This window comes from Vipera ursinii (genome assembly GCF_947247035.1).
Source record: "Vipera ursinii genome assembly, chromosome: 5".
Taxonomy (NCBI): Eukaryota; Metazoa; Chordata; class Lepidosauria; order Squamata; family Viperidae; genus Vipera; species Vipera ursinii.
Window position 1 is genome coordinate 96,996,886 of NC_139518.1, and position 144,179 is coordinate 97,141,064.

The 144,179-nt window shown below is 42.6% G+C and overlaps 3 protein-coding genes and 1 long non-coding RNA gene across 10 annotated transcripts; all 4 read right to left on the minus strand.

Annotated features, from left to right (window-relative positions):
* Positions 1–20,690: 20,690 nt before the first annotated feature.
* On the minus strand, positions 20,691–84,837 carry TSPAN14 (tetraspanin 14). 3 transcript variants are annotated; one of them, XM_083364266.1, is made up of 9 exons: positions 84,587–84,837; positions 52,356–52,453; positions 36,780–36,830; positions 33,298–33,444; positions 31,089–31,259; positions 26,925–27,050; positions 25,586–25,630; positions 22,405–22,524; positions 20,691–21,574 (listed from the first exon to the last, which is right to left on the minus strand). In XM_083364266.1, exons 2-9 carry the CDS (start codon positions 52,434–52,436, stop codon positions 21,497–21,499), a joined length of 819 nt encoding a protein of 272 aa, XP_083220392.1. In that variant the 5' UTR covers positions 52,437–52,453; positions 84,587–84,837; the 3' UTR covers positions 20,691–21,496. The 3 variants fall into 3 exon arrangements, with proteins under 3 accessions (XP_083220392.1, XP_083220393.1, XP_083220394.1); XM_083364267.1 differs by lacking the exon at positions 84,587–84,837 and adding an exon at positions 69,458–69,496; XM_083364268.1 differs by lacking the exons at positions 52,356–52,453; positions 84,587–84,837 and adding an exon at positions 37,734–37,781.
* On the minus strand, positions 27,065–31,072 carry LOC310641319. The gene is made up of 3 exons (XR_014492709.1): positions 28,364–31,072; positions 27,685–28,207; positions 27,065–27,630 (listed from the first exon to the last, which is right to left on the minus strand). It is a non-coding gene; the product is annotated as an uncharacterized lncRNA (long non-coding RNA).
* A 10,782-nt stretch (positions 84,838–95,619) lies between the features above and the next one.
* PRXL2A (peroxiredoxin like 2A) lies at positions 95,620–125,437 on the minus strand. 4 transcript variants are annotated; one of them, XM_083364272.1, is made up of 6 exons: positions 125,243–125,437; positions 110,765–110,935; positions 107,713–107,807; positions 99,269–99,409; positions 97,372–97,536; positions 95,620–96,242 (listed from the first exon to the last, which is right to left on the minus strand). In XM_083364272.1, exons 1-6 carry the CDS (start codon positions 125,271–125,273, stop codon positions 96,132–96,134), a joined length of 714 nt encoding a protein of 237 aa, XP_083220398.1. In that variant the 5' UTR covers positions 125,274–125,437; the 3' UTR covers positions 95,620–96,131. The 4 variants fall into 4 exon arrangements, with proteins under 4 accessions (XP_083220398.1, XP_083220400.1, XP_083220401.1 ...); XM_083364274.1 differs by lacking the exon at positions 125,243–125,437 and adding an exon at positions 124,449–124,720 and having other exon boundaries at positions 95,622–96,242; XM_083364275.1 differs by lacking the exon at positions 125,243–125,437 and adding an exon at positions 115,301–115,319 and having other exon boundaries at positions 95,622–96,242.
* A 3,720-nt stretch (positions 125,438–129,157) lies between these two features.
* EXOSC3 (exosome component 3) lies at positions 129,158–135,577 on the minus strand. 2 transcript variants are annotated; one of them, XM_083365064.1, is made up of 4 exons: positions 134,786–135,577; positions 133,643–133,792; positions 131,966–132,117; positions 129,158–129,368 (listed from the first exon to the last, which is right to left on the minus strand). In XM_083365064.1, exons 1-4 carry the CDS (start codon positions 135,077–135,079, stop codon positions 129,167–129,169), a joined length of 798 nt encoding a protein of 265 aa, XP_083221190.1. In that variant the 5' UTR covers positions 135,080–135,577; the 3' UTR covers positions 129,158–129,166. The 2 variants fall into 2 exon arrangements, with proteins under 2 accessions (XP_083221190.1, XP_083221191.1); XM_083365065.1 differs by lacking the exon at positions 129,158–129,368 and adding an exon at positions 129,447–130,189.
* Between the last annotated feature and the right edge of the window lie 8,602 nt (positions 135,578–144,179).

Sequence of the window (144,179 nt, forward strand, 5' to 3'; positions counted from 1 at the left end):
ACAACAACAACATAGATGATATAGAGAGATAGAGAGATAGAGATGGAGATGGAGATGGAGATGGAGATGGAGATGGAGATGGAGATGGAGATGGAGATGGAGATGGAGATAGAGGGGGGGAGCTGAAGAAGCTTCTTGGATGAAAAGCGAAATATTGTCAAAGAAAAACAAGGAAGTCCAGTTGCCTCGTGAAAAAGCACCTTTGGGATAACTATGACCTGGATGACTGAGAATCTCCAAAGACGTTCCATTGCTTACTTGTTCTCACTGTCAGGAAGTTTCTCTTTCATTCTAGGTTATCTCAAAGCACCTTTGGAATAAGCAATGGATTGACTTGCCATCAGAAGTTGTGGATTGGTCAAGAAGAGCTTGGGCAGCCATTGTCCAGACTGGTATAAAGTCTCCTGCTTGACCGGGGGAAGGGGGGTTGGACTAGAAGACCTCCAAGGTCCCTTCCAGCTCTGCTATTCTGTGTTCCGCATTCAAAGGACAAGATACCCATCTACTGCCACCTAATGGTCATCCAGGTTTTCGTAGGACTTAGTTCACACATCTCCAGGAGACCCATACTTGGACAACACAGTCCTTTCTGATAGTTCAAATAATTATATTCTCCCGACTGTTTGGAATTGTTAACATTGTTCTAACGTAGCTATCTATCTCTTTGTAGAAGGGAATCAGCGCTCAGTTCCAACTAAGGGTGGCTTCAGGGACGTAGGGAAAGCATAAAAGATAAATATGATTCAACATAATAACATTAATTGACACATCACAACAGAGTCAACACAGCAGAAAAGATGAGGAACGGCAATAATTTTGAATGTACCAAAACAACTAATTTCGTCACTCGGGAATTGTAAAGTGACAATACATCCCAAAATCTGTCAGCATACTTTTATGGCTAAACCTATTATTACACCAGCCTCTTACTCAGCCAGAGACCGTTAATGCAAAATAAAATTACACAGTGCCTTTCAGATTTTTGATGGCAAATACTAAGAATGAGCTTGATAAATTCCGGAATCGCATCCAACAAAGTCCTAAACAGCTTACTACAATGAAGATGTGACTTCCATCCGAGCCTATTTATTTTCCTCCTGCCCCGTGGTTACCTTTTGTACGGCTTAGCCTGAAACAAGGGGTCACACCTGATGTTTTGCGTGGCTCCGTCTTTGTCAGAAATTATGTCATGAAGCAGGAAAGAGAAACACGCAATCGAGGCCTGATGGCACGAGTGCATTTCATTAGATGAATGAATGAACTTTTACTGTCAAAGTACAACCATGTCTACATTGAGATTGGCTGAGCCTCCCTTCGTGCCCCCACCCCCAACTCACAGTGACAACAAACCCTCCATCTTATTACACCATGTGGGCTAATTGCACAACACACCGGCCTCGCAAGTCAATTATGCATAAAGTTTATAAACTTATATCCCGTTCAAAAGCCAAACAGCCCATGGATAAAAGCTGTTTTTCAGCCTGTTGGTACGGCTGGCTATACTCCTATATCTCCTACCTGACGGTAGGAGAGTAAAGTGATACCGTCCAGGGTGTGAGTCATCCCTGAGGATTGTCCTCACTCTTCCAAGGCAACGAGCCCTGGCGATGTCATCCAGTGGTGTCAGGGGACAGCCCACAATGTCTTGTGCTCACCACCCTCTGTAATACTTTGCTATCCACGGCTGTCAGACCAGCATACCAAACCACAATACAGTACAAGAGGACGCTCTCTATAGTAGACCAGTAAAAGAGGGTCATTAGCCGTTGTTCTACCCTGTTCTTCTGCAAGACCCTGAGAAAGTAAAGTCTCTGTTGGGCCTTTCTGGCCACCTGGGTTGTGTTAACTTTCCAGGTCAGATCATCGCAGAGGTAGACTCCCAGAAATTTAAAGGAGGAAACTCTCTCCACACAGTCCTCCCCGATGTAAAGTGAGGCAGGTTCCTCCTTTTTTCTACCGGAAGCCTAGCACCATCTCCCAACATCAGAGTGGGAGGCAATACTGGACATTCAGTTACCAGTCTTAATTAGCGATCAGGCAATTATTGCGAGGTGAGGTTTGGCCTTAGTTAAGTTGTCCTGTGGTTGAGAAGAGATGTTGTAAAAGCAAGGAAAGGGATTTCCCTTCTAAAGCAAACAGAAGTTGATGTTGATTATGACATCAACATCACATTTGAGAGTGCAGAGAAGAGCACCAAAAATGATCAGGGGACTGGAGGCTGAAACACATAAGGAACAGTTGCTGGAATTGGGGATGTCTAGTTTAATGAAGGATGAGGGGGGACAGGATAGCAGTCTTCCAATATCTCAGGGTCTGCCACAAAGAAGAGGGAGTCAGGCCATTCTCCAAAGGGCCCGAATGCAGGACAAGAAGCAATGGATGGAAACTAAGCAAGGAGAGAAGCAACCTGGAACTAAGGAGAAACTTCCTGACAGTCAGAACAATTAACCAGTGGAACCACCTGCCTCCAGAAGCTGTGGGTGCTCCAACACTGGACGTTTTTAAGAAGAGGCTGGACAGCCATTTGTCTGAAATGGTGTAGGGTTTCCTGCCTGAGCAGGGGGTTGGACTAGATGACCTCCAAGGTCCCTTCAAACTTTCCTATTATGCTTATGATTATGATTATGAGTCATTTTGATGTGCTGGTGAAGAACCTGCACTGGAACCTGGGACATGAAGCCAGCTGGGTTATTTTGAGCCAGTCATCTTTTTTTCATCCCTAGAAGCAAGGGAATGGCAAAGACTTGTCCAGGCAGTGACCAGTATTGACTCAAAGACACATACACACATGGACAAACAGAGTCATGTGAAATCCCATAGATAGAGCTGTTCTAGCAATGGGTAACTTGTAAATTTTAGATGGCCCCAGAAATGTCCTATAACAGGATAGCAGACTTGCAAGAGACCTTGGAGATGTAGTCCAACCCTCTGTTCAAGCTGGAGACCCTAGGCCAGGGGTAGGCAACCTTGGCTCTTTTATGACTCGTAGACTTCAACTCCCAGAATTCCTGAGCCAGCATGGCTCAGCTTGGAAACCTCTCCCTTTCCCCTCAGCATGGCTGCCTCAGGAATTCTGGGAGTTGAAGTCCACCAGTCATAAAGCGGCCTAGGCCTAGGCCAGGGGTAGGCAACCTTGGCTCTTTTATGACTCGTGGACTTCAACTCCCGGAATTCCTGAGCCAGCATGGCTCAGCATGGAAACCTCTCCCTTTCCCCTCAGCATGGCTGGCTCAGGAATTCTGGGAGTTGAAGTCCACAAGTCATAAAAGAGCCAAGGTTACCTACCCCTGGCCTAGGCCACTTTATGACTCGTGGACTTCAACTCCCAGAATTCCTGAGCCAGCCATGCTGAGGGGAAAGGGAGAGGTTTCCAAGCTGAGCCACGCTGGCTCAGGAATTCTGGGAGTTGAAGTCCACCAGTCATAAAAGAGCCAAGGTTACCTACCCCTGGCCTAGGCCACTTTATGACTCGTGGACTTCAACTCCCAGAATTCCTGAGCCAGCCATGCTGAGGGGAAAGGGAGAGGTTTCCAAGCTGAGCCACGCTGGCTCAGGAATTCTGGGAGTTGAAGTCCACCAGTCATAAAAGAGCCGAGGTTGCCTACCCCTGCCACAGGCCATGCTGGCTTAGGAATTCTGGGAGTTGAAGTTCACAACTGGTCCTAGCCTGAAGCAGCTGCAGCTCGCATCGCTCTCTCTCTGTCTCCTCCAATGACCCAGCTGAGGTTGCTCCATCAGGCTAGCTCTCTCCGAGGCCCGATCCTGGCCAATGTTCAGCTCCACGTTTTTCTCTCCCAACTCAAACTCACCCTCCTCCTAGTAGAGAAGGCCTCTGACACTTTGATTTGGGCTTTTTTTTGTTGTCCAAGGCTTCTAAAGATACGAATGTTGTCGAGAACTTCATAAAATGGGTAAGATCAACATACATTTTACGGGAAACACAAATCGTTGTTAATGGAGACCTAACATTCCTGCTTCATTTCATTTTCTCTTGTATTGCGCATCGTCTTGTATTGACCGTTTCCACACATCTACAATGAAGATGTTTTTAGATAGGATAACCACAGCAAAATTATTGTATGCAGACAGATAGATCTGCATTATCCACAATGGAGGAATGGCTGGTGAAGGTGATAGAACTCGCTGAGATCTGAGCTATGAATTCAATCCGTAACTCGGTTCTGCAAGATCTCTGCATCCAAGGGACAGTTCTGAGTTCTGGCGAAGGGAATTGCTGGGGAATACTAATAAACTCACTAAACCACAGTTACGTGCATGTGTGAGTGAGCGGGCCAGCAAGCAACTTTTATTTAAATGACAACAACCCGAACGATGCTATTTAACTTAAAAGCAAGAAAAAGACCTCGATTCTCCATTCTCTGGTGCCTTTCCGGTAGACCGAATTCAGAAGCTTCCCACGTTAATTGATGTCTCTTGAATTTACCTTGTGAGCCAATATTAACCTTAATTAACTCTACACAGCGCAGTCCTGCATCTTCCGGCAAGTCCTGCCTAAATTAACCGATGGCATTATCTGGTGTAAATTCATTACTGGGCCTATCGTGGGAGCGTTGCTCGTCTGCAGAATTTTTGAAAAGCACATTCCTGTTTTATTTATAGGAATTTGAACCCTTGACGTTAACAGGTATTTGGGGGGTTTTTTTAGTGACCCCCCCACTTTAAGGAATTGCTGCTTACTAAAATCATGTCTCGCTTCTGTGTGTTTCTGCAAGAGAGCTGTTCAAAAAAGGCATGGCAACAAGAGATCTATGAACAAACGTAGCTATACATTTCATAAGTGCATCAGTAAAGCTAATTTTGATTCCCCTTAAGCCTTCCAAACAGTGGCTACCAGCATACGCTCATTTATGTCATTTGTTCTGAATGACACCGTGCAGGAGCGGTCAGATATAATTGTCACACATCAAATGCACCCTTTGTCTTGAGAGACTACATTTTTAACAGAAAGAGTTCTGCATTTTGTCAGAAGCCCCAAAGGGCTGGTTTAGATACATGCCCATTTAAGACTTGATGAACGCTAAATATAGGGATTTACATGCACAAATCAGTACTTAAACACTCTGGTGGATATGTATAATGTTTCTCATCGCGATCTTGTTTTGTGTTTCTTGACAGAAACCATCAGAATACAGACATTATTTTTTTCATGTTCTTTTCTCTGTTAAAATATTTATGTTTAGGGTTCAATGAAGACCAAGTTTACGGCTTTTGCTTGATTTTATTTACAAAATTATATATTAAATTGTAGACAGCCTCTCTTCCAGAAGATCAAAGTGGTGTGCGTAACGCGTCTTACACTGCATCTTAAAAACCACAAGAGACATGGTGGCACCGTGGTTAGAACTGAAAAATTTCAGGCTGACTCTGCTGACTGCCGGGAGTTCAATCCCGAACCAGCTCAAAGTTGACTCAGCCAAAAAATTACTGTCGTAAGTGCAAGGACTGCTTTTAAATTTATTTTGCAGCACTGTGATAACTTTAAGTGTTTGCTAAGCAGGACACTCATTAAGCAAGGACCACTGTGCACACGTGGGAAAACATGGGAGATCATGGCTACTGGAGACCTTTAAAAAAACTTTACCAGCCGTAGCCATATTTTTGTGTACCTGTGTGTACTGGGAAGCAAGAGACAGTTTGTCACAAAGGTGCTTTTGCAAAAGGCAACTGGACTGTTTTTTTTTTCCTTGAGGAAGAAGAGAGGGTGGGGAAGAGAGAGAAAGAGAGGGAGAGGGAGATGATAGATAAGAGACAGATAGACAGACAGACAGACAGACAGACAGACAGACAGACAGACAGACAAATAGACAGATAGACAGATAGACAGATAGACAGATAGACAGACAGACAGACAGACAGACAGACAGACAGACAGACAGACAGATAGATAGATAGACAGACAGATGATGAAAGGATGGATGGATGGATGGATGGATGGATGGATAGATAGATAGATGATGGATGGATAAATAGATAGATAAATGGATGGATGGATAGATAGACAGACAGACAGACAGACAGACAGACAGACAGATAGATAGATAGATAGATAGATACAGTAGATATAGTAGATAATTATATATAGAGAGATGGATGGATGGATGGATGGATGGATGGATGGATGGATGGATGGATAGATAGATGATGGATGGATAGATAAATAGATAGATAAATGGATGGATAGATAGATAGATAGATAGATAGATAGATAGACAGACAGACAGACAGACAGACGGATAGACAGACAGACAGACAGACAGACAGACAGACAGACAGACAGACAGACAGACAGACAGATAGATAGATAGATAGATAGATAGATAGATAGATAGATACAGTAGATATAGTAGATAAATATATATAGAGAGATGGATGGATGGATGGATGGATGGATGGATGGATGGATGGATGGATGGATGGAGACAGATAGATGAGAGAGGGTGGGAGGGAGAGAGAGGAAGAGAATAGAGAATGGCTTTATATTTTGCATGCAGTACTGAAATTTAGAAGAAAATGATTTTAGGATCGATCATTTTCAACTGAAGTTTGCCTGAGCCTTGGACAAAGAAACACAAATTGGGCAAAACTGACTCTCCCCCGCAACAGTGGAGGGGCTGCAGGAGGAGAGACACAGAGCGCCTTTCACGTGGGTCCATTTATCAGCTGCCAAGAAAGTCCCAACACCATCATTAACGAGCACTGTCCTTTGGGTTGCCCTTGTTCTGTGGATTTTAAAGCTGATCTGTCCTTCTCATTGTTCTATAAACAAAAACTTGTGAGTGCCGTTCGAGAGGCCCAAGCATGAAACACCTGATTTCTATAGCAATCAGCAAGTAGGTCATTCTGCAGAATGAAGCACTGATTGCCTTGGCAATAACCTCTGTAGTCCATTTAAGTGCTGAAGCTGTCCGTGAAGTGGACAATGAACAAAAGAGGGGCCACTAATTCATCACCTAAAGCCTTTCTAGGTAATGATGAGAATAGAATAGAATAGAATAGAATAGAATAGAGTAGAGTAGAGTAGAGTAGAGTAGAGTAGAGTAGAGTAGAGTAGAGTAGAGTAGAGTAGAGTAGAGTATTGTAGGATAGGGTAGGGTAGGGTAGAGTAGAGTAGCGTAGCGTAGAGTAGGGTAAGGTAGAATAGAATAGAATAGAATAGAATAGAATAGAATAGAATAGAATAGAATAGAATAGAATAGAATAGAATAGAATAGAATAGAATAGAATAGAATAGAATAGAATACCATACCATACCATACCATACCATACCATACCATACCATACCATACCATACCATACCATACCATTTGGGACAAATGGTTGTCCAATCTCTTCTTGAAAACTTCCAGTGTCAGAGCATTCACAACTTCTGGAGAAAAATTGTTCCACTGGTTAATTGTTCTATCTGTCAGGAAGTTTCTCCTTAGTTCTAGGTTGCTTCTCTCCTTGACTAGTTTCCATCTGTTGCTTCTTGTCCTGCCTTCAGGTGCTTTGGAGAATAGCTTGACTCCCTCTTCTTTGGGGCAACCCCTGAGATATTGGAAGATGGCTATCATGTCACCCCTCATCCTTCTCTTCATTAAACTAGACATACCCAATCCCAGCGACCGTTCTTTATGTGTTTTAGCCTCCAGTCCCCTGATCATCTTTGGAAGTACAAAGCAAGTTGAAAAAAGGTTGGTTACAGCAACTGTCTTCACATTACCCTATAAGGTGACCTCTAGCTTGCACATTTTATCACCTTTCTAGCTATCAAGGAGGCAGTTGAAGCCAGGCTGGTTCAGAACATACATAAACACCTTCAAGTAAAGGCACAATTCAGCAAGACTGCTACACAATCCCTTGAACTAAGTTAATTCCAATTCAATTGGTTAAACAAGTCAAAATTCATCCCTGATTTGAAAAACAAAGATTATTAGGAAATGTACATCAATAACAGAATAATGATGGGCATGTGAGATAACAAATATTTTCTCCCAGAGGTTCTGAAGACCTGCAAATTTTGGGAGAGTTGGAACAAACATAGTTTATAACCAGGCAGAAACATGCTTTAATCCATATTGTGTACTCATTTATGAAATTTTTGTCCTGTCTCAATCCAAGATGAAGTGTGACATAGCTCTTTTTTGTTCTATTTGTTTCCCAAGATGATGAGGACTTTGGCTGCCAGGATCTCCTAACCTTGCTGCTGTAACAAAAAGTTTATGCAAGCAATTGGAAATTCTTTTGCGTGATCACGGTTCAAAGAGTCCCAATAACGTCGTAGCTGCATTGGATACTTAGCTGAATGCTATGATGCATACAAAAGGCAACATGTCCCTGAAGTAAACAGTTTGCAGTCCAGCCATTCCCATAGCTAACAGGGGAAAAAATAATACAAGCAAATTGTTGTTGTTGTTGTTAGCTGCGAAGTCGTGTCTGACCCATCGCGACCCTATGGACAACATTCCTCCAGGCCTTCCTGTCCCCTACCATCTTCTGGAGTCCATTTAAGCTCACGCCTACTGCTTCAGTGACTCCATCCAGCCACCTCATACTCTGTCGTCCCCTTCTTCTTCTCTTGCCCTCAATCTTTCCCAGCATTAGGCTCTTCTCCAGTGAGTCCTTCCTTCTCATTTGGTGGCCAAAGTATTTGAGTTTTAGCTTCAGGATCTGGCCTTCTAAAGAGCAGTCAGGATTGATCTCATCTAGGACTGACCGGTTTGATCGCCTTGCAGTCCGAGGGACTCGCAGGAGTCTTCTCCAGCACCATAGTTCAAAGGCCTCAATTCTTTGGCACTCAGCCTTTCTTATGGTCCACCTTTCACTGCCATACATTGCAACTGGGAAGACCATAGCCTTGACTATACGCGCTTTTGTTGACAGGGTGATGTCTCTGCTTTTTAGTGTGCTGTCTAGATTTGCCATGGCTTTCCTCCCCAGGAGCAAGCGTCTTTTAATTTCTTGGCTACAGTCCCCATCTGCAGTGATCTTGGAGCCCAGGAAAATAAAATCTGTAATACAAGCAAATAACTACTGGTTATTCTGTATTCTGAGTCAATTCTATTCTGGTCGCCATGATACAAAAAAAAATGTTGTGGCCCTCGAAAAAGTGCAGGGAAGAACAACAAAGTTAAGAGGAGATCTGGAGGCTAAACCATATGATGAACAATTGAGGGAACGAGGTATGTCTGGTTTAATGAAGAGAAGGAGTAGGGATGATATGAATCGTCCATATTTGAGGGTCTACCACAGAGAAGAGAGAGTTGTTTTCCAAGGCACCGGAGGGCAGGACAAGATGCAAATGGGTAGAAGATCATTAGAGAGAGAAGCAACCTAGAACTAAGGAGAAATTTCCTGACAGGGAGAACAATTAATGAGTAGAATGACGTATCTCTGGAGGTTGTGAGTGTTCCATCACTAGTGGGTTTCAAGAAGAGACTGGACAGCCATTTGGCTGGTAAATTATAGGGTCTCCTACCATGGGCAGGGAATTGGACTAGAAGACCTCCAAGGTCCCTTTTAAGCCTTTTAGGTTCTATGTTCTATTCTACCTTCATTTTGACATTGTTTCTTCTGCAATTCAGTCAAAAGGGACTGGATAGTTTATTTATCTGTTTAGAGGGACTGGATAGTTTATTTATCTGTTTAGATTAGAATGACACTCCGAGTCTGTTCAAGGAGCAGAAGCTGGCACAGTGAGAACCCTCAGTTCCACTTTTCTCCACAGCAGATGCCATGTTATATTGGTTGGGTTCAAAGAACTCTCCCAGTGTGAGTTTCTCAGTGGTCAAATTACACGCTTAAATTCTGGACCAGATAAGAGGAGATTGGCCACCTCAAACTGGTAGATACTCAGGTGGATTATTCTTCTATTGGTCTACCAAGGGTCAGAGCTACTTGACTTTGTTTCTTCTCAGTTCTTCCAGAAAAGGTATCAGGCACACAATGCTTGGGTTGTTTCGACAAAAGCGTTCTTACTTCCGATGGCTTCTTCAATTGCCCATAAGCCATTTATGCCTTCTTGTTTCTTGGTTCTAAGAACTGGTCTAGTTCTAGAGATCAAAGCTTGTCCAAAAAACTGATGTTCTGTCTAAGCTGAGTGAGATAAGCAGGAGTAGTTTGGGGGTTTGTTTCCTGAAAACCCTAAGATGTTCTTGCTAGGTTGCCATTTCCGTTGCCACATTAGACTTCTGCTGAGATCTTGCACGGTGTTCCATCAGAAGGTAGAATTAAAAAGTCAGAAGGGACACAAATGGCCACTAATCTAATCTCCTGCTCAGTGTAGGAACTGTGATGCAAGTTGCAGCTTAAATATGACTGACAGATGGTGTCTTTTTGCTTTGGCTTCAATTTTTTTCCCCCAGAGGAACAGAGGCCACCACCGCTTCCCCGACCAGATGGTGTCAGAGTTGAATAACTTTTAGCGTTTGGAAGTTTGTCCCAAAGTTGGATGTTTCTTCTACTGTTCGACCAACTCTAGTTAAAGGAGTTACTCAAGACAGAAAATTCACATTAACGCTATTGCCCTGGGGCCTGCAACCTCATTTGTGTCTGGGTGTGTACCTGGAAAAATGCTAGGTGGGTTGATGGCACTAAATAGACAAAACTTCAGCCCTCTGCTCAAGTAGCTAATCCTATACCATTTCGGACAAACGGCTGTCCAGTCTCCTCTTAAAAACCTCCAGTGATGGAGCACCCACAACTTCTGGAGGCAGGTTGTTCCACTGGTTAATTGTTCTCACTGTTGGGAAATTTCTCCTCTCCCCTCATTCTCTGTGAATCTCTGCTAAAGGTTGGTGCTTTCTGGAAGCGGTCGATGGAAAGGATTTGGATATTCCAAATCTCCTTACATCTCTCCTACAATCTCCAGTGCAGCACTGCATTTGTTGGAAAACCCAGAACAGTCCAACTGGTTGTCTTATGTTCCTATTGCAACACTCTCTACATGGGGCTGCCCTTGAGGACCACTCGGAGGCTTCAGCTGGTGCAGAATGCGGCCGCGCGAGTTGTGATGGGGGTCTCCCGATACTCCCATGTAACACCTCTACTCCGTGAGCTGCATTGGCTCCCGGTTGCCCTCCGGGTGAGATTCAAGGTGCTGGTGATGACCTATAAAGCCCTACATGGCTTGGGTCCGGGATATCTGAGGGAACACCTGCTGCCGGCATCAAGCTCCCTTCGTCCAGTGCGCTCCCACAGGGAGGGTCTTCTCAGGGTGCCACCAGTAAGAGATTGCCGGCGGACGACACCCAGGGATAGGGCCTTCTCAGTGGGGGCGCCTGCCCTTTGGAACCAGCTGCCAGTGGAGCTGAGGACTGCCCCCGACCTCCGTTCATTCCGCCGGGGCCTGAAGACCTGGCTCTTCGAGCTCTCTGGCCCAGGCTGAGGATTAATCTTTTTAACTGGGGTTTTACTTATACAGGGATAAATTTAATTTTTTTTAAACTTGTTTTTAACTTTTGTATTTGGGTTTTTAATTACCCTGTAAACCGCCCTGAGTCCTTCGGGAAAGGGCGGTATATAAATGTAATAAAATAAAAAAATAAAATAAATAAATAAATAAATTTTCATAGTCTTTCTGAAGTGGCTGGATTTTTTTCCCCCCTCTTATAACTACAGTAGTGACCAAAATTGGGGAACCCTTTTGGGGAAAGTATGTTTTTGAGGTTTGATAACTAATAACACTTTTTTTTTTTTGGAGTAGTACCGTAAAATTATACATCAATGGAAAGATAATTTAATCAAGAATGTAATGCAACAAAGTTCGTTCAATTAACCGACTGTATTCTATGAAAAGTTATAGCCAAATAACCAGAAAAAAGCACAACTTGCTTAGGTTGATATCAGGTAGCTTTCCTTCATCCGACTGTAGCCAGTGAGCACAAGTGTTTAGAGAGCCAATTGGGCGTCCTCTTATTTTGGCAATGAGCCAATCAGATCACAGCAGGATCCAGTTATTGATGTCGTCTATTGAAGCTGAGAGGACATTTGTCAGGGTGTGATGTGATCGCTATCGAGTTGGTTGGGATTTTTTTTCGTGTTCTTTCATTTAGTGAGCTTCTAAAACGTAATGAAATTAAAGTCATGGTGCAAAGAGTTGATGGGTTGCCAAGAAAGCGATGTAAAATACTAAGTGAACAAGGCTACTACAGTTATAAAGAAATTAGAAGAAAAATCAAAGGTGGCGTTTCTATTGTACACTTTTCCCAAAAGGTTTCCACAATTTTGGCTGCTACTGTACTTCACGCAGATCTCCGTAAGGGACAGCAAGCAATGGCAAACCGACTCCTTAATGCTGCCAAGAAAACTGCATGGATGGGTGTCACCAGATTCCACCTGGGAAGGAGCAGTTTAGCTTGCAAAGCCCCAAGTTTGCATTTGTTTATTTAAGAATCCCTCCGATCCACGGCTGTTTTAATGGCACGGACCCTAGATGCATCATGTGGTGGACTGAATGTTCTCAGCCATGCATTTTGATGCCTGTGTCTTATACGAGATTTTATATAAATGTGTGTGTGCGTGTGTTGAGCACTGAATTGAAAAATTTAGTTTAAAAAATGTGCAAAGGTCATCCATTGAAGCTGATTGGTAGAGATTATGGAACAGATAAACAAGGCAGCATTTCTTTGCATAATGCATAAGAGAATTGGAGACCTCAAGATGTGGAGAAGGACTGATATGGAGTCCTTAAAGGTAAAGGTAAAGGTTCCCCCAACATGCGTGCTAGTCGTTTCCGACTCTAGGGGCCGGTGCTCATCTCCGTTTCAAAGCCGAAGAGCCAGTGCTTGTCCGAGGACGTCTCCATGGTCATGTGGCCGGCATGACTAGATGCCAAAGGCGCACGGAACGCTGTTACCTTCCCACCGTAGTGGTCCCTATTTTTCTACTTGCATTTTTATGTGCTTTCGAACTGCTAGGTTGGCAGAAGCTGGGACAAGTAACAGGCGCTCACTCTGCTATGCGGCCTCGGGATTCGACCCACTAAACTGCCGACTTTCTGATCGACAAGCTCAGCGTCCTAACCCACTGAGCCACCGCATCCCTATGGAGTCCTTAGTGCTGGCTAAACTTGAGTTGTTTTCCTATAGACATTTCCTTGCCTGGAGACATTTCATTTCCTCAACTGTTTTCCTGGAGACATTTCACTTCTTTACATCTTTAGTGCTAGGAAGGAGTGGGGTTTGCTATCTATTTATTTACAGTAGCTTCCCTGCCAACGTTGCTGGGGATATATGTCTATATGTGTATATAATAATAATAAACCTTTATTGTCAAAGTACAACATGCGTACATTGAGATTAACTGAGCCTCCCCCCGTGCTCTCTCCCCCCAACACACAGTGACAACAAACCCTCCATCCCACCACACTATGTGAACCAACTACACCACACACCGGCCTCCCAAGTCAATTCTGCATAAGTTCACAGAGATTATGTCCCATTTAAAAGCCTAACAGCCCACGGATAAAAGCTATTTTTCAGCCTGTTGGTACGGCTGGCTATATTCCTATATCTCCTACCCGATGGTAGGAGAGTAAAGAGATACCGTCCAGGGTGTGAGTCATCCCTGAGAATCTTCCTCACTCTTCCAAGGCAACGAGCCCTGGCGAGGTCATCCAGTGGTGTCAGGGGACAGCCCACAATGTCTTGTGCTGTGCTCACTACCCTCTGTAATACTTTCCTGTCCGCGGCTGTCAGACCAGCATACCAAACCACAATACCGTACGAGAGGACGCTCTCTATAGTAGACCGGTAAAAGAGGGTCATTAGCTGTTGTTCTACCCTGTTCTTCCGCAAGACCCTAAGAAAGTGAAGCCTCTGTTGGGCCTTTCTAGCCACCTGAGTTGTGTTAACTTTCCAGGTCAGATCTTCACAGAGGTAGACTCCCAGAAATTTAAAGGAGGAAACTCTCTGTACACAGTTCTCTCCGATGTGAAGTGGGGCAGGTTCCTCCTTTTTTCTCCGGAAGTCTAACACCATCTCTTTCATCTTGCCGATGTTTAGGTGCAAGTTGTTGTTACTACACCATATGGATAGTTTTTGTACCTCCGCCCTGTAAGCTGTCTCATCCCCACCTGTAATAAGACCCACCACAGTTGTATCATTATATATCATCATCATCATTCTAGCCATTGTCCATCCACTGCAGGATGAAGGCTTCTTCTGCATGTTTCCAACCATAGTTGCCGATGTCATTGCTCCATCTTGTTTTAGGTCTGTTTCATGGACGCTTTTGATCAAGCGGGATCCATTCCAGGACTGCCTTGGTCCATCTGCCCTCAGTTCTTCTTGCCATGTGACCAGCACGTTTCCATTTCCATTCTTTGACTCTCTTGATGATACCGTATACTTTCGTTTGATCTCTACTCCAAATTCAGGTCTTTCTATCTTGTCTTGTGATGCCGAGCACGTACCTTTCTGTGGCTCTTTGTGCCGATTGTAGCTTTTGTGTCACTTGTGAGGTTTAGTGTCCCATGTTTCACCAGTATATGTTAGAGCAGGTAGCACACACTGATCCAAAACTTTTCTCTTCGGGCACAGGGGCAAATTCTTCAAAATTACATTTAAGATTGCCGATTGCTTGCCGACAACATTTAACACGTCGTTCCAATTTCCTTTTTTGTATCACCTTCCATTGAGATCCGTTGGCCAAGGTGTATGTAGTGGCCTACCACATCTAGTTCTTTTCCAGATATACACACACACACACACACACTTACCAAAGAAAGAAAGAAATGTATATCTGGAGTACACACACACACACGTATATGTAAACATACACACACACACACCACACACACATTCATTTTAATGTGTTCCATTGTGCATGCAGAAAACCGACAATAAAGTTTATTTTCTATCATCTATCTGTTTTTCCCCTTGGTAGTTTCCTGATTAGGCTGTTGTTTACTGCTTGATTGTTTCTCTGATGTTAAATCCATCTAGCACTGAAGATGCTAGCAATGGCAGCATCCTACAAAAGACAAAAGATGATATACAAAACCTATGGGATATTTCAAGTTGGAACTATTTTGCTCCGAGTTCAGGGGGTTCACGTTTTCCATTTTGTGAACTACCCTAACGGGTGCCTTCTGTGACTATGCACCAGGCTTTCAAACTTGACTAATATCTATTATCAGCATGGTCAGGAAAGGAAGACAACAAAACAGCCAGAACAATAAAAGTGTGATGGATAGGTGGCACTTCTGGGAAATCAGGAATTTACTGCGTGCTTTAAATTTTACAATGCACCTTTTCCCGTCACTTATCAAAACCACAGGAAACGTCTTATCGTCTTTGAGGAACAGATAGAAAGATAGCCCAGAAAAAATGCACGCTCCTTGCTTTTGCTCAATATCCCTTCATTTTCCCCCAAGATGTCATTCTGGAAACCTTTCCTGGGGATTTCGTTTGAGATGCTTTCAGGCAAATGGAAGGAAAAATGAAGCCTCTAAGAGCAGAGGTCACCAACCTTTTCTATACCCCGTGCCCCTAGAACACTTCTGATACTTTCCCGCACCCCTGACAAAAGTTTGAAATAATGGCAATGAATTATGCATAGGGACTATAATTCACACCGCCTGGAATACTGTCTCGCACTCCCAGGTTAGGAACCCTTGCTCTGGAGGACGACCTCCTGTGCAGCTCTGGAGCTAATTGCTACACAGACAGGAATAATGTTGAATATTTCATCCACCAATGGATTTTCCAGCCAGTATCTTTAACCCTTATAAGCTTTGCTGCTGTCACTGCTGTTGTTTCTTTCCCACAAACTACAACTATCCTCTGGGTGAACAGTTATCATTTGCAAGTCTCTGGTTATTGTTTTGTCCAATTATTCTTACTACCAAGAGTTTGGTAAGAGTTGGTTGGCTGGTTGTCCCACCAACAGAAGTTGCAAGGGACCTCACAGGTCTTCTAGTCCAACCCACTGCAGGAGACCTTATACCAGTGGTGGCGAACCTATGGCACATGTGCCAGAGGTGGCACTCGGAGCCCTCTCTGTTGGCACGCACACCACCACCGCCGCCAGCAGCAGGTCCATCAGGCCACCGCCTGGAGCAAGAGACCTGCCCAGCTGTCAGAATCCATTTATATCCCATTCATAAAACTCTATTCTGTATGTGTTTAAAATCTTATCCCTCCCCCTGGATTCTGCCATTCTCCAAGGAGGAGAAGGGAGGATGTGTATTCAGCCTGCCGGGAGGCTGTCTTCAAAGACCAGGGGAAGAACCTTTCAACTGAGAACAACAAAGGAAGGGGAGGGGGAGAAGAGATCTGGTTTGTATCTCCAATTAGAATCTCTAAAGGAAGAGAGCAATTGTTGTGAAGACAGGAGAGTTCCCTCTTTCCCATGGAAGGATTTGATACCTGAATTTAAATTGATCCAGGACAAACCAGGTGGCTTGGAGGTAGGGGGATTCGACCCGGGAAGTCTTTAAAAAAGCACCAAACTGTAATGCAGTTCAGATCCTGTCTAGTATTCCCATTACCAATCATGTTTCAGTAAAAACTCCTTTTGGGCAATTTCTGTTTCAAGAGTTCGTTCTTTCCTGGGATGTGGATTGGGGTGGGTCCTGACACTGGCCTTGTATCTGCACCCCACGGCACGGCAGCAGCTGTTTTTGTGCCTTGCAGCATGGTGGCCCATTTTTGTGCCCCCGGGTTTTGCATGCAAAACGTGGCACTCAGAAGCGCCTCCCTGCCCCCCCCTGAGGGCACCACAATGCTGATGTGGCCCTGGCACTTTGCAATAAATAAGTGGGTTTTGGGTTGCGGTTTGGGCACTCGGTCTCTAAAAGGTTCGCCATCACTGCCTTATCCCATCCCAATCAAATGCTTGCCCAGTCTATTTTTGTCCAAGAGGCAAGCTGTTTCATCAATTAATTGTCCTCACTGCCATATTTCCAGGTTGTATCTCCCTCTGATGAGCTTCCCCACATTGTCTTCTTGATCTGCCCTCAGGTACTTTAGAGAATAAGTCTTCTCTGTGACAGCCCCTCAAGCATGAGAACACATATGTCATGTCCCCCTTGACCCTTCTCTTAGATAGGCTGTAGCCACCTCCTGTAACTCCCTCAACCATTCATCATATGATTTAGGTTCCACATCCTTTATCATCTTTGTAGAAGATCAAGGTGGTTCACACAGTTGAGTTGGAGGTTAGCAAGCCTGCATTTGAGACCCGAGTGCTGCTGTGGGTTGGTGTGAGCTCCTGTCCTTCACTAAAGCTCCTGCCAGGAACATAAAAAGATCTCCCCTGGGGCAACAGTGATGTCACTGGCTAATACTTTCAATCTGGAAGCACCTCGGTGAGTGCAACGGGATCAACTTGTTCCATCTCTGCACGCTTTCTAGGATCTCAGTATATATATATATATATATATATATATATATATATATATATATATATATATATATATATATATATATATATATATATATATGTATTCCTTCATTGTGGTGACAGTGACACATTAACTGGGTTTCTAACAGTACAGAAAGTAGAATAATAAGAGTTGGAAAGGGACCTTGGAGGTCTTCAAAATGAGAAGCCTTTCTCTTTTTTAATGTTTTGCAATGGATTATGGCAAATGGACATTTTCAGAAACTTGAGTTGACCGAAGAGTTATGTCATGGGGCCAATGGCTGAAGACCAATATGTAATCCTCGGCCTAATTGCCCCAGAAATGGAGATGCCCAGAACACGCTTGTGATTTCAGTACTGCAAGCTGTCGACACTCCTCATTCTGGTTTAAACCATTATCACTAACATTCACCATGAAATGATGGCTGTTCCAAATTCCCATCGTGAAACATTTTTCGCCAAGCCGCATGTCAGAAGCTGTGCTCTCTGGCCAGGGATATTCAGGAAACACAACTCAGAACTGTTTGTATCCAGTGAAAAACATCTGACACATTGCAGGAACAAGGTGTTTTTTTTCCCCTCACCGTGGCAACGTGTTTGCTTCATTAGTCCACAAAAATAGGGCTGTAAATTCCTGAAGGAGTGTGTGTTTTAAAACCAACTTTACACAGTGTTCCGAGCAGAGAAAAGATCTATTTTAGACAAGAGAATTGTATAAGCGGTGTAATTTTTATGGAGCCCCAAAGCTTTAAAAATATATAAAGGTAAAGGTAAAGGTGTGTGTGTGCTAGTCGTTTCCAACTCTAGGGGCTGGTGCTCATCTCCGTTTCAAAGCCGAAGAGCCAGCATTTGTCCGAGGGCGTCTCCGTGGTCATGTGGCTGGCATGACTAGATGCCAAAGGCGCACGGAACGCTGTTACCTTCCCACCGTAGTGGTCCCTATTTTTCTACTTGCATTTTTATGTGCTTTCGAACTGCTAAGTTGGCAGAAGCTGGGACAAGTAACAGGCGCTCATTCTGTTACACGACACTCGGGATTCGACCTGCCAAACTGTCGACCTTCTGATTGACAAGCTCAGCGTCCTAACCCACTGAGCCACCGCATCCCCTTTAAAAATATATAAAATTATACAAATTCAAGCTTCATACGGTGTCAGAGGAGATTATGAAAGTTGCGTTCATGAAAAACCGGTCATAATGAATAATTGTAAAACTCAAACCAAGTTAAGCACTTTGACACCCTACTGATTTTCAAAGGGTGCTGAAACATGTATTTTTAGTGGTGTCCCAAATACTCGACATGGAGATTTACACATAAATAGAACACAGAATAATAAGAGTTGGAAGGGACCTTGGAGTCTTCTAGTCCAATCCCCTGCTATCCTATACCATTTCAGATAAATGGCTGTCCACTCTCTTTTTGAAAGCCTTCAGTGATGGGACCACTCACAACTTCTGAAGGCAAGCCATTCCATTAGTTCATTGTTTTTACCGTTAGGAAATTTCTCTTAATTCTGTGTTGCTTCTCCCCTTGGTTAGTTTCCATCCATTGTTTCTTGTCTTGTCTCCAGGTGCTTTGGAAAATAGTTTGACCCCCTCCTCTTTGTAGGAGCCCTTCAAATATTGGAACACTGCTACCATGTCACCTCTAATGCTTCTTTTCTAGAAGACCAGACATACCCAATTCCTGCAACCGTTATTCATATGTTTTATCCTCCAGTCCCCTAATCATCTTTGTTGTTCTTCTCTGCACTCTTTACAGAGTGTCAACATCTTTTTTTATATTCTGGTGACTGAATGCATTATTCTCAGTGTGGTCTTACTAAGGCTTTGTAAAGCCTTAGAGATGATTTGATCACCAGATACTATTAAATAGCACCTGGCAGTCAAATCAAATTGGAAAGGCAGTGCAAATCGTTGAATCAAATGCCTCCAAATCAGGACCAGATCTAGATTTAAAAGACCACTCCTAATAAGAAATGTGACTCAGTTTTCTGAATGGGAAACCTGAACCAAACCGAAGATTTGAGTCCAATTGTAGCTGATCAAGCCTTAATGCTTAGACATATACAAAGTGCTTCATGTCCCTTGTAATTCTCTAAATACTCATATGGAAATAAGTCTGGTTAATAAGACTTTCTCCCAAGTAAGTGGGTATAGGATTATAAACTTCAGCTGAATGATGTACTGTAAAATTATTCTAATAATCCCTGAAATGCATTGGCTACATTGTCCCAAAGCTGCATTTTAGAGGAATTTAACTGAAATTACTGAAGAAATCTCTAAGGTGTGAAAGCTTTGGCCATCAATTCCCCTGAGAATCACAAATTAGTTGTCTGGGTTGGACCGGGGGGGGGGGGGGAGTGCATGTTCCACACTAGCACTCAACTGTATTTTTCACATTTTCAGGAAAAAACAAACTTTTGTCTGGTACCCGCCAGAGCATTTTCTTCCAACTTGGATCTGCCCTCCTGCAAGTCCTCAATTTTCTAGCCTACAGGCTTTGAACATGATTGGAAGATGCCCAGTTGTTGAGTTGCAAACCCCCCCCCCCCCCCACAGACACACACACCAACTTGGTAACCTTCTCCAAAGCTCTTGGAAATGCTAGATCAGTAAGACCTGAAGGACCGCAGAATCGGAACCCCTGTTTAAGTTACAACAGACTGGGTGGGATGACCCTCAGCTTCCATACCTGAAGGCCTTCCAGTTTTTACGGGCAGTTCAGCTTTCAGAGCAGCAGTCAATATGAGATGAAACAAGCCAACGAAGGCATCGTTCGTGGCCTCTGTGTTCCAAGTTCCAAAGGCTTGTTGTAGACCTCTTTCAGGTTGAGCTAATGTCCAATAAGTCTAAATACTTCAATTATCCCTGTTTTGTTCTCTTCTTTTGAATGGGTCTTCTCAGTGCATTTGAATGTTTAAATGCATCCCATTCTTCCTTGACATTTAGGAAAACTAAAGGTTATTTTGAATGGAGGGGGAGGGATGTGATTAACGGCTTCCTGCAATGTCAGCTATGCTGTAGGACAGGGGTCTTCAAACTCGGCCCTTTTATGACTCATGGACTTCAATTCCCAGAATTCCTCAGCCAGCGTGCCTGGCTGAGGAATTCTGGGAGTTGAAGTCCATGAGTCATAAAAGGGCCGAGTTTGAAGACCTCTGCTGTAGGACAACACATTCCCTTGTCCAAACCCCCATAAATAACAAGACCAATATTGCAAAAAGCCTAAAATGTAGAAACGACATCAGAATACAGCCTCGAGACCGGTGAATGAAAAGAATAGCATATGTTTGTCTTTTGTTTTGTTTTTTATATATATATATACTGTATATATATATAAATCCACTTAGGTAAAGATTTTCAATCTGACGAGAGTCCTTTTGAAGCAAAGCCTGTGTCCTCTCCAGATCTCGTAGCTTCTCAAATGGATTCATTGGATCTGCCCCGCCCCGCCCCCCAAGAGGAGAACCGTCATCTTCTCTACACAGGAGGTCCAACCAAAGGATTGAGTCAGAGCAGGAATCCTTCATCCCGCCCAGCCATACAACTCTGCAAACATGGCTTCCATGTAAAAAAATAAAAAAAATAAAAAATAAACCTCACGAACAACATACTTCAATTTGTCAACATGCACAACATTCCCTGAACAGGTTTTTCAGGATCAACATCGTCTCGCAGGCCTTCCCAGCGCTCCACCCTTAAGATATAATTATTTGGCCTTGTGGGACTTTTTTCCCCACCCCCCACCCTCCGCAGGCACTGATCGACATTTGGAATGTAACATTCTAACTTCAAAACATTGTAAAGAAAAAGGAAATCAGAAAATAAAGGCAGTGGTCCTGATAGGGACGCCACTGACAGGAAGTTGGTGTCGCATGCCCTGGTCTTCATCCATCAGCACGCAGAAGGCTGGAGGTGAGAATGTATCTCCTTCGAGCAAAACCATGTTGAAAAACGATTCGCAAAACTTAAAGAGCAGGAGGCCATCGGGTGTTTTGACCAAAGACATATAGCGGCTTTACGTTCTAGATGTGTTCAAGGCTTTCTAAGCCTCAGAGATCCCTTTCCTTTCCCTTTACAATCAAGGTGCAAAGAATGAAGATCGATTAGTCTTCCCGGCTAGTTTTTATCTTGGGAAATAAAAGCCAGACTTCACTGCATCAATATCAGAAATCAGCATCTTAGCCAGGTAAATCCCAAAAATCTAATGAAAAATGGGGGGGGGAGAGGGAGAGAAAGAGAAAGAGAGAGTAATCCAATTTAGAATAGGTAACTGTTTTTACAGATTTCCCCAAATAACAACAGAAACCAATATTATCTCGTTGGCTCTTTCATGTTCACAAAGGCACAAATGACCAGGCTAAAATTATCTTACTTTGGAGACATATAGGCCTACTTCTCTGGAGAAGACTCTGATGCTTGCTGGGAGGAGGAGGAGGAGGAGGAGGAGGAGGAGGAGGAGGAGGAGGAGGAGGAGAAGAAGAAGAAGAAGAAGAAGAAGAAGAAGAAGAAGAAGAAGAAGAAGAAGAAGAAGAAGAAGAAGAAGAAGAAGAAGAAGAAGAAGAAGAAGAAGAAGAAGAAGTAGTTGGAAGGGACCTTGGAGGTCATCTAGTCCAACTATCCTATCCTATCCTATCCTATCCTATCCTATCCTATCCTATCCTATCCTATCCTATCCTATCCTATCCTATCCTATATTCTATTCTATTCTATTCTATTCTATTCTATTCTATTCTGTTCTGTTCTGTTCTGTTCTGTTCTGTTCTGTTCTGTTCTGTTCTGTTCTGCTCTGCTCTGCTCTGCTCTATTCCATTTTCTACTCCATTCCATTTTATACTCAAAATCATGTTAGAAAATCTCCCCCCCCCAGCTCCCACAAAGCCCATTTGGCCTACAAAAACAGGACAGGTTGTGAAGTTTTTAGCTCAAACTCGTTTGAAATGAAGTGTTTTGCAGATGAGGGGAACGAGGGTTAACCACCCTCAGCAAGTTGGGGAATGCACACGTGTAAACATGTAGTCTGCAGCCACTCACCTGCAGTAACGAAATCGCAACGAAGACACCTGCAACGATGTAAATATTTCTGGGCAGCCAGGCTTCCAAGGCAGCGATGCAGCCCTTCGTGAAGATTCGTTCCTCCCAATTCGACAGAGACTGGAAGACGAAAGGGAGATGGTGAGAGGGAGGACCCAAAGGAAGATTAGCACTTGGATGGAGACCCACAGCAAATTCCAGAACAAGAGAACTCTTCATTTATTTATTTAGATTTTTTTTGGTTGGGTTGGTTGGTAGGTTAGTTGATTTGTTTGGCTGGTTGGTAGGTTAGTTGGTTGGTAGGTTAGGGTTGGTTGGTAGTTGGTTGGTTAGTTGGTAGGTTGGTTTGGCTGGCTGGTTGGTTGGTTTGGCTTAGTTGGTTGCTTACTTGGTAGGTTGGTAGGTAGGTACGTTGGTTGGTTGGTTGGAAGGATGGACGGATGGATGGATGGTAGGTTGGCTGGTGGAAAAATCCCCTAAGACAATGGCAAACCATTTCAAGATGTTGCCAAATATACAGGTAGTCCTTGACTTATGATGACAATTGTGACTAGAATTTTCAATGTTAAGCAAGGCAATTGTTAAGTGAGACGCACCAGATGTTACATCCCTTTTTGCCATGGTTGTTCAGCAAGTCACTGCAGTTAAGTGAAAAGTGACTTTATTAAGTTATTAAGTGCCGTAAGAATGGCTGATGGTCCGATTCCGAAAGATCTCCTGTATGGAGAACTAGTGCAGGGAAAGCACCCCAGAGGGAGACCAGAGTTGCAATATAAGGATATAAGGGATCTAAAGGCCTTGGGAATGGACATTAACAGCTGGGAAAACTTGACCTCTGATCGCTCAGCTTGGAGACTAAAGACACAGCATGGCCTTCTCCAACTGGAAGAGACACTTGTGGGGCAGGCTGAGGCAAAGAGGCAGTCCCAGAACCAGCAAAATCTGGGGGCTGGACAGGGGACAGATTGTATCTGCCTTCAGTGTGGAAGGGATCGCCACTCTGGAATTGGCCTTTTTAGCCACACCAGATGCTGCTTTAGGACCTCTTTCCAGAGCACGATACCATAGTCTCTCTCGACTGAAGGATGCCAATGATGTCTGTGAATGATGATGAAGCGAATCTGCCTTTCGCCATTCATTCACTGTGCTTGTCAGAAGCCTGGTGGGAAGGTCGCGCAGGGCCATCGCCTGACCCTGGGACCCCACAACCGTCATGTATACATGCCAGTCGCCATCGCCTGAATTTCGATCATGTGAGCCTAAGAATGCTGTAATGGTTACTGCTAAGCTTGTAAGCCGCCCTGAGTCTTCGGAGAAGGGCGGGATATAAATGTAATAAAAATAAATAAATAAATAAATAAATAAATAAATAAATGCGAGGACCGATCGTAAGTCCCCTTTTTCACTGCCGTCGTAAATTCAAACGATTGCTAAATGAATGGTTGTAAGTTGAGACTTAGTGTACTCCCTGGGATGTGAAGCAACCCACCGTTGAGGTAGGATTCCATATTTTTTTCAGTAAAGGCTCAAAGAAACGATCTACTTTGCTTACTAAAATGCTTACATTTTAGTAATTTTCCTAGAAAAAGCTAAATTCAGCAGAATAAACCCCATATTCGGGGCCTGTTGCTCAGCTAATGTCATCAACGCGATGGATATGTGTTACTCAGCAAAATTTCTCCAAACTGCTACCAACAATTTATCAAGACAGCCAGAAATGAACTGAATTGAACTGAGCTGATAAGAATTCCATGCAGGTATTTCTTTTGGGGAACGCTGGAGGGCGTGTCTTTCTTCCACCAACATTGAACTCTAAAACTTCCTCCTTCCGTTATGTATTCAAGATGGACAGTGATTAATATTTATATGTTACTTATAGGGTGTAGAGCTCTATATTTTTTTATTTTTTTATTTATTTTAATTCCATTTATATCCCACCCATTTATATCCCACTCAGGGCGGCTTAAAAGCTTAGCAGTAGCCTTCATTCTATGTATATGCCTGCTTATTAGGGCTTTCACACACACCCCAAGCGGCATTATTACAAAGTCAGCTTAATTGCCCCCAACAATCTGGGTCCTCATTTGACCTACCTCGGAAGGATGGAAGGCTGAGTCAACCTTGAGCCTGGTGGGACTCGAACCTGCACTAATTGCAGGCAGCTGGTGTTACTTAGGGAGGCATTAGCCCACTGCTCCACCAAGGCTCTATATGTATGTCGTATATAGTATGGTTTAAGTGTGTGTTATGTATCCGGCAGAATCCGAACAGCAGGCAGAAAGCCAGTGGTCACCAGACAGAAAGCAAGGCTGAGAAAATCTGAGTTTTGGTGTGGGATTGAACTAGGCTCCATGCCGGCTTACTGTGATAAATAAAGAGGACCCTTCCCATCCACCTACATGAATTATTTCAAGGAGAAGACAAAAAAACATATTGTGCTATTTCACAAAATTAAAACGCTGGAGGATCTGAAAGCCAGCTTGATCCTTAGGAGGGCATCCAAAGCTCTAAACAAAAGTGGTAATTTGCCCCAGTTCTGATAGTCACAAGGCCCAAGGAACCAGTTTGTTAAAACACGACAGGTTTCTGATGCTGCTTCACTTCACCGGTTGTACAAATAGACCGCACACTACACAAGCATGGATGGAAGAAGTCTTCTGTGCTTTAAGTCTGTGCTGAACCCAAATGACTGAAAGATCTACCCATTCGCCAAGCTGCTGGTGACTTGGGAAAGGCTATAGAAATAGAACTAGAAATATGAAATCAACTCCTTTCCTACATGGGAATAACATGTTTCATCAGCTAATCATCATCTTCTTCTTCTTCTTCTTCTTCTTCTTCTTCTTCTTCTTCTTCTTCTTCTTCTTCTTCTTCTTCTTCTTCTTCTTCTTCTTCTCCTTCTCCTTCTTCTCCTTCTCCTTCTTCTTCTTTTTCTTTTTCTTTTTCTTCTTCTTCTTCTTCTTCTTCTTCTTCTTCTTCTTCTTCTTCTTCTTCTTCTTCTTCTTCTTCTTCTTCTTCTTCTTCTTCTTCTTCTTCTTCTTCTTCTCCTTCTCCTTCTCCTCCTCCTCCTCCTCTTCTTTCTTCTTTCTTCCCCCCCACCCAAGTGCCCCTATCTTCCACAGAATGCCAGGTGGTAAAAGGATATGAGAAGTGAGGAAACGGAGAATTAGGAAATACTCACCATATTTCTGACGTCGTAGCCACACTGGGTATTCACCACATTTTGCTGAAGAGAGAGAAGAAAAGGACTTGACATAACTTTTTACAACACTTTCGAGGAGAGATTTATTTTGCCTTCCCACCAAGGATTCTCAATGACACTGTTTTTGCTCCAATTTTTCAACATAGCAATAATAGCGATAGCACTTAAACTTATATACCCCTTCACAGTGCTTTATTGCCCTCTCTAAGCGAGGGTCAGCCTATTGCCCCCAAGAAACTGGGTCCTCATTTTACTGACCTCGGAAGAATGGAAGGCTGAGTCAGCCTTGAGCCGATGAGAATCGAACTGCCGAACTGCAGGCAGCCAGCAGAAGCAGCCTGCAGTACTGCATTCTCACCACTGCACCACCATGGCTCAATTTTGTGATTATTGGATTAAAAAACAGGGAACAGACCAAAATTGTCCCACAATATTCCAGATCTGAAATAGACCTGAACATGGAGCTCTGTAAATCCTTCAGTGTTAATCTACACTGATTCTGTAAATGGATCAATCTGGTAAACAGATTAAGCGTCAAACAGACTTCTTTGGCATTGCACATGAGGGAACCTCTGCATCGGCCATTCATAGATTTTTGCATGGCTTTTGCACTCATCTATCTGCAAGTATTAATGTTCTGACTAGGGAGCACAGCAAAGCAGACAACAGGAAGTTGGATCGACCAATCAGCAAGCATGACGTGCACCTCTACACCGGGGGTCTGCAACCTTGACAACTTTAAGACTTATGGACTTCAGCTCCCCGAATTCCTCAGCCAGCTATGGTGGCTGAAGCATTCTGGGAGCTGAAGTCCACAAGCCTTAAAGTTGTCAAGGTTGGAGACCCCTGCTCTACACAATGCCCAGTTGGTCCTCAGGAGGTGTTTGCATTGACCCATCTGCGGCCATCTGCAAACTACGCTAACCCTTTTCAGCACGTATGTGTCAAGAGAAACAGGCAGTTGCAGGCAATTCTATAAATCAGCCTTGATGCATGTTGCATGATCGATTCTTATGCCAGAGACCAAAACTGAAATAGGCAAAGCAGCTCTGGAAAATGATAGAGTAGCATCAATTTGCTTTCAGTTGATTACCTTCTCATGCATTCAGTCTTTGATTAAAAAAAATACAGATAAAGAACAAATGAGAGAATGTATGATAAAGAGAGCTAAAACAAATTGGTTGCAGTTAGAGATGGGAAGGCCTGGGTGGGGGGAAAAACCTGCAAGAATTGGATAAAAAACAGGTCTTTTTTCTGTCCCCCCCCCTTAAACAGCTTATTTTTCTAGACTGGGACAAGAAGACAGCAAGTAGCTCACCGCAGGATCTTGGATACAACAGGAGAAGGGGACTCCGCATCTTTCCCGACTTTTGCTCACACTGCTACAGTTGAAGTAAATGTTGAGGTTCCAATCGTTTGGACTCTGAGCACCGCAACATTGGTTCTGCAGGAGAGAAAGCGAAAGAGGGAAAACGCATTTTGAGCATCCGATATGCGCAACAACCACCACTGAGAGAGGCCAGGAAGAAGCCAAGCGACATCAGACAGCTTTAAAATAGCGGTTAATTCCAGAGCAGAAGCCTAGATTAAAAACAATTAACACAGCATCATCCTAGGAAAAGTAATGAATCATAATAGAGCTTGGAGGGACCTTGGAGGTCTTCTAGTCCAGCCCCCTGCTCAAGAAGGAGACCCTGTCCCATTTCAGACAGGTGGCTGTCCACTTTCTTCTTAAAAACCTCCAGTGACAAAGCACCCACAACTTCGGAAGGCAACTTCTGTTCCACTGGTTGATTGTCCTCAATGTTAGGAAGTTTCTCCTTAATTCCAGGTTGCTTCTCTCCTTGATTAAAAATGGAAGTTTTTAAGAAGAGATTGGACAACCATTTGTCTGAAATGCTATAGGGTTTCTTGCCTGAGCAGGGGGTTGGACTAGCAGACCTCCAAAGTCCCTTCCAACTCTGCTATTCTATTCTATTCTATTCTATTCTATTCTATTCTATTCTATTCTATTCTATTCTATTCTATTCTATTCTATTCTATTCTGTAATTCTACTTCTGTTCTATTCTGTTCTCACATTCTAATTCTATTCTATTCTATTCTATTCTATTCTATTCTATTCTATTCTATTCTATTCTATTCCCATACTCTATTCTATTCTATTCTATTCTATTCTATTCTATTCTATTCTATTCTATTCTATTCTATTCTATTCTATTCTATTCTGTAATTCTACTTCTATTCTGTTCTGTTCTCACATTCTAATTCTATTCTATTCTATTCTATTCTATTCTATTCTATTCTATTCTATTCTATTCTATTCTATTCTATTCTATTCTATTCTGTAATTCTACTTCTATTCTATTCTGTAATTCTACTTCTATTCTGTTCTGTTCTCACATTCTAATTCTATTCTATTCTATTCTATTCTATTCTATTCTATTCTAATTCTATTCTATTCTATCTATTCTATTCTATTCTATCTATTCTATTCTATTCTGTAATTCTACTTCTATTCTGTAATTCTACTTCTATTCTGTTCTGTTCTCACATTCTAATTCTATTCTATTCTATTCTATTCTATTCTATTCTATTCTATTCTATTCTATTCTAATACTCTATTCTATTCTATTCTATTCTATTCTAATACTCTATTCTATTCTATTCTATTCTATTCTATTCTATTCTATTCCATTCTATTCTATTCTATTTCTATTCTATTCTGTAATTCTACTTCTATTCTGTTCTGTTCTCACATTCTAATTCTATTCTATTCTATTCTATTCTATTCTATTCTATTCTATTCTATTCTATTCTATTCTATTCCATTCTATTCTATTTCTATTCTATTCTGTAATTCTACTTCTATTCTGTTCTGTTCTCACATTCTAATTCTATTCTATTCTATTCTATTCTATTCTTTTTCTATTCTGTTCTGTTCTGTTCTGTTCTATTCTATTCTATTCTATTCTATTCTATTCTATTCTATTCTATTCTATTCTATTCTATTCTATTTTGCATTCTATTCTGTTCTTTTCTGTTCTATTCTATTCCCATATTCTGTTCTGTTCTGTTCCATTCCATTCCATTCCATTCCATTCCATTCCATTCCATTCCATTCCATTCTATTCTATTCTATTCTATTCTATTCTATTCTATTCTATTCTATTCTATTCTATTCTATTCTTTTTCTATTCTGTTCTGTTCTATTCTATTTTATTCTATTCTATTCTATTCTATTCTATTCTATTCTATTCTATTCTATTCTATTCTATTCTATTCTATTCTTGGTTTGTCTTGTCTTGTCTTTTGGTGCTTTAGAAAATAAGTTGTCCCCATCTTCTTTGTGGCAGCCTCTGGAATACCGTGATCTTGTCACCCGTAGTCCTTCTTTTCTCTAGACTGGCCATGCCCAAATCCTGCAAATGTCATTCATATATTTTGACCTTGAAGCCCTTAATCATTTTACTTGCTGTTTTTTGCACTTTTTTCCAAAGTCTCAACATCTTTTTTGTAATTTGACCAAAACTGGATGTGTCTTACTAGGTTTTTATAAAGCAATTCTAATACCTTGTGTGATCTTGATTCTATGCCTCTGTTTATACAGCCCAGGATTGTATTAGCTTTTTTGGCGGCGGCTGCACACGGCTGGCTTGTGTTTAAGTGATCGTCCACTAGGACTCCAAGGTCCCTCTCACAGTTACGATTTTGGAGCCAGGTCTTGCCTAATCTCTACTTGCACCATTGGTTTTGTTCCTGCCTAGGTGTAAAACCTTCCTTTTCTCCACTGTAAAAGACTTACAACCCGTTGCTTAGTGACTCTTTCAAGTTATGACCTGCCAGAAAAACAGGACTTAAGACATGAATCTAGATTCCAACAATCACCCCACCAGCATAATGACATGATCACACTTCAGATATAGCCCTATTTAGGGTCATTTGCAGTGTCTCCTGATCACATGACCCCATTTTAGAAGATTTTGTCTTCCTTCCAGTTTTCAGCAAATCTGCACTCTTGCAAACAATGGGTGGCCTTAATAACCACAGCGTTTGCTTCGCACCACTGCGTTTGCTTAATGACCACCACAAAGGTTGTAAAATCATGTGACCGACCTCTTTTATGACCGTCACAACTTGTAATGGGTAGTAGGCTCCATTATATTCATAGCTGAAGGATGATCTGTACCACCTTGTTACTATTCCCAGGAAAAATGTCACAGGTGGGACCGTGAAGATCAGGAGCTAAACTTAGCTTCCACGGACAAAAGTCTTTCAGAGCCCCCCCCCCAAAAAAAAATGGTTAAGAGAAGTAAAACGTGGCTATTTTAATCTTTTGTCATCTCACTGTCTCCTGACGAGTTGCTACGGTAAAACAGGAATCAGTCCTGGCAGAGATCTGAAGAGATAGCTTGCAAGGGCTTTGGAAATTATGCTGAAGGTCACATGAAATTAAACAAGAATCTCCAAGCTGCCCAGCACTGTGTTAGGAAGAAGAAAGAGATTTGGAAAGACAACCCAGCGGGATAAAAAAAAGCTTCCACAGATGTGCTTCCCCTTCTGTGGTCTTCTGTCATTTGCTAATGTCACCTCCCCTGCCGTTTCTCCTTGATCCAATGCTTCTTTCCTTCCTTCCTTAGAAATGAGGACTTTCTCCTAAGCAACATGGAGAAATCGACAGGAAAACAATTTGGAAACCTCATTTCTGCGTAGGGGGACAGCTGCACATGCCAAATATTGGACAGAAAAAGGAAGAAGGAATATTGAAATTGAATGAGTTGGCAGAAATTGCGAAATTAATTGCGTTGATTTGAGACAATGGTTTGGACAAGTTCAGAAGAGAAGGGAAGGTTTTTGTTGAAGCTTCTGGGAGTCAAATATAATAATGGGACTATTAACAGAGGACTTTGAAGTTTATTTTTAGGGGTAAAGAGTTACAGCTTTCTTACACTGAACAGATATTGGACTGAGTCTATGGACAGACAATAGATTTATATATTAGGGATATTTGTTAAGAGAAAGAGATGTAAAATAGTGATTTAGCAAGCGTAGGTGGAAAATGTACAACTATTTGTAGACCCCTAATGCAAGAGGGAGGGAGGGCAGACCTATTAGATTTCAGACACAGATATCAGCATTCAACCAGGGTGGAAGAGAAATGCTTACTGTTAATTTTATATTTGTAATATACACTTTTTTTTTCTTTTTAGTGACTTGTTTGTAATCATTTTTTTAATTTTGTATTTTTATCTTTGGGAAAAAGAGGAAGGAAGGAATGAAGGAAGGAAGGAAGGAAGGAAGGAAGGAAGGAAGGAAGGAAGGAAGGAAGAAAGAAAAAGAAAGAAAGAAAGAAAGAAAGAAAGAAAGAAAGAAAGAAAGAAAGAAAGAAAGAAAGAAAGAAAGAAAGACACCAGCATCCCTACTGGCTCCATCTTTTAAACCAAAATGTGATGCCGATTACCCAAGGTTAACCAAACAACTCACCAGTTTTTGCAATGAATCAATGATGTTTTGCAAGTCAATGTCATCTCTGTAGGCCTTAATGTTGTTTTTGAAGAAAGTCTCTATTCGGTCTTTCACCCAGTCCTGGAACAAGAACGCCAGCACAGCCAATGCCAACTCTAGAATGAAAATGATCACGATGGTCCCACAGAACTACAGCAAAGAGAGAAGGAAGGGAAAGAAGAGAAAGAGACAAGGCAATTTTAGGAAGGGGAAGAATGCTTCCATCCAAAACAGAAGAAAGCCAGTCGAGGGGTCCTTGGTGCTCTCTGAGCTTGGTTGCAGATGTTTCCTTACCCAAAGTAGGCAACATCATCGGTGCTACTCATCATCATGAACATCTTTGGGTCCTTGGTGCTCTCTGAGCTTGGTTGCAGATGTTTCCTTACCCAAAGTAGGCAACATCATCGGTGCTACTCATCATCATGAACATCTTTGGGTCCTTGGTGGCTGGTGCGCTGATGATGTTACCTAGTTTGGGTAACGAAATGTCTGCAAGAAAACAACCAAGCTCAGAGAGCACCAAGGACCCCACAGTCCTCCTCTTCCTCTGCAAACTTCATTCCCTTCTAGCACTGACGATGTTCCCAGTTTGGATCATGAAACGTCTGCAAGAAAAGAACCAAGCGCAGAGAGCAACAAGCGTCCTTCATGTCAACCCTGAGTTACAAATATTCTCCTTTATTGGCACCTCCTTCTTTTTGCTTTTCCTCAATTCCAAGCTTTTATTAGAAGCCAGCTAGTTTTCAACAGTGCTCCAGGAATCCAAGCTGATCTTTAGGAGATCATCAGCAATTTAATTGGAAGGTTATTTCACGGAATTGGCCAACTGCATACATAGATTTTTTTTTCCGCTCCAATCACACAAGGGTATAGATAATTCCCAACTGTGAGATACCTGGCTGTTCCCCATGATTATCTAAGAGAACTTTTGAGTTTGACTCCTGAGCCAAAGGTGCTTGTTCAGGAGGCAACTGGACTTTCTTGTTTTTCTTTGAAGACCTTTTGTTTCTCATCCTTTGGGACAGCCATGGACCTGGATGACCTAGAGTCCTAGACATTTGGCTCCTGATGTGATAGATGGAAAAGGTTCCCCTTTTTCAGACAAAAAAGTCTGAAAATCCTTGAAACAGGTCAAGACTTTTCCTGCAGAAAAGAGGTGTCAATTTTCACAAGGAAAATAAAAACTCACCATGCCCTCCCATTCTGTTACGTTAAATAGGTACAAGAATAATCTGATCCCCAGTAATGACTTGAAAGGGTTTTAAAAAGAGGTGCACTGTTAGACTTTCAATTGACAAATTGGCTTTTGAAAAAGCACCTTTGGGACTGGATGACTGAGAATCTCCCTAGACCAGGGGTAGGCAACCTTGGCTCTTTTTTGACTTGTGGACTTCATCTCCCAGAATTCCTGAGTCAGCATGGCTGGCTCAGGAATTCTGGGAGTTGAGGTCCACAAGTCATAAAAGAGCCAAGGTTGCCTACCCTTGCCCTAGACACTTGGCCGATGTTATTAGGAACATTCAGGGTCTCCAAAATATGAGGCAAAAACAGACCCTCATGCTCAGATTTGGTAGAAATCTTTCTCAGTCATATTGAATTCTAAAAATTTGTTTTTATGGTAAAGAATGTAGGTTGGAACTACTTTTTCAGGTAAGTATGTGAGTTCGTGCTCAGACTTTGGAACCTGGTTTGATTCTGTACTTTATTTTCTCCTAGGGAGCCAACCACAACAAAGTGCTAAATCTCTTTCCCAGGGTAACCGGTTTTAACCACACAGGAACAAATCTGCATCAAAGCAATGACGCCACCAGCAATCTAGTCACATACACTTCCTTATATACTTGATCACCTGCTTCTTTCCAGTTGCGTTGGGATTACAACCCCCAGTATTCCCAAAAGCATGACCAAAGGCCGAGTAGTCTGGACAATGCTTTGAGAAAGTTGTGTTCAGTGAAAGGCAATGAAAACCCGGATTTTTCTAAGGCATTGTTCAGAACTTTCCAGTGAAGTGACAGCTGTTCAGTAATGCAATTAGAACTGGGATGGAAAGAAATAGATGGCTACTAGATGGTAGGAAGGTATCTCCTCTTCATCATCTGATGGTGGTTTGGACTTTTGGATTGGATAGTCCAGTAATGTCAAAACGGTTCTGCCCACAGCACAAGGACACCAGAAACCAGCAACTTACAAATTTCAAAAGGCAAATATTTTCCCGCAAGGCTCCCACGCAGCCGGCAAAGCCCAGAACGAACATCACCCCTCCGACGAACAAGATAAGGAACACGGGATCAAAGCCATGCAAGCGCGTCATCTTTGATAGGTCAGACAGCACGCCCTGAAAGGGAACACAAATGAACAAGGATGAAGTCCCGCTGAACTTTCACGTGGGACCTACAACGCAGACATTCCCAACGACAATCCAAAGTGCTGCGAGCACGCCAGGGTTCCACAAAAGTACAGAAAAATGTTTATCCTTTGACCACCGGTGCAAAGCCCTATTTTCGGAGAGCCTCGCTTCATTTAATCTGTTTAAATAAATAAGCTATTCCTAAATCCCTGTCTGTATTGTACCTGGACAGAGAAAATAATCAATCTGAGGACTGAACTTTTCAGTTTAGGAATGCTAAAAGCTATTCCTAAACTCCCTGAACATTCTTTTAAGAATAGAGAAAATAAGTCAAACTGAAATACTAAACAACTACGTTAAGATATAAAGTTAACGTTCAAAGTCTCCGCATTAGCTAAGAATTACAAAACTCATGTCTGTCATTTGTCCCTCCAGATGACAAACCAGGTTTATCGCTGGCCAAGGATCCTCAGCAAGCCAGCCCGTCTTGAGAACGAGGAACTAACTATAAGAAGCCTCCACTAGATGGAACAAATGAGCTGAAGATGATCCGGGCGTGTTTTTATGGCTGTTTGGAGCGGTGTTTCTGCGGCAGTTTCCTGCTTCTGGGACAACAAAGCCAAAGCAGCAGTTCACTTGAGGGCTGTTTATTAACTAGCAATTATTAGCAAAGAAGCCATCAATTCTCTAGGGTTGCTTCTTGTTTTTAGACACCTGGGCATTCAGCGTAAAAGCAAATCATAAAACCCTCGGTTAGGATGAGCTGTTTTAAGTGCAGACTGCAGAAACAACAGCCAGAAAGAAAAGACGACGAAGAGGGCAGAATGGCGGAGGTGGCTGACTTGACTCCTTTGATCCGGGAGGGAACACAACTGCTTTTATAAAGGGCTGGAAACCCTTTATGGAGGTCTTTTTGTTGTTGTTGTGGTTGAAAACGGAGACAAATCCATTTCCGGATTTGCTGATTAATAAGGGGTTCAATATGAGGAGAAGGGAACCATGTTGTGTTATTTAGAAGTGGAGAAACAGTTTGCAACACTAGTTTGTGGAGAAATGTTTTTTTTTTTTGGGGGGGGGGGGGAAACTGCAGGAAAGAAGATGAGAAGTCACTTTTTTAAAAGTTTGTTTTCTTTCTCTTCATTTTCTATTATTTTCAACTCCTTCCTTCCTTCCCTCCCTCCCTTTCTTTCTCCTTCCCTTTCTCTCTCTCTCTCTCTCCCTTCCTCTCTCCCTCCCTTTCTCTCCTTCCCTTCCTTCCTCCCTCTCTCCCTCCCTCTCTTTCTTCCTTTCCTTTCCCTTCCCTTCTCTTCCCCTCCCTCCTTCCCTCCCTCCCTCCCTTCTTTCCCTTTTCTATATTGTTTCATGTTGATCTTTTAACCTTGTGTGTTTATGCATCTCTGTGTATTTGTGTATCTATATATGTGTGAGCGTGTGTGTATAAGAATAAGCTGTCTGAGCACAACATTCAGTGCAACAAGTACTTGGTGCGGTAAACCACCCTAGACAGACCAAGATAGACAATATATCTTTTTTTTTAATCCCATTTATATCCCGCCCTTCTCCGAAGACTCAGGGCGGCTTACAATCTAAGAAGCACAAATCAATGTGCTTAGCAATAGCCTTCATTCTATGTATATGCCTGCTTATTAGGGCTTTTGCCCCCCCCCCCAGCGGCATTATTACAAACTCAGCTTATTGCCCCCAACAATCTGGGTCCTCATTTTACCTACCTCGGAAGGATGGAAGGCTGAGTCAACCTTGAGCCTGGTGGGACTCGAACCTGCACTAATTGCAGGTAGCTGGTGTTACTTGAGGAGGCATTAGCCCACTGCTCCACCAAGGGAGCGTGAACACTCCCAATGAATGGAGACCACCACCTGAGAAGTTTTTGGTAACACCCAAGTGGACTCACCTTCTTCTGTGTGTGCTTTTAAGCGTTTGAAGACCATGATCATGTTCTTCCTTAAGTCTTCTAAAGACTAACTAAGCATTCCCAATTCTCATGTATCTTTAGAGAAGTTCGTTTCTGGTCCTCTGATCAAACTATACATTCCTTTGTCTCTGAACCTTCACTAATTCCATTTTCATATCTCAGAAAGCGTGACTAGATAACAGGTTGATCTATGTTGGCCTGTACGTCTTCCGAAGAACATTCAGAAATTATTTATCTGCTTACTAACAATGATGGAAGGGAAAGACACTAGAACTTGTCCCACAGGACCAGAGGCACTCTGCTTTGTAGGAAGGTTAGTCCTGAAGGACACACTCTTGGCAACTGGTTGTTGCAGTTTTGTTGTTGTTTGTTTAAATAACGGCACCACCTATACAAACTGGGGGGGGGAGTATTTAGCTAGCCAAAAAGGGAAATGGGAACAAATCACGAAGCGACAAGAGCATCTACAACTCCAGGACGCAAACTGTTCCATGGATTATGCTAGACTTTCATTGCCTCCTTGAGGAAGTGATTAAATTAATGGATCAGGGAAATGAGGTGAATATAGTTTCCTTGGAATTCAATAAAGTAATGGCTCTTTGGCGTTCCAGAGATGCTGAAATGCCTATTTTTCAAATAGCTGATTTTGAAAATATTTTTTTTTAAAAAAGCTATCTTTGCTGCCTACGAAGCACTTCAACCAAGGCACTTTAATTTGCTTTCTATTGGCCTCAAATCACCTCACGAGGGATATCCTTGGAGAATGCGCTGGTTTAAACAAAGGACACAAATTGGCCAGAAAAACATACTTCTGAGTTTAATGGGCAATGGAATGAGTAAGAAGTTGTATATTCAAAGAACGTGGGCCTGAAAACTTGAGCCTACTCCTGCTTACTCAGAGGCAAGCCTAGTCATGGTTTAATGAAAAATCCTCCTAGGAAAACATGAAGTTAAAATCCTTACAAATAGGTATTCCTGAACTTAGCAGGGCTTCATTTTGAGACATTTTTAGGATTAGACCAGGGATAGGCAACCTTGGCTCTTTTATGACTCATGGACTTCAACTCCCAGAATTCCTGAGCCAGCATGGCTCAGTTCGGAAACCTCTCCCTTTCCCCTCAGCACGGCTGGCTTAGGAATTCTGGGAGTTGAAGTCCATGAGTCATAAAAGAGCCAAGGTTGCCTACCCCTGGGTTAGACTAATCTCTGCATTCCTGAGTGAAGAACTGATTTCATATCCATGAATATAATCAGCATGGAGACCGACACATTTTGTCATGTATTCCTTTATTTATCAGTCTTTCTAATCGAGCTCTCTAACAGTAGACATGTCGTATTTCTGGGAAAGAGACTAGATTCTGTGATGTCTAAAAGATCTTATTTTGCTTACCTTTTCACTCCATGCCCAAAGTCCCGCTCCAAGAAATGCCACACCAGCTAACTAAGAAAAAGAAAAACACAGATATTATTTTGTGTATCCGATGTGCAACAGTCAAAACATGCATGTGTAAAAACTTCTCCGTGCGATTTCTCGTGTAAATGTTGTAAGTCTATGATGCATGTTGATGGGAGTGGGGTGGAAATAAGATGCCTTAGCAAATTTGCAGTATCGAGATCCACCACTGGACATGGAGTTATCTCATAAAGAGATAATACAATCATTGTATGCTGGATAACCTGGCTCAAACTTCTCAACAGTAGTAACAAATAAGCAATATCCATTCTGGGGGTTAGAAGGAAAAGGACGGAAATGAAACTCACCGCATTATAAAGATTGTACAAAGCTAGGATGTGGAATAATCTGGGCAACCAATCTCAGACTACTCAGCTGTATGAAAACGAGCAAGAGAAAGGAAGCAAGTAGCAGGGCTGTGTTACTATTATCCTTCTCCTCTTTCCTACAGTATTGCCCTCACCGATTAGTATCTTATGCTTTTATCGCTTTGTGGCTTGTATGTACACTGAGAGCTTAGGCACTGGAGACAAATTCCTTGTGTATTTGTGGGAAGTCAGGCCCGCCCTCGCCAGAGAAAAAAATATTAAAGAGGCAGAAAAGCATGCCCAGTTTTTCTTAACAGCCTCAAGACTCCCTCCCCCAAGCAGAAACCAGCTCTGTAGAAATGCAGATGTGATAATCCATTCAGGAAGGTTGGAAGCCTCCAGCTAGAAGTTTAGGAAGACAAAGACACCTAAAATCTATACACCCCACCCAAACTCTAAGACAGGACATAATAGGATTAACCCACAGATGCCAAAGGGGCACACTCAGACTCAGGTCAAAGTTCATGCCACAGGAACAACTCCAAACAAAAGGCTCCAGAGGGTATAAAAACCCACTCCGTACATGTGCTCTCTCTCTCTTTTCTTCCAGAGCCATCTTCCTGTCTGGCTCTCCTCTTCAATAAACTGCAACCTTCTTTCTAAACCAGTCACCATGTCGTTTATTCCCCGCTTGGACTGAACCAACAGTCCAATCACATTGGGCCAATGACGAATATTCTAATTCTAATTCTAGCCAAAGGAGTGAAGCTTGCTAATTGCAAATACGTGGTTAGGAAGGAAGGCAGGCAGGCCAGGTTTCCTGCGTGGAGTGGGAGTCAGGCAAGGAAATGGTGACATTAAAAAAAAAGAAAGAAACATCAGATTATCTAAAAAATGAAGACGAACGAGGACTCCATCTGGTCGTTGAAGGCACAGGAAGAGAGGGAAGTCTCGGGGAACGAGACAGTTCTGCTATTTTATTTTATTTTTTTAAACAAATGCCATTTTCACTTTCCAAAGACTAGGAAGACAGCTGAGCTAGCAAGTTAACGTGGCCTTCCTGGGCCCTCTTATCCGCTGCTGACTCCACAAGATTATTGGGAAAGAGACACTCTGCAAGTAAAGATATCAGTATGGGTTATCCAAGCCTACATCTGGTCAAGCTGCCTGCTATTTGCAGGCAGAAGATTTAATCTCCAGCCACAATTCTCTGGAGCTGTAAAGTGGGGGAAAAGATAAGACAGAAGCCCAGGGGGTGTGCAGAAACAATTGAAAGCATTCAGACACCGTCTCAACATTCCCAAAGTTTTCCGAGACCCAAACAACTCTTTCCACTTCAAAAAGAAATTATTCCTTGAGCAAAAAAAAAAAGAAAGAGTTTTCCAAGTTAAGAACCGTTTCTAGAAGGGTTGGGACACTTCATGCAAGATGAAGGAACTGATCCAAGCTCCAATATTACAAGGTCAAAATGGCGTGGCAATCCCAACATATAACTTGTTGTTGTTGTTGCTGTTGTTCTTTCTCCAGTAATCACTTTTTTTGGAAGGATGACGGAAGGTGGGGAGGGGACATATTAATTCGCAATGTGAAGAGAGAACTGTGAGTAGCTGATGGGAAAAGGGTGTGGACCAGTCAAAGAAGTAATCTAAATACAAAATAACAAAACAAAACATAAAAAGTAAATAAAATAATATATAAAATAAAATAAAATATAAAAAGTAAACAAAATGATATATAAAATAAAATAAAATGCATCCTTTGAATCCAAAATCTGTTTGCTGAGGAGTGTGTACAGTTGGATCATTCTACCTCACATCTTTCTTTTCTGTAGACGAGAATTTTCTTATCTATTCCCCTTATAAGAGAAATAAACACCAGTCTACAGAAGGAAAAGCAGCACAAAACAGCAAAGGGGGAGGAGAGAGAGAGAGAGAGGGAGAGAGGGAGGGAGGGAGGGAAAGGGAGAGGGAGAGAGGGAGGAAGGGAGGAGGAGGAGAAATACAGACAGATAATAAATAAATAGGTAGGTAGGTAGGTAAGTAGGTAGATAGACAGACAGACCTACTTTCAAATAGGACCGGGAACGCTAGTGTTAAAGCCAATTTCCCCCGCTAACCAGACTAAGCACCATTTCTGCTAATTCACTGTTGCACAAAGTCAGAGAGGAGAACAAAATTTTCACACAAATAAACACTGAGGGGTAATTTAAAAGAGAGAGGGGGGGATATTCAGAGTCAGAGCTAAGGTTATGTTGAATGCAGTTATTAAAACGATTATTGTGGCTACTCTGGAATCAAATACGATGGTCTAGATCAGGGGTAGGCAACCTCGGCTCTTTTATGACTCATGGACTTTAACTCCCAGAATTCCTGAGCCAGCATGGGGGAACAATGGCCCCTTCATGACTCATGGACTTCAACTCCCAGAATTCCTGGGCCAGCCTGGCTCAGCATGGAAACCTCTCCCTTTTCCCTCAGCATGGCTGGCTCAGGAATTCTGGGAGTTGAAGTCCATGAGTCATAAAAGAGCCGAGGTTGCTTACCCCTGGTCTAGATGAAGACCTTCATAAATTAAATGCCTTTTTAAATGTTCCTATTGTGTTTCTATGTAAGATAACAATGGATAGAAACTATTTATTTATTTATTTATTTTATTTTATTGGATTTATATACCGCCCTTTCCCGAAGGACTCAGGGCGGTTTACAGGGTACTTAAAACAGTGATACAAAAATTAAAAACAATTAAAAACAATAAAATTTAATCCCTGAGAATAAAACCCCAATTAAAACTAAAAACTCTCAGCCTGGACCGGGGAGCTCAAAGAGCCAGGTCTTCAGGTCCCGGCAGAATGACCGAAGGTCGGGGGTAGTCCTAAGTTCCACGGGCAGGTGGTTCCAGAGGGCAGGTGCACCCACAGAGAAGGCCCTCCCCCTGGGTGTTACCCACCGGCAATCTTTAACCGGCGGCACCCAACTAACCAAGGAGAGAAGCAACCTAGAACTAAGGAGAAACTTCCTGACTGTTAGAACAATTAACTTGCCTTCAGAAGTTGTGGGTGCTCCATCACTGGAGGCTTTCAGAAAGAGACTGTACAACCCTTTGTCTGAAGTGTTCTAGGGCCTCCCACTCAAGGATGGGGTTGGACTAGAAGACCTCCAAGGTCCCTTCCAACTCTTATTATTTTATGTTCTGGGTTCTATGTTCTAAAGCATGACAAAATGACCCTTAAAAGCCATTTTGCTGCTTGGCAAGATTTCTTACCTTCTATGCAGTTCCCAATTTTGAGCAAGCGTGTCTAGATAAGGAACTCATTTTTCTGTTAGCTCTGAAGAGTATCTTAGTTTATTTGACATGATCCAAACCATGTGTTTGAAGAACATCATTTCTACCTTGCTTAAGGGGGAATTAACTTCTTCTGTCAATCAACTCCTGTCGGGCAATTTATACAAAAGGCTTCAAAGGTTATTAAGGCTTCAAAACCGTCCAAGTTTCATATCCTGTATTTTCCACTTTTCTCCTGACAACTTGCAGATTTATCAAGATGTCATGAACGTGTGGAAGAGAGAGAGAAAAAAAATGGGATTCTAAATAGGTGTAGTTTCCAAACCAAATCTATTTGATTTGATACATAAACCAGCAGTGTGTAGCAGCAGCCCAAAAAGCCAATACAATCCTGGGTTGTATAAACAGAGACACAGAATCAAAATTGCATGAAGTATTGGTAAAGGTAAATGTTCCCCCGCATGTGCATGCTAGTCGTTTCCCACTCTAGGGGCCGGTGCTCATCTCCGTTTCAAAGCCGAAGAGCCAGCGCTTGTCCGAGGACGTCTCCATGGTCAAAGGCGCTGTTCCCTTCCCACCGTCATGGTCCCTATTTTCCTACTTGCATTTTTACTTGCTTTCGAACCGCTCTATAAATCCTTAGTAAGACCACACCTGGAATGCTGCAGCCAATTTTGGTCACCATATCACCAAAAAAACGTTGAGAGTTTGGAAAAAAAATCAGAGAAGATCAACTAAGATGATTAAAGGCCTGGAGACTAAAACATATGAAGAATGGCTGCGGGACTTGGCTAGTCTAGAGAAAAGAAGAAATAGGGGAGACGTGATAGCAGTATTACAGTATTTGAGGGGCTTCCACAAAGAAGAAGGGGTCCAATTATTCTCCAAAGCATTAGAAGTCAGGACAAGAAACAATGGTTGGAAACTGACCAAAGAGAGAAGCAACCTGGAATTAAGGAGAAACCTCCTGAAAGTGAGGACAATTAACCAGTGGAACAGAAGGTGCCTTTAGATGTTGTGGGTGCTCCATCACTGGAGGTTTTTAAGAAGAGAGTGGACAGCCACTTGTCTGAGATGGTATAGGTTCTCCTGCTTGAGCTGGGGGCTGGACTGAAAGACCACCAATGCCCCTTCCAGCTCTATTCTGATTCTCATTCTGATTTATTACCAAGAAATGTGACAGACAGGATACAATAAGTCTTGGCTCCTTTTTTAGTCTAATTATAGTCTCTCATCAGCTGAAAGGATTCTTCTCGAGATCCAAATGGCTGAGGACCAGAATCCATTTGATGTTTCTGCTTCAGCAAATGGACATTGCCGCTGTTTCTCCTGCTAACAGAGCACATGTACAATCTAGCTTGGTTTTGCTTTGCCTGCAAAGATACAACATCCCTCCTATTCCGTCTAGATGCACCTAGAATACCACATCCAGTTTTGGTCAACACACTTATTAAAAAGATGTTGAGGCTGTAGAAAGCGTGCAGAGAAGAGCAAAAAAAAATGATTAGAGGCCCAGAAGCTAAAATATATGAAGAATGGTTGCAAGAACTGGGTGTTGCTAATCTAGTGAAGAGGAGGAACAGGGGTGACATGATAGCAGTGTTCCAATATTTGAGGGGCTGTCACAGAGAGGAGGGGGGGTCAACCTATTCTCCAAAGCACCTGAAGGCCAGACAAGGAACAATGGATGGAAACTGATCAAGGAGAGATTCAACCTAGAAATAAGGAGAAATTTTCTGACAGTGAGAAAACTAACTGGTGGAACGACTTGCCTCCATCACTGGAGGCTCTTAAGAAGAGACTGGACAGCTTTTCCCAAAAATGGCATAAGGTCTCCTGCTTGAGTAGGGGGTTGGATAGAAGACCTCCAAGACCCCTTTCCAACTCTGCTATTCTGTATCTCTTTCTGAAGTCCATGAGATGCCTTCAGGAGGACCTTCCAGGTTATTGAACAGCTGAATCAAACCCACAGCCACTCATAGGTATGCCATTCGTATGTCAACATTGCTGCATGCCTCAGTCATTTTTTAAGTATAGCCATGTACGGACGTGGTGGCTCAGTGGGTTAGAACGCTGAGCTTGTCGATCAGAAGGTCAGCAGTTTGGCGGGTCGAATGCCAAGTGCTGCATAGCAGAGTGAGCGCCTGTTACTCGTCCCAGCTTCTGCCAACCTAGCAGTTCGAAAGCACGTAAAAATGCAAGTAGAAAAATAGGGACCGCTACGGTGGGAAGGTAACAGCGTTCCGTGCGCCTTTGGCGTCTAGTCATGCCGGCCACATGACCACGGAGACATCCTCGGACAAGCGCTGGCTCTTCGGCTTTGAAACGGAGATGAGCACTGGCCCCTAGAGTGGGGAACGACTAGCACGCATGTGCGGGGGAACCTTTACCTTTATGTGTTGAAAGGGTGGAGTAACCCTTCCCTCTGGAGCACCTGGTTTAGGAGTCTTTTTGATGTTTTGGTAAGGAACATGAAAATAATGAAGTTCTTCACTTTCACTGCAACTGATTGAGGCAAATCATGAGGAGGTTGGTTTGCAGAGATGTAAAAGCCAGGATGAGCTTTTTTTTTTTACTTAGGTATAATTCCAGGAAAATGTGATAAGCAAAGTGTACATTTAACATTTACGTGCATTAACAGCAGCGAGGATTGTATTTGTTCAGCACTGGGAAAAATGAGAGAACACCACTGGATGAAGCGACAATCCAGAAAATAGTGGACTGAGCTGAGACGGACAGAGTTGCATCGAGAATCAAAGGGAAAGAAGGCAGAGAATATTTTTCAAACATGGAACTTTATCAATGGCTGGAAAAAATGAGATAAAGAGTAAGAGCTTAACTTTTATTACTTAAAAAAAATTTAACCCAGACAACATGTTGTTCATTAAGCACTAATGAATTGTAATAACAGAAAATTAATAAAATACTTTTTTTTTAAAAAAAAGCCAACCATTGCAGCCCTACCTAGTTACGGAGGGAAAGAAAAACCTGCTTCTATCTCTCAGTGCGATAGATCTTAACATTTGATCAGATTTTGGGCTGATCTAGAGTGACAGCTACTTGTCCTCAAAAGTGTTTCTGATCACCTGCTTGTCTGATCATTCAAGTAGGAAAGAACATCCACGGATAGTACGAGGTTTGGTATCATCAATACTCCAATGATATCCAATACATCTGTCAACACTGCTAACATTGGATGTTCTTGCTTTGACAACATATGGAGATGCAGCCATTTTCCTTCTTATGTTTTACTCTTAGAGTTAGAGTCAGAATTAGATGATACTGGGGGGAGGAGGAGGAATGCGCATGGGAGTTTAGCTAGACATAACAATACTGGACCTAGTGTGAGAACCAAGGTTATTGAAATAAGAGATGATAAGAATTGGTGGATTGGAGAACTGGAGGGGAAAGCCTGCATTTCAAACTAATTGGGGAATGTGATTTATGACTTTTAATTAGAGGTGGGAATTGTGCTTTGATAGTATGTGCTCAGGGGAAGGGAATTCAGATTTTGGCTTTGCCTATGTACTTGCCGCTGCTACGTTACTCAAATAAAGATCCTTTAAGGTAAACAATGTCTCACAGTTCTTTTGAAGAGCATCATCTGTCGGAACCATGACAATATCTGTCAATCCAGACCAGCCAACGAGGCTGTCAAGATTCTGTCTCAAGTGTTTTGGAGGCTGTGAGGCCCTTAATCGTACCAAGGCTGAGTGGGTGTAAATATTACGGCATTCAGGATCTGGGAATATTCCATCTTTAATCTTGGATGGGGTTCCAGTTTCCCATTCAAGTTATATCAACTGGGTGGGTCTTCCTAGACTCGCAGCTCCTGACCAATGAGCAGATGGCATCTGTGGCCAAAAGTATCTTTGCAAAACTTTATTTGGTGCACCAGCAAAACAATTTCCTGGGTCAGGAGCCCATCGTTCAATCAGCCTTCCAAACTATTGCAATGCCCTCTACACTGGGATCCCCTTGAAGACCGCTCAGAAACTTGAGCTGGTTCAAAAGAATGCAACAGCAAACGCTCCAAAAAGCTATGAAGCAGTTTGAAGATGACTGCAATGTAGGCTGAAGATCCAAGCATAGGCGCGTAAATTTATCTTTTAGATTACAGAAGCTTGACGACAAGGAGCCAGTTCCAGCATTAAATCTTGAATCTATACTGAGATGTGCAGAGACAGTCTATTCCTTTGGATATCATTAATCAAGTTCCAAGCATGGGGATTGCAGGCAATGAACTTACTTAACTTAGATCAAGGCACTGGAAGGTATTTAGGCCAACAAAAGTCTAACCGTTAGTTTACTAAACTGGGACATTTTTTGATCATTCAGCAATTGTTCCCTGATAAAGCACAAACATCTGCCGCAACCATTGGTCACCCAATTTTTACATCAGAGGATGTACCTAAACCAAGGCTGAAAGATGCTTGTCAAAGCAGAGATCATTTTAAAATGAATTAGGCAGCTTCACTAGGAACCAACCTGGATTTTCTAACAGTGACAAAAGTTTTCACAGCTGCAGTGAAATGACATCCACATAACATTTATGTCAAAAAAAAAACAAAAAAAGATTTGTTGACATGCACTGCATTGCCCAGAAACCATTTCACCAAATACATCTCTCCTTTCCATGCCTCTCCTTTCTCTTATTCCCAGCATTAGGAAAGAGAAGAAGAGGATGGTCAACAGCAAGACGAATAGACTTGGTTACAGCAGCAATGAGTGCACCATTGGAAGACCTGAAAGGCCAAATTAGGAACAGATCGTCCTTGTCCAAACACCCAACACAACAAAGCTCCTTTGGGTTGAGTTTGACTTCTGGTGGACTCATAAACCCATCCATGCAGGATTTTTAGAACAATATGGAACAATACGTACACCAATGGCAGAGCTCCAAATATCAACTTGAGGGCCTATTATGCAAAGATCTAGCTTTCTTGAGAAGTCTATAGTACTGGGAAAGATGGAAGGAAAGAGAAGATGATGATAACCAACAGCAAGAGGGATGGACTCCATTACAGAAGTTGATAGCTGCACTTTTGGAAGACTTGAAGGACCAGGTCCAGAACAGATCATGAAGGAGAAGATCCACCTGTGTGATCACCAGGAATGATCTGACTTCATAGAGCAGACATGTCAAACACAAGGCCCAGGGGCCGGATCCGGCCCGCGAAGTGGTTTCATGTGGCCCGCAAAGCCATCCTGGAAAGAGTGAGGGAACGGCCCCCACTGCCTTGGCCCTGGCCCAGAGACCCTCCTTCTGCCAGAGACCCTCAGATCTGTCCCCCTCCTGCCCAGGCCCCCATAGGCACCCTTGATGCGAATGATGTAGAGCTGGCCACGCCCACCCAGTAGGCTATACGCACTCTAGCCACACCCACCCAGTAGGCCACACCCACCCAGGCCACACCCACCTGGCCCCTTGAGGGCAACCGCAATGCTGATGCGGCCCTCAGTGAAATTGAGTTTGACACCCCTGTCATAGAGCATAACCAACCAACCAACCAATCAATCAAGTTATGGTGTGCCACCAAGTCTCAATCAATTAGAGTGTTTATAAATATTGCACGCGAAAGAAACATTCCAATCCTTCAACAGCTGGGTATTTTATTATTCAATGACTTCCTCTTAGCTACCATGAGGGGCACCAAAAAAAGCTCTGCTTTTAACAGTTCCCTCTTCCTTATTCTTCACACACACAACTGTGACTTGTGCGACCTTCCTTCAGAAGCTGCGCCTCAGTGCTCTTGAGGACACAACAGAAGAGATTTCAATCCAGTCTGAAAACACCAGATCTAAAGTGTCTCTTATTGCACAGACAAAGATTAAACTGTCCGCCAGTCAAAGAACAAAGAACAATGCCAATAGAACTTTGAACTGTCTCTACGGAAATCAAGTAGCTATTCATACGGGCCAGACTGTTGCACTTGGGAGGCAGGAAATAACAGTAGATCTGCATGTTCATAGAAGTGGAAGCAAGCTGGAATGGCTCAAATGGGTGGATGAAGGGACAGGATCAGAACCCAATGGCTGCAACTTGTCCTTTCCAAGGACAAGGTCCACATTCAACTTGTCCTTTTATGTCCTCCATACAACACTTGTAGAGTATCAAGAGAACAAGATCCATCCTTCAATTGCTTCACGGCATGTGTGTGTGTGTGTGTGTGTGTGTGTGTGTGTGTGGTTTTAATAATATATTTTGGATACATTATGTGAGGATTCTAGCTCTCTGGGACAAGTCTCCAATGCTGAGAAAGATGAAAGTAAGGAAGAAAATCATGTGTAGGAGATGACGAGGCTGAGCCCGAGGGAGGGGTCAAATGCGTTATCAGTCTGGAATCTCTTTGTGTTCACAAGAGATCTAAGTCCAGCCCCACCTTGAATTCTGTTGACTCTTATCTACTACCTGTTTTTTTTGAGCATTAGGAAATCAGATTCTTGTAGAGAACTTTATTTAGTTAGTTAGTTAGTTAGCAATAAACCTACCTACGGTTTCATTTGAACTGCCTGGACTCCTGATTTCCTGTGCTTGACATGCTAACTATCAGGGTGGGAGCTACACAGATGTCAGGCAGAACCTCATTTCAGAAGGTAGAAGAACTAGACAGTTCAAAGGTTTATGACGTTGTTCACTGATTTGCAGAAAATGGAATGGAATGGAATGGAATGGAATGGAATGGAATGGAATGGAATGGAATAGAATAGAATAGAATAGAATAGAATAGAATAGAATAGAATAGAATAGAATAGAATAGAATAGAATAGAATAGAATAGAATAGAATAGAATAGAATAGAATAGAATAGAAGTTGGAAGGGACCTTGGAGGTCTTCTAGTCCAACCACCTGCTTAGGTAGGAAACCCTATACCATTTCAGACAAATGGTTGTCCAGTCTCTTCTTAAACGCTTCCAGTGTTGGAGCATTCACAACCTCTGGAGGCAAGTTGTTCCACTGATTAATTGTTCTCACTGTCAGGAGATTCCTCCTTAGTTCCAGCTTGCTTCTCTCCTGGATTAGATTCCATCCTTTGCTTCTTGTCCTGCCGTCAGGTGCTTTGGAGAATAGCTTGACTCCCTCTTCCTTGGGGCAACCCCTGAGATATTGGTACCCTGCTATCATGTCACTCCTCATCCTTCTCTTCATTAAACTAGACGTACTCAATTCCAGCAACCTTTCCTTATATGTTTTAGCCTCCAGTCCCCTGATCACCTTTGTTGCTCTTCTCTGGACTCTTTCTAAAGTCTCCACATCTACAGTTTAAGCTTTGTCTGAGCAATTGCTGTGGTGATAAATACCCTTTGGAAGACCTAAAGGAACAGATCAACGTTTTGGTTGTGATTGCTCAGAGTTGACACTGACTCGATGGCAATGGAACAATTCAACCAATCAATCCAATATTCCTCCCAGCTGTAAACCTGCCATCTCTGTTCTTAAGGGATCATAATTGAAAACTAATAAAGGCAATGGAGCATATATATTTTTTAGCAAACTATCCTTCACCAAGTATTGGAGGTTGCCTCCTCTGCTGGATTCCAGCTTCATGAGGACCGAGTGTCAGCCAACAAAACAAATCGGCAGAGTATTCCTTTTAAGAATGACAATTTCCTTAGTGAAAGTCAGGAAAGAAACCAGCTGAACTCTTAACCCTGACAGAGGAACATGATTTAGTGGGACACAAGAGTTCCTACCGTATGTACAATGCTTCAGATGTGGTTCCAAAAAATGCCTTTGGGGCAATGCAAGAGTTCAGAATTAACACCTGTCTGCAACTTTCCTAAACAGCTTTATCTTCTGTTAGAAAATGCATATTTCTCTTTGTCCTTGGCAGCCATTGTGTGATGATTAAAGGCCTGGAGACTAAAATATATCAAGAACAGTTGCAGGATTTGGGAATGGCCAGTCTAGAGAAAAGAAGGACCGGGGGGGGATGGGGGGGACGGGACATGATAGCAGTATTCCAGTATCTGAGGGGCTGCCATGAAGAAGAGGGAGTCAAATTATTCTCCAAAGCACCAGAAGGCAAGACAAGAAACGATGGATGGAAACTAATCAAGGAGAGAAGCAACCTGGAATTAAGGAGGAACTTCCTAACAGTGAGGACAATTAACCAGTGGAACGGCTTGCCACCAGAAGTTGTGGGTGCTTCATCACTGGAGGTTTTTAAGATGAGACTGGACAGCCACTTGTCTGAAATGATATAAGCTCTCCTGCTTGATCAGGGGACTGGACTAGAAGACCTCCAAGGTCCCTTCCAAGCTCTATTCTGATTCTGATCTTAAAAAAAGCTAAGGTCGCCCATTGTTAGCCAAGAAAGCTTGCCACAAAGCAAACACTAAGATTACCATAATGAAATCTGAGCTCCAGGACTGCATAAGTTTACTACCAGTGATATCAGATCTGGATTAGATCCGCAAAGTTCTTTCTAAGTGATGGCCATCTGGATGGCATGCCATATGGAAAGCTATGTCACCCAGTTTCCTACCCTCTCCTTCCTCCCACTTGACAATGGAAGTGTGGGCTCGGTAAACTGTTTTTAAGTCTATTTTGGGACACCCGCTAGGATTTGCGAATTTCCTGTCTCCGAATGAGGACCTTTCGCTGCTCATTTTCAACAATTACGCCACCGAAATTCGAGAGGCTTACAAAACCAAAAAGACATCCGTAGATCACAGGTTGCCCATTATTTTTAAAGAAACCACTCCCATTATGGAGGGGGGGGCTCCACTTAGGACCCACAATGGAAACACACACACACACCCCCGTTTACAAATTTAAAACAAGGCAGATGTTAAGCGAGCTTTGGCTCATTTTATGATCTTTTTGCCACAGTTGTTAAGTGAATCGCAGCCATTGCTAAGGGCATTGTGCGGTTGTTAAGCACATCCGGCTTCCAGCAGAGAGTTACACAATGTTGTTCACGCGATCCTGAGACAAAGCAACTGCCACAAATGCATGCCAGTTGCCCAATTTTGATCACGTGACCCTGGGGATGCTGGTGTGAAAACGATCACAAGTCCCTTTTTTCAATGCTGTTGTAACTAGCCACTAAAAAAAAAATGTGTGTAAGTCAAAAACTATCTGTATGCTTTTCCAGGGCTACTGACCTTAAGTTCACAGGTCTATTCTTGACAAAGTTGAACAATGGGCCCTATCCAAAAAAAAAAAAAGAATTTTAATGGGGAGAAAAGCAAAGTTTTGCATTTAGGCAGGAAAAGCCAAAGGCACAAGTACAGATTTGGTGAGACCTGGCTTAAAAATAGTAAGTGTGAGAGGGACCTTGGAGTCCCAGCGGACGATCACTTGACCATGAGCCAGCCGTGTGCAGCAGCAGCAGCAGCCAAAAGAGCTAATACAATCCTGGGTTGTGTAAACAAGAGGCCTAGAATCAAGATCACGCGAAGTATTAGTACCGCTCTACAAAACCCTAGTGAGGCCACACCTGGAATACTGCAGCCAATTATGGTCACCACATCACAAAAAAGATGTTGAGAGTTTGGAAAAAAATTCAGAGAAGAGCAACTAAGATGATCGAAGGCCTGGAGGCCAAAACATACGAAGAACGGCTGCAGGACTTGGGTTTGGCTAGTCTAAAGGAAAGAAGAAATAGGGGAGACATGATAGCAGTGTTCCAGTATTTGAGGGGTTGCAACAAAAAAGAGGGGGTCACGTTATTCACCAAAGCACCAGAGAGAAGGATGAGAAACAATGGTTGGAAACTGACCAAACAGAGAAGCAACCTGGAATTAAGGGGAAACTTCCTGACAGTGAGGACAATTAACCAGTGAAACAGCTTCCCTCCAGAAATTGTGGGTGCTCCATCACTGGAGGTTTGTAAGAAGAGACTGGACAGACACTTGTCTGAGATGGTATAGGTTCTCCTGCTTGAGCAGGGGGCTAGACTAGAAGACCTCCAAGGTCCCTTCCAGCTCTATTCAATTCTGTTCTGTTCATTCTATTCCATATTCTATTCCATATTCTACTCCATATTCTATTCCATACTCTATTCTATTCCTTAAAAAAATCTCTCTATTAATCATATTTATATATCCTGGCTAATACCCTGAATCAATGTAGAATGACAAGCCTTTTCTGTGTCTGCGGAATAATGAGGGTAATAATCATAATATGATTAATATGATTTCAGAACAACACTCTTGCAATTTCTGCTATTTATCATGGAACCATAGTAACACGGTTGGCCAACTTTAGATGATTTCAAAAAGAGCTAAGTGGAGTCAGCTCCACTTAGTTCCTGGAAATACCAGAGTTGTAAGCAAGACTGGATTTTTAAAATAAATAAATAAATAAATAAATAAATATCAAGCCTATGAATCACTTGGAGTGAACTTCAACTTTAAAAAGTTGTTAACGTTTAACAAGCAGCCGTAAGATTCAAATTCCTTCCTATAAAAACTGTTTGTGTGTGTGTGTGTGTTTGTGTGTGTGTGTCTGTGTGTTTTAAATGTTTGTTAAGCATTCAGAATACACTTGCTTAGTCCCAGACACGGGACAAATCTTATTTCCTGTTTCAGCCTAGCCCAAGGCCATCTACAGGCAGTAGCCACAGCAGTGGCAGCTCATATTTGTGTAATTTTTTAGACATCACCCTGTCAACAAAAGTGTGTATAGTCAAGGCGATGGTCTTCCCATTTGCAATGTATGGCAGTGAAAGCTGGACCATAAGAAAGGCTGAGCGCCAAAGAATTGAGGCCTTTGAACTATGATGCTGGAGAAGACTCCTGCGAGTCCCTTGGACTGCCAGGCGATCAAACCGGTCAGTCCTAGAGGAGATCAACCCTGACTGCTCTTTAGAAGGCCAGATCCTGAAGCTGAAACTCAAATATTTTGGCCACCTAATGAGAAGGAAGGACTCACTGGAGAAGAGCCCAATTCTGGGAAAGGTTGAGGGCAAGAGAAGAAGGGGACGACAGAGAATGAGGTGGCTGGATGGAGTCACTGAAGCAGTAGGCGTGAGCTTAAATGGACTCCAGAAGATGGTGGAGGACAGGAAGGCCTGGAGGAACGTTGTCCATAGGGTCGCGATGGGTCGGACACGACTTCGCAGCTAACAACAACAACAAACAAAGAATAAAGGTCGGTCTCCCTTTATTCTTTGTTAGCAAGCCAAACATACGTTGTAATGGTGAACATCTGAATAGGAGTTTCAGATTGTTGGATCTTGTCTGGTCCCAGAAGTAAAGAAGGATCAGAGCTGGTTCATACTTGGATGACATAGCACCCGAAAATCCCAAGACATAGAAGCAAGATTGAGAAGTCGAAAAACATCTGCCAAAAGGAAGTGTCGGTGGAGATCTTTCAATCATCCAGGTGCTGTTCAAAAAAAGGCAACTGGACTTTTGTTGTTGTTGGTGTTGTTGTTTCCCTTTTTGAAAACATTTCCCTTCTCACCCAAGAAGCTTCTTCAGTTTACAACCTCTTGTGGGTGATCTCCCAAGAAGGTAAGGTCAACCATGGCGGAGAAAATGAAATCTTCTTGAAACCATAAAGAGGCAGGCTTAGTTTAGCTGAGTCTTTACTTTCTCAGTAGACAAGGTGAATTTTCACCAGAGAGAGAGAGAGAGGAAGGGGAAGAGAGAGAGAGAGGGAGAAGGAGGGATAGAGAGAAGGAAGAAGGAGAGGAGGAGGAAGAGAGAGAGGGAGAGAGAAGGAGCAGGAGAGAGAGAAAGGGAGAGAGGGAGAGAGAAGGAAGAAGGAGGAGAGGAGAAGAGAGAGGGAGAGAGAGAAAATAAGGAGGAGAGGAGGAGAGAAAGGGAGAGAGGGAGAAGGAAGAAGGAACAAGAGTGGTGGAGAAGGAGGAGGAGGTAGCGAGAGAGAGAGAGACAGAGACAGACAGACAGACAGACAGACAGACAGACAGACAGACAGACAGACAAGACAGTCATACTTGGGACTTACCCAGAAGATGATGTTGTAGCTGAAGAGGAGATATTTAGACCAACAGCTGATTTCAGCAGAAGCATATCGATAGTAGTGCATCTTTTAGAGTGCAGCAACTGTGCAAAACCAGGAGGAGAGAATTGCTGGTTAGCAAGAGAGAAGTCACTGGATTCAGTTTATGCAGCTATCCAAATAAGAGCAGCACGGTGGCCTCCTGGTGAAGACGCTCACCTCCCACTCAGAGGGTTGAGAGTTCAATCCTAGGCAGCAACAGATATTTCTCTCCTAGCCTCAAGGGGGAAAAAATATATATCTGCTATGAACTCCACATAGGTATCAGGAAGGGAGGCCAGCCAGTAAATGCTCAGATACATAGTTGCCTTGACTTTACCCTAGATCAGGGGTCGGCAACCTGAAAAAGGAAAAGAGCCACTGGGAACCGGTTCCATCACACATAAAAAAAAGTGGGAGCCGCGTGCATGTGTCCATGCACGCGCATGCGCAAAATGTTTTGCGCATGCGCAAAACGGTTTTTTCTTGCGCATGCATGGACGTGCGCAGTTGCCATTTTTTTTATGTGTGATGGAACCGGTTCCCGGTTGCGCGACAGCCCGTCTGCAAAGCTGCCGCTTTCGGCAGCTTGCAAACGTGCCGCGGGAGCTTTCTCAAAGAGCGGCGTCGCTGCCCGTTCGTGCGGAGGTGCGCGTGCACCTCTCCAAAGGTTTGGGGAGGTGCGCGCGCACCTCCGCCCATTCAGAGGTGCGCGCGCACCTCTCCAAACGGGCGGTGCCACTCTCCATTTGGAGAGGTGTGCACGCACCACTGCCCGTTCGAAGAGGTGCGCGCGCACCGGGCGGCTGGGAGCCGCAGGAGACGGCTCAAAGAGCCGCATGCGGCTCCGGAGCTGAGGGTTGCCGACCCATGCCCTAGATTAAGGGATTACAGGGTCATAAAAGGGAGTTTTGTGTAGCTATCCCAAAAAGGTTCAGATTGCTATAATGTTGCCCCAAAGAAATCTTCAGAGCACTGCAGGCTTAAGCAAATTTCCAAGCGGCCCAATTTATATATTAACTTTGGATGGCGCACCAGAGACCAACCCAACATGGGATGGTGCCCATGTTCTTTGCCCTTGTTCTACTTTTTTTGGGGAGCCTATATCCTCCTTTTGGGAGCACTAACTGAAGACGTTAGAAAAAGAAAGAGAGAGAGAGAGAGAGAGAGAGAGAGAAAGAAAGGGAGGGAGGAAATGGAGAGGGAAGAAGGGAAGGAGGGAGGAAAGAAAGACAGATAGGAAGGAAGGAAGGAAGGAAGGAAGGAAGGAAGGAAGGAAGGAAGGAAGGAAGGAAGAAAGAAAGAAAGAAAGAAAGAAAGAAAGAAAGAAAGAAAGAAAGAAAGAAAGAGAGAGGGAGGGAGGAAATGGAGAGGGAGGAAGGGAAGGAGGGAGGGAGGGAGGAAAGAAAGACAGGAAGGAAGGAAGGAAGGAAGGAAGGAAGGAAGGAAGGAAGGAAGGAAGGAAGGAAAGAAAGAAAGAAAGAAAGAAAGAAAGAAAGAAAGAAAGGGAGGGAGGGAGGGAGGAAATGGAGAGGGAAGAAGGGAAGGAGGGAGGGAGGAAGGAAAGAAAGACAGGAAGGAAGGAAGGAAGGAAGGAAGGAAGGAAGGAAGGAAGGAAGGAAGGAAGGAAAGAAAGCTAAAGTAGTGGAACAGAAACCTAGAATTAAACACAACTTGGACCTCACCAGCTGATAAGCTCTTGCTTTATAATAACTGTAATTATTCACTACCATAACGGAACATTTATTGTGCAAAACTCAACGTCATGTTCTTTTTCATCTTTTGCCAAGATCGCAACATTCATTCCCTGCCCTAATGAAACAAAAAAAAATATTAGGAATATTTTTTTTTTTAGAATGAAAAATGACTTTGGTTAAGGGAACTAGGGATAAGAACATTTTTGCTCTTATCCAACCCAAGGTAACAAATACCAGCAAACAAAAATATCTGTAAGGTCAGAGTTAAGGCAACCTTTAACTGGGTTTCTCCCTCCAGAATGCAAGGAAACAAATGCTTTGGCCAACATTTCTGATAATTAAGAATTATGTGCAATATTATCAAACTACAGCTGTCAGCATTTTTTCCCCAACTTGCAATCACATCTGCCTTCCTTTTTCATGCCAAATTCCAGATGGAAAGGATAACACAGTTATCCTGTGTTGTTTTTTTTTCCCCCCAAAAAAATAATTACCGTACTACTAAAACTTTGATTCCGGTAATCTTTAAGGGGGCGTAACGCTGCACCATCGGTCAAAATATTTTGAACCCAGGGACTTACAGAATGGGTCCAAAATCCGGATGCATGGAATTAAAAATTTGGCAAATTCTGCCCAACGTTTTACAACAAACATTATCATATTTTGTGGAAGAATATACAAAATGTCCCAAAATGTATTCTGTGCTGATGTTTGACGGTACTGGGCAGTTCAACCTGGGTATTTTCAAGGTAGAAACATCTCTTGAATGTAGTCCAACTTTTTGAGGCAAGGCAGTACATTACCAGTTCTGTCATTGTTGGGAGCCTTGAGGAAACAGATAAGGAAATATCTCTGAAAGATTGACCCAAGAGGTGACTGGTTGTCTAGTAACGAACTAAAAAGGTAGCCAAGTTTAATGGATCACCTTGCAAAATTTTGCTAGCTTATCTCCCAGCGGCACACTTAGCTGTGGAAAGCTAACAAATAAACTGCCTGCCATACATACCCAATGGTTTCCAGGCATGGGTGAAAAGGGCAATAATTTTTATGACTTCCTCACTTTTAAGGTCACACCACATTTCCTGCCTTAGCTCTTGTGCATTTTTTTTTTAAAAATACATAAATTGGGATTTATCATGAGTCACACTGAGTGATGGTGTTATTAGGGAACACAAGAGTTAGTGTCAGGCGCCAGAAAACAGGAGCCAAAGTGGTTCAAACGGGCGCAGGTAAGGTTCTCTCCAAGAGTGGTCAGAGCAAATTGGCGGTAGATGAACATCGATGGAATTCAAGGTGGGCTGGACTTTGATCTCTTGTGAGTGTAAAGGGACTCAACACTAATGACACGCTTGGCCCCTCCTTCAGGCTCAGCCTGGTTAACTTCTACAGCAGTGGTTCCGAAACGTTTGGGCACCAGGGACCGGTTTTTCCGTGGACCGGAAGGGGCGTGGTTTCATTTGCTGCCTGCATCCCATGGATGGGGTTTCACTTGTTTGTACGGACCTGTTTCTGACAAGTGCCGGTCCACAGACTGGAGGTTGGGGACCCCTGTGCTACAGTCATCTGTTTAAAAAGATGTTGAGACTCTAGAAAGAGTGCAGAGAACAGCAAGAATGATGATCAGGGGACTAGAGGCTAAAACATATAAGGAACGGCTGCTGGAATTGATGATGTCTACTTTAATGAAAAGAAGGGCCAGGGATGATGTGATAGCAGTCTTCCAATATCTGAGGGGTTGCCACAAAGAAGAGGGGGAGTCAAGCTATTCTCCAAAGCACCTGAAGTCAGGCCAAGAAGCAACAGATGGAAACTAACCGAAGAGAGAAGCAACCTAGGAGAAATTTCCTGAACGTTAGAATGAATAATAATAATAATAATAATAATAATAATAATAATAATAATAATAATAATAATAATAATAATAATAATATAATATATATAAAGTTGGAAGGGACCTTGGAGGTCATCTAGTCCAACCCCCTGCTCAGGCAGGAAACCCTATACCATTTCAGACAAATGGCTGTCCAGTCTCTTCTTAAAATCCTCCAGTGATGGAGTACCCACAACTTCTGGAGGCAGGTTGTTCCACCGGTTAATTGTTCTAACTGTCAGGAAGCTTCTCCTTAGTTCTAGGTTGCTTCTCTCCTTGACTAGTTTCCATCCGTTGCTTCTTGTCCTGCTTTCAGGTGCTTTGGAGAATAGCTTGACTCCCTCTTCTTTGTGGTAGCCCCTGAGATGTTGGAAGACTGCTATCATGTCACCCCTCACCCTTCTCTTCATTAAACTACACATACCCAATTCCAGCAACCGTTCCCTATATGTTTTAGCCTCCATCCCCCTAATCATCTTTGTTGCTCTTCTCTGTACCCTTTCTAGAGTCTCGACATCTTTTTTACATCGTGGTGACCAAAACTGGATGCAGTATTAGTGGAACAACTTGCCACCAGAAGTTGTGGATGCTCCAACACTGGACGTTTTTAAGAAGAGATTGGACAACCATTTGTCTGAAATGGTATAGGGCACAGGTCGGCAACCCGCAGCTCTGGAGCCACATCCGGCTCTTTCAGCCTTCTCCTGCGGCTCCCAGTCCTCCTCCGCCATTTGCCAAGAGACAAAGAGAGACAGAGAGAGGCACTTGCGCTTCCCTTCTCTCTCTCTCTCTCTCTCTCTCTCTCTCTCTCTCTCTCTCTCTCTGTGTGTGTGTGTGTGTGTGTGGGTATAACTCATGCTCTTCTCCAAGAAGCTGACAGACTTATTGGGCCAGGGTCCTGCCTTTGCTGCAACTCCACAGGAAGCAGGAGAAAGCAGGGCAAGAGAGCCAGCCCAATGTATGTCAGCTTGTCCTAGAACAGCGAGAAGCCAGATTGCCAGGTGAGCAGAAGATCGGAGAGAGGGAGAGAGAGAGAGGGTGGGAAAGAAAGAGAGGGGGAGGGAGAGAGGGAGAGAACTCATGCACAGCAGCCTCTATTTTTTTTAAATTTAACTCTTCAATCAAGCTCCCCCCCCCCTTGCAGGAGGAGAAGGTACAAAGAGGGATTAGAAATGAGGCTAGTTAACTCACGGTCAGGTCTGAGCTCCCCTTCCTTAGAGCTGTCACTGCCACTGAGTAAACAGCTGACAGTTAGGTACCAAGAAAATGGCTGCCACAGCCAGGATTCCATTCAGTGGCAACAGATAACCAAGGAATGTAAACACACGGGATGTTTCTCTCAAAGGGCTATCTTTGATCAAGCTATAATTCAGCTGAGAATTTGTGAACTATTAGAAATCTTTTTTTAAAAATCTCACTCATGAGAAAGGACCTTCTAATTCTTTAGTTACACAGGTAAACATGCAAACCATTTGTTTAGTGAGTGTTCAAAGTTACAACGGTCCTGGAAAAAAGCAACTAGCGGCCCCTTTTTTCACATTTGCGACCGTTGCAGCATTGCCCGTAGTCACATGATCAAAATCCAGATGCTTGGCAATGGACTCTTATTTATGACGGTCGCAGCGTCCCCAGGTCATGTGATCAACTCTTGCAATCTTCAGTGGGGAAGCCAGAGTGACTTAACAACTGTGTTACTCACTGGAAATTTGGGGCTCAGCTGTGAGGGCTATGACTATGGGTTTCCTGCCCTTGTGACTCATGTGTAAATTATGTTTCCTTTCTTTTTCTCGGGCCTCATTTTAATTTATGGGACTCGGGTGTTAACCTCAACAGTAAACTATAAATCCTTGAAAAAGGTCACAGGATCCAGTCAGGAGAAGAGAGGGAAAGGATATATTCAGCAGGGTCTTCAAATTTGGCGACTTTAAGACTTGTGGATTTCAACTCCCAGCAAAGCTGGCTGAGGAATTCTGGGAGTTGAAGTCCACAAGTCTTAAAGTGGCCAAGTTTGAACACCCCTGATATGTAACATGTTGGAATCCCTTAGGACAGGGGTCCCCAACCTTTCGGGGTTGACAGACCGGTGGGAAAGGAAGGGGCAGGCACCTTTATGCGTGCATGCACACAGGCACAAGTGTGGCTGTGTGCGCATGCGTGGGAACAGGACCGCGAGCAAGTGCACTCCGCAAATGGGACTGCTAGTGCCGGCATGAGGCTCGCAGCTCGGCTTCTGTCAAATATAGTTTCCCAGTATTCAAGCACTACTGCAGGGGAAGATCTGCAGCAGTGCATTCAAATTAAAAGTTGCAAGAAAACAGGCACATTGCATTATCTCTAAGTTGAAGCCAATCTTTTTTTTTGTCTTTTTTATATAATTTTTGACCGGTGTCCCCTGCTCAGACTCAACATCCCTGAATGCCATGAGGCAATTTCACTGTGAGGTAATTTCACTGTAAGGTAATTTCACTGTTCATCAATAGGGAGATCTCATTCAGCATTAATTCCCACTGAGCTGAGACAATTTTAATATCCAATGAAGGTTGTAAAATGGGGCAAAAGTCACTTAATGTTTCACTTGGCAAGGTAAATTTTTGACTCAGCTGCGGCCTTGCATCGAGGACTACCCTTATATGTTTTGAATTGTGAATCGTTTGCTGAAATGGGCAGCTACAGAAATGAAATCCATCCATCCATCCAACAAACCAAGTGAGGCAAGTTTTCCCTAGGACCCCACCGATACAAATTCTCTTCCTGACTGCCACGGCGAACCAAATTAAGATAATTAAGTAGGTCAAAAAGAATTAGGTAAAGGTAAAGGTTCCCTCGCACATGCGTGCTAGTCGTTTCCGACTCTAGGGGCCAGTGCTCATCTCCGTTTCAAAGTCGAAGAGCCAGCACTTGTCCGAGGACGTCTCCGTGGTCATGTGGCCGGCATGACTAGACACCAAAGGCGCACGGAACGCTGTTACCTTCCCACCGGAGTGGTCCCTATTTTTCTACTTGCCTTTTTACGTGCTTTCGAACTGCTAGGTTGGCAGAAGCTGGGACGAGTAACAGGCGCTCACTCTGTTACGCGGCACTCGGGATTCGACCCACCAAACTGCCGACCTTCTGATCGACAAGCTTAAGCGTCTTAACCCACTGAGCCACCGCGTCCTTTCAAAAAGAATTAACTCCCACCAAAATAACTTAGGGAAAGATTTTCCAAAACCTAGCCAATGAAATGAAGCCACTCAACTGGGGTTGGAGATACAGATCATAAGAAACTGTAGTCCTTTTGCGAGGAGACAATGGGCTTTTGAACCTTTTGCAGCTGCACAACATCACTCAGTCCTTTCGGGCCCCAAGCTAAGGCTGAGGAAAGGAATGGCAAACCAGCCGAGTTCTCCCACTCAACTTCTGATAGCAAAAGAAGTGTGGACGTAAACATTTTCCTCCTTGATTTATAAAAGCCTAGACTTTCAAAACAGGAAAGAACCAAAGGGCTATTTTTGTGCACACGTCCTGACTCCCAAACTGCCAGAGGGGAAGGATTTTAAAATACACATCGTCCTTGACTTACGACCGCAATTTAACCAAAATTTTCTGTCGCTTAGGTGAGATGTTAGTTAAGTGGGTTTTGCCCCATTTCATGACCTTTTCTTGCCACGGCTGTTAAGTGAATCCTTGCAGTTATTAACAATGAATCTAGCTTCCCCATTGACTAAACAAACTGTTCTAAGTCCAGGACTAGCTGTATTACATTTCTAGTTCCACATAGTAAACTTACTTCGGAATTACAGCATTGCCCAGTATATATACATCTGATTAGTAGTAATTTACACTCATTGCCAAGATGTTTATGTACGATTGCAATATCACAGTGCAGGCTTTAATCAGCCATTAGAAATGTTGACGCGTTTTCACTTTGTGGTAATTTCAGTTGTTCTATATAAAAATAACTGAACAGGGGTAGGCAACCTCGGCTCTTTTATGACTCATGGACTTCAACTCCTAGAATTCCTCAGACAGCATGGCTCAGCTTGGAAACCTCTCCCTTTCCCTTCAGCAGGGCTGGATCAGGAATTCTGGGAGTTGAAGTCCACGAGTCATAAAGCGGCCTAGGCCTAGGCCAGGGGTAGGCAACCTTGGCTCTTTTATGACTTGTGGACTTCAACTCCCAGAATTCCTCAGACAGCATGGCTCAGCTTGGAAACCTCTCCCTTTCCCCTCAGCAGGGCTGGATCAGGAATTCTGGGAGTTGAAGTCCACGAGTCAAAAAAGAGCCAAGGATGCCTACCCCTGGTCTAGAATATATAAAAGTGAGTGCTAAATAGCGATCGAATACTGGGAAACTATATTTGATAGAAGGTCGCAAAAGGGGATCATGTGACTCCGGGACACTGCGACCATCATAAATATGAGTCAAGTTGCCAAGCGTCTGAATTTTCATCACACGGCCACGGAAATGCTACAACAGTTGTAAAAATGGTCGTAAGTCACTTTGTTTGGTGCCATTACCAGTCACTAAATATATGTTGTTAAGTTGAGGTGTCACAGTTCCGACAGATGAAACTCTTCAAAAGAACTTGGAGGCATTGTTTACCTTAAAGAATCTTTTATTCGAGAAACAAAGTATTGGTACTACATAGTTGAAACCAGAAACTAATTTCCCCTCCCCTGGATACATAGTAACAAAGTGCAATTCCCTCTTCCAATAAACAGTCATAAATGACATTCCCCAATTAGCTTGAAGCGCAGGCTTTCTCCCCAGCTCTCTAGCCCGCCAAAACACTATCAGATCTGGGCCCAATGTCCTTGGGTTCCCACGGCTGAGTTATGACTGTTATGGCTAGCAGGACTCTCATCCCTATTCCCCTTCCCAGAAGCAACTAACTCTAAAAGCAAAAGAGTAAAATGGCTGCATTTCCATCTGGTGTCAAAGCAAGAACACCCGACGTGAGCAGCGTTGACACAAGGACTATCTGTACTGCAAAGGGTTGCTGCATGAAATGAAACCCAACTGGCAACTTCCAGCCCTTGGAAAGTCAACATGCTCTCACAACGTGGCGGTATCACGCCAGCACTAAATCTTGTTTTCTTTCTTTCCTCTTAGAACGTTTGCGTCCTATGTATGTTTCCTGGCAATCACGCTCCTCTGAGCTCAGCAAAACTAATTTCGTTGTGAGTTGCACAATGACCATAAAAGATACTCTATTCTGTTCTAAAATTGTATCGCCTTGCACCCCATCTTCTCATCCCACCTTCTTCCTGTTTCCTTACCAACTGCCTAGATCTGCCTCCTGCATTCCCTTCGGTGGCTCTTTTAGGACCCAGACACGCTTTAGCGCGGAAGGATGAACTCTTTTGCAGATGAGGAAGGAAGCAACCCAGAAGACAAACAACATTGCACCTCACTGCTCAGTAACAAATGGAGTGAGCGACTTCCTCCGATTGAGAAGGGCAGGTGGGACAATGGAGCCATTCGCGATGTGTAAGGTGCCAAAGACAAGGCGTAGCAAAGTGCGTGGCTTTTTTTTTAAAAAAAAAAGAAGAAAAAAGGAATTGTTCGCGTTCCAAACCCATCTGCAATTTTGAACACTGAGTCCACGCTTTAAAGACTGTTCATTGTTAAAGCTAACGCAACTCTAGCTTGAGGAAGCAAAGACAGACTAGAGGCGAACATGACAGCAGTGTTCCAATATCTCAGGGGTTGCCACAAGGAAGAGGGAATCAAGCTATTCTCCAAAGCACCTGAAGGCAGGACAAGAAGCAACGGATGGAAATTTATCAAAGAGATTTACCAATCTAGAACTAAGGAAAATTTTCATCTTAGTTAGAACAATAAACCAGTGGAATGGCTTGTCTTCAGAGGTTATGGGTACTATATCCCTGGAGGCTTTTAAGAAGAGACTGGACAGCCATTTGTCTGAAATGGTATAGGGTCTCCCACTTTCTCCTTTGAGAATAAAAAACTAAATATGTGGTAGATTTTCAATGGAGAAAAACTGGCTACATTTCCAAATGACGTATGCACTTTTTTTTCGTATTTCACCGATTTAGAATACAAAGAGAGAGAGAGAAACACACAAACTCATCACTCTCTTTCTCCATGTGCATAATTGGCCGGCAATGTCTACAACAATAACATCTCTCCTACAACTGGACCCCCTTTAATTCCAATAGGACTAAACATTCTCCCAAAATTCACAGTTCCAGAAATGTTGAATATTCTAGCCCCAGCTTAGCCAATTGGGAACTGGGATATAAAATGAAAACAATTGGGCTTGCCACCTCCCAAATTTTGCACCAACCAATCTGGTGTAGGAGATAACCAGCCTAAGCCTGAGGTCAAGGGCGTCATTAGCTTGAAATCCCTTTGTGCTTACAAGAGATCTAAGTTCAGCCCTTCTTGAATTCTGTTTTTTTTTTCTCCGTAGTGGTTTGCTCTCCAAGCTTGTTTCAATATAGTTTCTGAATGTTTCATTACCAGACTAGGTAACATGAATAGAATAGAATAGAATAGAATAGAATAGAATAGAATAGAATAGAATAGAATAGAATAGAATAGAATAGAATAGAATAGAATAGAATAGAATATGGAATGAGAATAGAATATGGAATGAGAATAGAATAAATATTGGAGAACAGAACAGAACAGAATAGAATAGAATAGAATATGGAGTGGAATGGAATGGAATGGAATAGAATAGAATAGAATAGAATAGAATAGAATAGAATAGAATAGAATAGAATAGAATAGAATAGAATAGAATAGAATAGAATAGAATAGAATAGAATAGAATAGAATATGTGAATTAGAATAGAATAAATATTGGAGAACAGAACAGAACAGAATAGAATAGAATAAATATTGGAAAATAGAATAGAACAGAACAGAACAGAACAGAATAGAATAGAATAGAATAGAATAGAATAGAATAGAATAGAATAGAATAGAATAGAATAGAATAGAATAGAATAGAATAGAATAGAATATGTGAATTAGAATAGAATAAATATTGGAGAACAGAACAGAACAGAATAGAATAGAATAAATATTGGAAAATAGAATAGAACAGAACAGAACAGAACAGAATAGAATAGAATAGAATAGAATAGAATAGAATAGAATAGAATAGAATAGAATAGAATAGAATAGAATAGAATAGAATAGAATAGAATAGAATAACTTTATTGTCACTTTGAATGTACACTAATAGGCATACGTTAAAATGAAATTTCTTTGCATTCATCTCTCAAAAGGTCACCGCCTCCAATATACACTACATAAACACGACAAATATAAATAAATAAATACATACTTCTGCATATACCCACCTATGTTATATGACACAGAGAGACAACAGTCTAATTCGGGTTATGTATACATGTGCATGGCAAGAAAAACGAATCTTGAAAGTTTTCCAGACAGATGCCATAGGAAACAAAGTTATTACCAAATAATAAACAGCACCAGTTTGATGGGGAAGGAACAAAGATCCTTGGGCATGCCAACACCCATCACATAGGTGAATTTATTGAAGCCTGATATTCTACTAAAGGAGCATATTGATCTAGAGCCAGCATATGAATACCTAAGAAACCAGATCATTCGAAGTGCCAATCAACAAGAGAACCAATCAGCTGCTCAGAATTTAAATATAGCTCCAAACGAACAATCAATCGCGCGACCAACTGACCAACCCTGCCACACAAGACACTTATAAGCTAAGGAGAACAGGACAAGGACATCCTGATGATGTTGTTGCCTAGTCCGGTAACGAAACATTCAGAAACTAAATCGAAACAAGCTCGGAGAGCAAACCACTGCCAAAATCTAAAACCTAATCTACAAGTATTTCCTATTATTTTGGTTGATTCTTATCTACCACCAATTCGCCTCGACTGAGTAGTTCTGATTCTTGCCGTGAGCTAGCGTGGATTACACTTGCACTCATTTGAACAACAACCTGGGTTCCCGATTTCTTGCGCCCGACTACAACCCCACACCGTTCCGCTGATCGCATTGCCTCTTGTCTGATCAGCGAATTTCCTCTACTCCGCGAACTTCCTTTTTGCTTTCTTTGACCCGTCTGAAGCCATCCGCCGTCCTAAGCAAAACAGCTTAGGAGCTGCTGGGTTGTAGGAAGGAATCTCAGTGGCGTCCACTCACTGGTGTCACAGGGAGCAGAAGTCAATTCAGGGGGTGAATTGCAAGCTTAGGCCAACTTTCCTTCTACGTGGGGCACCGGGGGGCTGCATACGTGTTGTTGAAAGAAAAATCAGGGGCAGTTCCAAGCTGGGAATAAAATGGAGGCTGCTTTTGAAAGAGGTTTCTTGTTTATTGATGAGCAGAACCCAACAACAGCATGCGGTTCTGGGACAGCTGACCATAATGGGAGTTGGGAGTAGGTGGATCTTTATGGGGCTCTGAGACTTTGAAGTGGAAATGTTTCCAGGCTGTGCAAGGAGGTGGGCCTTTGTGCCGTTTGCTGGTCTGATGGTGATGCATTAATTAATTAATTTATTTATTTATTTTAATTCCATTTATATCCCGCCCTTCTCCGAAGACTCAGGGCGGCTTACAAGCTTAGCAGTAGCCTTCATTCTATGTATATGCCTGCTTATTAGGGCTTTCACCCCCCCCCAAGCGGCATTATTACAAAGTCAGCTTAATTGCCCCCAACAATCTGGGTCCTCATTTTACCTACCTCGGAAGGATGGAAGGCTGAGTCAACCTTGAGCCTGCTGGGATGTGAACCTGCACTAATTGCAGGCAGCTGGTGTTACTTAAGGAGGCATTAGCCCACTGCTCCACCAAGGCTCAATTAATCCTGTTATGTCCTAAAGGCCCTGTTCCGTCCTTAGAATTTGGGTGGGGGGAATGTAAATTCTTAATCCCATCAACTGTGGGGGCTGAAGGCATTTTGCTTTCGAATGGTGTGGCCCAGTCTTTTCTGAAAGGATTGCCAAATCTGCATTTCTGTCTCTGCCCAAGATTTTTCCCATTTCTCCTGGGGGGAAATACAATATTCTGCCTCTTTTTTTAATACTCCCCCCCCCAAAAAAATGGCCTTCTCTAGGAGGGTGGGTGGGTGCTGACTTTCTACAGTATCTTAGGAAACCCTCAAGGCGTGTAGGATCAGCTTCAATACAAGGCCAGCCAAGTTGCAACTTGCTCCTACTAGGAATACAGGAGTAACATATATTGGTGACCCAAGAAGGAAAGGCAGAAAAGAGCATGAAGGAGGAGAATACACACTCTTTTTTTCTTGCTTTCCTCCCATCTTTCTTGCAACCACTGCTGTTATTGCAACTACAGGCAGCTCAGCAGAAATCATAAAACAAGAGTTTGCAATTACTCTGCTTTGGCAACGCCATTAAACTCCTATTTTCTTCACCCAGGCAGTGAGGAGTTTTGCGGCTTGCAACCTACAATGTGGAGTTTGTTTGTTTCTTTGTTTTTTTAAAAAAATACCCCCCTTTTTCTATGCTGGAATTTGCTAAAGAAATGCGGGACATCATAAAATTAATTAGCAACGGCAGGAAAGAATGAAATACAGGGCAAAATGTAAGTCTGATTATTAATCAACTGTAAAATAAATGCAATTAGGAAGCCTCCCAAGTAATTATATATATGGCTGTGCCCATGCAGAGGGATTTGTCATACACAAGCAGTTCATCATTCTGAGCACTTTAGAGAAATGTGTAAAACTCAGTTGTGGTTCAAGCTATTGGCACGCAGGCCAACTAGAAACATTAAAAGTTGTGAATTTGCGCCTTTAAACCAAACTAAGGCTAGTTCATTAATTTCCCCTCTTAATAAATTATCCATTTCAGCTCTTTTGGGCAACCACTGTGCTTGCAGAATGTATAATTAATGGAGATATGTAAAGATGCAGTCACCCAACTTCTAGTCTCTTAGGGAAAATCTGCAGAGGTTCCTCATAATAACAAATTTCACCAGAATTGATCATTTGCTAAAATCGAGAATCTGAGATTCAACAACGTCCCGGGGATTCTGAAGAGCAAAGACATAACACATTTTAGGAGCCGCTACTATCAGCCCCAACCCAGCCTGTTATTCCTGTTTCCTTCCCTTTAAAAGAAAATATTTTGCAATGGAGCAGTTGAGCAAGGAAGACAGCTAAGGTCTGAAAAGTCAGATGTGCAATAATTGTGTCCAAAGATTCAGCTAAAGTCATTCTGCAAAGGTTGACAGAAAGAGAACCCTACTTTTTTTAAAAAAAAAAAGGTTTTAGAAGTATTGTTGTTTTTAAAAAAACAACTAAATGGTTACTCGCTGAGACACTATTCCCAGTTTAACTAAGAGGAATTCTCAGTGGGAAACATTTGGGACTGATCTTTAAAAAGGAAGTAAAGGAGGGAAATAAAAGATTCAGCTGGTCGTATCCATTTCTAGATTTAAAGAGATATTTTAAACAAGGTTGCCTGCACTGGAAGCGCTTTGGGACGTATAAAGCTGAAGATTTGCAGTTCTGCCTTTTCCCTTGCGTTCCTCCCAGGAGCAGAGCTACAATCAAGGGCTCTGAAAGAGCTAGGAGCAAAATAAAACCCATCTCTTTTAAGGACGTTCTGTTTCTCCCTTGGAGAAGAACATCTGGACACTTTCAAAACTGCAGCTCCCAAATCCAGATATAGTTCATAACACCGTGGACGCAGTCTACCCTCAAATTTCTGGGATGGCAAGGACCTCTCTGGAAAACCATTTCCAAAAATGGACAGTCCACTCCATTCCCCAAGGTTCTGGAAATACAGAACATTCCTATTTTCCACCTCTGCATTGCAAGCCCTACGTCTCTAAGTAAGAAAGCGGGACGCCTTTGGAGATTTAAAAAAAAGAGCCCTGTAAATATAAACAAGAGATTTGGGACCTTGAGTTCCTGCGTTGTTGTTGTTTTTTTTCACTTGCTCTAAGCCTTTTAGCAAATCAAGGTCAGCCTTGGGCAAGCTGGTATACCACCTGCATATTTTTCTAGACCATAATATGCATGGTTTCCGACCCGGCACAGCTTTTCACAATCAGTTGAAGCTGTCTAAGTTCTCAACTTGAGCAAAATCTTCACTAAGATGCTAAATGAAATGTTTACTGCAAGGTTCCTCAACCTTGGCCTACTTGAAGATGGGTGGACTTCAACTCCCAGAATTCCCCAGCCAGCCTGCTGGCTGGGGAATTCTGGGAGTTGAAGTCCACCCATCTTCAAGTTGGCCAAGGTTGAGAAACATTAGCCTATTCTGCGGAGATGCTCAATCATCACAGTGACGGTTACCCAAAGGCATTTGGCCAACTGGACATTCTTGGTGTGTTTTTTTTTCTCCTTGAAAACATTTCTTCTTGAACTGAGGAAGCTTCTTGGATGAGAAGCAAAATGTTTTTAAAGAAAGAAAAACTACAAGAAAGTCCAGTTGCCTTTTGGAAACGTTATCTTTGGGATGACGTTCTATCGGTTTAGGATGTTAGGAACGCAGACATGACCAAGATGCAAATGAGTGCTTTTTATACAGAAGGGCTGAACGATAACTTTCCTCTTCTCTGAGCTGTTGTTCTCCTTTTAAATGTTAGCTAGGCTGAGCCCGCTTTAAAAAAACACGCTGTGGTTTTGCATCTCCGCCACCTTAAAACCACAACGTCTTTTTCAGCCTCTAAGTAAAGGGCCCTCAATTAATTGCAACTCTCCCAGAGAATGACTTTGGGCAAGTTTAGCAGTATAAACCTTATCTCCAAATACCTCTTGCTATGGATTGGTATATTTTTAATAAATCCTTTCTCTGTTGTACAGGACCCACAATGTTTCCACGAAGCGGATGGAATCAGGATGATTATCTGGATGCTTTCTGACACGGAATTTACCAACGTTTGGAAGCACGCGGTTGTTAAGAATCTCTGGAGGTTGGAGTCACAAAACAATTCAGCTTTTGTGGACGCTATTCTTGTATTTCCTCACTGTCAAAAGTTTAATAGGTCTCATTTCCTCCACTTCCTCCTTAATAGAAACCCAAGAACACAGTTAACACATAAGATGAACATCCGGCTGCCTCCCCATTTTGTGCAACTACACCCCGCCCTCTTTGAAAGAACAGCGGAGGTGGCTAACACCTCTTTGGTTCAAAAAAAGAGAAGCTACAGTCCGTGCGCTACAAGGGGTTAACTGAGCAAAAGCAGACGGGTGGCTATTTTCTGAAGAGCACTAATCCATAGGTTGGGCCACCTCACATCAAAGAAAACTTTGCATGGATGTTGCCATGATAAATTATGAGCTGTTCCAAAGTCTCCACTGGTTTAGCCTCCCAAAGTAACTTAAAACATGTAAATTCATGCTGTCTACCAGAGGTTTTTTTGTTTGTTTCTGCTATTTTTTTTTTCAGGCTGAGATCTAATCCTGTGCTTCGAATGTCATGTCAAGAACTGCATATCAAAAAGTAATGAGCGAGGCAAACTGAACGTCTATATTGACATTTCACCGAAATTAAAGATAGCTGATGCTCAACTGTGCATTATTATTGAAAAGACCATGGCTTATAACAGCTAGGGGAGAAGTGGAAAGATATAAAGGTGTATAAGTAGCGCAGGTCTCTCTACCCAAGGTGTGGCAATCTTATCCACTAATCCAAGCAATGAATGAATTCCAGTAAGAGGAGTAAAGTATATTTTAATGAGATCATCATGACTTATTAGAAACTATGATCTCATTGAGATTTACTCTACTCCTCTTCCTGGAATCACAGCCATGTGCAAAGCCAGGCCTACATGCAATCCTTAGACTAGCTTAGTGTTGCAACTGTGTCTTGCATTGAGTACAAATACTGGCTAGCATTAGCACATTCACCAAAACCTGAAGTCTGCAAAGCCTCCTTCACTGTAATTATGACTTAACCGAATAACAGAATTGGAAGGGACATTGGAGGTCTCCTAGTCCAGGGGTAGGCAACCTCGGCTCTTTTATGACTCATGGACTTCAACTCCCAGAATTCCTGAGCCAGCCATGCTGGCTCAGGAATTCTGGGTGTAGAAGTCCATAAGTCATAAAAGAGCCGAGGTTGCCTACCCATGTCCTACTTCAACCTCCGCCACCTGTCCCCCCCCCCGGCCAAACATTCCATGTATTCTGTAACATTACAACTGGCATGTAACAAATATGCATGCCAGCAACCTGATTCATCTCATATAACATAGGACAACAGAGTTGGGAGGAACCTTGGAGGTCTTCTAGTCCAATATCCTTGCTCAAACAGGAGACCCTATACTAACGTTCTGGACAAACGGCTGTCCAATCTCTTCTTAAAAACCTCCAGTGATGGAGCATCCATAACTCCTGAAGACAAGCCAATCAATCAGAATAGAGCTGGAAGAGAACCTGGAGATCAGTCAATCAAAACAGAGCTGGAAGGGACCTTGGAGGTCCTCTAGTCCAACCCCCTGCTCAAGTAAGAGATCCTATCCTTTCAGACAAATGGCTGTCCAATCTCTACTTAACAACCTCCAGTGATGGAAAACCCACAACTTCTGGAGGCAACTTCTGTTCCACTGGTTAATTGTCCTCACTGTTGGGAAGTTTCTCCTTAATTCCAGGTTGCTTCTCTCCTTGATTTAGTTTTTCATCTGTTGTTCCATGTCCTGCCTTCAGGTGCTTCGAAGAATAGCTTGACTCCCTCTTCTTTGTGGCAACTTCTCTAGTCTTGGAAGATTGCTGTTGGGCCATCTCTAGCCCTTCTCTCGGTTAGACTAGATATATCCAGTTCTTGCCACCATTCATCTTACCTTTTAGCCTCCAGCCACCTAATCTTTTCTGTTGCTCTTCTCAAAAATACAAAATGCTTCACGAATCTGTGTCTTCTGTCAGTGCAGTTATAACTTTAAGCCATGGCGAACTCCACAAAAACATTCATCCCTCTCCTGAGCCATTCTTAAAAGAGTTTAGCAGGATTAGTCTTTTATTTTTTTTGAACGGAGCCTCCAAATTATAACCTTCCACCACGCATCCCAAAACACAGTTTGCAAGAGTCATATTTTTAGTACTGCCAGCAACAATGCTATGATTTGCTCGGTGTCTTTCACTCTGCACAAGTATTTGCAAAAGATACAAAAAGGCATTTGCAGGCAAAACACAAGACACAAAAGGGTTTTATGGACTGAAACGCAATGACAAAATGTGTCTGGTATCTCCCATTTGGTTTTTAATCTATAAGCTTGACAGAATAAAGCTATCCATAATCACAATTCAGATATACAGACTACAATTTAATTAAGGTACTCTAACGGCTATGAAGTTTGGAATAAAACCTGGTTAAAACTACTGCCTTGAGGGATTGTTTTAAGGGAAAATTAGGGTCAACTGAAGTTAATTAGGAATTGAGCATATCTAGTTTATTGAAAGGAAGAACTAGGGGTGACATGACAGCAGTGTTCCAAAATTTAAGGGGCTGCCACAAAGAGGGAGATCAATCTAGTCTCCAAAACGTCTGAAGGCAGTCCAAGCAATGGATGGAAACTAATCGAGGAGAGAAGCAACCTAGAACTAAGGAGAAATTTCCTAACAGTGGGAACAATTAATCAGTGGAACGTCTTGCCTCCAGAAGTTGTGGGTGCTCCAACACTGGAAGTTTTTTTAGCAAAAGACTGGATATTCCATTCGCCTGGAATGGTATAGAGTCTCCTGCTTGGATTAGAAGACAGAATAACAGAATAACAGATTTGGAAGGGGCCTTGGAGGCCTTCTAGTCCAACCCCCTCCAAGATCCTTCAAGATCCCTTCCAACTCTGTTATTCTGTTGATTATTATACCATGTTACCCCTGTTCAATGCTCACAAAATGTCATTGGAGGAAAAGTGAGGAATCAGGTCAAAAAATGAAGCCTACTTTGTGAAAGTTCCTGTCAAAACCCAATGTATGTACACAGATGGGTTCTTGCTGACTTTCCCCCTTGGTGCGTGGACTCTGAGAGAAATGAAAACGGGAGCAGATGAATGAAGAATCTCCAGGTCCAGTTCACCAATTGTGGTTGGTCAAAGCGTGCCAAAATGCTGCTCCCAGTTTGAGGAACTTGTCTTCAGACTACAGCTAGGCCACAAAGGATTTCCTTTGCCAAAAATACACACAGTGATATTGGGGGGCACTCTACCATCCAAAACACAGTTCTGCAGCTGCTAAGACACTGTCCGTATGAGAAAGCCAAACATTGTGAGGATCTGGCTGAGTGGGTTAGGACGCTGAGCTTGTCGATCAGAAAGTCGGCAGTTTGGCGGGTCGAATCCCGAGTGCCGCATAGCAGAGTGAGCGCCTGTTACTCGTCCCAGCTTCTGCCAACCTAGCAGTTCGAAAGCAGGTAAAAATGCAAGTAGAAAAATAGGGATCACTACGGTGGGAAGGTAACAGCATTCCGTGCGCCTTTGGCATCTAGTCATGCCGGCCACATGACCACGGAGACGTCCTCGGACAAGCACTGGCTCTTCGGCTTTGAAACGGAGATGAGCCCCTAGAGTTGGAAACCACTAGCACGCAACCTTTACCTTTTAAGGGACCTTGGAGGTATTAAAGTCCAACTTTAAAACTTCCGTGCGCCTTTGGCATCTAGTCATGCCGGCCACATGACCACAGAGACGTCTTCGGACAAGCGCTGGCTCTTTGGCTTTGAAATGGAGATGAGCACCGGCCCCTAGAGTCGTAAACGACTAGCACAAATGTGCGGGGGAACCTTTACCTTTACTTAGATCTTAATTCTGCCATAGTTCCAAAGGAAAAAAAAAGTTTGGCTGAGAGGAGATTTTAGATCCTTGTCGGCCAAAATCAAAAGGTCAAGACAAAGTGCCCTTTCAGAGGAAACTTGATTGCATAGACACATCCATGCAATTGTCCTGGTAGCACTGCGTAAATGCTGGGCCCACTGACTTCTTCTGGGATGTCTTCTTCTCATTCCAATCCAGCTTTTGGTCCTGGATTTTCCTGATATCCAACAATCCTTTTGGGGGGGGGCCTTGCTTTGTTTTTGGATTTCAGCCCAGTCAACTGAAATTCTCCCAGGGCTTGCCCTATCTGAGTGGCGAAGCTGCAAGGTAGGGCTGAATTAGAGATAAGGCTTCCCCACCCTTGTGCTGATTCATCTTCCTTCATCAACACAGCTGTTCTGGCACAAGATGTTGATGGAAGCTGGAGCCCAATACATTTGGAAACCAGCTCGCCATATACCTCTATGCCCGTGATGGCGAACCTATGGCACAGGTGCCACGGGTGGCACGCAGAGCCCTCTCTGTGGGCACGCGCGCTGTTGCCCCAGTCCTGAGCCTTCAGCTGGGTTTTATAAAACCTTTTCGCTTTAGGCCTCCACTGCCGTGTACCCCCCAAAAAAAGAAGGTTTCAATCAATCAATTTCAACTTCTCACAGGGAAAAAAAAGTTATCGCAAAGTTGGAATTGATTGAACTTTTTAGTCCCACCCAGTCTGCCGTTACCACCGCAGCCACACCCACCCAAAGGACCACACCTACCCGGCACCCGATGATACATAAGTGGGTTTTGGGCTGCAGTTTGGGCACTCGGTCTCTAAAAGGTTCGCCATCACTGCTCTATACTATAGGACAGGTTGGGAAAGACCCAATAGATCTCAAAGATGCCTTTTTTTTTCAAAAAGGCAACTGGAGTTTCTTGGGGGGGGTTTTACTGAAAACATTTCACTTCTCCTCTAAGAAGCTTCTTCGGTTCAAAACCAAAGAAGCTTCTTGGATGAGAAGCGAAACATTTTTTAGAGAATCAAACTAACAAAGTCCAGTTGCCTTTTGGGGAAAAAAAACCACCTTTGGGACAACCATGACCTGGAGGATTGAGAATCTCCACAGCCAAAGATCCTGTATAGATCATGCAAACAATGATGAGCACCTTGTAAAGCAGATGTCCATGGAGATTCTCCGTCCTCCAGGTCATGGTTGTCCCAAAGGCGCTTTTTCAGGAGGCAACGGGATTTTCTTGTCTGTCTTTGAAGACGTTTCGCTTCTCATCCAAGAAGCTTCTTCAGCTCTGACTGGATGGTGGGGAATGGAAGGATTTATATTGCTTTATAAAGGTCCAGCTGTCTAGAAGGAGTATAAATCCTTCCATTCCCCAGTCAGAGCTGAAGAAGCTTCTTGGACGAGAAGCGAAACGTCTTCAAAGAAACACAAGGAAGTTCAGTTGCCTCCTGAAAAAAGCACCTTTGGGACTTCTGAAGCAGAATTTCCTTCCATGATCTTTAGATCTACTGTAGATCTTTAGATCTACTGCATTGGGGACATATGGGAAGGCAGACAGGGTCAAATTTGAGGGATTCTCCTGTCCTTTTCATCTAGAGCAGGGGAGTCCAACCTTGGCATCTTTAAGACCTGCGGACTTCCACACGCTGGCTGGGGAACCCTGGGAGTCAACGTCCACAAATCGTAAAGTTACCAAGGTTGGACATCTGTGGTCTAAAGTATAGCCTATCACCAGTAGCCTGTTACTTTGGATTATTTTTAGGAAAGATTCCATTGAAACCCAACAAACAGGAGAGGAGAACAGGAAGGGACCTTGTAGATTTTCTAGTCCAGCCCTAGCAGGGGGACCTATACTCTTAGACAAGAATAGAATAGAATAGAATAGAATAGAATAGAATAGAATAGAATAGAATAGAATAGAATAGAATAGAATAGAATAGAATAGAATAGAAACAGGAATAGAATAGAAACAGGAATAGAATAGAATAGAATAGAATAGAATAGAATAGAATAGAATAGAATAGAATAGAATAGAATAGAATGGAATGGAATGGAATAGAATAGAATAGAATAGAATAGAATAGAATAGAATAGAATAGAATAGAATATGGGAAATAGAAATAGGAATAGGAATAGGAATAGGAATAGGAATAGGAATAGAAACAGGAATAGGAATAGGAATAGAAACAGGAATAGAATAGAATAGAATAGAATAGAATAGAATAGAATAGAATAGAATAGAATAGAATAGAATAGAATAGAATAGAATAGAATAGAATAGAATAGAATAGAATATGGGAAATAGGAATAGAAATAGGAATAGGAATAGGAATAGGAATAGAAACAGGAATAGGAATAGGAATAGGAATAGAAACAGGAATAGAATAGAATAGAATAGAATAGAATAGAATAGAATAGAATAGAATAGAATAGAATAGAATAGAATAGAATAGAATAGAATAGAATAGAATAGAATAGAATAGAATAGAATAGAATAGAATAGAATAGAATAGAATATGGGAAATAGAAATAGGAATAGGAATAGGAATAGGAATAGGAATAGGAATAGAAACAGGAATAGGAATAGGAATAGAAACAGGAATAGAATAGAATAGAATAGAATAGAATAGAATAGAATAGAATAGAATAGAATAGAATAGAATAGAATAGAATATGGGAAATAGGAATAGAAATAGGAATAGGAATAGGAATAGGAATAGAAACAGGAATAGGAATAGGAATAGGAATAGAAACAGGAATAGAATAGAATAGAATAGAATAGAATAGAATAGAATAGAATAGAATAGAATAGAATAGAATAGAATAGAATAGAATAGAATAGAATAGAATAGAATCAGCATCAGCATCAGCATCAGCACTTAGACTTATATACCACAGTGTTTTATAGCCCTCTCTGAGTGGTTTAGAGAGTAAGCCTTTTGCCCCCAACAATCTGGGTCCTCATTTTACCGACCTCGGAAAGAAGGATAGGTTGAGTCAACCTTGAGCCGGTCAGCATCATGCTACCTAACTGCTGGCAGCGGGCAGAGTTAGCCTGCAATGCTGCCTTCTAACCACTGGGCCGCCACAGTCCATAATGAGGCATTGAATGAAGCCAAGCCAGTGACAGCACATGCATGATCTCAATCTCTAAGCACTTCCTGACTAGTTATTGTCAAGCTTCACCCCCAAAGACAGATGAGTCACTTAAATAAATTCATGACTACTCCAAAAAAATGTGAATATCAAGTCATTATTCACTGATGTGATGAGAAGTAACTCTTTAGAGGCAGGAGCGGTCTGGCTTCTCCCATCAAATTCATCATCAAGTTTTCGCCCGTTGATTATTCTTGTGAAAATTTTGCAACTGACTACATTACTTTCCTTTTCCTTCTCCGATACATTTCGGGTTGTCAATCTATATTTTTATTTCAAATTTTTAATGAATTTATCAAAATAGAAATATAAAATACAGAATACAAAGGGGAAAAAAAGAAAATAATTGTAAAATAAGGGAGGGAAAGGGGAAGAGAGAGAAAAATGTAAGGTAGAAGGGATAAAGAAAAAAAAGCATTGACTTTCAACTCCTTTTGCCGCCGTAGAATGAGATAATAACATAAAACCTCAACGTTTTCCTTTTGCATAATAACACATACTACCCATTTCTATAACAATAAACCTTTCTAGTCGGCAAAACCCCAAATCACAGTTTCATTTTTTTCCACCTCAAGCACATAAAGTCCGAAAGTGATTTCCAAGTAGAAACAAAATTAATGGTATTCTTTTGTTTAATCAAAGCAGTCAATTTGGCCATCTCTGCCAGCTCCTTCCACTTTTCTAGCCATTCGTCCATGGTGGGAATCAAAGAGTCCTTTCCATTTTTTTGTGGGTAAAAGTAACCTTGCTACCGTCAAGTTGTCCTTTAACTTATATTAAAGGCACTGTCCTAGAGGAGATCAACCCTCACTGCTCTTTAGAAGGCCAGATCCTGAAGCTAAAACTCAAATACTTTGGCCAGCTCATGAGAAGGAAGGACTCACTGGAGAAGAGCCTCATGCTGGGAAAGGTTGAGGGCAAGAGAAGAAAGGGACGACAAAGAATGAGGTGGCTGGATGGAGTCACTGAAGCAGTAGGCGTGAGCTTAGATGGACTCCAGAAGATGGTAGAGGACAGGAAGTCCTCGAGGAACATTGTCCATAGGGTCGCGATGGGTCAGACACGACTTCGCAGCTAACAACAACAAAGGCACTGTCAATTACTTGGGCATTACACAGTCAGGCATTGGCTAATTTTCCCAAGGGCTAAATTTAATCTATCACCAGATGGGCTTTGGGGAAATCCTTTGTAATGAGCTGTTTTAACCCTGTGATGAAGAGGGGGAAGACATTTCAATGCATTCTGTCCTTTGATCAATTTCAAACTGATTAACCAAGTGGATTACTCAGACCAAGTCATCTGAATATCTCAGAAAAGAATCCTGACCTTTTCAGGAGCGGACACCAATAAAACTATTTGCTTTCTCTGCCGAAGTTGGAAACGGTGGTGCAAAATGGCAAGAGTTATATTAGACACATTTCACTTTAAGAGGATTCTTGCCTGTCTAATAGATGGATTGGATTTCATTTATTGGGATCCCACTTCTATTCTTTTTTACAGACAAACACAAGGTGGTGAACGTATCCAAACAGGATTTCCTCCTCCTATTTTCCCCACAACTACAAGCCTACGAGGTGGGCTGAGAGAGAGTGACTGGGCCAAAGTCAACTTCATGGCTACGTTAGGTCTAGAACTCCTAGTCTCCTGGTGATTGGCCCAAAGTCACCCAGTCAGTTTTCATGGCTAAGTCAGGACTAGAACTCACCATCTCCCGGTGACTGGCCCAAAGCCACCCAGCTGGCATGCCTAAAGCAGGACTAGAATTCCCAGTCTCCTGGTGATTGGCCCAAAGCTGGCTTTCATGGCTAAGTCAGGACTAGAACTCACTGTCTCCCACTTTCTAGCCCGATGTCTTTACTACTAGACCAGGGGTAGGCAACCTTGGCTCTTTTATGACTCTGAGAGTTGAAGTCCACGAGTCTTAAAAGAGCCAAGGTTGCCTACCCCTGTACTAGACCAAACTGGCCCTCTAGATGCTCCTAAAGACATCCAATTCTTGCAGCTTTAAGTCTTGATTAACAAAACAAAATGAAAACCAAGAGGCATAAACAGCCAGCCTCTCAGTAACTGAAACACATAAATAAAGTAACTAGTCAAGGATTTTCTTTAGTTTCCGGTTCCGATCTATAACGAAATCCTCAAAACCATAGCCGCTGGTGGGCCCACGTCCATATTTAATAATCAAAATTAGAAATCTACAGAAGTAATTCACGGTTCAAAGCTGCAGCCTATATCGGTGAGTTTCGCGTCAGCTCGGGCAGAGAGAAGGTTGGCCTTCTTGCCGGTGTTAAAAAATATATACATATATTTCTTTAAAAGTTTCCAACCTGGCGGAAATGGCAAAGATCTCAGCGTATTTGAAAGACCATTCGCAACAGAGATATATTGTGGAGTGGAAAAAATGGATTGATTATATTCAGAATAAATATGGGACTAAAAAGTTTCACTTAGCATTTGAATAAGTATTGATGTGATATTTATATTGCTTGTAGTTATTTTATAAGAGTTAAAGTGCGATAGATTTAATAGTTTATTGTTGTTTGCATATGGTAGACTAGGATTGTTTTTACTGTTATACCTTGTATTTAGCTCTGGGAAGTCGGGGAGGGTGGAGGGGGAGGGAGGGAGGTGTTGGGGAGGGTTGGGAAGAGGGGAGGGGGTTGGGAGGGATTTTGTTTTGTTTTGGTAAAAATAAAATGTACTGTAAAACTTTTCAATAAAAAATATATATATATATACACATATTTCTATCGAACGGCTAAGGATGGAAGGAAATAATTTCTTTGTCCTCCACCAGCCCTCTCCAGTTCCGAAGAAAAAGCAGCTGATCTACTGCACCCAGTAAAAGAGAAGGAGACAGATATAAAAGGAAGACAGCTGGTTCACCCTTCTGTTTACAAAGATGCTCAAGGCTTCCTCCAGATTCAAAGGATTAGGTTCTGCACGCAATTCCCACATCAGGTTGTTGTTATTATTATTATTATTATTATTATTATTATTATTATTATTATTGTTGTTGTTGTTGTTGTTGTTGTTGTTGTTGTTGTTGTTGTTAAAGTCAGCTGCAACACATTGCAGTTGAACAGCAGTGCTTTCAACCCAAGTAATCAAGTCATTCAACAAGAAGCAAGAACAGACCAGAAGTGTGCAAGTTGGGGAAATAAAACAACCTCTTCACAAGCGCATGGGACAGCACAGGAGAAGAAACCCATCAGGACAAGAGTCAGCAGTCCCTCTGCATTTAAAAGACAAAGGCCGCTCTTTCAAAGACAAGGAAATCCACATTTTGGACAGAGGACCAAATGGTTTGAAAGAGGGGTCAAAGAGTAGGTCAAAACTGAACAGCCTTCTCTCAACAGAAGGGGAGGGATACACTATCATTTCCAGTCTACAACACAAGTCCTATCAACATTTCCAAGAAATGCTCCACACCCATTTGCACCACTCAGGTGACCCTGAGGACCACAGATAAAACTTCCAGTTGGCCTCTAAACAACTCTCTAAAAGAAGGCAAATGAGCAGCTGTCTACAAGGGGTATGAATCCTTCCATTCCCCCACCATCCAGTCAGAGCTGACGAAGCTTCTTGGATGAGCAGTGAGAAGTCTTCAAAGAAAAACAAGAATGTCCAGTTGCCTCCTGGGGAAAAAAAGCATCTTTGGCATGTGCAAACCATGGTATTCCCTGTAATACTCAAGGGAAATGAAAGTTGGACTTGGAAGATGGAAGAGATATAGACACTTTCGAACTATGGTGTTGAAAGAAGGCGCCTGAGAACACCTTGGGTAGCCAAGCAAGCAAGCAAATGGATCATCAAAGCAATCAACCCAGAGCTTTCACTCAAGGCATTAATGACCAGGCACTATTTATCCTCTTTTGGACACATTAAGCCAAGACCCAGTTCTCTGAAGAAAGTTCTGATGCTTGGAAAAGGTGGAAGGAAAGAGGAGAAGAAGATGACAGCCAGTAGCTACGGTGGGGATGAGTTCACCATTGGAAGAAGCGAAAGGCCTGGTTAGGAACAGATCTTCATGGAGAAAACCTGTCTTGGTTAAGAATCAACAATGACTTGATGGCAGATAATCAAAATCAACCAACCGAGCTTGATTGATCCAAGAAGCTGGTTAGCACCTGCACGGAGTTGAGCAAGGATTTTACAGGCCAACCTGGAGGCCAAACAAAGAAGCAGAAAGTGAAAGTTAGAATAAAGGAGGAAGTTTGCTTTCTGGCAGATTTAAGGGATGGATTCTGCACATCCTCCCCTTACGTTTAAGAGTTACTGAGAAAGCTACTTGCTGAGAAAGAGAAGGTTTTGGGAAAAATTAGTCTGGGAAAAAAAATATATATGAAACAATGCTTTACGATGCCACTGGGTGCCGAGCCCGCCACAAAACGAAACCTATATTTATCTCAGGAACAAAAAAAGAAGAAGAAGAAGCTGAATTATGCATCAAGGTTGGCTCCCAACAATAAATGCAGTCTGCTTTTAAAAAGGTTGATGAAGAGAAATTTTCATACCTCTGGCTTTAAACTGCACCTTTCAAGCCAAGCCCAACCTTAGCAACCGTGTTCAAATTCCAGAGTCCCCGTACCACTGCACAAAATTAACCCATCAAGCAATAGTTATTTTTCTATAGGTTGGGCTCCAGTTGTAAAGATGGGAACGCCTTCCAACCTGTTAATTGTTTGGTGGAGACTGAAGGGGGTCAACATCAGAAAGGGCTGTATCCCTTTTTTTTTAAACAGCTTCAATTTAGACCGGACTCATCGACCGACAAAGAGAAAAATCAGAGAATGCAGACAGGGCAGGATTTTAACGCATTTGCCATCTGGGGCTCAGCAGAAAATAAATTCCCCATCCTGCTTCCCGGTCTCCTTTGCGACTGTTCAACATTATCTTCACGCCATAAAACTTACCCTTTTATCCCCCTCCCCAGCCCTCTAAAAACCAATAAAAATCTTTTCAAAAAAACCCACAACAACTGTGACAAAAACAACTTAGGTAACAACTCGGTGGATTGTCACAAAAACTTTCGAAGGCTCACGGTGACAGCTGCTCAGAGTTATCTGGACTGGGAAATTAAGCAAAGTCCCAGGCCTACTTTAGGCATGGATAAGAGATCACGTCCGAGATTTCAGATCTGTGGTTAACCTGGGAAATTGACCAAAAAAAATCCTAAAAAAAAAAGGTCACAGCAAATCAATTCAATACCATTCTCAAAAAAAATGACAGTCCATGGGATTTCCTGGAGTTGAGGTCAGCTCAAGAGATTCTTTAGTTGCAATATACCATAAAAGGTAAAGTAAAGGTATAATCACTTTAAAAAGATTATCCTGCTATATTCTATTCTATTCTATTCTATTTTTATTCTCTTCTCTTCTAATTCTCTTCTATTCTCTATTCTATTATTCTATTCTCTGTTCTATTCTACTCTACTCTCTATTCTATTTTATTCTCTATTCTCTATTTTATTCTACTCTATTCTTTATTCTATTCTGTTCTATTCTCTATTCTATTCTACTCTACTCTCTATATTCTATTCTATTTCTATTCTAATTCTATTCGATTCTCTATTCTATTATTGTAATATTGTAATATTGTAAGCCGCCCTGAGTCTTCGGAGAAGGGCGGGATATAAATGTAATAAAAATAAAAAATAAAAAATATTATTCTATTCCCTATTCCATTCTACTCCACATTCTACTCTACTCTCTATTTTATTCTCTATTCTATTCTACTCTATTCTCTATTCTATTCTATTCTATTCTATTCTATTCTATTCTATTCTATTCTATTCTATTCTATTCTATTCTATTCTATTCTATTCCCTATCTTATCCTACGATGATACAGAGAGCTGTGAAAGGCTGTTTCTCCTCCAACAATGTCCACAGCAAAGATTCTGATTATCTGGAAGCCCTATTAGGGCCCTGCATCAATTTTCTTCTTCAAAGTTGACAAGTTTAAGATGTATATAGACTTCAACTCCCAGAATTCCCTAGCCACCCATCTCACAGTTGCAGCGGGTTTTTTTGGGGGGGGGGCACACACCCCACTGCAATACATTGACTGCCTTGCATCTACAAGGGGAGGCAAAATCTTGCAGTGTTAAGGCTACACAATCAGTCCCAAAGCTCAAGATAAGTTCAAGGTGCCTTCAATGGGACTCAAGGGGAATCTCATTCCGTAGGTTAATTAATCAGTCCATTGAAGCCAGTGCTTTTTTTGTAAAAGAAAAAGGAACTCACACATGTCATACAACCCACCTTGCCTACCCTACAAGGCTCCATCCAAAAAAGGTGCCGGAACTCCGTTCTGAGCGTTCTATGAAAAAAATAAGCCCTGATTGAAGCTATGTTCACAAAATCCACTTTATCCCGGCTACGAGGGGGGGGGGGGGAAATCCCACAAGCAGCATTTGCACAACCCTTGAGCTGATACGATCCCATCCAGGAAAAAAAAGTTAATTCAGGCACCAGGGGAAGTGGATAAAGTGATCTCAAGTTGTAAAACATACAGGAAGTCCTTGATTTACAAGAGTTTGTTTAGGGACTGTTCCAAGTTACAACAGCAATTGAAAAGAAAAAAAAAGAAGACTTATCACCATTTTTCGCCGTTGCAGCAGGGTGTGTGTGTGTGTCAAGTGATCAAAATTCAGCAACTTGACTCGTGTTTATGACGGCTGCAGTGTATGGGGTGGGGTGGAACACGATCCCCCTTTGGGACCTTCTGACAAGTAATGGGGGAGTCAGATTCACTTTTAACAACCGTGTGACTAACCTTTAGCAACTGGGGCAGGGAAGGTGGTAAAATGGGTCAAAACTCATTTAGCAACGGTTTGGCTTGCCAATTGTGGTCATGTGGAGGAGGACTGCCAGAACCAGGGCCTGATCAGGTCTGTCTACCGCTCGGAGGTCTCCTTCCCTGTCAAACAGGGCAGAAGAGACTCAAATTCCACTTCCATGAAATGGTTGGCCCTCACCTACGCCCACTTCTGCAGGTGAGCCACGCCACCCCAGAGTTTTGCAACATTAGGGGGTGCACAGCGGAGAAATCGGTCTGACCCGGCTCCCCGAAACTTACTAATGGGACTGCAACGGAAATATTGAGTGGATTTCTGGAGTTAACGTAACTATAATGATCAGAATAGAGCTGGAAGGGACCATGGAGGTCTTCTAGTCCAGCCCCTTACTCAAGCAGGAGAGCCTATACCATCTCAGACAAGCGACAGTCCAGTCGCTTTTTAAAAACCTCCAGTGATGGAAAGGCCACGATTTCCAGTGGCGAGCTGTTCCACTGAGTGATTGTCCTCGCTGTTAGGAACTTTCTCCTTAATTCCAGGTTGCTTCTCTCTTTGGTCAGTTTCCATCCGTTGTTTCTTGTCCTTCCCTCTGGTGCTCTGGTGAATAAGTTGACCCCTTCCTCTTCCTTGTGGCAGCCCCTCAAATATTGGAATACTGTTATCATGTGTCTCCCCCCCCCCCCCACGCCCCAGTCCTTCTTTTCTCTAGACTGGCCATTCCCAAATCCTGCAACCATTCTTCGTATGTTTTAAGTCTCCAGGCCTTTAATATCATCTTAGTTGGATTGGAACTGGACCAGAACAACAACAAAAAATGGAGATTTGAGTTACTTGTTTGCTCACTTAGAGAGCTTCCCCCCACACCCCATCCAGCTAGGTTTTTTTCTCACTCAGCCCAACCCAATTCACAGGATGATGATGATGATGATGATGATGATGATGATTGTTGGTTTTGTTTTGTTTTGTTTGTTTTGTTGTTATATTATTATTTGTTTGTTGTTTTGTTTGTTTTGTTATATTATTATTATTATTATTATATTATTATTATTATTTTATAAAACTTTTATTCATAAAACATGAAACTCAGTCAACTGAACACTCAAATTGACTGGCATTAATGGTTGACACAATTGCTGACATCATCATCATTATTATTATTATTATTATTATTATTATTATTATTATTATTATTATTATTATTTAGTTTATTTATTTTATTTTTATACCGTCCTTCTCCCGAAGGACTCAGGGCGGTGCACAGGGCAATAAATAATAATAATAATAATAATAATAATTATTATTATTATTATTATTATTATTATTATTATTATTATTATTATTATTATTATTATTATTATTATTATTATTATTATTATTATTATTATTATTATTATTATGGCTAAGTGAGCAGAGATCCTCATGCAAGTTGATGGTAATTCAGAGAAAATAACAGTGCATAAGGAAGCCACCAGAGTTTGACCTGGTCACCTCCAGATCTTTGCCAGGACTGGTACCAAACTTCCAGGATGAGAAGCTGCCACAAAAAAAGAGGGAGTCAAATTATGTCCCAAAGCACCAGAGGGCAGGATGAGGAGAGAAAAAAAAAATGGTTGGAAACTGATCAAAGACAGAAGCAACCTGGAATTAAGGAGAAACTTCCTGACAGTGAGGACAATCCACCAGTTGCCTCCAGAAATCCTGGACTTTCCATCACTGGAGGTTTTTAAGAAGAGGCTAGAGACAGTCACTTGTCAGAAATGGTGTCGGTTCTCCCGCTTGAGGGCTGGGGGCTGGACTAGAAGACCTCCGAGGCCCCTTCCAGCCCTTATTCTATTCTATTCTTTATCCGAAAGTTGCTTCTGAATCCCAGCAAGGAGATTCAAGAGTTTTTTTACAAAAGGGAGAGAGGAACGGGCAAAGGTGGAGGTTTGGAGGAAACTCAGGGAGTGGGGAAATAAATAAGGGGGAGGGGGAGAAGGCGGAGGGAGGAGGCGGCGGTCAGGATTGCGTTTTTCCCACGTTCAACCAGGCGAACCCGCAGGTTCAACCAAACAAGCATCCAGGAAGAGGAAGTTTCAGGTTAGATTTCTAACAAGCCAGGAAATGGGGAGGAGGGGAAGGGGGGGTTAAAGGAGCTCCGGAGAGAGAGAGGGGGGGGCGAAAAGGCGCCCCCCCAAAAGCAACCAAGCAACCAACCCAGATCCCCGCCGCGAACCTCGAACCGCGGTTCGAAACCGGTCCGAAACCGGAGAGCTCCCACGCCCCAAAACGTGGAGGGGGAAAAAAGGGGAGGGGGGGGGTCTTCCCACCCGCCGCCCTTCGGGAAGACCCGACGGCTTCCCTGCGGGCCCCATGGGCGCGGGCCGGGCCCCATGGGCGTTGTAGTCTCGCCTGGAAAAGGGGAAGGACGAGCACACGCTCGCACACACACACAGACACACACACAATCGGAGGAACAAAGGAAATCTCTTTTTCTCTCCTTCCCAAGGAGAGGCGAGGCTGGGCTTTAAAAGCCAAGGGGCTTCCAGAGGAAGGAAGGAAGGAAGGAAGGGACCCCCACCCACCCACCCATTGAAGGGGACCCCCCACCCACCCCAAAAATAAAGGGGGGAACCCAAAGAGGGAAGGCAGACGGACAGACGAGGCTGGGCTTTAAAAGCCAAGGGGCTTCCAGAGGAAGGAAGGAAGGGACCCCCCCCACCCACCCATTGAAGGGGACCCCCACCCACCCCCCAAAAAATAAAGGGGGGGGAACCCAAAGAGGGAAGGCAGACAGACAGACGAGGCTGGGCTTTAAAAGCCAAGGGGCTTCCAGAGGAAGGAAGGAAGGAAGGAAGGGACCCCCCCACCCACCCACCCATTGAAGGGGACCCCCCACCCCAAAAAATAAAAGGGGGGGCGAAACCCAAAGAGGGAAGACAGACAGACAGACAGACAGACGCCCGCCTTACCGCTGAACAGCCTGGCTGGAACTGGGCAACTTTGCCACCAAGTTGGCTCCGCTGGCTTTCTTCAGGCTGCTTCCAACCGGGTCCGACCGGGTCCCATCTGCTCCTCTTCCTCGCCACGCTCGGGTAGGGCGAGGAGGAGGAGGAGGAGGAGGAGGAGGAGGAGGAGGAGGAGGAGGAAGAGAGAGCTGGGGGGGGGGAACGCAGGAAAAAGCCGCCGCCGCCTCCGCCCTGCTGGCCGAAGCGAACCAGCCTCTCGGGGGCCGCTTGGCCCCGCCTGGTGACCGAGCCGCCCCGCCTGCTCGCCGGCGCTTCGGGCTTCGGATTCCCCGGGAGGAAGCCGTCCGGCAGCTTGGCGGCTGCAGCTTCGGGTTGGCCCGGGAAGCGTTTGGGCGGGGGGGGGGGGAGGAGGGGGGAAGGAGGGAGGGAGGGGAGGCCACGAGGAAAGCCCAACCTCTTTGCTAGCCGGGAAGTGGGGGGTGAGGTGGCGTGGGGTGGGGAGGGAAACAATGCTGGATAGATCCTCTTTAGATGGCTTGGCCAGAAATAGGAACTAGGGATAAATTAATATGTTTATTTTATGTAGATATGTGTGTGTGTGTGTGTGTGTATGTAAGTGGATGGATGGATGGATGGATGGATGGATGGATGGGTGGGTGGGTGGGTGGGTAGGTAGGTAGATAGATAGATAGATAGATAGATAGATAGATAGATAGATAGATAGATGATAGATAGATAGATACATGATAGATAGATAGATAGATAGATAGATAGATAGATAGATAGATAGATAGATAGATAGATAGATAGGTGGCTGGGTGGGATGGATGGATGGATGGATGGATGGATGGACGGACGGACGGACGGAATGGATGGACGGACGGACAGACAGACAGACAGACAGACAGACAGACAGATAGATAGATTTCACCCATATATGAGTCGCAGAGGTGCTCAAAAACAATGTGTGTGTGTGTGTGTGTGTGTGTGTGTGTCTTGGCGTATTCGGGTCTTTTCCCGTGTAGGATACGACAAGACCTACATACCTATACCCATGAAAATCTATGAAAACAAACGTACATACATACATACATATATATATATAAAGGTAAAGGTTCCCCCGCACATGCGTGCTGGTCATTTCCGACTCTAGGGGCCGGTGCTCATCTCCATTTCAAAGCCGAAGAGTCAGCGTTTGTCCAAGGGCGTCTCCGTGGTCATGTGGCCGGCATGACTAGTCGCCAGAGGCGCACGGAACGCTGTTACCTTCCCACCGTAGTGGTCCCTATTTTTCTACTTGCATTTTTACGTGCTTTCGAACTGCTAGGTTGGCAGGAGCTGGGACGAGGAACAGGTGCTCAGCCGTTGATAAAAAATTCCCCCATGTTCTCAATCTTCTTTCTCTTTTTATCTTCATTGTCAATCTATCTGTTTCTGCACCGTCTTATATTTTCTTAATTAATTCTTCCTCTTTTGCTAGGGTTTTCATTTTTCCAGAACTGAACATATACTATTCTTGCTGCAGTTAATAGATGTAAAATTAGGTATTCTTTCTCATAGTTTCCTACTATTATGCCTAACAAAAACAATTCTGCTTAAAGTCTATATGTTTTGTTTAATCATTTTTTGTAACCATATATGTATCTTTTAGCTTTAGGGCATGTTCACCAGATATGATAGTAAGTATCTGTTTTTTGCTTACATTTCCAACACTTATTAGACATATTTTTAAACATTTTTGCTAATCTCACCGGGGTTAAATGCCATCTATAAAACATTTTGTATAAGTTTTCTTTATGAGTGGCCGCTTTCGTTATTTTAAAGCAGGGGTGCCAAACTCGCAACGTCACGTGACGTGTCGCGATGTATCGTGACTTTTTTTTTCCCATCGCCGGCAATGGGGTGGGCGCGGTTTCGGCATGACTCATCCGGCCCGCGGTCCAGCAGTTTGACACCCCTGTTTTAGAGTTTCTTTCCCATAGCTCTGCCAATTTTCTAATTCTATGTGATATCCAAAGTTCTTTGCCCATGTTATCATTCTTTCTTTTACTTGTTCCTCTTCCACCTTTAAGCTTAGCAAATGTTTGTGAAGTTTTTAAAATTGGTTTTCCGTCTGTTTTCAGCAGTATCCGATCAAATTCTCTCTGTGACCATCTTTAATGGGGTCCGTCCCTGGTTGACTGACCCTCCTCTCATTCTTACTAACTCTTAAGACCCACCTTCAATCCACATCTGAAGTAGCCTTCTTTTTTTTTTTCTTCTAAGACTGATGATATTATCTACTTGGGTAATGAAACGTCTGCAAGAAAACAGCCAGGATCAGCGAGCATCAGGGGCCCCACAGTTGTTGTCGTTCTCCTCCTTTCTGCAAACGTCATTCTTTCTACCGGTAACACTGATGATGTTGCCTAGATGGGTAATGAAACATCTGTAAGAAAACCAGCAGGCTAAGTGAGCATCAAGAACCCCACAATCCTCCTCCTCCTCCTCCTCCTCCTCCTCCTGCTCCTCCTCCTCTCTGCAAACCTCATTCCCTTTCAGCACTGATGACGTTCCCAGTTTGGATTGTGAAATCTCTGCAAGAAAACAACCAAGCTCAGGGTCCTTCATATCAACCCTGGGTAACAAATATTCTCCTTTACTGGCACCTTTTGCTTTTCCTCAATTCCAAGCTTGCAGACCAAAACCTTACTCCTGGAAAATTAATTGCTTTAACTATTCCTGCCCGGGTTTTTTTTTGTTATTATTATTATTTTATTTATTATTTATTATTTAAATTTGTATACTGCCCTATTCCCGTAGGACTCAGGGCGGTTTACAGGGAAAAATTTAAAATACATAACATACAAAGTTAAAATCGATTAAAACTAAGATTAAATTAAGTCCCTGAATTTAAACTAAAACCCCATTAATAAATAATTAAAACCCCTCAGTCTGGGCCAGACAGCTCAAAAAACCAGGTTTTCAAGTCCCTGCGAAATAAGCGAAGGTCGGGGGCAGTCCTAAGCTCCGTGGGAAGTTGGTTCCAAAGGGCCGGCGCGCCCACAGAGAACGCCCTTCCCCTGGGAATAACCCGCCAGTATTCCTTCACCGGCGGTACCCTAAGAAGGCCCTCCCTGTGGGAGCGCACAGGACGATGGGAAGTTGATGCCGTCAGCAGGTGTTCCCTTAGATAATCCGGACCCTCGCCATTTAGAGCTTTATAGGTCATTACCAGCACCTTGAATCTCACCCGGAGGGCAACCGGAAGCCAATGCAGCTCACGGAGAAGAGGTGTTACACGGGAGTATCGGGAAACTCCCATCACAACTCGCGCGGCTGCATTCTGCACCAGTTGAAGCCTCCGAGTGGTCCTCAAGGGCAGCCCCATGTAGAGAGCGTTGCAGTAGTCTAGCCGGGAGGTCACGAGCGCATGGGTGACTGTGCGTAGGGCATCTCGGTCCAGATAGGGCCGCAACTGGCGCACCAGACAAAGCTGGGCAAAAGCCCCCCTGGTCACGGCTCCTATATGGTCTTCAAAATTGAGCCGTGAATCCAGGAGGACGCCCAAGTTGCGAGCCCTATCGATGGGGGGTAACACCTCACCCCCCATCATTAGTGGTGTTCTTGGCTGTTCTTCAGCCCAGGGAAACCAAGTAGGTGTTTTAACATCTTTTCCATCAGCCAAACATTCGCTCAGTGTATGAGTTAGCCGTGCGGTTAAAAAGCCGCTGGGGGTGACTTCCTTCGGCCGGTGTCCGTCTGTCACTTCTTCACAATGCACCTTGAGAAATTTCCAGCCGTAAGCTGTGCAGTTGTGGGAAGTTAACACCTGGAAGGCAAAGGAGTGGAAAAGTAAATTGGGCTGGATATAAAAAGGTTTAATTCTCTGCATCCCCACTGCTTGTTTGCTGATTGTTCTGAACATGCTCTGTTCTACCAGGCAGGTGTTATTATGCACATATCCACACTTACACACTTGCACATAATACGTTTAGCTAAGCTAGAACAGAATGGAAAAATACATTTGAAAATGCTTTGGGCTTGGCCAGCAGAGGGCAGCATTGTTAACAAAATTAGCAACAACCCTTGTTAAAAGAAGACTGTCTAGTTTTGCTAAATGCTGCTAATTCATTCTCTGAATAAATTACTCTGCAAGGCTTTACCTTCATCTGAATTTATTCCATCAGTTGGTGGCATAGGTTGAGTTCCTGAACTGAGTCTGCATTCATTGTTCCTATAAGCAAAGAGAATTCAAAAACACCCCAAAGACACTACCTTATTTTTATTTTATTTTCAATGGCTAAAGCTGTGAATCCTTTGGTCATATCACCTGGCAACACAATAATTTATGCAGTCCCTGCTTGTTTGTAAACAGGAGGACCCAGTTGCCGTGGGAACACTTACGGGGAAAAGGAACAAAGCCTGTTTTTTTTTTCATGGGGGCAAAGGTGGGAATAGTGACATAGAAAACAGAACATCTTATTGCATTTTATTTTGTCGGATGATGGGCAACGGGTTGATCCCAAGCGTGTTTGAACTAGGTTCCTGATCGCTGACCCACTTGGAAATTGGTTCCAAGCTTCCGCTACTCCTTCTGTGAAGTCATGCTTCCTAACGTGACTTTTGAGCTTCCTTGCGGTCAGTTTGAGCCCGTGCCCTCTTCTCGATTTTTTGCCTAAGATTGAATGTGATTCAAGACCGGGAAAAGGAGTAGTTGGGTCAAGCGGTTTAAGCGCCACTGACTTAAAGAGGAAAAACTAAGGCGGACATTCCAGGTATTCTGAAACAATCCAAGCAGCCTGTGAGAGAGAAAAAAAAATGCACGCCTGACTCATCTCACAGAACGCAGAATAACAGGATTGGAAGGAGGCTTGGAGGTCTTCTAGTCCAACCCCTTGCTGAAGCAGAAGACACTACACCAGCGGTCCCTAACCTTTTGGGCACCAGGGACCGGATCCACGGAGAAAGGATTTTCTGCGGACCAGAAGGGGGAGGGGCGTGGATTCGCCTCCCGCCTGCATTCCACGGATGGGGCTTTGCTTGTTTGTGTGGCCCGGTTTCTGGCATGTCACAGCCCGGTATCGGTCCACAGATCAGAGGTTGGGGACCCTTGCCGTACACCATTTCAGACAAGTGGCTGTCCAGTCTCTTCTTAAAAACCTCCAGGGTTAGAGCATCCACAACTTCTGGAGGCAGGTAGTTCCACTGATTAATTGTCCTTGCTGTCAGGAAACTTCTCCTTAATTCCAGGTTGCTTCTCTCCTTGATCTATTTCCATCTGTTGCTTCTTCTCTTGCCTTCAGGTGCTTTGGTAAATAAGTTGACTCCCTCTTCTTTGTGGCAGCCCCTCAGATTGTACCATTTCAGGCAAATGGCTTTCCAGTCTCTTCTTAAAAACTTCCAGTGTTGGAGCATCCACAACTTCTGGAGGCAGGCTGTTCCACTGGTTAATTGTTCTCGCTGTCAGGAAGTTTCTCCTTAGTTGTCCATGGAGATTCTCGCTCATCCAGGTCCTGGTTGTCCCAAAGGCGTTTTTTTTTTTTTCTCCCAGGAGGCAACTGGACTTCCTTTGCTTTTCTTGGAAGATGTTTCGCTTCTGATCCAAGAAGCTTCTTCCGATCCCTTCTCCACCATCCCCACCATCCGGTCAGAGCTGAAGAAGCTTCTTGGATGAGAAGTGAAACATCTTCAAAGAGAAACAAGAAAGTCTCCTTTTGGGACCTCTCCTTCATTCTAGGTTGGATCTTTCTCTTTAATGAGCTTCCCCCTTACTTCTTGTCCTGTCTTTTGGTGCTTTGAAGAGTAAGTTGACTCCTTCATCTTGACTAGGCATACCTAGTTCCCTGAAACATTCAGGGAATAATTTTTGTTAATAAGATTTTATTATTGTTTTTCCATACATAACAATAATAATTTTTCAACCAACGTGCTGTCTGGATTTAAATACGTTAATGCATATTTAATTCCTAATCCTTTATTCTTTCCTCTAACCATTGGGAAAGTAAGTCCCAAGTTGGATATAGTATTCTGTTTCTTCTTTTTCTTTCAGTCTCATAGTCAATCTGTCCATCTCTCTGCGTTCCAGTATTTTTTTAAAAAAATATTTCTTCATCTGGTGGTATTCCCTCATTTTTCCAATATTGCGCAAATATTATTCTTGCTGCTGTTGTGACGTGTAAAATCAACTGTAGGCTTTGTGTGTTAATCTTTTCTGGCATTAAAGGTAAAGGTTCCCCCGCACATGCGTGCTAGTCGTTTCCGACTCTAGGGGCCGGTGCTCATCTCTGTTTCAAAGCCGAAGAGCCAGCGCTTGTCCGAGGACATCTCTGTGGTCATGTGGCCGGCATGAGTAGACGCCAAAGGCGCACGGAAGGCTGTTACCTTCCCACCGGAGTGGTCCCTATTTTTCTACTTGCATTTTTACGTGCTTTCGAACTGCTAGGCTGGCAGAAGCTGGGATGAGTAACAGGCGCTCACTCTGCTACACGGCACTCAGGATTCGACCCGCCAAACTGCCGACCTTCTGATTGACAAGCTCAGCATCCTAACCCACTGAGCCACCGCATCCCTTTTTTTCTGGCATTATACCTTATTAAAAAAAAAAGTTCAGGTTTAAAATCTACATATTCTCCCAACATCTTTTCTAACCAAGTATGTATCTTTTCCCAATAATTCTTTGCTTTATCACGTGTCCACCAAACATGATAATACGTACGTGCCTGAGTTATGTTTACACATTCTGGGAATAAATTATTGGTTAAATAAATCATCTGGTTTAGCCTCTGGACCCCTTAGTTGCTCCTCCTTGCGCTTTTCCTAGAGCTTCATGCAGTGGCTAAGCCACTCGTCATAAGCCGAGGGCTACCTATTTCACACTTCATGCCATTCCACAGGTCTGCCTCACACCCATCCGAGTTCCAGAAATAGCACCAAAACTAACCAGTAGCTCACCAGACAGTAATAATAATTTAAAAGCCTATAATTACTTTTGCTAATTAGGAAAAACTGAGTAGAGAAAGACTTGGCTAATACCTAGAGCCATTAAATGTCAGGAATGTACGCCAGGATAGAAAGTAAAATCATCATCATCATCATAATAATAATACAAAGTACATGGATGAAGTCCCGAAAATTTGATTGCAGCTTTAGGGAGTATTTCACCGTTACATGTTTTTCATTCAAGCCAGAACATGATTGTCATGGTTCCGCGAGATGAAACTCTTCAAAAAGAACTTTGAAGAAAAGATCTTTTCTTTGAGTGGCATAATATCGGCACTTTCATAATCGAAGCCAAAAAAACCTGAATTCCCCTCACCTGGGCACAGAGTACCAAAGCACAATTCCCTCCTCCAATCTGCAGTCATAAATCACATTCCCCAATTATCTTGAAGCGCCCCCCCACTTCCTCTCCAATTCGCCCTTGACTTAAAGAGGAAAAACTAAGGCGGACATTCCAGGTATTCTGAAACAATCCAAGCAGCCTGTGAGAGAGATAAAAAAAAAATGCACGCCTGATTCATCTCACAGAACGCAGAATAACAGGATTGGAAGGAGCCTTGGAGGTCTTCTAGTCCAACCCCTTGCTGAAGCAGAAGACACTACACCAGCGGTCCCTAACCTTTTGGGCACCAGGGACCGGATCCATGGAGAAAGGGTTTTTTGCGGACCGGAAAGGGGGGACATGGATTCGGGTCGCGCCTGCATTCCATGGACGTGCGGCCCACTTTCTGGCATGCCACAGCCCGGTACCGGTCCACAGATCAGAGGTTGGGGACCCCTGCCGTACACCATTTCAGACATGCGGCTGTCCAGTTTCTTCTTAAAAACTTCCAGTGCACTGATTAGCCTGCCCTGGAGCCACATCTCCCTGTGGTTGGACTAGAAGTCCTTGCAGGTCCTTGTTAATTCTGGTTGCTAGAGGCCAAACTCAAGGAAGCTTTTCATAGCAGGCAACAGTAACTTGGCAGATCTCAAAAAAAAAAAGCTAAACAGTGTGTAACCTGGTGGCTCTTTGGATGGGAGAATATCAAAGAATATTGGAGCTGGAAGCCTGGCATCTATCTTGGAAAAAGACCGTGACTTAAATTCTATTGTATAATTGGATTGAAAACCTCAGGTACATAACGAAGACATCACTGGAAACTGAGATGACTCAAAAGATTTTCCTTTATGTTATGATCAGCATAGATACTGTTACTAACAAAGTCATCCTGTTCACCACCTGCCGATTAGTCACCAATACATTTGCAAGGCACCTGCCTGAAGGAAGAGATTTAACCCAAGCGTTTCCCAGCTTGCATTTCTACCAAGAATTAAGCCTGGCAAGCTTGAATTCCTATCAGCTCTGCAGATCAGCTCTTTTCTTTGCTCCAAGTAGTAAACCCAAATTAATAGCAGTAACGCCCACAGCTAACAAATAATCTGTCTGGAATCTACATCTTCTGAAGCGCACGTCCACACCTTTGGTACGTGGAAAGATTTTCATGGTTTTGTCTCGTCGCCGACGAAAGCTCAGAAGAATTTGGAACCTCCACCAAATTGATGGTGCTAGCAAATTCTTGAACCTTCATGAAGACGAGAGTCCATAACAACCCAAAAAAAATAATAATGAAAAAAATCAATGGAATGATTGGAAAATAGAGGTTTACCAGCAGTGGTATTGCAGAATTATGCTCGAGTAACGTTTTCTAATAATTTTCATAGATAACGGCGTAGATTCCTTGGGACGTTCATGTCTTCTTCCCATGGACAGAGAGTCACACGCTGTCACAAAAGTGTTTTTTTCAAGAGGCAACGGGACTTTCTGGTTTTTCTTGGAAGACGTTTCGCTTTTCATCCAAGAAGCTTCTTCGGCTCTGACTGGACGAGTCAACGACTCTCTAAAGCAGGGGTGTCAAACTCAATTTCATTGAGGGCCGCATCAGCATTGTGGTTGCCCTCAAGGGGCTGGGTGGGTATGGCCAGGGTGGGCGTGGCCTACTGGGTGGGCGTGGCTAGAGTGCATATGACCTACTGGGTGGGCGTGGCCAGCTGTACCTCGTTCGTATCAAGGGTGCCTATGGGTGCCTGGGCAGGAGTGGGACAGATCTGAGGGTCTCTGGGCCAGGGCCAAGGCAGTGGGGGCCGTTCCCTCACTGTTTCCAGGATGGCTTCACGGGCCACATGAAACCACTTCGCGGGCCGGATCCGGCCCCCGGGCCTTGTGTTTGACATGTCTGCTCTAAAGGAATACAAAGGACCAGCCGTCTGCAAGGAGTATAAATCCTTCCATTTCCCCACCATCCAGGCAGAGCTGAAGAAGCTTCTTCCAATGAGAAGTGAAATGTCCTCAAAAGAAAAACAAAATCCAGGTGCCTCTTGGAAAAAGCATCTTGGGGACAACCTGGATGAATGAGAACCTCCGTAGACATTACACACTTGTCATTTAACTGTTTTGTGTATACGGTGCACTGTGGTTGCTTACTTTTGTAGAGTACAATGTTTTAACGATGTTTGTAAACAAATGGGTTGAACTTGTGTAAACGCAGCCTGGAGCTGAAGAGAATCTAATAAATGCATGCTGTTAAATGGCGTGGCTTACTGTTACACTTACTAAAAGGTAAAGGTTGCCCCGCACATGCGTGCTAGTCGTTTCTGACTCTAGGGGCCGGTGCTCATCTCCGTTTCAAAGCCGAAGAGCCAGCGCTTGTCCAAGAACGTCTCCGTGGTCATGTGGCCGGCATGACTAGATGCCAAAGGCGCACGGAGCGCTGTTACCTTCCCACCGTAGTGGTCCCTATTTTTCTACTTGCATTTTGACATGCTTTCGAACTGCTAGGTTGGCAGAAGCTGGGACGAGTAATAGGCGCTCACTCTGCTATGCGGCACTCGGGATTCGACCCGCCAAACTGCCGACCGAGTTACACTTACTACTTACTGTTAAATAAAGGCTTACAATACTGTCTACGGTTATGCATTTTTTAAATCTTAATGTTGGAAGATAATTTCGTTTAAACCAGGCCTACTGAAAGGTAAAAGGGTATTTCCCTTCTCCACTGTACCAATTATCCTCTTGGCGCAAATAGACTCGGTGCCCGAACGTGTGCAAAAATATACGTTTACTAATGGCTTCGGGAGGAAAGAAAAATTAAAACTTTCTCCCATTCTGAACTGGCTCCCCTAGTTCCGAATGGAAACGCCTTCACCTTTTAATAAAATGCTTTCCAAAAATTGCTTTTCCATAAAGGCAGAATGCAGAATCATAAATCCAGATGCAAACAGATCTTTTTCTAATTTTCTTCCTCCCTAATTTTTTTTCTTCCTTCCTTTTTTTTCTTTCTCTTTTTCTTTTTCCTCTTTCTTTCTTTCTTTCTATAACAATCATACACATCAATATATTCTTTTTTTGCCCTGTTTCCTGAACATTTTGCCCTGTTTCCTGAACATACATTATTTATCTAATGTATTCTTATTTTATTACCCTGTACACCGCCCTGAGTCCTCCAGGAGAAGGGCGGTATATAAATCAAATAAATAAATAAATAAATAAATAAACGAATAGAAAGCTTTGGGAATGATTTTGACTGAAGAAAATAGCGCAGCTTGAAATCTTTGCTCGTTGGATTGATTTAGCGCTATAGAGACCACGCAGAACTCCCCCACCATCTCGATAAGAACCCTGAGGTTTTAAAAAAAGGTAAAGGTAAAGGTCCCCCCGCACATGCGTGCTAGTCGTTTCCGACCTTAGGGGCCAGTGCTCATCTCCGTTTCAAAGCCGAAGAGCCAGCGCTTGTCTGAGGATGTCTCCGTGGTCATGTGGCCAGCATGACTAGACGCCAAAGGCGCACGGAACGCTGTTACCTTCCCACCGGAGTGGTTCCTATTTTTCTACTTGCTTTTTTATGTGCTTTTGAACTGCTAGGTTGGCAGAAGCTGGGATAAGTAACAGGCGCTCACTCCAAAGTCACCTTTCCATTGCTGAGGGCAGAGTACCCAGCCACCATTCAACACCTTGTTACGTCATAGGAACATTCCTACTTTAGTTCTGCTGAGTCCAAGGGATGCTCCAGTAAGAGATGTCCGTATGTGGTTATTATCAAAAAGGCATGAGATTCTGAAAGTACCTCCAGGTTAAGGCTGCTTACCATTTCTTAAGATGATGTCTAGTTTGACGTTATCCAGCCAAACTAGACCTCATTGGAGACAGGGAAAGTACCAGGTGAGCAAACTTGGGTTTTCGAAACCATGACAAAAACCCCACAGCATTTAAACTTTCAAAACAACGTTTATTAAGCTTTCTGTCATCCTCTTGACACCCCGATACCCCTGAATGTTTCGTTCCAACTGGGAAGGATCTTGGTCAGACCTTAACAATTTCAGACCTGGCCTTTCATTAACCCAGTAGGACAACAAAGACAAAAGAAGGAATCGGCGGTATCTGAAGAACAGACAGAAAGAGCGACTAGGAAGGGTGGACTTTATGCTGAGGTTATTTGTGAGAAATTGAGAACCTGGCAGAGATAAGGCCCACGTTTGCATGGCAACGCTTAGCATTTGCAAAAAAAAGAAAAAAGAAATAAAGGGTGCTTTATTCTCCACGGTCTGAAGGTTGCGCTTTGATCTTCTTAACAGCTTCAAGGACAGCATCCTGGCTAACTTTGTCTCCAAATTCTTTCTCATGGTGTTCCAAGAGAAGCCCCTAAAAAAAAAAAAGAAACAGTGGTCAGGAACAGGGCTGTCTCCAAAAACTACAATCAGAAGACTTTTTAACATCTCCACAATTTACCTAGGTTATCCCCTCCTGGGCTTAGGAAGAATTTTATAGCGAGATTTTTTTTTCAAATTTTAAAGCATCAATATTATCAACTTCCAGTTCTCCACGTTAAATTTTACAAACTTAAAGAAGGAATCTGGTTTCAGAGGTTCCTCATTCCTAACGTTCTGCGACACAAGGAACAGGATGGCATCTCCAAAATAACATATAAAAGAAGTGAAAACAGAGAGAGAAAGAGAGAGACAGACAGACAGAGGTAGAGAGCAAGAAAGAGGGAAGGAGATAGAGAACAAGAGAAAGGCAGAGAGAGAGAGAAGGAGAGAGAGAAAGACAGAATGAGAGAGGGAGAAAAGAGAACAAGAGAAAGAAAAGAGAAAAAGAAAGATAGCAAGAGGGAGACACGGAGAAAAGCGAGGAGAGACAGAAAGAGAAGGAGAAAAAGAGAAAAATGAGAGAGAGAGAGAGAAGGAAAGAGAAAGAGGAGACAGAAAACGAGGGAGAGAGAAGGAGAGAAACAAGAAAAGAGATGGAGACAGAAAAGAGAGAGAAAGAAAGAGAAGGAGGAAAAGAGAAAGATAGCAAGAGGGAGACAGAATGAGAGGGAGAAAAGAGAGGGAGAGAAAGAAAGGAAAAAAAGAAAGATAGCAAGAGGGAGACAGAGAGGGAGAAAAGCGAGAAGGAGAGACAGAAAGAGAAGCAGAAAAAGAAAGAGAGAAAAAGGAGAAAGAGAAAGAAGGAAAGAGAAAGAGGAGAGAAAACGAGGGAGAGAGAAGGAGAGAAACAAGAAAAGAGGGAGACAGACAGGAGAGAAAGAGAGAGGGAGATAAGAGAAAGAGAATGAGGAGAGGGAGGAAGAGAAGGAGAGAAAGAGGGAAATATAGAAAAAGAGAGAGAAAGAGGGAGGGAGGAGGAGAAATCCTTCAATCCGGAAGAGAAAGCCAATCGCGAAGGTCCTCTCGTGGGCTGAAGGCCACAGAGACCTGAGCCCGCCAGGCCACGGGGACAGAAGACCCAGTAACAGCTGCCTTCCCAGCCACACCTGTCCGCTCTCTACCTGTCTCCCTGGGCCGATGACAAACACCCCTCCTAGGATCACGCCTTCTCCATCAAGGTTGCCGGTGTAGCCGCTCCTCCAAGCACGCCAGAAGTTCCTCCAGACGTTCCAGCGGAAAAGGGCCAGAAACAGCATCTTCCTTTTTAGAGGGCCGTAGAATTTCCTCTGGGGGAAAGGGGGAAAAAAAAGGGATGAGAGGAACTCGGTGGCAAAAGGGCTCGCAACTTGGGAGTCCTCCTAGATTCACAGCTCTCTTTAGAAGTCCATATTGTAGCTGTAACTAGGGGGGCGTTCGCCCAGGTTCGCCTGGTGCGCCAGTTGCGGCCCTATCTAGACCGGGATGCCTTGCGCACGGTCACTCATGCGCTCGTGACCTCTCGTCTTGATTACTGCAACGCTCTCTACATGGGGCTACCCTTGAAGACCACTCGGAGGCTCCAGCTGGCACAGAATGCAGCCGCGAGAGTTGTGTCGGGGATCTCCCGATACTCCCGTGTTACACCTTTGCTCCGCGAGCTGCATTGGTTGCCAGTTGTCTTCCGGGTGAGGTTCAAGGTGTTGGTAATGACCTACAAAGCCCTCCATGGCATGGGTCCAGAATACCTTGGGGAGCACCTGCAGCCGGCGTCAACTTCCCTCCGCCCAGTACGCTCCCACAGAGAGGGCCTCCTCAGGGTGCCGCCGGTCAAAGAATGCCGACTGGTGGCCCCCAGGGGGAGAGCGTTCTCTGTGGGTGCACCGGACTTATGGAACCATCTTCCGGTAGAGCTCCGGATGGCGCCCGACCTCCGCTCCTTCCGGCGCGACCTTAAAACCCATCTCTTTAAGGAAGCGGGCCTGGCCTGATGGGACGGGGTGGGTTTGTTATTATGACTTTAATTTTAAATTTGTAATATGGGCACTGTTTAATCATGTTTTAATAATTTTAACTTTTGTATCTGTCTTTTACGTATTGCCCTGTTAACCGCCCTGAGTCTCTTGAGAGAAGGGCGGTATATAAATTAAATAAATAAATAATAAAATAAATAAATAAAAAGAAAAAAGAAAAACGGACCGGGAGTGTGGGGGGGTGGGGGGCTCTCTACCTAGGGAAGACCCACTGGAAAACGACCACCTTAAGCCCAAAATTTGCTGATCTTGGGGAAAAGAAAAAAAAAAGAAATGGGATCGAACCCGACCTTGTTCATTTTAAGTCAATTTTCATGTCGATGTTTATTGTTTTCTTGTTTTTAAAATGTTTTATCTCGCCGCTTTCATTTGGCTGTAAGCCACCCGGTCTCCTCTAGGTAGGATGCGCAGCATACGAATTTAAAAAAATAATTAGTAGAGTAATCAAGGCTGGGTTATTTTAACATCTCTTCCCTTCTTGCCTATCTTTGCGCCGTTCCTTTTCATAAAATTAGGTGGCTCGAAGATTAGAATAGAGCCGGGAGGGACCTTGCGAAGTCTTGTAGTCCAGCCCCCTGCTCAAGCAGGAGAACCTATAGCATCTCAGACAAGGGACTGTCCTGTCTCTTCTTAAAAACCTCCAGTGATGGAGCACCCACGATTTCCGGTGGCAAGCTGTTCCACTGGTTAATTGCCCTCACTGTTAGGAAGTTTCTCTTTAATTCCAGGTTGCTTCTCTCTTTGATCAGTTTCCATCCGTTGTTTCTTGCCCTGCCCTCTGGTGCTTTGGAGAATATGGTCACCCAGAACTGCAAAAAAACCCCACCCTCACCGCTTTCATCTGGGAAGGTTCACGCCACGGGCAGGCCTTTTCCAAGCATACAGAAAACCTGATTCCCAAATGCCACCAGCATTTGCCAAGGGAACAAGTGAACTGAACAATGTAGGTTTTAGCCCATCTCTCCCCCACCCCACCCCACCCTTAATCCACTTCAAGAATCCCACCTACCTTTTCATCCAGAAATATTTCCCCCTTGAAATATGGCTGAAAGTCGACCACCTCCGTCCCAATGTTCTCTTTCACAACAGCATAAAGTGGCACCCCAGCCTGATCGAGTTGGGGTTTCAGAGAGGACAGCTCAGAGGCCTCCTACAAACGAAAGGACGAGTTCAGTAAAAACACCATCACCCATCGCCAAGGTAGTGAGTTGCCCGCAGTACTGGCTCTATTCAAAAGAGGCTGTTAAGTGAGACATTTGTTCAGTGAATTTGGCTCCGTGTTATGACCTTCCTTGCCCGGGCTGTGGGGCTTAAGCAATTAAGAGGATGACAAATTGTTGGGGGGGAAGGATTATTATTGTAACCAATAAATGGAAATAACCGCAGGAGGGCGACTAGCATTAGAAGAAGATGCAATTAGGATTAATAGGAGCTTGTTTGAATACTTACTCTAATTACTTGAATTTAAGTGGTTTGTAGAGTCAGCCTATCTCCCCCAACAATCTCGTTTTACCAACCTCACAAGGATGAAAGGTTGAGTCAAGCTCGAGCTGGTCAGGATCGAACTCCTGGCAGTGGGCAGAGTCAGCCTACAATACTGCATTCTAACCACCGTGCCGCCACGGCTCCACTCTTAAGTCAGGATCGAACTCCTGGCAGTGAGCAGTGAGTTAGCCTGCAATACTGCATTCTAACCACCGCGCCACCACGATTTTTAATGGCTCTGCTCCTAACAGAGTAGGGAACACCCTGTTGTGATTCAGGGTCAGCCTGTGGGTTCGGCAGTTGGGTCGGACGACTCAGAGAAGGAGGAGGAGGGGGGTGTTGAAGAGCTTGCTGAGGAGGTTGGACAGCTTGATGAGAGCCCTCAGCCAGGCCCCTCTCACCTGGTCACGACGCAGACCCAGCTGTGTGAGCCTGACAGCGTGGATGAAGATGACCCACAGCTGGCCCTGTTCAAAGACGCCCGACGCAGGAGGCAGTCAATCAGGAGTAAACAGAGGAAGGCAATGGGGCTCCTCGGAAGGAGGCAGAGAGAAGCCACGCCCTGAACTGTATTTAAGGGGGAATGCGTGGGAGGGCTGGTTTGCTGAAGGCAACCGCTTGAAAGGCTCCTGTTTCTTGGTTTGTGTCTTGTTCTATTTGTTTTTGTAGCAATAAATTTGGCAGGCGTAATTCCAGCCTCTTGCCTTCTTGTAAAAGGGGTTGTCCCTGCCTTTTCTGCAGGGCCGGTAGCAGGCTGGTACAGAACACACCCCACCTGTATCCTTTCTGTACTTTGCTCCCTCCCTCTCTATCCTGCCTTAAGTTTTAATTGCATTTTTAATTTTAAGGTCTTTATTGCTTTCATGTTTTATAAGGTGTTTTAATCAACATCTGTAGAGTCGCCTTTGGCGTATAAATGTAATAAATAAAGAGAAACCACTACAACATCCCAGCTTTGTAGGCTAGGCTGTCCATTCAAAAAACAAAAAAAAATCTTGCGAAAAGGCAGCAGCAGAAAATTACCACGGATGTGCTCGTGAATTCAAACCAAAGTGCAGCATGACTCAAAAGGAATTTTGCTTCAAATTCCTAAGCAGAAGGTAAAAAAACATAAGATATTTTTCCTTTCCAGCTGCCCAGCTAAATCTACATATCTACTAAAAGCTCCTTGGGGGCCGCGAGCAAGCAATGGGCATGCTTGTAAGGTAATATTCCTAAGAACTGATCTAAGCTTGCCTTGCCTTAATTCTTTCTAAGAGCGAGCATTTGTATTTGGGGGTTAACAACTTCAGGTTGCTTCTAGGGATTCATGCTCTTAAGCACGCACACACACACAGACACACACACACACACACAGAGCAATAAAAATATAAACCTCCTCCACCATAGGAAAATCAGATTGCTGGAATGAGACTTCTGGCTTGCAGCACATCTGATGCGTTACTTTTCCACGCAGAGGAAAACAGGTAAGGAAACATAAGACAAATGTGGCCAAACAGGAGTCACTTAAAACACGAAGGGATGATATATCTCAGTGTAAGATTCTGCTTCGACATCGTGCTACGTTTTGGGGCCGCGTCACATATTTTGCTCTTGAAGGAATGCGCTTGCAAATCCCATCCTCTTGATAAGAAATTCCTGGCCTTAGGAATCTGATTTCACGCTCAGCTTTTCGGTTGAGCGGTACAATCGTAAGACAGAATCAGAATGGAGCTGGAAGGGACCTTGGAGGTCTTCCAGTCCAGCCCCCTGCCCAAGCAGGAGAACCTATATCATTCCAGACAAGTGGCTGTCCACTCTCTTCTTAAAAACCTCCAGTGATGGAGCATCCACAACTTCTGGAGGCAGGTAGTTCCACTGGTTAATTGTCCTCACTGTTAGGAGCTTTCTCCTTAATTCCAGGTTGCTTCTCTCTTTGATCAGTTTCCATCCATTGTTTCTTGTCCTGCCTTCAGGAGCTTTGGAGAATAGGTTGACTCCTTCCTCTTCTTTGTGGCATTCCCTCAATTACTGGAATAGTGCTATCATGCCCCACCCCCGCTCATCCTTCTTTTCTCTAGACTGGCCATTCCCAAATCCGGCAACCGTTCTTCATATGTTTTAGTCTCCAGGTGTTGTGATTCAGGGTCAGCCTGTGGGTTCTGCAGTTGGGTCGGATGACTCAGAGGAGGAGGGGGTGTTGAAGAGCTTGCTGATGAGAGCCCTCAGCCAGGCCCCTCCCACCTGGTCACGACGGAGACCCAGCTGTGTGAGCCTGACAGCGTGGATGAAGATGACCCACAGCTGGCCCTGTTCAAGGACGCCCGACGCAGGAGGCAGTCAATCAGGAGTAAACAGAGGAAGGCAATGGGGCACCTCGGAAGGAGGCAGAGAGAAGCCACGCCCTGAACTGTATAAAAGGGGAATGCGTGGGAGGGCTGGTTTGCTGAAGGCAACCGCTTGAATAGTTCCTATTTCATAGCTCCTGTTTCATGGTTCATGTCTTGTTTTGCTCTGTTGTATGTTAATAAATTTGGCAGGCTTAATTCCAGCCTCTTGCCGTTTGTAAAGGGGTTGTCCCTGCCTTTTCTGCAGGGCCGGTAGCAGGCTGGTACAGAACACCAGGGCCTTTAATCGTCTTAGTTCTGGAAGGGACCTTGGAGATCTTCTAGTCTTAACCCCTGCCCAAGGCAGGTCCTTGTTTCATCCTGGACAAATGTTGTCCAATCTCTTCCAGTGATGAAACTTCCACAACTCCGGGAGGCAAACCCTTCTACAGTTGTTCTGCGAAGAAATTTTTTCTCCTTGCTTTTAGATTGTATCTCTCTTTGAACAAGGTCCCACCCGTTGCTCCTTCTCCTGCCTTCAGGCGCTTTGCAGAAAAAAAACGTTTATCCCCTCTTCCCTCTGGCAAGCCCTGCCAAGGATTATGCTCCCCCCCCCGACTGCCTCTGCTTTACGAGCCTGCATCAATAACTCCAGCTAAGCCAGTTCAAACCAGTCCTCCCACGAGATACCTGGCCTACTTCCAGTTTAATAAGCTGCTACCGTATCTCTGCTAAGCTTGCACCGTTCCTTCTTTGGGCTCCCATGTTTTCAAGTCCCTGCCTTTTTGTACACCTAGAAATTAAAGCCTTTTGTTCTTTTGTCATTTTTTTTTCTTATTTGGTCCCATTTCCCTGTTCCTGCCAGCTGTCCCAGTTTTAAATGTAGATTTAGACATGCTTAAAAAGCTTTTGTTCTCCCGGGCTGCTTTCTGGTTCACCGCCCAAAGGATTGGCAGTTAGGGAACACAAAGATGTAATGGTAGGCTTGAAACCATAGAGAACGATTTAGATCCTAACTAACTGAACATTCCTGTATTCTTAGTCAAGAGAACAAATCAGGTTCACGGGAGAATTGTAAATAAGAGAAGAAACCGTCTGCCTCAACCACCAGAAGATCAGCTGAGCTGCTGAGAGTTCTGTAATCTTATTCTATCCTCTGACTGCTCTTTAGAAGGCCAGATCCTGAAGCGGAAACTCAAATCCTTTAGCCACCTAATGAGAAGGAAGTACTCACTGCAGAAGAGCCTAATGCTGGGAAAGGTTGAGGGCAATAGAAGAAGGGGACGACAGAGAATGAGGTGGCTGGATGGAGTCACTGAAGCAGTAGGCGTGAGCCTAAATGGACTTCAGAAGATGGTAGAGGACAGGAAGGCCTGGAGGAACGTTGTCCATGGGGTCGCGATGGGTCGGACACGACTTCGCAGCTAACAACAACAACAATTCTATCGTCTTCCAGTAAATCTTACTAAACTTATCACTGGAAGAACCTTGCTTTTTTCTGTGCAGGTTTAACAGAGTGAAAGTTGGAAGGGACCTTGGAAGGTCTTCCATTCCAACCCCTTGCTCACGCAAGAGACCCTGTCCTACATCAGACAAACTCCTTCAGTGATGGAACGACCACAACTTCTCGGAGCCAAGTCCTTCAAATGTGGTGGGTTGTCCAAGAACTTGGCACAGAGGCTGGAATTAATGTTGGCCTGTTGTGTGCACAGATGACGGTCAAGGAGAAGAGCTCCCGATCCAAAAAGATCCAAGTTGTGTCAAACTTGGAGATGTGCCGTTCTTTCCAGCTCCTTCCACTCATCCATAAGGCTGGACTGCTTACATCTTCCTGGGTTTTTATTTTTATTTTTTTTTATTAAAGAGTTTTACAAAAACAAAATTTTACAATATATCCCCAAATCCCTCCCACCCCAAACCCACCCACTTCCCTCCCCCCACTTCCCAGAGCTAAATACAGGATTATAGTTACAATAATCATATTCTAAATAAAAATTATGCATAATATACAATTAACCAAATTCATAATGCGCTTTAACTCCCCTTTAACATAACTACAAACAACGTACCAATAACAATATCCCACTAAAATCTACTCATAAGCTAAATGGTACTTTTTAGTCCCATATTTATTCTGAACATAATCTATCCATCTCCTCCAAACTGAAATATATCTTTCCTGTGAATGATCTTTCAAATAAGCAGAAATCTTAGACATTTCTGCAAGATTCGAAACTTTAAACACCCATTCTTCTATAGTGGGCAAACTATCCTTCTTCCAATATTGTCCCACCAGTAACCGTGCTGCTGTTATCATGTTCAACATCAAGTTAGTTTCTTTAACATCACAATCTACAACAATACCCAATAAAAACAATTGCGGGGAAAACTTTAACTTTCTCTTAAAAATCTTTTGAATGTTCCACCAAATTTTAATCCAAAAAGCTTTTATATTTCTACAAGTCCACCACATATGAAAATAGGTAGCTTCTAAACTACCACACCTCCAACATTTAGACTGTAAATTAGGATACATGTTGGACAACTTCTTGGGATCCAGATGCCATCTATAAAACATTTTATAAAAATTTTCTCTTAAATTTTGTCTTCCTGGGTTTTTATTAAAAGGGTGCAAGCTAGGCTACCGTTTGATCCAATTCAAGGTGCATTCATTCAACTCTGTCAGTCATTTTAACAGGTGTGAACTGTGAGAGGACTACCTCAAGATGAATGAATGTTATCTAAACCAAATCAACAACCTACCCCAAGACGGATATAGCAAAAGTTCTTGCAACAGATCCAGACAATCTATCAGTTAATCCCTATCGAGAGGGGGGGGGAGAACCTCAAGGCTTTTCTGTGATGCAGCCATAAGGGATGAGGCTGGGGCCATCTGCTCTGCCTCATCTGTGAAGAACCAAGGTCTCGATGCCCGAGAACAACTTCTTATGGCCTTCTCAGCTCTTCTCACAACACCTTTGCTCCTCTGGATTAGCCCCCTAGGGACTGGGCAGTTGGGAGGGGTTTGAGCAACCGGGTGTGTGTGTGTGTGTTAACCTCACGGTTTGGGGAAACTTTAGATCCTGCCTGTACTTGCTGAGGTCACTTTCAATAAAAGATCTTTTTGACACACTGCCCGCTTCAAGAGTTTTGACTTTCTTGAGGGAATAGCCAACAGCTTCCACAATCTAATGCACGTTCGAATTTCACAGCTCGACCAAAGGCTAATGATATATATATATATATATATATATATATATATATATATATATATATATATATATATATATGGATCCTTGGTTTTTCGGGTTTTTCCCCGCGTAGAATTAAAGGTGTAGGCGCAACGTTTCGACGGAATCCCATCCGTCATCATCAGGCTTCTGCTTCCTACTTCTGGGAGAAGCATGTGGCTCTTGCTCTTTGTTCCTCTTTTTTAAACTGCCAGAGGGGGTGTGTTCTGTGGAGGTGTGCTCTGATTGGGTAGGGGACCAAGTGTGTTCTGATTGGGTGGGAGTGTGTTTTGAATGGTGGGGGTGTTCTGATTGGGTGGGGGTGTGTTCTGAGTGGATGGGCTGGTCTCACACCTCCACAGAACACACCCCCTCTGGCAGTTTAAAAAAGAGGAACAAAGAGCAAGAGCCACATGCTTCTCCCAGAAGTAGGAAGCAGAAGCCTGATGATGACGGATGGGATTCCGTCGAAACGTTGCGCCTACACCTTTAATTCTACGCGGGGAAAAACCCGAAAAACCAAGGATCCACATACAGGCACCCGCGAAAACCTCAGAAAACAAATATATATATATATATATATATATATATATATATATATATATATATATATATATATATATATATATATATATATATATATATATATATATATATATATGTTTTCTGAGGTTATATATATATACATATATATATATATATATATGATATGATATGATATATGATATACAGTTTGGCGGGTCGAATCCCGAGTGCCACGTAACAGAGTGAGCGCCTGTTACTCGTCCCAGCTTCTGCCAACCTAGCAGTTTGAAAGCACATAAAAATGCAAGTAGAAAAATAGGGACCACTATGGTGGGAAGGTAACAGCGTTCCGTGTGCCTTTGGCATCTAGTCATGCCGGCCACATGACCATGGAGACGTCCTCGGACAAGCGCTGGCTCTTCAGCTTTGAAACGGAGATGAGCACCGGCCCCTAGAGTCAGAAACGACTAGCATGCATGTGCGGGGGAACCTTTGCCCACTGCCAGCAGTTCGATCCTGACCAGCTCAAGGTTGACTCAGCCTTCCATCCCTTCCAGGGTCAGTAAAAGCAGGACCCAGGTTGTTGGGGGACAACAAACTGACTCTGTAAACCGCTTAGAGAGGGATGTAAAGCACTGTGAGGCGGTATATGAGTCTAAGTGCTATAGCTATTCCACTAACATATTCAGATAGCTCTGAATAGGATTTACACCTTGCTTGGTATCTGCCAACACTGTTTAAGTGGAGCAGAGTTATCTTCCTCAGCATGTGACTATGATGCTCCTTGGCAGACACTGGATCATGTAGTAACTAGCCACCCTTTGAGAGCGCATACAGGATGAAAATCAGATTTTCTCAGCTAACAAAAACTGTGTTTAACAGGATAAACGGTCTATATATGACTATACATACAGAACACTTATTCCATTCCCAGGAAGCCCCGGATTTCAAAATGTAAACTATAAGCGAACCAGAGGATTATCTTCTCTTGCGTGATGAGCTTGTGCTATCAGCGATTCTGTTCTAATCATCCTGCAGTTAGCTTCAATTTTGTAACAAGGTTCCCACAAAATAAGTGATCCGAACTGCATTTCTGTGCCTGGGCAAGTCTGGTTGGTACGTCGGCATTCAGAAAATGCAGGAAGCACATCAAGTGCCTAAGCTGGGGTTTCTGGCCAAGGCAATAACTGAGGGGCAGTTAAGAGGGCAATCTGCTTCAGTTAATTCAATTAATTCTTAGAATCTGGTGACTTCCGGGGAAGTCTCTCTGGACTGTCATTTTCCTGAACTTAACAAAAGAGGAAATAGGCCTCCTCTTGCTTATTTGACATTCCTGGATTAGGGAGAGTCCCAGAATCATCCCTCAAGATCTGGGGTCTTCAAACTTGGCCCTTTTATGACTTTGTGGACTTCAACCCCCAGAATCCCTCAGGCAGCATGCCGGGCTGAGGAATTCTGGGAGGACTCTTCAAACTGGGCCCTTTTATGACTTGTGGACTTCAACCCCCAGAATCCCTCAGGCAGCATGCCGGGCTGAGGAATTCTGGGAGGACTCTTCAAACTTGGCCCTTTTATGACTTGTGGACTTCAACCCCCAGAATTCCTCAGCCAGGCACACGTGCCTGGCTGAGGAATTCTGGGAGTTGAAGTCCACAAGTCATAAAAGGGCCAAATTTGAGGAGCCCTGGTCAAGAACCTCCGATAACAGCAACAGTCTGCAAGGACCTTTAGAAGCTGACCACCACCTTTTTCATTTCCCTCTTTACACTAGCCTATTCCTTCCCCTCCCCCCTATATTGCTTTTTCTTTAAAAATCTCTCTCTGTATTTTACATTTTGACCAAACCAATAAAACTACACACAGAGAATAATCCTTAAGAATCTGTTCTACCGGAGGACATGCGTTACCTCTCTGCATAAAAATCATCCAGGCCGCCTCACCGCCATGATGACAGCACCGTTCGTCTTCCACAGATCCTTGGCTTTGAACGTTCTCTGTTCTCCTTGAGATCAAAGGGCAGGGAAGGAATATCTCGTTTAAGTTCAGCTCCTTTTTAAATCGTCCTCACGTCCCGGTACGTTCGCGGAGAAGCCCACAGAGTTGTTTTAGCGGCAAGATGGAAGCGACTGGGTTCTGCCTTCCACACGGATGTTTCCTCAACTTTCCCGTGTAACCTGCTTGCGGTGGGGGGGGGGGGTGGTCCCTGGTGCTTCTCTTGAGTTTGGTTGTTTTCTTGCAGACATTTCATTACCCAACTAGGTTAACATCATCAAGGTTAGGATCACTAGCACCGGTAATGCTATCTAGAAAACAAGCTTAGAAAGCTCCAAGGGTCCCACAGTTCATGCCCGAGCCTACAAATATTTGTTTCTATTCGTAGCCTGCCACTCTGGGACTTTCAAAGAGTTTCCCGTTCAATTCTCTGCCTAGCTTTTCAAGATCAGTCCAAAGTGTACCCGTAAATCGTGAAGACATGATCAGCAGATATATTAATTCTATTCCCATCTGTTAGGCCAGCCTGATGCCTTCTAGACAGCCACGCTTCTCAGGAATTGTAATCCAATATGTTGAAAGGCACCAGGCTGAAGGAGCTCTGTGCTATTTTAACCCCACTTTCTCCCGAAGAGAGCTTTGGAAGAATACTTGAATTCTGAAATTCACTTTTTCTCCAAAACTGAATCCCACCTTCACAGTCCCCAAACTACAGAACAAAGGACTGTGTCTGAAGAATACAAGAGGGCGTATATTCTTGCATACATGCTTGCATTCTGAGTGGAAAGGGGATGCTTCTTTTCTGAGAATCAAATCTCACACGTAAATGAAATGAAATGAAACTCAACCTGGACTTGGGAGTCCTAGGGCAGGGGTAGGCAACCTGGGCTCTTTTATGACTCGTGGACTTCAACTCCCAGAATTCCTGAGCCTGCATGCGGGGAACTATGGCCCCCTTCATGACTCGTGGACTTCAACTCCCAGAATTCCTGAGCCAGCATGGCTCAGCTTGGAAACCTCTCCCTTTCCCCTCAGCATGGCTGGCTCAGGAATTCTGGGAGTTGAAGTCCACCAGTCATAAAAGAGCCAAGGTTGCCTAACCCTGGTCCTAGGGGATGATCACTTGAATATGAAAGACCTCCAAGCTCTAATTCAATTCAATTCAATTCAGTTCAGTTCTATTCCATTCCATTCCATTCCGCATCTATTCTATTCTATTCTATTCTATTCTATTCTATTCCATTCTAATTCCCCTATTCTATTCTATTCTATTCTATTCTATTCTATTCTATTCTATTCTATTCTATTCTATTCTATTCTATTCTATTCCATTCTATTCCATTCTCCTTATTCTATTCTACTCTATTCTATTCTAATTCCCATATTCTATTCTATTCTATTTTATTTTATTATTTTATCTATTCTATTCTATTCTATTCTAAGGGACGCGGTGGCTCAGTGGGTTAGGACGCTGAGCTTGTCGATCAGAAGGTCGGCAGTTTGGCGGGTCGAATCCCGAGTGCCGCGTAGCAGAGTGAGCGCCTGTTACTCGTCCCAGCTTCCGCCCACCTAGCAGTTCAAAAGCACGTAAAAATGCAAGTAGAACAATAGGGACCTCTACGGTGGGAAGGTAACAGCGTTCCCTGCGCCTTTGGCGTCCAGTCATGCCGGCCACATGACCACGGAGACGTCCTTGGACAAGCGCTGGCTCTTCGGCTTTGAAATGGAGAGGAGCACCGGCCCCCAGAGTCGGAAACGACTAGCACGCATGTGCGGGGGAACCTTTACCTTTACCTTTATTCTATTCTAAATTCCCATATTCTATTTTATTCTATTCTATTCCTTATTCTAATTCTATTCCTAATTCTAATTCTATTCTATTCTATTCTTTCTGTTATTCTATTCTATTCTATTCTATTCTATTCTATTCTATTCTAATTCTATTCTATTCTAGTCTATTCCATTCCATTCTAATTCCTCTATTCTATTCTATTCTATTCCATTCTCCTTATTCTATTCTCCTCTATTCTATTCTAATTCCCATATTCTATTCTATTCTTTTTTATTTTATTATTTTATATATTCTATTCTATTCTATTCTAAATTCCCATATTCTATTCCTTATTCTAATTCTATTCCTAATTCTAATTCTAATTCTATTCCTAATTCTAATTCTAATTCTATTCTATTCTATTCCTTATTCTAATTCTATTCCTAATTCTAATTCTATTCCTAATTCTAATTCTAATTCTATTCTATTCCTTATTCTAATTCTATTCCTAATTCTAATTCTAATTCTATTCCTTATTCTATTCTATTCTATTCTATTCTATTCTATTCTATTCTATTCTATTCTATTCTATTCTATTCTTATTCTATTCTAATTCTATTCCTAATTCTAATTCTAATTCTATTCCTAATTCTAATTCTAATTCTATTCTATTCTATTCCTTATTCTAATTCTATTCCTAATTCTAATTCTATTCCTAATTCTAATTCTAATTCTATTCTATTCCTTATTCTAATTCTATTCCTAATTCTAATTCTAATTCTAATTCTATTCCTTATTCTATTCTATTCTATTCTATTCTATTCTATTCTATTCTATTCTATTCTATTCTATTCTATTCTATTCTATTCTTATTCTATTCTAATTCTATTCCTAATTCTAATTCTAATTCTATTCTATTCAACTATTTCTCTATATAAGTATAGAGATAGACAGATCCACTCCTTTCTACTCTACTCTACTCTACTCCTATTCCTATTTTCTAACTTTCCAAAGGAGGAACGTTACTTGCTCTAAATCTCTCTAACAGAGTAAACTCTCAGGTATGCTTTTAGCCCTTTATCCACTCCAGGGGAAAAAAAAGGAAAATTCATCTCTCCAGTACAATTTGCAATTAGGACCTTGTGAAGAATCTCTTTTCCCCACCCCTGCCCCCCACCCCCCACCCCCAATCTTACCTTGTCCCAGAGTCTTGAGATCAATTTCTTCTAGAAAGTCCAGCGAGGCGTTTTCTGCCTTAGGGAGGAACAGATCCGTATTGGCGAGGATCATCCCTGTCACGGCAGCCCCGATGGCTCCGAGTCCCAGAGTCCACATGGCTACTGAGAAGTCGATCGGGAAAGTCATCTCTAGAAAAATTTAAGGAAAAGAGCGATTACACCAGCAGCCCCAAAGATTCCAAAAAAAATTTTTTTTAAAAAAAAAAAAGGTGAGGGAGAGAGAAAAGGAATGAACGTCATTAAAGAACAAAGGGAAGGTAAATAAAAAGTTCCTGTTGAGTCAGGCTCAGCTCCTAGTGACTACAGAGATACGTCCATGTGATATTTTTCCCCCCTCAACAACAGTATTACTCATTTGATAAATAACTTTGCTCGCTTCCCTGCAAAAAACCAAAAATGCTTTGAAAAAGCAAAGCTGGATACTGGGGCGGGCTGTCAAATGACTTGACAGTTTGCCTCTGGAAATTGTGGGCTCTCCGTCGGTGGAGGCTTTTAAGAAGAGTCTAGACCAAGGGTAGGCAACCTCGGCTCTTTTATGACTTATGGACTTCAACTCCCAGAATTCCTGAGCCAGCCATGCTGGCTCAGGAATTCTGGGTGTTGAAGTCCATAAGTCATAAAAGAGCCGAGGTTGCCTACCCATGTCCTACTTCAACCTCCGCCACCTGTCCCCCCCGGCCAAACATCAACTAACTCTAAAAGCAAGAGAGTAAAATGGCTGCATTTTCATCTGTTGTCAAAGCAAGAACATCCGATGGTCCCTTCCAACTCTACTCTACTCTACACTAATTTTATTCTATTCTGCATTCTATTCTATTTCCTATTCCTATTCCTATTCCTATTCCTATTCCTATTCCTAATCCTATTCTATTCTATTCTATTCTATTCTATTCTATTCTATTCTGCATTCTATTCCTATTCTATTTTATTCTATTCTGCATTCTATTCTATTCTGTATTATATTCTCTTCTATTCCATTCCATTCTATGACCTGGATGATGGAGAATCTCCATAGACAACTAGTTTCCAGAGAGGGACACTTGAGTCAGAGGTTTTTTTTTCTCAAGCTAGACCTTGGAAGCTATCAAAATCTTCCTGGGATAATCTTCCAAAGCACGGCATGGTTGTGCAATGTTGCAAACCACCAGCTGGGAAGCAGAGAATCATCTCAGATGTTTACACAGAGGATTCCATGTGCACATTCACACAGACCTGATAGGCGTAATCTATATGTATACATGCACACCCACACCCATTGATAAAAACAACGATAATTTAAGGCAGTCATGATCATCCTTATCCTAGGATGGAGGGGAAAAAGAAGAGTGGATTTCAGAACAGAAAAGGGATTGTTTCTGGAGCCCCGCTATACAACACAACCAAATCCACGTAACCCTGCCAAAGACACTAGGCATTGGACTGAGAACTTTGTGTCCACAACTGGTTAATATCTGAATCATATTTTTACTGATGGAACCAATTTTATCCAATGTAAGCATTCTCTAGATCAGGGGTCTTCAAACTTGGCCCTTTTATGACTTGTGGACTTCAACTCCCAGAATCCCTCAGCCAGCGTTGGTAGCTGAGGGATTCTGGGAGTTGAAGTCCCCTAGTCATAAAAGGGCCAAGTTTGAAGACCCCTGCTCTAGATGCTCAGATCTTGAATTCTTTGAACCTCATCTAGTTACTTCACAATTCAGTTTTATATCCATGGGATAGGTTCTTAGTTTCGGCCGACCATGTAGTTCAAAACTTAAAAACCCTGAACCATCCACCATTCCCAGTTTTCCTGAAATATAAATTCCCTTGTCAAGTGTTTGTGACAGTGTTTAGGCAGGTTTTTTAAACAGCTTTATTCATCTCACAATCGTGTGTAATTGTGCGTGTATAAGGGGAACACCAAGATTATCATTAACCTGGAAAACTGCTGACTGTCACATTGATGCATGCTTTGGTGCTATGAGCGTTAATTAATGCTACCTGCAAAGAGAAAGTTGCAACGCCACCTGAATTCACTAATGTCCTGATGTTTCACAGAAGTACACAACTAATAGGAAAATGTTTTGACATCCACCCTGTTCAAAATCTGTCTTGTAGTGTCTCCTGAACTTGGCAACAGGAAGAACAGAAGAATAGAATGGAATGGAATGGAATGGAATGGAATAGAATTAGAATTAGAATTAGAATTAGAATTAGAATTAGAATAGAATAGGGAATAGAATAGGGAATAGAATAGAATAGAATAGAATAGAATAGAATAGAATAGAATAGAATAGAATAGAATAGAATAGAATAGAATAGAATAGAATAGAATAGAATAGAAATAATAGAATGGAATGGAATGGAATGGAATGGAATGGAATGGAATGGAATGGAATAGAATAGAATAGAATAGAATAGAATAGAATAGAATAGAATAGAATAGAATAGAATAGAATAGAATAGAATAGAATAGAATAGAATAGAATAGAATAGTAATAATAGAATGGAATGGAATGGAATGGAATGGAATAGAATAGAATAGGGAATAGAATAGAATAGAATAGAATAGAATAGAATAGAATAGAATAGAATAGAATAGAATAGAATAGAATAGAATAGAATAGAATAGAATAGAATAGAATAGAATAGAATAGTAATAATAGAATGGAATGGAATGGAATGGAATGGAATGGAATGGAATGGAATGGAATGGAATAGAATAGAATAGAATAGAATAGAATAGAATAGAATAGAATAGAATAGAATAGAATAGAATAGAATAGAATAGAATAGAATAGAATAGAATAGAATAGAACAGAATTAGAAATAGAAATCTGGAAGGGACCTTGGAGGTCTTCTAGTCCAGCCCCCTGCTCAAGCAGGAGAACTATACCATTTCAGACAAGTGACTGTCTAGTTTCTTCTTAAAAACCTATAGTGATGGGGCAGCCAAGACTTCTGGAGTCAAGCTGTTCCACTGGTTAATTGTCCTCACTGTCAGGAGGTTTCTCCTTAATTCCAGGTTGCTTCTCTCCTTGATCAGTTTCCATCCGTTGTTTCTTCTCCTGCCTTCTGGTTCTTTGAAAAATAAGTTGACCCCCCTCTTCTTTGTGGCAGCTACTGAAATCTTATATGAATCAATAGTCTGAACTTGGATAAAGGAGCTTCATCTACCTTTATGTACATCTTCCAGAGTGTTTGGTACACTGCAACAACTGTGAAACCTACCCAGTGCTTAAGACCACAAAGTAAGCACTAGCTACACAGCTAAGTCCTCAGCTTGCAATCCTTTACGGAGCGACTGTTTGAAGTTACAAGAGACTTATGACCATCCTTACACTTATGACAGCATCCCCATGGTCACTTCAAAATTCGGACTCTAGGCAAGAGGTGTCCTGGACTCAGGTGACCGTCATTCGTGACCTTCCCAACTGGCCTGCCACAAGCAAAATCAATGGGGGAAAGTGTGTTCGCTTAACAGCCATCTGACCCACTTAACAACCGCAGTGATTTGTGGCCAAAACCCACAAAAAATAGTTGCAAAATCGGGACGCGATTCACTCTAGATCTGCCTGGCTTAGCAATGGAAATTACTGGGAACGTAAGTCGAGGATCATCTGGAATGAAATTCCCCTGCAAAAAAACAGGGTTGCTTTTCTTCGCGTCATTGTTCTCCCTTGCTTGTAAGGGTATAGAATCCGTGTGCTCTTATCGCTTCGACTTCAAAAGAATAAAGGAATCCAAGCATCATAGGAATGGCTTGCATCAAACTAAAAGTATGGCGTTTATTTTATTTATTTACTTTATTTTAATTCCATTTATATCCCGCCCTTCTCCAAAGACTCAGGGCGGCTTACAAGCTTAGCAGTAGCCTTCATTCTATGTATATGTCTGCTTATTAGGGCTTTCACACACCCCCAAGCGGCATTATTACAAAGTCAGCTTAATTGCCCCCAACAATCTGGGTCCTCATTTTACCTACCTGGGAAGGATGGAAGGCTGAGTCAACCTTGAGCCTGGTGGGATGCGAACCTGCACTAATTGCAGGCAGCTGGTGTTACTTAAGGAAGCATTAGCCCACTGCTCCACCAATCATTATAATATCATTATAATCTACCTTTCCTTTACAACAGCAAGCAAAACAGACAAGTATCAGCAGCTCCATACATCCTTCTCCCATTGTCTCAACTCTACTGCCTTGTACGCTGCTCCAGAATTTGCGAATTCTCCACTATCCTTAACAATTCTCAGTTTTCCTAAGGCCCTCTGGCTTTCAGTGGCAGAGAGCCAGTGTTCCTTTTCTGTAAATGGCTGTAAATGAAACTCAAGTCAAGCGCCTTCCCGCTGAAGGTGCAACATTCACCCAATTTTGGACAAGACAGGGGTAACTCCACCAAGCAGTCTTTCCTTCTGTTAGGAAACGCCAGTGTGAAGTAGCACAGAATGCATCGGAGGAGACTCTTCACGGGCTTGAATTCCAAATGTATCATAGGAATAAGAGGAGACACCTACCAGCTTTTCACATGGATGCTAAACGTTGGAAGACCTCCCAGTTCAGGTGTCAAGAGCTATCCGGGCAAGCTGAAGGCAAGTTCTGGATGAAAAAGTCTTGAGCGAACAAGGAGAGATGAATACCCTGCCCCTCCGAGACAAAACGTGGGTAGGACAGGCTGGCTGCCAGCCAGAAGAACGTTGGCGTTCTTCTCAAGTGAACTGCTCCAAGCAAACTTACCCAACACGTCTTGGGTGGAAACAGGCCTGGATGGTTAGTAAATCTGTTAAGCAAAGGACCCAGTTCCCTAGGGACTGAGAGCGGGTGGGTGGGTGGGTCCATCAAAAGGAGTGGATCTGAACTGGGACAGGATACACAAGTAGGTAAGAAGGTGTCAATTACAAATGTTAATTAAAATCATAAGAAAAGAAAGAAAGAAAGAAAGAAAGAAAGAAAGAAAGAAAGAAAGAAAGAAAGAAAGAAAGAAAGAAAGAAGAAAGAAAGAAAGGAGGGAGGGAGGGAGGGAGGGAGGGAGGGAGGGAGGGAGGGAGGAAGGAAGGAAGGAAGGAAGGAAAGAGAAAGAAAGAAAGAAAGAAAGAGAGAGAGAGAGAGAGAGAGAGAGAGAGAAAGAAAGAAAGAAAGAAAGAAAGAAAGAAAGAAAGAAAGAAAGAAAGAAAGAAAGAAAGAAGGGAGGGAGGGAGGGAGGGAGGGAGGGAGGGAGGAAGGAAGGAAGGAAAGAGAAAGAAAGAAAGAAAGAAAGAGAGAGAGAGAGAGAGAAAGAAAGAAAGAAAGAAAGAAAGAAAGAAAGAAAGAAAGAAAGAAGAAAGAAAGAAAGAAAGAAAGAAAGAAAGGAGGGAGGGAGGGAGGGAGGGAGGGAGGGAGGGAGGGAGGGAGGAAGGAAGGAAGGAAGGAAGGAAGGAAAGAGAAAGAAAGAAAGAAAGAGAGAGAGAGAGAGAGAAGAAGAAAGAAAGAAAGAAAGAAAGAAAGAAAGAAAGAAAGAAAGAAAGAAAGAAAGAAAGAAAAGGAAGGAAGAAAGAGAAGGAAGGGAGGGAGGGAGGGAGGGAGGAAGGAAGGAAGGAGAGAGGGAGGAATGAAAAAGAATTTGAAAAATCATTATCTTCCACTTCTGTTAAGACTCAAATCCCCATAATGAGGACCCAGATTGTTGGGGGCAATTAAGCTGACTTTGTAATAATGCCGCTTGGGGGTGTGTGTGTGAAAGCCCTAATAAGCAGGCATATACATAGAATGAAGGCTACTGCTAAGCTTGTAAGCCGCCCTGAGTCTTCGGAGAAGGACGGGATATAAACGGAATTAAAAATAATAATAATCCCCAGATAGCAAGGCTGATGACCTCATGCCGTGGGAGTTGGAAGCACAAGACATTCAGAAACCAAGTGGGGGGGGGAGGATGATTTAAACAACTGTGTATTTGTGTATTGTTTATTGACTGTGGTGACACTGGACACAATGAATCTGAATACACTCAAGGTTTTGCTGCTATTCTTGCTTGCAACAATTCTAGCAGGGATGCAAACACCAGACAGTCAGCACGATTGCAAATCTTGATTGCGGATTATACTGCATGAATTTAGCAGATCCTGAAAACTTTCCCAGCCTTAGCTCCCAGCCTAATTTTATTTAACGAAGGAAGGGTTGCTTAGAATTGCTTTCTGCAACTAAATTAAACATAGCTTAATGCTTTCAGGTGATTATGCCATGGCTTTAAAAAGCAAGGTGGGTGCAAAAATCAACCCCTTTTTAAAAATGACGCTTTTTAAAAGTTTATTATTATTATTATTTAATTCCATTTTGAAGAGAGCCCTTCAAATATTTTGCAAAGGAGGAAACATGGTTTGAAGGCATAATTACGAATGTAACTTCCAATTCTACTCCACTCTGTTGCTAATATGGACGTAAAAAGATAAGTTAACAGCGATGTGCCATACCTCTCTAAAAAACGCAGAAATGAAAAGGAGTAAAAAACACAAATCTTCTTGGTGCAATTTAAGAGCTGTTGCTCCGTGTTCCTTTAGAACATGATTGGCAAAAATATTCTTCCAAGGATCTTGACACAACTAATTGAACTTTTAAAGCCAGTTCAGCTCTTAACGTCTTCACAATTATCAGCTTGTTATAAAGAATATAGTTCGAGGAAGGTTAATCTGTAAAATACGATCTGACTGAACCTGTAAAATAGTCCAGGGGACTTCACACTTAGCCCTTTTATGACTTGTGGACTTCAACTCCCAGAATTCCTCAGCCAGGCACGCTGGCTGAGGAATTCTGGGAGTTGGAGTCCACAAGTCAGAAAAGGGCCAAGTATGAAGACCCCTGAAATAGTCTGTAAAACACCATCTTTACTGCACCCCTTAAAAATGAAACCTACACCCCCGTTCTGACCGATCAAAAAAAAAAAACAACCCCCAAGGTAACTCTTCCTGGTGTGAAGTTTGTTTTTACAGCTTGTAAAATTTGTATTTCGCCGTCAACAAACTAGGGCAAAAATGATTGTAATCTTTTTACCTCGTACGCTTTATTTTGTATGCTCTACCTTGTAAGTTCTGGTTAGTTTTTTTTAAGTTTTAACTTCATTAGCTCAGGTAATCCTCGACTTACGAGCGCAATTGAGCCCAAAATTTATATCACTAAGTGAGACATTTAAGTGAATTTTGCCCCATTTGATGATCTTTCCCGCCGCAGTCGTTAAATGAAGTCACTTCTTTCCAGCGCTGTTGTAACTTGGAACAGTCAGTAAATGAAACTGTCGTAAGTTGAGGACTACCTGTAACTAATGCCTCCTTAAGTAACACCAGCTGCCTGCAATTAGTGCAGGTTCGAGTCCCACCAGGCTCAAGGTTGACTCAGCCTTCCATCCTTCCCAGGTAGGTAAAATGAGGACCCAGATTGTTGGGGGCAATTAAGCTGACTTTGTAATAATGCCGCTGGGGGGGGGGGGCGAAAGCCCTAATAAGCAGGCATATACATAGAATGAAGGCTATTGCTAAGCACATTTGATTTGTGCTTCTTAGATTGTAAGCCGCCCTGAGTCTTCGGAGAAGGGCGGGATATAAATGGGATTAGGTAAAGGTAAAGGTTCCCCCGCACATGCGTGCTAGTCGTTTCCAACTCTAGGGGCCGGTGCTCATCTCCGTTTAAAAGCCGAAGAGCCAGTGCTTGTCCGAGGACGTCTCCGTGGTCATGTGGCCGGCATGACTAGACGCCAAAGGCGCACGGAACGCTGTTACCTTCCCACCGGAGCGGTCCCTATTTTTCTACTTGCATTTTTACGTGCTTTCGAACTGCTAGGTTGGCAGAAGCTGGGACGAGTAACAGGTGCTCACTCTGTTACGCGGCACTCGGGATTCGACCCGCCAAACTGCCGACCTTCTGATCTACAAGCTCAGCGTCCTAACCCACTGAGCCACCGCATCCCTTGGATAAATGGGATTAAAATAATAATAAAAAAAACTTAATTCGTAAGTTGTGACTAGTCTGGGTCATTCACCGGTAATTAGGAATTTGATGATTTGATGAAAAGTTTACATTTGTGTTGGCTGGGGGGAAAAAAAAACATTCACATAGAACATTAAAATGTCACATTTCCTCAAATGCAGTAGCTGCAAGACCTCGTCGTATCATTTTGAGGAACTGGAAAACTGCAAGGATGAAGAAAATCAACTAAATACCGTGTGTTCGATAATTATAAAAACCAGCTCTGATCTGCTGGCATGTAAGCATTTTTTTCTGAAAAATATCTGGGTCTTCGCTGTGCTGTTGTCACGAAAACTATATGAGAAACTATATGGAATAGCGTGCCTTCAGAAGTTGTGGAAGCTTTCAAAAAGAGACCGGACAGCCATTTGAGGTCTCCTGCTCCAGCATGGGGTTGGACTAGAAGACCTCTAAAGGTCCCTTCCAGCTCTGTTATTCTATGTTCTCAAATATCTGGAATAGTTAATGCGCAGTTAGATCTTTCCTTATTTAGCTGGTTTTTTCCCCCCAGAATTGATTTATATTCATATATTGCTAGACTATTATAGACAGCTTTAGTTTGTTTTATAAAGTGTTTCTAACTTTATAGCAGTCTGCAAAATGGTATTTAGATGTGTTTTATGTCAGATTTTCACCCAGAAGAATAATTAAAAATAGTACGTTGCAATAGTTTGGCAGTTCGTGGTCAATACCAGATAAACCTTCCTAGACGAAATCAAACATTTCACACACAATTTGTTACAATTTGGTATTTCAAAATAGGCTGAAATGTTGTGATTCTTTGCGTCATCAAACAACAATCAGAATTTATCAATCAATCAATAATTCTGCCATTACCCGGTTCACAGAGGTGCAAATAAAGCTAAGGTGACGCACACACATATTATACAAATATTTAGGGTAAATATTCACAATTTTTTTAAAAAAAAAACCCATACTGGCTAAGACAAGAATGCTTCTTTACTGGTTGTTCTTTCTCACGCTACAAATATTTTAAGAACTGACATCTCAAAGAGGTGAATTTGCTCACATCAGGAAGTGTGTCCAGCTGAGTGCCTATACCATTTTTGTAATCCCCATACTAGCTGGGAATTATAGTATCTGTAGTCTAACACATCTAATAATGAGAAGCTACACCAACTGGTTCAACCTATCGCTCATTATAATTGCGGTTGACATGTTGACACATGCTTGCATTCACCCCACCCCGATGCCTTTGTTCTTCAAAGTGTTTGGCAACCTCATGTTGAGACTTATGATAGGTTATCTTGTGTCATATTAAGCATCTTCACCCAAAAGGTTTCATGCCATTAAAAAGCTAGCTTGGGAAGACAGCAACCAAGCTTGCAAATCTTTTGAACTCCTAGCTATGTAAAATGATGTAATAAAGATGTTGAGACTCTGGAAAGAGTACAGAGAAGAGCAACAAAGAGGATCAGGGGACTGGAGGCTAAAACATATGAAGAACAGTTGCTGGAATTGGGTATGTCTAGTTTAATGAAGAGAAGAACTAGGGGTGACATGACAGCGGTCTTCCAATATCTCAGGGGCTGCCACAAAGAAGAGGGAGTCAAGCTATTCTCCAAAGCACCTGAAGGCAGGTCAAGAAGCAATGGATGGAAACTAATCAAGAAGCAAACCAGAATTAAGGAGAAATTTCCTGACAGTGAGAACAATTAATCAGTGGAACAATTAAACCAGGACAAGAAACAATGTTTGGAAACTATCAAAGAGAGAAGCAACCTGGAATTAAGGAGAAACTTCCTAACAGTGAGGACAATTAACAATTAACCAGTGGAACAGCTTGCCTCCAGAAATCGTGGGCACTCCCATCACTGGAGATTTTTAAGAAGAAACTGGACAGTCACTTCTCTGAGACAGTATAGGTTCTCCTGCTTGAGCGGGGGGCTAGACTAGAAGACCTCCAAGGTCCCTTCCAGATTCTATTCTATTCTATTCTGTTCTGTTCTGTTCTATTCTATTCTATTCTATTCTATTCTATTCTGTTCTGTTCTATTCTATTCTATTCTATTCTATTCTATTCTATTCTATTCTATTCTATTCTATTCTATTCTATTCCTTATTCTATTCTATTCTACATTTTATTCTATTCCTTGTTCTATTCTATTCCTTATTCCTTATTCTATTCTTCAAGCTCAAAGAGACTTAACTTCAATCAAGACAACTTCACAGAAATGCCAGCCTACCATATTTCCCCGAAAGACCTAACTGGAAAATAATCGCTAGCATGATTTTTCAGGATGCTCATAATATAAACCCTACCGCAAAAATAAGCCCCAGTCAGCCAGACAGATGCATTCAGTACCGTATTTCTCCCAAATTAACTGGAAAATAAGCCCCTGGTGCGTCTTTTGGAGCAAAAATTAATATAAGACCTGGTCTTATTTCCGGGGAAATATGGTACACGGCTTTTCCAATACCGGAAAAATAAACCATTTAAGATTGATACATGAAACAGAGATGCTGAACTACTCCATCCACCTGCAGTTTACAAGACAAAGAGTGCCAAATACCTGCAAGCTTGGTTAAAGTGGAGCAAGACTCTTGAAAGTAGACGTGTGCGGGTCCTCCAAAAGGTTGCGAATCGACAACCACATAAACCAGAGCTTCTGATTTATTGACCTAGGCTGTAAAGACTAAGAATGTTTTCCCAGGGGCAGAAAAAGCCTCATAGTGTTTGTTCCTCTTTCACACTGGAGGCAGTATTAAATCTGCCCTAAAAACAGCGAATGGATTGTGCAAGGGTGGGTTGGAAATAATCCAATTTCCTATGCCCGGCCTCTGGACTGGATTAGTTCACAAGGATAATAACTCTAAATGTCTTTCTGGGTACTCTTTGTCTTGTAAATAAAATTCCACAGCTAATCTTTTCCCATCTGAGAAGGCATGAGAAAACCACCCAACCCTTTGCGTTCATTCATCTTTCTCTCTCTCTTCCTTTCTTTTCTCTCTCTCTCTTTCTTTTCTTTTTCTCTCTTCCTGTTTTTCTCTCTTCCTTTCTTTTTTCTCCCCTTTTCTCTTTCTCTCTTCCTCTCTCTCTCTCTCTAGCTAGATGTTCAAGGATCAACTGAAAATCGTTCTACACAAAGAACTATGAATGTTAACTAATTAGACTTCACACGAAGGAATGCACCAATCTCGCTGCTTTTTCATTTTTATTTCATTTTTTAAACCCAGGGCTATTTTCCCATATTAAAAGGGAACTGCAGGGGTTTCAGCTTACAATTTGACTAGAATAGAACAGAACTGGAAGGGACCTTGGAGGTCTTCTAGTCCAGCCCTCTGCTCAAGCAAGAGAACCTGCTAAGCTTGTAAGCCGCCCTGAGTCTTCGGAGAAGGGCGGGATATAAATGGAATTAAAATAAAATAAAAAAATAAAATAAACCTAGACCATCTCATACAAGTGACTGTCTAGCCTCTTCTTAAAAATCTCCAGTGATGGAAAGTCCACGATTTCTGGTGGCAAGCTGTTCCACTGGTTAATTGTCCTCACTGTTAGGAAGTTTCTCCTTAATTCCGGTTTGCTTCTCTCTCTGATCAGTTTCCAACCATTGTTTCTTGTCCTGCCCTCTGGCGCTTTGGACAATAATTTGACCCCCTCTTCTTTGCGGCAGCCCCTCAAATGCTGGAATACTGCTATCATGTCGCCCGTTTCTTCTTTTCTTTATAGACTAGCCAAACCCAAGTCCTGCAGCCGTTCTTTGTATGTTTTAGTCTCCAGGCCTTGGATCATCTTAGTTGCTCTTCTCTGAACTTTTTCCAAAGTCTCAACAATGAGGACACAGATTGTTGGGGGCAATAAGCTGACTTTGTAATAATGCCGCTTGGGGTGTGTGTGAAAGCCCTAATAAGCAGGCATATACATAGAATGAAGGCTACTGCTAAGCTTGTAAGCCGCCCTGAGTCTTCGGAGAAGGGCGGGATATAAATGGAATTTTTTAAAAAACATAGTTTTTGCAGTATGGGAACCAAAATTGGTTGCACTATTCCAGGTGTGGCCTTATTAATGGGCTTTATAAAGCGGTACTAATACTTCGCGTGATCTTGATTCTATGCCTCTGTTACACACATGGCTTTTGAGTTGCACCCAGGCTTGTTCACACATGCAACCAGAAGCCTCCCATGCAAATCTGAAGGTTACAGCTTATAAAAACCTGGGGGGAGGGGGGGGTTAACAATCTCCCCTGGCAACTCCGAATTCAATAGATTAAAAAATAATTTAGTTTAAAAACATTTTGAGGAAGCATGTTTTTTTTTCCTTCTTCCTGGCCATCTGGGTTTATTTGAGCACAAAACCTTGCGTTTTGTTTTTTTAAGGAAACCTCGCTAGCAACAAATAACTAATAATTCTAACTTTGTGGTTAAGCAAGCACCAAACCTCTGCAGCTGACCTTGGTTTAAAAATGGCTGTTAAGAAACCAGGACTTTGTTATGCTAATTGGGTCCCAAAGGTGCTTTTTCAAGAGGCAAACTGGACTTTTTGTTTTTCTTTGAAGATGTTCTGCTCTGCTGAAGATGATTCTTGAATGAGAAGCCAAAGTTTTTCTTCAAAGAAGTACCAGAAAGTCCAGTTCCCTCTTGAAAAAACAGCTTTGGGACAACCAGGACCAGGATGGCTGAGAATCTCCATAGAGATTCTTATCGAGTCCAATTTCTCAACGCAGCTGAAGCAGAATCACACTTTTCAGAGACGCAGAAAGCTCTTTTCAACATTTTTATTTCTGGCCGTCTCCCAATTAAAAGAAAGTTCGGGGTTGCCCCGTTTTTCCTGTCTTTTGGGGGAATGAAATGGATAAACAGGTTTATTTTTCTTAGCCTCTTCCGGAACGCACACCTAAACATCTTTTTACCTCTTTAAAACCTGCAGGGAAAGCTTATTTTTATTTTATTTTTTTAAAAGGAAACCTGAAAACAGCTAGCTTTTCCCACCTCTCTCTCTCAGCATTCCTTCTCTAAGCCATAAAGGACCCGTAACTTTTCCTAATTGCACAATTGTAACCCTTCGGACTGGCTTTATTTGCTTTTGCTGCATTGCATTCCTAAACAAGAGGGCAAGAGAAGGCAGGAAAAAAAGTGTCATTTTATGGGGGGAAAACAAACAAGCAAAAAAAAAAAAATTCCTAACGCAAAATAAAAGCAATTCCATTTTCCTTTGTTCCAAGGAAGGTCTCCTACCCCTTTGGAGCCACGTGTTTCTATTTCTGCAGGATGGAAAAAAAAAAAGAGAGAGAGAGATATCGGATACAAACGTGCATGCAATTCAATGGAAATTATATATATATATTTCCATTGAATTGCATGCACGTTATATATATTTATATATATGCTGGGCTGTGACGGACTTTGCTTCCAGAATTCGACCGAAGGTTTGCTTATATCTCGGTTGGTTTCCGTCCCACGACAGCTACATTCCTCGCTAGCAAGCAGAAAGGGGGGGGGGGGGAGAGAAGGGAACGGGGGGGGGGTGGTCGAAAAAGCGAGCTCGAATCTAAACCTCCCCAATTACAAAGTCGGGGGGGGGGGGCAGGGGAAAAAAAACCCAAGTCTTCTGGTTGGACTCTTGGAAGATTTTGCAAATAGGTCGACGCTGTTTTTTCTTTTTTCTTTTTTTTTTTTTAAAAGCAATAAGTGGGGAAACGGTTTAATTTCTACCTGGTTTTCTCCACTTCGCATCAAAGCTGCTGCCGCTGCTTCTGGCTCCGGATCCGCGGGCTCAGGTTTTTTTTTTTTTTGTTTGTTTGTTTGTTTGCCCCCTACCTGCCTGCAAAACTCCAGATGGCCAATAGAGGGCGTCAGCCAACCCAAATGATTCGCCTTTCTGCCGCCCTCTAGCGGCCGTCCGACTATTTGCAGCTCCGAGCGCAGTCCAGACGTCTCTCTCTCTCTCTCTCTCTCTCTCTCTCTCGTGTGTGTGTGTGTGTGTGTAGATTAGATATATAGACGCACATATATAGACGCATATACACAGACAGATGATAGATAGATAGATAGATGATAGATAGATAGATAGATAGATAGATAGATAGATAGATAGATAGATAGATAGATAGATATAGATATACAAAATGCTTGTTAACTATTTAGATTACCTTGCTAGGCTCCAAACATGGGACAAATCTTTATATACATACACACACACACACACACATTTTCTCTCCTCTCCCCCCACCCCCTCTCCAGCTCTGGGTGCAGAAGATGCTGCATGGACAGGGGAGGAAGCCCCCGAAGCGCCCCCCCTCCCCCACTCCAGCCTGCGCCTTTGCAGGAGGACGCGCGTCACCGCTTCCCAAGTGCTTTTCCTGCAAAAGGCTTGGGCTGAGCCCCCGGCATGGCTGGCGCAGGGATGGCGAACTCACACTTCCGAAGAGCTGCGGGGAGATGCTGTGGCCGGCTCTCCATCGCCGGCTTGGCTGCGCCACGGCCCCGCCAGCCTCACCTGCCCTCACCTGCAGCGCTGGCAGTCTTCCCACGGCCCATGAGCCCCCAAGGAGGGAGGGAGTCCAGAAGAGTCTCCACTCAGGCCGACTAATCAACCGGGGAGGCGCCGAGTCGATCCGGATTTAAACCGATCCGGGTCTAAGTCGATCCGGGTCTTCGCGCCATGCGCAAAAAGCAAGCCTTTTTCATCCCTTGGCGCGAAAGGGCTGCAAGCCTGGTTTGCGCAGCTGGGGCTTCTCTTGTCCTTTGGGGGAGGGGGTGTGTGTTTGTGTCTTTGTGTGTGTCTGTGTGTGTGTGTGTAAAAGGGGTGGAGTCGGGCTTAGCTACAACCAATCCGTCTGGTAAACTGGCAAGGTTCGTGTTTTTTTGTTTTCCTCGTCAGGCACAGGTATACATAATCCGGATTGCACTGCGTTGTTGTTCTCTCTTTGTCTTATAATATACGTAGGTATGTGCATAATTCTTCATTGATTGATTGATTGATTGATTGGGTCATATTTGGGCAGTGGATATTGGAGGGGGGGTGACCTTTTGCGAGCTGTATGCGACCAAATTTCGTTTTCATGGATGCCGATCCGGGTGTGAGATTTAAAAACCCAAAATTTGATACTCACAACTCAAAGCACATTGATTTGTGCTTTAGATTGTAAGCCGCCCAGAGTCTTCGGAGAAAGGCGGGATATAAATGGGATTTTTAAAAAAAAGACAAGTCTGGTTAACAAAAACAAAGATTTATTGAAAAGAAATTGAAAATAATAAAGTGTTTGCAAACGCGGCCTCTTAGACCCTTCCCAAGTTGGATTGGGTTCAAAGAGCGCACCGAGCAAGTTTCAAAGCAAGCATTTATATTTTCTTTTATCAATACATGTCCTCCCCAAGAAACTTAAGTTAGTCTTTGAAGTCATTTACATTTCTAAAAGATCTTCTTTGAACCTTTACTTCCAAAAGACTTATTATAACAACTTCCTTACATTCGTCACTACACTATCATTTTACTCACCTTCTTGAGGTGAGTATCCTTTTTAACATTTCAAAAGAACTTTGTTGATTACCATGTGTGAATTCTCTGTCTAAGCAGGAAATAGATGGCCCCCACATCTTAGTGTTACATTTGATACAATTCATTGGTACCATTTATAAATTTATAAATGGTATATTTATATTGGTACCATTTACCATTTATAAAAGAATAACCTTTATTTATTTTCCTTTAGGGGTACGTTCAAAGTTGACAATAACGTGATCATTCTGTTCCAGGGGTCTTCAAACTTGGCCCTTTTATGACTTGGCCCTTTTACACACACACACACACACACACACACACAGAGAGAGAGAGAGAGAGAGAGAGAGAGAGAGAGAGAGAGAGAGAGAGAGAGAGATACACTCACACATATTTATATATCAGTGATTGCATGAGGTCTGCAGGCGCCAGCAAGAAAACCTCATTAAAAAAAAAAGGGAAGTTCGGTAAGATCATCCTTTGGTTTACTCCAGGCCTGATGACCCACTTAAGCACTGACTCATCTGGCTGAGCAAGTGAAAAGGGGAAAGGTGAAGAAAGTAAAATAGCAGCTTCAGTCCCTCTTCTGCAGGCAAAAAAAAAAAAAACCACAACAACGGACGTTGCCCTTCAAATAAGAACTAAATAAGAGCCTTGGTGGAGCAGTGGGCTAATGCCTCCTTAAGTAACACCAGCTGCCTGCAATTAGTGCAGGTTCGCATCCCACCAGGCTCAAGGTTGACTCAGCCTTCCATCCTTCCCAGGTAGGTAAAATGAGGACCCAGATTGTTGGGGGCAATTAAGCTGACTTTGTAATAATGCCGCTTGGGGTGTGTGTGAAAGCCCTAATAAGCAGGCATATACATAGAATGAAGGCTACTGCTAAGCACATTGATTTGTGCTTCTTAGATTGTAAGCCGCCCTGAGTCTTCGGAGAAGGGCGGGATATAAATGGGATAAATAAAAAATAAATAAAAAAATAAAGAACGAGTTGGTCCCATTCCGTCCTCTCCATGCTTAACTTAGGAATGTCCGTTTTCCTATATACGGTAGTGGCCAAAATTGCGGAAACCTTTTGGGGAAAAGCGTCCAGTTAGAAATGGCCCCTTGGGTTAAGTTTCCACCAGTTTTTCTTCTAGTTTTTTTATAACTGTAGCCTTGCTCACTTAATAATACTATTCTGCGTCGCTTTCTGGGTGACCAGTCAGATCTTTGCACCGTGACTTTAATTTTATCGCGTTTTACAAGCTCACTCAATGAAAGAACGCCAAAAAACCCAACCGACTTGATATCGATCGCATCACGCACTGACAAATGTCCTTCCTCTCAGCTTCAGTGCAGGACATCAATCGCTGGATCCTACCGTGATCTGACTGGCCCATTGCCAAAACAAGGTGACGCCCGATTGGCTCTCTAAAACACTCGTGCTCATTGGCTACAATCGGAGGAAGGAAAGCTAGCCGATATCAACCTAAGCAAGTTGCGCTTCCTTTGTCTGGTTGTTTGGCTATGACTTTTCATAGAATACAGCACAGATAATTGAACAAACTTTGTTGCATTACATTCTTGATGAAGTTATCTTTCCATTGATGTATAACTTTATGGTACTACTCCAAAAAAAAAAAAGTGGCGTTATTAGTCATCCAACCTCAAAAATGCATTTTCCCAAAAGGTTTCCACAATTTTGGCCACTGCATTGAACCAAACCGAGGATCCATGTCCGCGAGCGCACAACGGATTATAAACGTGATCTTGGGAAAGAGCGTGGCTGTTCTGAAGTGCTTTGGGGCTGCATGGGTATACCTGCCACCAAAGCCCTCCTGCATATAGACAGCACAACAATGCCAGATTTTAATTCTCCTTGAATACTTCCGTTTTATAAGCTACTGTCTGATGAACGTTTCAAGGCCAGCCATTCTTCTAAGATGCCCTGTGTATTTAATTTTTAAAAAAAAATATATCAAAGAAAACAATTCCACAAATACTTTCAAGAATCAGTACAAAATAGCAAGGCATCAACACTAGACAAACAAAACAGAAAGAAATCAACATAGCAACAGATCAATCCTACAGTAAACACACCATAATAAATCAGACTATTTTCTCCCCCCCCCGCCCCTTAAAGCTGCTGTTATTGTTATTTATCCATTTGAGTTAAAATGTGATCTTCGTTTGGGCTCCTCACCTAAATAGAGGATCAGGTTTTCACTGCAATGCTTTATTGTAATAGTTTTAAGCTTTAGGAGAAAGCTAAATAAATGCGTAACAGAGAAGTCAAATTCAACGCCAAATGTTAATTTTGCATTTTTTTAAAAAAAAGCTGTATCCAAAGGGTTAAATCTTTGAGAGAAATTTAATTTTCTGGGTGTTTTTTCCCCAACAGCAGTAAATTTCTCTGGTCATCTTTATTTATATTTTATTTTTATAGCATCTGTTTTTACATCCTGCTCAGTCCTATGCCCTTACATAGGGAATTAAAAACAAAAGTCCTCTTGAAAATGTCTGTACATATTTGCAAATAAAATGAAATGAAAAGCGACTTTCAAAATAGCAAGTATTTCTTTTTTTTTTCTCCCCTTCAACAGCATTGCAAAACCAACATTTTACAAGGCAGTTTGGGAATCTTTTACAAAAAGTCCATACTAACTACAGAACTTCCCATTTGAAAAAAATATGCCAGATGAAGGACAAGAAATAACAAACTAAGAAAAAAATAGAGAGTAACAGCTTTAGTCTGTATTTACCATACAGCTATGAAATATTTAAATAGGTAATATATATATATATATATATATATATATATATATATATATATATATATATATATATATTTGTTCTCTGAGGTTTTCGCGGGTGCCTGTATGGTATTCTTTCTCCCTGGAAATTTATCATGGATCATCACGCATCATCTCCCCCCCCCCTGCCCCACCTCTTAGTTTTCTAACAGTTTTGCAACTACACATTTCCTCTGTTCGGCTGTCATATGTTCACAAGCTTCCAAAACATTGGCTATTATTAAAGTCTGTTGAACCGTTTTGGCTTTTACCCAGATTCTTCCATTCATTCCTAAGACTAGCTCAAAAGGATAAAGTTGTCCCAGATCGCAGATGATTTCACAATCTGGAGCCAAGAGTCTGAAATTAAAACAATGGGGAGAAAGGAGAAGGGAGGGGGGGGGGGAAACAGAAATCAATTCACGGCATCCATCCAACCTCAATTCTTAATAATTGATTATTTTCCTCGGACACCTAGCCAAATCATGCAGAGATATAAAACGACTTCTCGATAGCTTTGGGTGTGCGAGTTTTCCCTTTTGTGTGTACGTGTGTGTGTGTGTCTGTGTGTGTGTCAGCTCAGAATCACAAAACTCCTGAAAATCCTGACAGGATATCTGCCTTGAAAAGAGCTAGTGCTGATGGGGAATGAAATCTGTACGCATTTTGGCAAAAAGGAAAAGAAACCAGATGTAAAATAATAACAACAACAACAATAATGAGGAATCCAAATTTACTGTTCAGTTAGCCCTCGACTTAACGACCACGATTCAGCCCAAAATTTATGTTGCTAAGCGTGACATTTGTTAGGTGGGTTTTGCCCCGTTGTATGACTTGTCTTCTCACTGCAGTTGTTAAGTTGGTCACACCTGGTTCCCCAATTGACTGTCCTTATCAGCAGGTCACACGATACTCAACTAATTAATTCAGCCCCAAATTTCTGCAGCTAGGCGAGACGTCGGTTAAGCGAGCTTTGACCCATTTTACGACCTTTCTTGCCGCGGCTGTTAAGTGAATCACCGCAAGGGTTAAGCTGGTAAGCTGGCTGTTCAGCGTATCTGGCTCTTCCCCCATTGACTCTGCAGCCGTCATAACGGCGAGTCAGTTGCCAGGCTTCGAATTTTGATCAGGCGGCCGTGGGGATCCTGCAACGTTGTGCGGGAAGAATCCAGAGGAAAGAACTATTTGGGGAAATATGAAAAGGGGCAGAATATTATATTTCCCCAAAGGATCATGAAGGCAGAAAACAACCCCCCACTTCCCCCAAGTCTGTCTGCCCCAGACAGAAACCAGGTCTGCAGAAATCCAGATGTGATCATCTTGTCAGAAAGACTAGAGCCAGGAAGCCGGGATTAGAAAGATAAAAAGATCCCTAGAATCCACAATCCCTCACACCAAAAAATCCAACAGTCATCAACCACAGCCCCAAGGAAGCAGGATATGACCTTTGGGACATAATAGGATTAACCCACCACCATCAGAAAATCAGAAAGGCAGACTCAGACTCAGTCAAAGTTCATGCCACAGGAATAACTCCAAACAGAAGCCCAAGGAGGTATAAAACCCCACCACTCCCTACTTCATGTGGTCAGTTTTTCCCAGAGCCATCTTTCTGTCTGGCTCTCCTCTTCAATAAACTACAACATTCTTTCTAAAGCAGTCTCCATGTTGTTTATTGCCAGCTTGGACTGGACCCTGATGAAGATTTTTCTTTCGACAGTTGCAAGTGTGAAAAATGATCCTGAGTACGTTTTTTCCCCCAGTGTCGTTGTATCTTTGAACAGTTGCTAAACAAATTCTCGTAAGTTGAGGACTTACTGTGTGCTGCACTTTTAGCTTAGCCGTCACTCTTACAACCGATTCACAAAACAGCCCTCCCTCTTAAAAGCTTTCTGTCCTCTTTAATCGGCAACAAGCAGTATCACAACGTGACATTTATCGCTAATCAAATCCAACCCGACGGGTTATGCAACCGTTCGTTTAGTGATTGTTCAAAGTTACGACGACATTGGGGGGGGGGGGAAATAAAAGTGTGACTTATGGCCGTTTTTCACACTTGTGACACCTTCATGGTTGTGCGATCAAAATTCGGACCCTTGGCAAAACCGGTTCATATTTATGACGGTGCGCAGCATCCCGTGATCCACTTTTGTGACCTTCTAACAAGCCAACTCAAAGGGGGAAGAAGCTGGGTTCACTCCAGAACCGTCGGACTAACTGAACAACCGAAAAGATGCCCTTAACAGCGGTTGGCGGGGAAAGTTGTAACATGAGGCAAAACTGACTTGACATGTCTCGCTTAGCAGTGTACATTTGGGGGCTTGATTGAGGTCGTACACGGAGGATTACCTGTATTAACTGATTTTTTTTTTAAAAAAAATAAACCTACACTAGGAAACACGGGAAAGGCATAAACCAGGGGTAGGCAACCTTGGCCCCTTCATGACTCGCGGACTTCAACTCCCAGAATTCCTGAGCCAGCCACACTGAGGGGAAAGGGAGAGGTTTCCTAGCTGAGCCATGCTGGCTCAGGAATTCTGGGAGTTGAAGTCCGTGAGTCATGAAGGGGCCATCGTTTACCCATTATGGCTCAGGAATTCTGGGAGTTGAAGTCCATGTGTCATGAAGGGGCCATAGTTCCCCCATGTTGGCTCAGGAATTCTGGGAGTTGAAGTCCACAAGTCATGAAGGGGCCATCGTTCCCCCATGTTGGCTCAGGAATTCTGGGAGTTGAAGTCCAAGAGTCATGAAGGGGCCATAGTTCCCCCATTATGGCTCAGGAATTCTGGGAGTTGAAGTCCACAAGTCATGAAGGGGCCATAGTTCCCCCATGTTGGCTCAGGAATTCTGGGAGTTGAAGTCCACGAGTCATAAAAGAGCCAAGGTTGCCTACCCCAGGCATAAATCACGTCGTTTGAGAAGCAAAGAAATCTTAGTAAGGATTCCTTCCCACCTACTTTCTTATTAGGCCTAGCGAGACCTTGAATAAAAAGCCGTCCTGTCCTATGATTCCCATGCCATTCGCCCGGCCGCTGCTGTCTATGCAGACCATCTCAGGATCCATATCTTTATTGGCCACGATAAACTGGCCATAAATAAGGTCGCCCACCTAAAGGAAGAAAGAAAAATCAACACTCTCGCCTACACCAGTTTTGCAGGACAGATTTACGTTTCGGCCTTTTACACTAGTGCAAAGGGGCCTATCCTACACTCCCTCCGTTGTGTCCTCGCCACTCTGCGCAGGACGACGGAATAAGAACGAAAGAATGGGCAAAGTACCACCAGGATGGTCCCTGGTTCCAGATCAGCAACTTAACTACTATCCCACAGTAACAAAAGAGCAGTCACTGAAGGATCATCAGGGTTGGATCGGCAGAACCTACTCCAAGGAGAACATACCAAAGTTATGGACGTTTTCTCTTATAGAATATCTTTATTCTCCTTGGGTATCTCACGACGAAATTAAGTGCTCCACGGTGCGCACTACGCACAAGTAAAAACATAAATTATGTAAACACATCCTTCACACTCGATTCACCATCGCGCTGCCCCTAATATTGTTCTTCAATCTTGCACTGTTCAGTAGGATTTCATATGGTTGCAGCTCTTGAAGACGTTTTGCTTCTCATCCAAGAAGCGTCTTCGGTTCTTGCAGGAGAAGCGCAAAGTCTTCAAGGAAAAACGAAGGAAGTCCAGGTGCCTTTTGAAAAAGCACCTTTGGGACAACCATGATCTGGATGACTGAGACTCTCCATAGACACTTTGAAGAGAGTGACCTTTTGAAGCATCACAACTATACAAGAGCCTCCACAGCATCTGCAGTTGACGTGCAACTCAAGAACGTTATCAGAAAAGTCTTTTGCCCAGTAGAGTAATGGTGGCTCTCATTCAACAGGAAAACCAAGATCACCTGTTATTAGAATTGACACATCGGTCAACTGACTAGTGAAATGTTGTCCTATCCGAACTTGATATCCTAAATCTAACAAACAATACCCCAAAGAAGTCAAAGGGAAAAAAATCCAGGGAGAGAAGCTAATGCTTTTATCGGCAATACATGACTATACTTAATATTTAGCTTTCAGTAGACCAATGAGATGCATGTCCAGTTCACATTCTCACACACACCAAGATATATCTGGCAACTTGCTTGCTATCTCATATGCCCTTGCCCCACCCTCAAAGGTTTGCCTGCTCTTAAGGCAATGTCTTTGAAATTTAAGACCTCCTAGTGACCCATAATACGATGGTATTAAGAGTTGACCCCATTGCAGCTTCTTAAAATACTAGATACGCCTTAGCGCAGGGAAATGATCCCAGCTGCATCTGTCTTTATCCGGATTAGAAGTATTGGCTGAACACGTTCATTTTTTTATTATTTATTTCATGTCCGGATCAAAGCTTAAACTGCCCAAATGAGGCCACCTTTGTGGCTTTGTCATTGGCCAGAAAGAATAAAAAACCACGTTTCTGTGTAAACCACTAGCTCACCCCAAGAAGCTAGATCAAACATGTTGACGTTGAACACCAAACGCTAAAGTCACGGCTCAAATCCCACCCAAGCCTGCTCAGAAACGTCCCTGGGTACAAACGGGATGGTGTCCCCGCTCGTGGTGGTGGAATGGGTTTCTCACCTGCACGTTTGGCCTGTTTCTTTTGGTGGCCCCTTCAAACGCCAGGTAAGAGAGAGAGGCATGCTCACTGCCTCCAACGTCCAGTTTGAATATGTCCCCAGCTTTGGCCGTAACTATGCCTATCACGTGATCTCCTTTCACTGGCACATACTGGCAAGAGTAAGGATAAAAAAAAGGATTTTTTTTTTGTGAGAAAACAAAGCCGTGGTATCATGCAGCCATCCCTTCCCCTGCAATCCACCATGAATATAGTGCTTTTTTTTTTCTTTCTTGCAAAGTGGCACTGTAAGAGCCAGGGTGGCGCAGTGGTTAGAATGCAATATTGCAGGCTAACTCACTCCTCACTGTCAGGAGTTCGACCCTGACCGGCTCAAGGTTGACTCAGCCTTCCATCCCTCTGAGGTCAGTAAAATGAGGACCCAGATTGTTGGGGGCAAGAGGCTGACTCTGTAACCCGCTTAGAGAAGGCTGTAAAGCACCGGGAAGAGGCATATAAGTCTAAGTGCTATAGCTATTGCTACATAAATACAGCATTCCTGCCCCAAATATTTATATTTATTATGTAACATATACTATACTGTGATGTGAATGTGCCATACGATATATGCTACTATACCTATCAATATAATTATAAAAAAATTACATTGTATAAATTTTATATAAATTATATTTTATATAATCATATATAGCCTATTTGATATGATTGTATTATATAATTATAATTTAAACATGCACTACAATCATATAATATATAATACAATTAAATTAAGTTATATATATTATATAATTTATATAAAATATATAAATTTATATAAGGTAATTAAATTATAATTATATAATGCAATATATTATTTAATATGATTATAATGTATATATTATATAATTATAATTTAATATAATGAATTTAATGTAACATAATATGTAAATATATAACACAATTATATTAAATGTTACATATGTAATTGTATTATGTATAATGAAAAGTTAATATAATGTGCTAATTTAACATAAAATTACAGTGTACAATATTTTAGTATATTTATTTTTTATGTATTCTTCCGTTTAATAGCCATGCAGCTATTTGCAAATACTGGGGCTGCGAGCAGATCCAGTCTCCGAACTGCGCAGGCGCAGCCCTCTTACCCGCTTCTGTTGTGAGTCCACCCAATAGGTTCCCCCGGAACTACTTCCGCTCCCACTTCCGGCCTGAGCGGAATGGCCCCGATAACGCAGCAGGCCGCATTTGGTGACTAGCAGGCCGTCAGCGCCGCGTCTCAGCCCCGGCCCGCAAACCAGCCGCCCCTTCTGCGGTCCGGTCGTAGTCAGGCGCAGCCGTTCGCCGTCCGCCTCTTCCTGGCCGGGCAAGAGCAACGCTTCCCCAGGCATTACCACTTGCCCCACCCGCGTCTCGGCCAAGCAAGCGACAGCGCCCGCCATAATTTCAGAAAACGGCCTTGCTTCTCCGCCTTTTGCGCCTGCGCAGAAGGAAGGTTTCCCCCGCCGCTAGGCGATTACCTAGCGCTCGAGCTTGGGCCCTTGCACATGCGCAAATGAAGCCCTGTAACTTTCGGATTGCAAAAAAAGGAATAGCAATTTTTAGAGGGATGCTAGGCTTGGCGTCCTCTGGCTTTTAACCTCTTGGGTTTTTTTATTTTTATTTTCTGGTTGGAGAGATTAAGCAACCATTCAGAGAAGGGTTGGTAAGGCCACACCTGGAATACTGCATCCAGTTTTGGTCACCACGATGTAAAAAAGATGTCGAGACTCTAGAAAGAGTACAGAGAAGAGCAACAAAGATGACTGGGGGACTGGAGGCTAAAACATATAGGGAACGGTTGCTGGAATTGGGTATGTCTAGTTTAACGAAGAGAAGGGTGAGGGGTGACATGAAAGCAGTGTTCCAATATCTCAGGGGCTGCTCCAAAGAAGAGGCAGTCAAGCTATTCTCCAAAGCGCCTGAAGGCAGGACAAGAAGCAACGGATGGAAACTAGTCAAGGAGAGAAGCAACCTAGAACTAAGGAGAAACTTCCTGACAGTTAGAACAATTAACCAGTGGAAAAACCTGCCTCCAGAAGTGGTGAATGCTCCAACACTGGAAGTTTTTAAGAAGAGACGGGACAGCCATTTGCCTGAAATGGTATAGGGTTTCCTGCCTGAGTAGGGGGTTGGACTAGATGACCTCCAAGGTCCCTTCCAACTTATTATTATTATTATTATTATTATTATTATTATTATTATTATTATTATTATTATCCCTTCAAAGAGTGCAAAGAGCATCTAACATCAGCAGACATGGATCAATATAATTTCTAAGTTCAACCCTGGCCAGACAAGTTCTTTTGTGCCGGAGCTGGGCCATCTCTGAGCAAATAAGCAGCAGAAAAAGCCCTGGTAAAAAGACAGCCAAGATAGTGCATGGAGGGCAAAGGATTAGCATCCCTAAACTTGTGCAAAGAAAGCAGTTTCACTCTTAAGCCCACATAAGTTTTCTTGGAAAGAATTGTGATGTGTGCACGCAACATTATCAACAGTAGCAAAGTTTGTTTGGAGCCTTATCTCAAAGAGACTTTCTCAACTTCCAGCGCTGTGATCCGACAATGTTTGCTCAGGCTTTTCTGTTCTGTGTCTGACCAACGCCTTCAAAACGTGGGGAAAAGGAATTTGATGAAATGGTGGATACTGTTTTTTCAGTACTGAAGTGCAGTGTATGCACAAAGCTTAGCTTCACAGCAATTCATTCTGAATGATTGGATTACATTCTTCAAAACAAAACACGGATTAGACCTTGTTAATAGCCAAAAGATGTGAGCTAAACTGCAAAATTGACGGGGGGGGGGGAATCCCAACACATTAGCTGGACTTAGAGACAGGTTGCGGTTCTACAGATCGGTTGTATCAACTGCACAACAAAAGAAGAAAATGTTAAAAAAACACCTCAGTTTATTTATTTTATTTTTATTTTATTTTAATTCCATTTATATCCCGCCCTTCTCCGAAGACTCAGGGCGGCTTACAAGCTTAGCAGTAGCCTTCATTCTATGTATATGCCTGCTTATTAGGGCTTTCACACACACCCCAAGCGGCATTATTACAAAGTCAGCTTAATTGCCCCCAATAATCTGGGTCCTCATTTTACCTACCTCGGAAGGATGGAAGGCTGAGTCAACCTTGAGCCTGGTGGGACTCGAACCTGCACTAATTGCAGGCAGCTGGTGTTACTTAAGGAGGCATTAGCCCACTGCTCCACCAAGGCTTATAAACGTTACTTTATAAACGTTACTTTCACTTGCTGGGTACAATTGTCAATTAGATACAAAATGAATTGGTGTCAAAGTTAGATGAATTCCTATTGGAAAAACAAGCTATTAATACCGGTGTACGGAAGCGTGAAATATTCTTTGGCTCAGAAAAAAGGGGGCCAAAATCATATAGGGGTCAGTTTTATGCCACGTTGATTGACTAATGGACACGACCAACTGCATCAAGTTATCCAGAAGAATAAAAACTCTTAAAAAAACAACATCAGATAAAACTTTTCTTACACTGAGTGAAACACACCAAGCCATTCTTGCTTTTCAACACTTGTAAGCCTATCGATCAGCAAATCTACAAATAGATCAATCTTGGTTCTTATATACACACCAAGCCATTCTTGCTTTTTCAACACTTGTAAGCCTATCAATCAGCAAATCTACAAATAGATCAATCTTGGTTCTTATATACCATATTTGCCCTGGGACTTTCACATCTTCCTACAAACATTTTGGATTTTTTTTTTAACAGCTCAGCTAATACTAAGTCTTCTCAAGGAAGCTGACACGGTAAACAAGACCTATACTGGTTAAGCTACACTTGATGGGTCAGATCTGCAGCTTATGCCATCTTAACTATATCTTTTAAGTCGCTTTTTGCAAATAATATATAAGTGCAGGCGTTCTAATTTAACAGATTAGACTAGAGCAAGAGGGTGAAATGATGAGTTAGTTCCTGGATTATTAAACTTTAGCGACCCCATCTGGCTGACAGCGGCATAGCAATATACGAGAAAATCATAAAATGTGGAATACTATACCGAAGAAAGAGGACGTTATACCTGAAGATGAGGTTTGATTTTCTAAAGCAATATCAGTGCTACTAAAGTTGGCTTTTATTGATACTAATATATTATCTTCAGCTTTGTATACAGTTATTCAGCTTCTCCAGGCTTTTTTGATTTCCAAACAATGTTTTTTCCCAAGGCTAGAGACAATTCCATGTTATAACACATAATGTTGAAAGTGGAGAGTGCAAATTGATCATTATTTTTATTTATTATTTTTTTATGCCACCTATCTCCCTTATAAGACGATTCGTGGTTTATGCTTCACGTCCCACAATTGTCTCATTTTATAACCATGGAAACAGTCTTAATAAAACTATTGCTGCACTATGCTATACAAACCAGAAATGACCATCTAGTGAATTTGCAACCTAACCTTTACAAAGCTATCATTAAAGGCTTCATGTACAGATGTGTAACAATTATGAATATGAATGAATTACAAACATGCTTGACTACACAACTGAACAATTTGTTACAGCAAAACCGTCATCTGTGGAAACCTTCATGTCTTGTATGTGAGATCAAGTCATGCAATATTTAATAATGACTTCAAAGAGTATAATTATTGATACATTTCTTAACGATGCCATTCATAGTCATATTTTAAAAGATTTAGCGGAAGAGAGAAAAGAATCACATGATATTTTCATTCTTCAAAACAAATTTTTATTCGGGACATAATTTTTTTGTTTAAATAAACAACGGTGTTTACACAAAGCTACCACACGTGCGTGCTTACATCCATATAGAGATTTATACAAAAAATTCATTAAAGGATAAGCATATTCCCTTCTAACTGTCCATATGTAGTCTACATATGTCACTAGTCTTGCGGACATACTTTCATGATTTTTACATTTGAATAACATCTATTGAGCATCTTGATACGGATAAATGGCACTTCCAGCTTCAGGGACATCTAAATTATTACAAGTGATTACCAAGTTTTAATGAAACTACAAATCTCACAAAGAGGGTTTACAAATATCTGTTGATATGTTAATTTGATACATCTTAAAAGACTGAACAGAAAAAGCAATTGGAAATTTCCACTTTATTGAAGCAATAGGAAATTCTATCCAGAAACCTCTGATAAACGTAAGGCTATATTTTATTCAAGAAAAAGCAATATTGAATTTACTGGACCTCTACTGCATTTGTACAAAAAATAGTCAAAAGCTAACTGTCTATATTATTCTCAGCGAGAACACAGTATGGTTTCGGTCAAGAGTATGATTTTGGAATATGCTAAAATGTATTATTCGAAGAAGACACTGCGTATATTAATTTGAGTTGTACAACGGTCTTAATATTTTGAGATGTCTGTATCTTTGGATATGAAAATTGGCAGCTGGACAATGGAAATGGATTGTCCCTCCCCTTCTTATTGCTAAAAGAAAGGTTAAACAAGAATGCTTTGACTTAATGAACACAATCGGGACTAGAATTTCCATTGCTAAGCAAGCCGGCTGTCAGTGAGTTGCACCCAATTTTATGGCCTGTTTTGCTACAACCATTAAGCAAATCACTGCGCTTAAGTAAGTTGGTTGTTACGGGAGCCTGACTCCCCCCCTTGACTTTTTTTTGGAAAAATCACAAATGGAGCTGACCCTGAGACGCTACGAGCACCATCAATACATCCCAGTTGCTAAGTGCCCAAATTTTGATCATGGGATTGTGGGAATGCTGCAACAGTTGTTAGTGCAAGACAGGTCAAAGGTCATTTTTTTCAATGCTGTTATAACTTTGGTCACTAAAGCAATGATTGTAGGTCAAGGACTACCTTTATACACATAATCATAATCACAGTGACATAGCAGAGGTAAAGTGAGCTACTTTTCAAACACTGCTGATACATAAGAATAATCCAAAGTTCATTATGATGTCTTATTTCTAAATACAACTGCATCAGACTAAAAAAAGTACATTTAAGAACAGTTTTTGGACCTCCAAAATGTACCATTTAAAAGAAGCATTTATCTGGAATATTCTTTCAAAGAATGAAGGTAGAGGGCTACTATTAATGACAATTGGTTTGAAAGATTGAATAAGTCTGCTATTGAATATTTTACCTGGTAACATTTTTTTTAAAGAAAGCATGTCACTACATTCACCCTTAACTTGGTTTAGAAATTAACTCACTTTCTGGGTTTGCACTGAACCATAATGAAATGGACTGTGTTCAAACATAGCCACCTAATCAGAGAAAAAACTCAATTGTGTGAATGAGGGCCTTAGGTTTGTATCCTGTATTATTTTTATACACACACACACACACATAGATGTTGATAATGTTTTGGAGACACTATATGCACCTATACATCTGAATGCGACCTGTGTGTAGAATACACAGAGCCACAAGTTGATATAATGTGTCTCCAAATCAGTGTCACACATCTATAACATTGAGGATGGTTTTACACACATAACAAAATGTCTTGCATGAACTGTGTCAACCATGGCCGTGAGAAGAATTCCTTCGCAAATCACCCATAGGTATGATTATGCAAGAATCTTACTGCTTATTGAGTTTTGATTGCAATCAATTGTATAACAGGATTTCCAGTTGTAGATAGATACCATTCCTTCCAACAGATAAAAGTATAAAAACAAAAGCTACAGAAACACCAGGTTTTGAAGAGGCGTGTCATACACATACTTTCCCAAGACTGGTTACCATCTAATGATCAGTCTTATCCCTATAACATCCTAGTCTAGTGCAACTATGCTGGAAAACTGTCACTATCACACACTCAAAAACCATCCTTTTTAGGTTACCTTCTTTGTGAAACAAAACCTTTACACAAAGCCTTTTGAAAGCAACAGGATTTTCTTCCAAGTATACATGAATCGTGGAATTACTCTGAATTCCCATCCTGAATAGATCTGTCTATCTCAGCTTGAGTGTCACCTTCAGCTTGTACATCATTCTCCTTCTCAGCTGCTCTGCCTTGTTCCAACTGGTCTTCATCTTTGTCATCCAAAACATTGGGACTTAAATCTTCATCTGCACCTTCAGCTTGTACATCATTTTTTTCAGCTGCTGTGTCTTCTTCCAACTGATCTTTGCCTTTGTCACCTTCAGCTTGTACATCATTCTCCTTCTCAGGTGCTCTGCCTTGTTCCAACTGGTCTTCATCTTTGTCATCCAAAACATTGGGACTTAAATCTTCATCTGCACCTTCAGCTTGTACATCATTTTTTTCAGCTGCTGTGTCTTCTTCCAACTGATCTTTGCCTTTGTCACCTTCAGCTTGTACATCATTCTCCTTCTCAGCTGCTCTGCCTTGTTCCAACTGGTCTTCATCTTTCTCATCCAAGACGTTGGGACTTAAATCTTCATCTGCAGCAATTCCTAGTGAGGCTTCCTGAAGGGTTAAACTAGGGCTTACCTGGCCTGGTTGCTCATCCAACTCATTTATCACAACAGTCAAGTCATCTCGATCCACAGTGTTTTCGAACACCTCTTGTGTTGTCCTAGTTTCATATTCTTCTGGCATGTGTCCAACCTTTTCTTTGGTCATCATCTATGGTTGAAAATTAGTTACATCTACATGAGTACACTGTTAATATCCCTCTGCTCAACCCAATCTTTATTAGTCTAGTTTTTCAAGATTCTGCTACAAAACTCTACTAGCAAAAAAGATCATTCCAGAAATCCAAGTGGTCCTTGTTTCCTAAGTCTGACAGTCTTGAAGGGCTTCAACAACCATCTTGAAAGCCATCAAATTGTCCAGCTCAACTTATACCCAGTGTAATCAAGGCAGGATTATTCTTAGTCTTTTTCTCGAACTTTTTTCCTACTTTGGAACAAGAAATATTTTCTGTAATGGGTCCTCCATTATGTTCTCAGAGACTGCTAGATATTCCATCGCCCTAGTCTTAAACAAGATGGATTCCAATTCTTCAAAATAAGGGCAAGAACTAAGGATGCACGAAAACTAACTTGCAGATTCTGTACAGAGTTTTAGACCTGAATGGATTTATCTGTCAAGGCAAGAAGGCAACAATAATCCTGAATGAAATGCTCCCTGTTGTCTTATCTTAAACTCTTGTCCTTAAACTCTTCCAGTTTTCTCAACCCATGAAGAACACCAAAACAAAGGGTCTGAGAAACTTCCAGTAAGTAAAAATCATTTTAATGCAAAGTGAATTTCAAAGGCCTGGTTTTGTTGTTAGAAGTAAATAATTACACTTGTGATAAAGCAAGAAAATATTGGAGTAGGATTCGTATCTTAATACAGAAAGTCCTTAAACTAAACATAGAAAGAAAAGCAGGGACTTTTCTCTTGGGGTAATGGACAAAGATCTGGAAAAAATATGAAGCTTTGATACTATATATATATGTTGAAAGCAGCAAGATTACGCTCAGAAACGGAAGACTACAGCAATTCCTATAACAGAGGAATGGTTAAAAAAACTGATGCAGCTAGCCGAGATGGCTAAACTGATTAACGAAAAAAAATAATACACTTTTATTGTCACGTGGAAACCGCTTCTAGATTTTGTACTTGAGGTGGGGGGGGGGGAAATGAAATTTTGATTGCGGGCTTTACCAGTTAGATAGATTTGATCTTATTGAAACGGCTAGTTTATATTATTTTGTAAAAGTGAAAAGTTGAGGTTTGAAGTTGACACTCTATTGCGCCAAAGGAACTCAGGAGTCAATGCCTTTTTTCTTTTCCTTTTTTCTCGCGTACCTCACTTCTCTTCTCCCTTTTCCCTCCCCCATCTTTCCCGCTATTTACTTTGTATTTTGATTCGTATATTACCAGGGCTTTTTTTTCTCATAGAACGCTCAGAACGGAGTTCCGGCACCTTTTTGGGATGGAACCTTGTAGAGTAGGCAAGGCGGGTTGTATGACATGCGTGAGTTCTGTATATTACAAACCAATAAAGCTCTTTAAAAAAAAGAAGTAATAATAACATGTCATTTGTTAAAATAGGTACTCACTTCATCTGCCTTCTTTTCAGCCATCTCTCGTCCCGAAGGTTGGTGTGATGCTCCATCTATTTCTGTTAATTTTTCTGGAGCATCTTCTGTTTGCTCCTGGAAAAGATCCTTCATAGAATAAAACTGCATTCAGTTCACTTCAGCCACCAACTTGTAACCATCTAGCATCCATCCATTTGGCGTAAATCCATCCCTCCACCCACAATCTAGGAACAGACCCTTTTTTTAAAAAAAAATACACATTTTTTTTTTACAACTGCTCGAACAATTTTTCTCATTACACAAATGAGCCAAATACGGTTCTTCAAGGAAGTACTTTAGTGTAAAATTCATTCCGCCGGGACCTGAAGACCTGGCTCTTCGAGCTCTCTGGCCCAGGCTGAGAATTTTAATTTTAATTTTAATTTTTAACTGGGGTTTTATTTGTTCAGGGATGGATATAATTTTTTAAATTGTTTTTAACTTTTGTATTTTTTGTTTTAATCACCCTGTAAACCGCCCTGAGTCCTTCGGGAAAGGGCGGTATATAAATATAATAAAATAAATAAAATTAAGTGACCCCAGACCTTCGGCTGCTCTTCAAATTTTTGGGCCATCAGAAGTTCTTCTGCTTTCCGTTTTTCTGCACTCCCCAGCTCTGCAAGAAGTTCTTCATACTGAAGTTCTAGGTGGCCCTTTTCTTCCTTTTTCTAGAGGGCAAGAGAGAAGGGATAGGAAAATTGGGAGGAAGGAAAATTGGATTCAGTCATTGCTGAGACAAGATTTCTTCAACTTTTTTTTTTAGGAAATGGATCACCTTTTCTTCTCTCTGTCTGTTTTCGTTATAGTTGTAAATCCAGCAGGCCAAGAAACGGATGGGGTCTACTGGCCGGCGGTCCGCCACTTCCGCAAGCCCTTCAGCCAAGCACGTTCCGAGATTTTCCTTGAAATATTTGGCATCCATTCCCATCGTTTGCCTTTCACTCTGCATTGATCCAAGGGGCTGGACGAGCCTATACCAAGTTCTCTGTTTAGAGGGAAGAAAAAAACCTGTTGCAGGACAGCCCTTAGAATAAATCGAGGTCCTAATTAAGTTTCTTTACTTGTTTTTGCAGAGAGGACATTATGCTAGACACTATTTTCAAAGAGTTATATATATATATTTATAATAATATATTTATTAGCGATTTGAATAATTTATATATATATTATTGGTATTATATTATATATAAATTATTTATATATAAATAATTTATATATAAATTATTATCCTTGGTGGAGCAGTGGGCTAATGCCTCCTTAAGTAACACCAGCTGCCTGCAATTAGTGCAGGTTCGAGTCCCACCAGGCTCAAGGTTGACTCAGCCTTCCATCCTTCCCAGGTAGGTAAAATGAGGACCCAGATTGTTGGGGGCAATAAGCTGACTTTGTAATAATGCCGCTTGGGGTGTGTGTGAAAGCCCTAATAAGCAGGCATATACATAGAATGAAGGCTACTGCT

Excerpts from the sequence above, each read along its gene's own strand:
- TSPAN14 (XM_083364266.1), bottom strand. The coding sequence starts at position 52,436 with ATGCACTACTATCGATATGCTTCTGCTGAAATCAGCTGTTGGTCTAAA. Across the intron at positions 36,831-52,355 it reads GCTACAACATCATCTTCTGG|TTAGCTGGTGTGGCATTTCT; the intron begins GTAAGTCCCAAG and ends TCTTTTTCTTAG. Across the intron at positions 31,260-33,297 it reads ATATTTGCCTTTTGAAATTT|TTCTGTGGGACCATCGTGAT; the intron begins GTAAGTTGCTGG and ends TCTTTGCTGTAG.
- EXOSC3 (XM_083365064.1), bottom strand. The coding sequence starts at position 135,079 with ATGGCGGGCGCTGTCGCTTGCTTGGCCGAGACGCGGGTGGGGCAAGTG. Across the intron at positions 133,793-134,785 it reads TGGACTCACAACAGAAGCGG|TATGTGCCAGTGAAAGGAGA; the intron begins GTAAGAGGGCTG and ends TACTCTTGCCAG. Across the intron at positions 129,369-131,965 it reads TCGCTAGGCCTAATAAGAAA|ACTCTTGGCTCCAGATTGTG; the intron begins GTAGGTGGGAAG and ends TTTTAATTTCAG.